At 42.1% G+C, this 119,961-nt stretch overlaps 4 protein-coding genes across 6 annotated transcripts; 2 read left to right on the top strand and 2 right to left on the bottom strand.

The window, feature by feature from the left end:
* The first annotated feature begins 853 nt into the window (after window positions 1–853).
* LOC136679305 (Fanconi anemia group G protein homolog) lies at window positions 854–13,042 on the top strand. Of its 2 annotated transcripts, XM_066657753.1 has the most exons (14): window positions 854–1,042; window positions 1,365–1,449; window positions 3,154–3,279; window positions 3,540–3,730; window positions 5,533–5,674; window positions 6,306–6,436; window positions 6,979–7,125; window positions 9,075–9,235; window positions 9,342–9,408; window positions 10,748–11,067; window positions 11,165–11,205; window positions 11,729–11,896; window positions 12,549–12,663; window positions 12,764–13,040. In XM_066657753.1, the coding sequence occupies exons 1-14, from the start codon at window positions 974–976 to the stop codon at window positions 12,879–12,881; spliced, it is 1,881 nt and encodes a 626-aa protein (XP_066513850.1). In that variant the 5' UTR covers window positions 854–973; the 3' UTR covers window positions 12,882–13,040. The 2 variants fall into 2 exon arrangements, with proteins under 2 accessions (XP_066513850.1, XP_066513851.1); XM_066657754.1 differs by lacking the exon at window positions 6,979–7,125 and having other exon boundaries at window positions 12,764–13,042.
* A 909-nt stretch (window positions 13,043–13,951) lies between these two features.
* LOC136677885 (transitional endoplasmic reticulum ATPase) lies at window positions 13,952–30,278 on the top strand. Its single transcript, XM_066655579.1, has 17 exons — window positions 13,952–14,106; window positions 17,578–17,689; window positions 18,092–18,264; window positions 18,773–18,915; window positions 19,678–19,808; window positions 21,466–21,597; window positions 21,698–21,800; window positions 21,922–22,055; window positions 22,893–23,028; window positions 24,874–24,986; window positions 25,832–25,996; window positions 26,110–26,232; window positions 26,332–26,544; window positions 27,441–27,749; window positions 28,040–28,195; window positions 28,353–28,507; window positions 29,681–30,278. The coding sequence occupies exons 1-17, from the start codon at window positions 14,090–14,092 to the stop codon at window positions 29,784–29,786; spliced, it is 2,421 nt and encodes an 806-aa protein (XP_066511676.1). The 5' UTR covers window positions 13,952–14,089; the 3' UTR covers window positions 29,787–30,278.
* Window positions 30,279–30,909: 631 nt separating this feature from the next.
* LOC136677886 (aldo-keto reductase family 1 member A1-A-like) lies at window positions 30,910–44,206 on the bottom strand. Of its 2 annotated transcripts, XM_066655580.1 has the most exons (10): window positions 44,103–44,206; window positions 43,915–43,958; window positions 39,509–39,663; window positions 37,785–37,904; window positions 36,933–37,084; window positions 34,217–34,412; window positions 33,191–33,387; window positions 32,475–32,547; window positions 31,820–31,906; window positions 30,910–31,724 (listed from the first exon to the last, which is right to left on the bottom strand). In XM_066655580.1, exons 3-10 carry the CDS (start codon window positions 39,596–39,598, stop codon window positions 31,662–31,664), a joined length of 978 nt encoding a protein of 325 aa, XP_066511677.1. In that variant the 5' UTR covers window positions 39,599–39,663; window positions 43,915–43,958; window positions 44,103–44,206; the 3' UTR covers window positions 30,910–31,661. The 2 variants fall into 2 exon arrangements, with proteins under 2 accessions (XP_066511677.1, XP_066511678.1); XM_066655581.1 differs by lacking the exons at window positions 43,915–43,958; window positions 44,103–44,206 and adding an exon at window positions 43,682–43,713.
* A 9,863-nt stretch (window positions 44,207–54,069) lies between these two features.
* On the bottom strand, window positions 54,070–114,630 carry LOC136678311 (dnaJ homolog subfamily B member 5-like). Its single transcript, XM_066656321.1, has 4 exons — window positions 114,542–114,630; window positions 112,382–112,632; window positions 103,588–104,219; window positions 54,070–54,961 (listed from the first exon to the last, which is right to left on the bottom strand). Exons 2-4 carry the CDS (start codon window positions 112,590–112,592, stop codon window positions 54,728–54,730), a joined length of 1,077 nt encoding a protein of 358 aa, XP_066512418.1. The 5' UTR covers window positions 112,593–112,632; window positions 114,542–114,630; the 3' UTR covers window positions 54,070–54,727.
* Between the last annotated feature and the right edge of the window lie 5,331 nt (window positions 114,631–119,961).

Raw genomic sequence — 119,961 nt, 5'->3', positions numbered from 1 at the left:
AATTTGATGTTGGACGATTAACTGTAGATCTCCAACTCTTCCCAAGGGCACTGTTCATGTAATAAACACAATGATATGTGTTTACTAACAGTTTCAATAGTGATATTAATGTGTGGAACAATTTACTACAGAAACTTAACAAGTGAATAAAATATACAAAGTCATTTTTTGTGATATGCCTCAAAGACATAATGAGAACAAAACTCATTTAAGTATTTATTACACTCCATCACGGTATGTCACATCACACTGCATTACATCACGTTACATCATATTACATCATGTTATGGTACATGACATCACAGCAGATTACACTACATCTCATTGCCATTGACCTTCCATTACATTATGTAAACTGCCCCATGGGAATCACAGTGGATTCAATTCAATTAAATTATGTCACGCAATGTACCATTACATTACATTAAATCATGCTGAATTCCATTACATCATATAACCTCACATTAAATAGGTGTGTCATTTTCAGTACGGCAGTGACACTGACCTAGTGGTGGTGGTGGTGGTGTTAGTGTGTCTGCTGCAAACGGTGAGTGGTCACAGTTTTAAAAACTCCAGCAACACTACTGTGACTGATCCGTCCAAACAGTGCCTTTGATTCAGTTTAACTGCAGTAATACAGAGAGCACGCGGTCGGTGGAGCTGATAAAATGGACAGTGAGTGCAGAAACATGGAGGTCATTTTAATGTTATGGCTGATAGGTGTGTATTACTATTACATATGAGCAAATTGTTGTAAAATAATTGTAGTATTATATGGTATGTTCATATGGGGTGGGACTTTTATTGGTGTTTTTGAGGCGCACCCAGCACAGCAGGGGGCGCTGAGAGCTTATGTTTACAAGAGGCGGAGGGAAAGTTCAAATTAGGAGCTCGGCCGTTTTCGGCACATTTCTGTGTCTTTATTTCTTATTTGATCAGTTTAAAGTTTATTGTATGTGGAGTTGAAGCGGATATGTCTATAACCCCGTGTCTGTTTGGCAAATGGAGCGAGGACAACAACAGCATCGTCAGAAAGTGGAAGGTAACACGGGCTGTGTTCCAAGCTGTTTTTACCCCCTACAAAGTGCACTATATAATTCTAAAAATAATAGCCCCCCGCACACAAACATAAAACTGAACGGTATCTTATGTATAAAACAGTCATTCTGAAACCCTGCTGTGTGTAGATACTGTTTTTGGTGAGAAGGACCAGAGTTTCTAACTCACCTAGTGCCCTATTTAGGGAGTAGGGAGCTTTGTGAGACGCGGTTCTGCTAGCGTTTTGATTAATAACCAATTGCTGTTTTAGTATTAAAGTTACAAATTATCACATGAAGTATATTTATAATTATTATATATTTCAGGAATTTGAAAAACGACGCCAGCCAAATCGAGACCTAAACAAGCAGTGTTACACCGAGCTCCTTAGACTACAGAAAAAAATACAAGGTACAGGACTTTTATTACTTTTTTGACAATATAAATTGACCTGTTGTGGTCACCTTCTCATCTAGCACTTCTTCTGAATTTATAGGTGTTAATAAAGACTTGGTTAACCTGTTGCTGTGAGGATTTTAAAGTGTTCAGCCGTATAAACATTAGTGAGATAAACCACTCCAGCTCACTCAGAGTACAGTCATTACAAGGGGTGTGTTAGTCTTTAGTATAATTCCCAGATGAAAACCAGTAAACACACACACATACATACATATATACATACAGAGGTTGGACAGTGAAAGTGAAACACCTGGTTTTAGACCACAGTAATGTATTAGTGTGGTGTAGGGCCTCCTTTTGTGGCCAATACAGCGTCAGTTGGTCGTGGGAATGACATACACAAGTCCTGCACAGTGGTCAGAGGGATTTGAAGCCATTCTTCTTGCAGGATAGTGGCCAGGTCTCTACGTGATGCTGGTGGAGGAAAACGTTTCCTGACTCGCTCCTCCAAAACACCCCAAAGTGTCTCAATAATATTTAGATCTGGTGACTGTGCAGGCCATGGGAGATGTTCAACTTCACTTTCATGTTCATCAAACCAGTCTTTCACCAGTCTCGCTGTGTGTATTGGTGCATTGTCGTCCTGATACATGGCACCGGCTTCAGGACACAATGTTTGACCCATTGGATGCACATGTTCCTCCAGAATGGTTCGGTAGTCCTTGGCAGTGACGCGCCCATCTGGTACAAGTATTGGGCCAAGGGAAAGCCATGATACGGCAGCCCAAACCATCACTGATCCACCCCCATGCTTCACTCTGGGCATGCAGCAGTCTGGTGGTACGCTTCTCTGGGGCTTCTCCACGCCGTAACTCTCCCGGATGTGGGGAAAACAGTAAAGGTGCACTCATCAGAGAACAATACATGTTCCACATTGTCCACAGCCCAAGATCTGCACTCCTTGCTCCATTGAAACCGACGTTTGGCATTGGCGTGAGTGACCAAAGGTATGGCTACAGCAGCCCGGCCGTGTGTATTGACCCTGTATAGCTCCCCACGGACAGTTCTGGTGGAAACAGGAGAGTTGCACATTTAATTCTGCAGTGGTTTTATGTGTTTTGGACACAATCCGGGTCAGCACCAGAACATCTCTTTCAGACAGCTTCCTCTTGCGTCCACAGTGAATTCTGTTGGATGTGTTTGGTTCTTCTTGGTGGTACGCTGACATTACCCTGGATACCGTGGCTCTTGATACATCACAAAGACTGACCGCCACACAGCCTCGTGGTCCTGGGGTTGTTTTGCAGTCCCTGGCTGTGTTCATTGTCTGTAAGGGGCTTGGTGTGTTCTCCCTGTGTCTGTGTGGATTTCCTCCTGGTGCTCTGATTATATCCCACAATCCAAACACACTTTGGAAGGTGGATGGGCTTTGAGAGACTGGCCACGCTTGTGACTGACTGGGACTGTGTGTGAAATTGTGCACAGGTGTGAGTGAGTGATGGACTGCCACCCTGTCCTGTGTGTGTTCCTGTCTTGCACCCAGTGATTCTGGGTAGTGACTGTGAACAGAATTGTTGTGTACTTTAAAAAGTGTTGGTATTGATAATTGAATATCAGCCGTGGATATCCTGTGTGTCCAATTGAAAAAGGACAATAATACGGTCATATATTCTCTTATTTGTGTCACCGTTTGTTCTGTCTTCTCTAAACACACAGGTTTACCAGCAGCTGCAGAGCAACTTTGTCTTGAAGTCACTGTTTCATACAACGCCTTGCTGTTTTCCCTGAGTTTCTCCAAATCAAATGAGACACAGGATAATCTCACCCACAGCCTGGTCAGAGGTACTCATCTGATTCATCTGTAGTAAAGTCGTACAGAGCATTTCCAAAAGCTCCTTTTGTTAATATTCATGCGTTCATCCGTTGTGTGTAACACAGAGCGTTTAATGTAATGCTTTCTTTATAATTCTACAAACCAGAACCAGAACAACCAGAAGTTTGTTTTCCACAAATATGTGATTTGCAGTGGATTTTTAAAAAATGGAGATAGAAGGTTATGTCCTGACAGTGACGACATGCTTTTCATCCTTTGTGTTTTTTAGCTTTAGAAGCTGTGGGTGCTCGGGGAGCGTGTTCTGACCCGGCCACGTTGTGGCAGCATGTGCTGAAGGCTCTGGGTGGTACGGAGTTTGTGCCTTGGATTGAAAAGTTGCTGCTGATCCAGTGGACGATCTGGCTCTCGGAAAGTCACCTTGAAGGAACCCTTCATCTGCTTCAGCAAATTCATTCCACAGTAAGAAGGGGCTCACAGAGGGTTCTGCTCTGGAGGCTAGAGACAAAGTAGTGTTTGTAAATAATAATATTACCCTGAGAAATGCCTCACAATTACAGCTTCAAAGTCATTACAGCTCCACTGAGGGAGAATATAGCCAATGTCGTTGGTACCTCAGGTTCAGCACTGCAGAAATAGCGCTATGTAACTTTTGTAGGAGGGAAGGAAACCACATCTGCTCACTCCTCCCTTTAGGACAGTGCTTCAAATGTGAATGACACTCTGCAGCTTTAGGGGAGCCCAGGAGAAAAATACCAAATCTTACCTAGTGTTCCTTTAAACAATGTGGTTATGATTGTGGCAGTTTTAATACATAGTGGAACTCACATTGTCACACAGCGTCCTGTGTCACTGATGAAGGACTAGAGGACTAGCGACACACATTGTGCAGCGACAGATGAGCTACTGTCTCTGACTCTACATCTACAAGGTGGACCAACGAGGGAGGAGTGTCTCACAGAGTGGACAGAGAGTGGACACAGGGTTTAAAAACTCCAGCAGCACTGCTGTGTCTGATCCACTCTACACCAGCACAACACACACTAACACACCATCACCACGTCAGTGTCACTGCAGCGCTGAGAATGATCCACCACCACATCACACCTGCTCTGTGGGGGTCCTGAGCGCTGAGGAACAGGGGGAGAGGGGGTATAGAAAAAAATGCAAATGCAGCAGGTTTGCAAAGCAGCTACTCTCAGTTTCTGATTGTTTCATGGCCTTGTGCCATCTGTTTTATCTAAAGGAAGTGAAATGTACTGTCAGTGTGGTTCATTTTTGAATGACTAGTCAGAAGTGTTTTAAACAGGGAAACCTCTGTAGTAGCTTCAGTGGCCTGTTCTATTAAAGCAGTGTTTCTGAACACTCGTTCACTAATGCTGTGACTGGGCTGATGCTCTCAGCAGTTATATCACCATTAAATATGCATTGGAATTAATTTTGGAGGAAGTGTTTGATGAGCAAGCACAACATTTGACCAGATGGTTTAGCATCATGTCTGCTTCCTTTAGAGACACCGATCCTTACCGAGTCCTCGTGCTGCAACAACAACAGATTTAAAGAGGAGGATGTTCTCCCCCTTTTCCAGTGACCTGTTTTGGTCAAAGTACCACAAGGATCTAACCCCACAGCAGTGTTCTCCCACTGTGTAAACAGCCCTGTTCAGAACGCCCGCTTTCAGCACCTGTTCCTTTAAATGATAATGAGCCGCTCGCTGTTCACCCCGACCCCGAGCGCACAGCAGTGAGGAGCGAGGAGCAGAAGCTCTGGTTTTTTAGCCGTTTTCACTCTGTTTTCTTTCTTCTCCGTTTTTACTCACTGCTCTTATTTCTCTGCGCTCGTTGTGTCTGTTTCGCTGAGTTTAACCTCGTCTTTGCGCTCTCACATAAACACGGGTCCATAATCCGGAGCAGAATCAGAACCGCTTTCCTGACTTAGTGTTTTTTTTCACAGTGTAAGAGTTGGTGGGCTCCAGATCCCAAAAAAATGTGCACATGCACTGAACAGAGGATTTCCTTTTTAAAATGTCCCCTTTTAAGATGTAAAAGCCACCTGCACAGAGTAAACCCTTGTTATGATGTTAGCTCTCTTATGGAGGATGCAAAAAAATAACAAAAACCTGTCATTCCCTGTTCTTAATAAGGAGCTTGCGTACTGAGAAGCAACAACCAGTTTTCACTTCCCTTTGCACCATAACATTCCCTTTTTTATTATTATTTACTGATCAATGAGGGACCTTCCTTTCTCTGGTTCCTTCTCCTCAGAATAAGACCTCATCTGCAGGGGATCTGCTTGCGGAAATCCGACACCTCACCTTCTCTGTCCAAGAGGACGCCTCCCTGCTTGTTGCCGTGGCAGCCAAGGACCTCAAGGACCTTCTACTTATCTGCACTTTTATTTCCAAAGGTACGCTACCCCCAACACCCTCATAATGTGGGAACATCAGCTGCTTTAAAGGAACACTAGGTAAGATTTGGTATTTTTTATCCTGAGTCTCCCCCCGAAGGTAATTCGTTTTTACAGCACTGTACTGAAATCAGTGGAGAGGGGGTGTGTTTTCCTACCCTCTTCCAAAAGTTACATAGCTCAGTTTCTGCAGTGCTGAGCCCAGAGAAGCAACAACAAAGGCTTTATTCTCCCTGCTACAAGTCAGTAATGCATCACAGCCATTTTGAAGCTGGAATGTTTAGGTAAAAATATTACGTAGTGTTCCTTTAAGGTGCATGCACTCCACAGAAAAGCACATGAAATTGGGATGTGAAATTGTGTTCTCTGTAGTGAAAGAGCACAGTCCAGATGTGAGTCCCTAACATATATCCAATGTCTGTGTGGCTGGATGCCTTCAGATCCTCACAGAAATGTTCCAACATCTTTCCAGAGTGGTAGAAGCTGTTCCTGTAGTAAGGACTGTCTCCATACTAATATCCTTCCTTCGAGAAGGTGTCCACCAAACATCATGTCTTCACTGAGCACTTTATGGACATTAACACATTGAATTCACCTGCTGTAACAAGTAAATAAATGATCTGTGTTTCAGGGGTGGAGCTGATGAAGGAGGAGAATTATGCTGAGGCTCTTTTGGCTTTTCAAGAAGCGTCCATTCTCCCTTCACCCAGAGCTGCGCTGGCTCACGTCCACACTCTCACAGGCCTTAGCTTCACTAAGCTGGTAAGAAGTACAGGGATTAATAAAGTCCCTCGTTTACTGTACGCCGTTAAAGCAACAGTAGGTAATATTTATACCTTCAAATTACAGCTTCAAAATCTCTGTGATGTTTCACTGAGCTGTGATAGGGAGAATAGAGCCTGACTTTGTGACTTCAGGGTCAGCACCTCAGAAACTGCATTCTGTAACTTTTGGAGCAGGGTAGGTAACCACTATCTTACATTGCACCCTGCCTGTCCAACAGTGTTGGATTACACTCTAGAACTGTAGGGGGAGCTCAGGAGCAGAAACACCTAATCTTTCTTGTGTTTCTTTAAGCTTCGAGTTAAGCACTGATTACCCCCCACTCTTTTGGAACCACTGGACTAGTGTGTGTTTCTGTGTACACTATCAAGGATGGGTTAAAAAGTCCTTGGGGCTTCTCTGGGTGTGTGTTCACAGCCCCTTGTGTGTGTGTGTGTGTGTGTACATTATAAGGTGATTAATAAAGCTTCTCCTCCTCAGTGTGTTTTCTTTAACTGCTCTGAATGCCGCTGTATGTCCAGGGACGGCCCCAGTCTGCTCTCCAGTGTTATAGGAAGGCCTTGGAAGTGGACTTCAGCTGCCATAGGGCACTATATCAGAGCTCACTGGTGTACAGACAACTGGGCAACAGTCATGCTGAGATAGAGGCTCTGCTCCTTCTTCACTCTGTAAGTGATCTCTACCAGATTTCATTCAAGCTGATTAACCCCTAAGAGCCCAGACTTAGTTCACCATGAAGCCAAATGATGAGAAATATAAAACAGAGCAAAGAAGAAACATGGAGCACATTTATTTCCCCCACATTTCTTGCCTTATTCTGTAATTATTTAGGGGTTAAAAACCCAATATAACAAACATCACTTCAACCATTTTGTAACTTGTATTTCAACGTGTTGTTCCTGAAACAGGACCAGAGCGTGTCGTGTGTGACACAGGAACAGCTGAATAAAGCATTTGAATTATTAAAAACGTTGGAACGCACATTTTAGAAACAAAAGTATACTTTTAAAATGAGCATTTCTGTGATCTCCATGTCCTCATGAAGCACACCGCCACGCTGTAAATAAAGCCATGCATACACACACTCACACACACACTCACACACTGTCATGTGACTACACCCAGGATGTTCAGCACATGTCACTTAGGGACATCAACATTTAAGGTGAAGGAGTGTTTGTGACACACACGTCACCACGAGCTAATTCTGTATCGCTGTTAGGGCTGTGCCTTATTGTATCATGCGCAATAATATCGCAGCATGATATTCTGACTTTTTATGTAATGATGTCATGCAGTTACTCGTAATATGGCATACCTTCATTGCACGAGTCATTTACACATAGAACTCTGCTCCAAAAGACGAGTGACTTCAGTCGTGTGGAGGTGGTTTGGAAATGGATTATTAATATTTTATATATGTTTTTTACAATCACCAAGAAATATAATTATCACCAGAATACCCTGAAATATCATGATATTATTTTAGGGCAATATCGCCCACCCCTAATCGCTGTAGATTCTCACTCTAGTGAACTGTACTATTTTTACTGAGATTCAAACATATTGTGACCTTTTACAGTCGGTTCTGAAGCCCATTTCAGAGATACAGCCAGTGAATATTTTTCTTATTGCCTGTTTTTGTACACATTTTAAAATCTGCTGATTACATCAAGATCACTCGGGTTTATTTCCGGTACGGACTATAGTCCGAGGGCAGCACAGTGGGGCAGCAGGTTAGTGTCGCAGTCACACAGCTCCAGGGAGTGGTGGTTGTGGGTTTGATTCTCGCTCCGGGTGACTGTCTGTGAGGAGTGTGGTGTGTTCTCTCTGTGTCCGCGTGGGTTTCCTCCGGGTGACTGTCTGTGAGGAGTGTGGTGTGTTCTCTCTGTGTCCACGTGGGTTTCCTCCGGGTGACTGTCTGTGAGGAGTGTGGTGTGTTCTCCCTGTGTCTGTGTGGGTTTCCTCCGGGTGACTGTCTGTGAGGAGTGTGGTGTGTTCTCCCTGTGTCTGCGTGGGTTTCCTCCGGGTGACTGTCTGTGAGGAGTGTTGTGTGTTCTCCCTGTGTCTGTGTGGGTTTCCTCCGGGTGACTGTCTGTGAGGAGTGTTGTGTGTTCTCCCTGTGTCTGTGTGGGTTTCCTCCGGGTGCTCCGGTTTCCTCCCACAGTCCAAAAACACACGTTGGTAGGTGGATTGGTGACTCAAAAGTGTCCGTAGGTGCGAGTGTGTGAGTGAATGTGTGAGTGTGTGTTGCCCTGTGAAGGACTGGCGCCCCCTCCAGGGTGTGTTCCCGCCTTGCGTCCAATGATTCCAGGTAGGCTCTGGACCCACCGTGACCCTAAACTGGATAAGTGTTACAGAGAATGAATGAATGAATAAATGAATGAATGAATGAATGAACTATAGTCAGAGCTCACTTTATAAATACCTAACAGTTGTGGTCTATAATTGAGAGAAGTGGGCTTCATTTAAATCCCCTGGACTGGCTGGAAAAATGTGTGCAGGTGGAGTGCTGCACCTGGAACACTGGAACAGCACTTTCCCATGAATCATGAATCCCTGCTCAGTTCAGTAGGAAAAGAAAAGTGACTGTGTTCTTCTTGTGTACTGTTCACAGGCTGTGTTATTGCGCTCTGAGAGAGACTCATCAAGACCACCACCCCCCCTCATATCCCTTGACAGGCTGCTTGGGAGTGAAAAAATGGCTTCCATTAGCCAAACCCCCTCACCTCTTCTGATACTCCACACTCTGGCACACAGATGTGTTCACAGTGACAGGTAAGATTACAGTCAGACACATCTGGAAGAGACTGATCTGTTTATACTGATGAGTTAATCGAGGAACAGCTGGTTATTCGCCAATGTGCTTTTTTTTCTTTAACAGGAATTCAGAAGCTGCAGAGTTTTATCTTGACCTCTTGGCCTGTTTACAGTCGGACGCCAGACCCTGTGTGAGTAGGAATATGAATTGTAAGCTCATGAATAGACGTGCTGTCAGTGTCTACATTAAGCCTTTATGATGTATCCATAGGTATTCAGTGGTTTGGTGTGAAAACATTCTTATTTAGAGTTTAATAAAACATTCCTACAGTTTTATAAATAATTTGCTTAAACAAAAAATAATAAATTATTCATTCATTCATCCATTATCTGTTTTTGGACTGTGGGAGGAAACCGGAGCACCCGGAGGAAATCCACGCAGACACAGGGAGAACACACCACACTCCTCGCAGACAGTTTCCTCCGGTGTGTTCTCCCTGTGTCTGCGTGGGTTTCCTTTGGGTGACTGTCTGTGAGGAGTGTGGTGTGTTCTCTCTGTGTCTGCGTGGGTTTCCTCTGGGTGACTGTCCAAAAACACATGGTGGTAGGTGGATTGGTGACTCAAAAGTGTCCGTAGGTGTGAATGTGTGAGTGTGTGTTGCCCTGTGAAGGACTGGCGCCCCCTCCAGGGTGTATTCCCGCCTTGTGCCCAATGATTCCAAGTAGGCTCTGGACACACCGCGACCCTGAGCTGGATAAGGGTTACAGATAATGAATTAATTAATTAATGGGGCTGAGGAGTACGTCGCTGGGTTGGTCTCGGTTTGATTTTCTCGTTTTCACTTTGCCCTTTTTGCAGTAAAGTCCTAATCACTCACGTCTGTCTCTAGCCTTTGCTAGGGTTCAGTAATAAGCTGAAACTGGGCTTTCTTTAGACGTTTTTCACAAACACTGGGAGATCGCGTTCCCTCCCTGGAAATAAGAAGCGGGGGAACGCTGCAGCAGCCCTTCTCTTACAGACTGAACTACTGTAGCCCGTGTTGTATTTATTTATTTTTAAACACAGTTATTATTAAAGCTTAATTATAAAAACCGTAAAACATTATGTAGTTTACACGTGAACATTTCTCAGTTGCAAATGTTCAGTTATTAATTAATTTAAATAGTAATTTTTTTAAGGTCATCTGGCATCCTACCACTCGCTGCTTCACACCACAGTTTGAGAACCACTGGTGTAGCACCTCTCAAATTTGGTTATTGAGCCTGGCAACGTTAGAGGCTTGTACAGTTACTGCAGATCACCTTGTTCCATTACCAGAGCACTGTGTCTGAGCGCCTGTGGACATAGTGGGTGCCCTATATATTAGCCCCAGTTGTTTAGTTATGAGGGGTGTCGACCAACCTTTGTTGTAAAGTACATTTCACCTCCTCTGTCTCTGTGAACACTGAAGCCATCAGGCCCCAAAAACCAGCGCAGAGTCCGACTCCACTCACAGACCCTAATCACCTTTGTTTATTTGTGTGATGCAGGTTTCTACAAGCGATGACCTGCCTTTCCCAAGAATCCCAGTCGTCTACCTAGAAGCAGCATTTGCAATGTTAAAAGCCCAAAGGTCTTGGGATGTTCTTGCTATTTGTGATGAGGTCATTGCCAAGACAGCAGACCTTGTCCCAGAGAGACTTCTCCTTGAGCCGTGTGACCGTCTGGGACACACTACTATGAACCTGGAGTCTGATCCTGTGGGGGACAAGCTGGACTGTGTGCTCTGGTCTGGAGCAGCTTACTTCCTCCAAGGACATGCACATCTACAGCTCAAAGACACGAAAGAGGCACTGAGCAGTTTCACCAGGTGCAGCACATTTTACCAGGTCCAGCACACTGATCTTGCAGACTGTTTATTTCAGTGCTCTCACCTGAAACTCTTTTCTGTTGTCCTACATTTACAGAGCCATCAATCAACTGGTGAAAGTGTTTGTGAAACAGGAAGGTCAGTATTTATTGTCTCCCATCAGCTCCATTTCTCTTCTCTGCTCTTAACACTTAAGTTCAAAATATTGCAACAGAGCCACAGTATTTAGATCTGATTTTAACAAATATGCTTTTAGATGTAAAGTTCATAAAACAGCGTAAAACTCACTCACTCATTCATTCATTAATTGTCTGTAAGAGCTTATCCAGTTCAGGGTCGTGGCGGGTCTGGAGCCGACCCGGAAGGGGTGCCACTCCTTCACAGGGTGACACACACTCTCACATTCACTCATACACTCACATGGACACATTTGCGTTGCCAGTTCACTCATATGTACTCACTTAAACATATACTACATGTTGCAAGTCCCTCAGGACCCCCACAGAGCAGGTGTGATGTGGTGGTGGATCATTCTCAGCTCTGCAGTGACACTGACGTGGTGGTGGTGTGTTAGTGTGTGTTGTGCTGGTGTAGAGTGGATCAGACACAGCAGTGCTGCTGGAGTTTTTAAATAATCTGGATTGGTATTCTCCTCTTTCAGACTGGACAGTGCACACTCCAGGAGAGGCAGCAGATCATAAAAATAAAGTGAGGACCCTGGAGGTTCTGAAGGGGCAGACACTCGGAGGCAGAGGATTGTGTTTTGCAGAGAGAGGCCAGTTGAAAGAGGCTCTGAGGGACTTCCAGCTCAGTCTTCAGTCTTCTCCAGGTGTTCAAGCTGCTGACTAATTTTTCACTGCTGTAACATACACCTGACAGTCCACTGTAATGTAACTCCTGTCATATTTCAGTGCCGTCTCCATGTGTTACATTCAGTTTTGCTTTAGATACCAGCAATTACAACCCGGATTATATGACTTCCGTTTGGATGGGTGTTTATAAGTTTCCTTTCTGAGATAAGATTAAGCCTTTAGTCTGTTTGTTAACCTCAGCACAATTAAAAGTTGAGTGTCGTTACATACAACTCCAGCAATAGCTTCATTAGATTCCAGTTTATAAATGATAACCCGTTAACCCATTACTGTGCACTGTACAGTGTAAATGTGAATGACAAAGTGTCTGTCTACAGTGTGTTGGTCACTCTGATTTCTTAGATCAGTTTGGAGTCATTAAATGTTAAATCCGATAAAGAGATCTGGATTGTGACTGATTAATGGGTTTACTTTTCCTCTGATTACTGATTCCCAGAAAACTCTAAACACTAAATGCTTATTTTAGCACTTCAACTGTGAAATGGTGACAAATTACACTTATTTAAATGGGACACGCTGTACCCCTGTTTCCACAAGTGAAGACAAGATGAAACAACACAGCGATTTCTCTCCCTGTGCAGGTAAACTCAACACTTCTTTTGTTTACAGGGGGTAGGAACACTCAGATGTGGCTGGTTGAGATTTTGTGGAGGCTGGACCGTAAAGAGGAGGCAGCTGCCGTGTGGAAACAAACCAGCAGTTCCTCAGATTCAGTCACACTAGTGTAAGCTACTGAATCAGATTAGTTCTACAGATGAATATATAGTACAATGTAAATGTCTCTGTTTTTTAAAGATAAATAACTCCTTGAGTTTTTGTTTCAGAGACCTGCCCCTCTATCTCCAGGCATGGAAAGAGGATGCCATGCACCTGGACCACAGCAGCCTCAATAAGAAACTGGAGGACTTCACTTGTAGCTGTGATGTAAAAACACAGACGTGAAACATATGAACAGTCCGTTATCTGTGTTGCCTCTGAATGTTCTCCTGTCTATTCTGGTTACACATGCACTTTTTCTGTTGTTTTGTCTGCTGTAAATACTGGAGAAATAAACATTTGTATGAAAGATGTTTTCCTGACAGATATTTGGTCCTGTTTTATCGTACTGTAAAATCTGTTTTCTGACCCATTATAACGTTGCTATGGGGGTTAATTAGCAAGTTAGTAAGTCATAATAATGACAATGATTCTCGTTTCAAACTAAATAGTTACAATCATGAGAAACTTCCTTACTAAATGATTGTACATGAAATATTACACTCAGTAGTCCATCTGTGGCTTTGCATATTCTTTTTAGCCCCTTTCACCTTGTTCACTCAGGACCCCCACAGAGCAGGTGTGATGTGGTGGTGGATCATTCTCAGCGCTGCAGCGACACTTATGTGGTGGTGGTGTGTTAGTGAGTGTTGTGCTGGTGTAGAGTGGATCAGACACACGAGTGCTGCTGGAGCAGCAGTTTAAACACTTCATTTTCCATCAGACACAGCAGCTCCTCTATCGCTGCACAGTTTGTGTTGGTTGTCCTTTAGTCCTTCATCATTGGACGCAGGATGCTGCCTATAGCAAGATGCTGAATTGGTGGACTATTGTTTAAAAAACTCCAGCAACACTGCTGTGTCTGATCCACTCTTATCAGCACAAAGTCAGTGTCACTGAAGTGCTCAGAAAGATTCACCTCCCAAATCATACCTGCTCAGTGGGGGTCCTAAGCTGAAAAACGGTAAAAGGGGTCTGATAAAGTATGCAGGGCAACAGATAGACTACGGTTTGTTATTGTAGAACTACAAAGTGCTCTTGTATGGTCAGTAAAGCTGATAAAATGGTGTCACGTCTTCTTTAAATCCTGACTCTGAAACCTTTAAACTGGGACTTTCTTCTTCGCCAAGGATGTCGCCTCTAATTGGTCGGATTGGTACTCAGAGAGCTCCGTTGCTTGTTCTGATTGTCTGGAGCATCGCAAGTGGAGCTCCGTTCCTCGCTCTGATTGGTTGATCGGTCGGTGGGCGGGCCGTTGGTTTCTCCGCAGAAGATGTTAGCAAGCTGAGCTGCCGTTTGAAACTCAGTGCGGAGGTGAAGCAGGTTGAAGTCCGTTGGCGGAGAAAGTAGCTCTTTATACGCTCTTATTTATATCATTTTGAGGGGGGAGAAACATGGCTTCGGGTGGAGAGTAAGTACAGCATCTCTATTTTTTAACAAGGGTGTTAGTATATGTATTTTTTATCTCGGAGTTTAGAGCTTTAGTGGCCACCATCGCGGAATAGGGTTCGTGACAGTTTGGTGATGTTTAACGGAGATTAAAACGAATTTACCCTCAACGCGGCGTCAACAAATTAACATATATAACGTTAATCCTTTTCTCTTTGGTTTTCGACGTACCCTTTCTCTTCAAACAATCATAAAAGCTGTGTAATTTATTGTGATATTGGCTCGTTAGCTGCCTGCTAACTGAGTCATTCTGGCTTTGGCCTACCGGCATCAACACCGAGTTGAACTTGGCTCCGTCTATCCGAATTCTTCCGTTCCACCTTAAATCACGCACCAATTAACGCTTCATTGGCACTATTTAAGGTGGAACGGATAATTCGAAACAAGAAGCTGGCGAATGTGAAGCCAATTTTCAGCCTCATTGCCCCTGAAAGAGTCATTTGTATAATCTCAAAGCTTCTCATCAGACAGCTGACTTAATGTAAGTCACGTAATTTGAAGGAATATAGTTTAATATTTAAACTTTATTTATTTTTTTTTTAATTTGTAGTTACACTACTAGCTTAGCTGTTAGGGATGTTTCGTTAGCGAACGAATCGGCACTTTGAGCCGACTCTTTTTTTTTTTTTTTTAATGTTGAGTCGACACGCCGATGATACTTTTAATCAAACCCTTAATGATTGATATCTGTTCAGAATGAAAGATATAGAAAAATCCCATTATGTCTTTAAAAGTAGCTTGGATAACTACACCTGGGCCTCCATTCAGCGCACAATCTATGAGTTGTGAACGAGTCCTCGCATCTGTCTTTAAAAGCCTACTTGACAGGATTGGTTTCTTGGTTTAATAATGGTTCAAACCTTGTCTGTCTGAATTTACATGTATAAGACTTTTATAGACTTCAGTTTCACAATGGAAATGCCCAGCCTTGATGCTGGCTGCTTATTTCACTCATGACACACATTTGTAGTGTGTAAACAGCACACAGACACATTTTAACACTTGATTTTCACAGAAGGGTGTCTTTTTTTTTTTTTTTTTTTTTAAGGGGAGTCAGATGAAAAATGTATAATGGAGCCCCATTTGAACTAAGAGCATTAAATGTTTCTTTGGTGTGAAGTATCTCATTTAAAGGGGTAGTAACTCATATACTCACTCGGCTTTAACCAAGTGCTTCACAAGGGGGCGCTGTTCAGTGCTATGTGTCATTGACATGGTGCCTTTTAATATGCCATGCTGGTTATGATTCCAGTGTGTTCACCTCCAAATAGAAGTTACAGCTAGATTAACTGTCAAATCTGCACATTGCCCACTGATACAGTGACACTTTTATTCAAAGTGCATCTTATGAGACTTCTTATCCATAATTAATACTTACACCTACATCCTCGATCTCTCACAAAGTGAATGTTTGATTTAAAGTGTGAAAAATGGTGAATAATTATATTGGTTCTTTATTTAATGCTGAATCAAATTAAAACTGCTATCAAACCAAGGACATGGTGATTTATAAGTTTAAAAAGTTATGTATTGTTAAGTTTTTGCTATATCGCCATGCTTTACATTGAATTCCTTTTTCCAAATGGTACAGAATATACATATTACAGAGAATAGGTGGCCTCTGATGCACAATTCACCAGTCAGTGTTTTGTATAATACAACTGGTAAAATAATAGTAATAAAATAATATATTTCATCTTTTATGAACAACTTATAAAACCAGCATCAGCTCAGGGTTTTCCAGAAAGCTCAAAGTTTAGAAGTACCAAGTCATAACCAAAAGAGCCAAATGAATTGATTCTGTGAACCGACTCCATTTAAATGACTCGCTGATAAGAGCTAGCTGGCTAACGCCGTAGAGTCTGTTTTTAAGACCTCTGCTTTTCGTGTTCGCAGCTCGTTTTGTGTAGGATTAGACTTTATAATATAAACCAGATTTATTCTAGTAAATGTTTTGAAGCGGTTTAGAAGCGGGAATAAGCGCAGTTTGGGGCTGAAGCGTAATTTCTGCTCGTTAGCTTGTTATTGTTATTGCTAGCGCGATGTCGGTGCATTTGCTGTGTCATTCGGTCATCTGTCCGAGCTCATATAATGATGTAACTGGAATTTAGCTGGACACTAGTCCCTCTGTGTGTCGAGGGATTGTGTTAGAGGGATGAACAACATATAAGCACTTCAGTTTTTCGTTACCGTTAAATTAGGCTGGTCTAATTCTGTGTCTAACTCTAGCACAGGGGCTAATGTTATCCTTATGGACTCATGGAGCCCGTTGTGGCCTTTTTAAAAAACACACGAAACCCGTTCCTCTGAGTGGTTTGTAAGCGGTTAGAGCTGCGAAAGTAGACATACAATATAAACCTATCCAAGCTTTAGGTCTGTCCATTTTAATGTACGCTAATTTAACGTTTGTGAGAAGCAGGATAGCGCCGCCTCTCGCCCCGGACCTCCACCGTCTTCTCTAGAAAGCTCTAGAGGCTCAAACGTTAGAGCAACATCTGGTTAGATAACCCTCAATACTGACTTAACTCGGGATTTGTCCCCTTTAAACAACAATGTTCTCAAAGCAGCGACGTGTTTACTGAGTTACCGACATACCTTTCACTTTCGACTTCTCAGGAATGTGATTTCCTGCTAACGACTATTTATATTTATAAGCCACTTGTGCACAGACGTTTAGTAAAGTCCCTGAGATTCACTTATGACTTGCTTTGCCCTTAACATCTCCTAATGATCTCCACCCAACAAACACTGTTCACTGTACGTAGGCACGTCATAATAACAAATGTGTCTCATGAAGGGACATGGACAGGTCCTCAGTTTTGTGTTGTCCTGTCTTTACTGAAGCCATACAATTTGTAATTATACACAGGATAAGATGTAAAACAGCCTGTGCTGCTTCATTAGAGCTTCACATAGGGCTCAGTTCACTATCTTCCTATGAGCCACCACCACAAATAAAACATGAGAAACTTTCTCAGTGTAGTACAGAGCCCCTAATATGGCGAGGGGGAGGAAATTGATTTAAAGCTTTTAAAAATAAAATGATTTCACTATTACATAATTCCCTCAGTTTAGCTAACGTAGCTCATTTATTTATTAATTATTTTCCTCAATAAAGCATCACTCGCTCCAATCAGACACCGGTCGTTATTCTTGGACCACTTTGTCAAACTGTGTGGTGATTTTTATTAAACAGAGGGTTTATTAAATTGAGAGAACAAATTGTTACAGCTGTTGAATTTAGGGAGTGTTTTAAACCTCTGTTCTTTAAAGCTCTATTTTATGATCAGTAATAAGTAGTTTAATGGCTGAAGATGTGTTACTGAAGGTAAATGTGTGTATTTATATTTGAGAAACAGGCTTCATTTTATTGATGACTTATAATTTTTGAGCTTTTTTTTCCCTCCACTTTCCGCCTCTTAATTTTACACAGATCCAAAAATGATGATCTTTCTACTGCCATTCTGAAGCAAAAGAACAGACCTAACAGGCTGATTGTTGATGAGTCCATTAATGAAGACAACAGTGTGGTGTCCCTCTCTCAGGTATGACCTCCATAGTCTAGGTCTGTTTTTTGGGGTGTTTTTGTTCTCCACTTGTTATAAGTGCCGTGTCAGAGAGTGAGGAGTTGGAGGACACATTTTAAGAGCTTGTATCAGTTATTCATGTTTTTGCAGAATTTCAGGTGAACAGTCTGTTAGGAGGTGATTAGTGTGAGATCAGTCAGTGTGGATTCTGTTCTGTTCAGCAGTTACGTGGAAGTAACACATTTGCTTCCAAAATGATTTATAAATTATAACAATGTGCCTCCATTTGTCCCTCGCACTCCCCTCTTGTGTTCCCTCATGTTTCCACACTGAACAGAAAAGCTCAGAACCTTGTAGTAATTCTTTTTTTTGTTCAGTCCAAGAGGATAAGCCCTAACAGTTCATATCTGACACACACAGGCGAAGATGGACGAGCTTCAGCTTTTTAGAGGGGACACCGTGCTGCTAAAGGGAAAGAAAAGGAGGGAAACTGTGTGCATCGTGCTGTCCGACGACACCTGCTCTGATGAGAAGGTGCGCATGAACAGGGTGGTCCGCAACAATCTTCGGGTTCGCCTTGGAGATGTCATCAGGTAACCCGTTAATTACCTTGTCTTATTACAGTTGGTTCCTGTGTCAGACTCGTTTGGAGTTACAGACCACTTTATACTTAGTGTAGCGCCTTAAGGCACAGTGTAAAAGAATCAGTTGAGTAATCAATAACAGATAAACAACACTTTGTCTTTTCTTTTACTTTAAAGCAGGTTCTGAGCAGAAAGACTGACAACTTTACCTTCAAACCAAACTCAGTCTGAGGTCATAAGCTCTTAGCGAGGTTGTTTTTTGATAGTTATTGTAATATGATTGACGGTAGGAAAGAGAGTAACCAAGAGGAAGGAAGATGTCACTTACAACGTTGATTTCCTGGTTGGAAGAAATGGTGTGTAGAGGCGATTTACGAAAGACCTATTATGGTCCAAAATATTATTTTTGAAACCCCCAAAATGAATGAACTGGGCTGGATAAAGAGCCACAACTTGTCCCTATGCCTGGTGCTGATTGCATGCACTGAACCACTTTTCTAAATCATTCTGTTTGCAGCATTCAGCCCTGCCCAGATGTGAAGTATGGGAAACGCATCCATGTTCTGCCCATTGATGACACAGTGGAAGGGATCACCGGAAACTTATTTGAGGTGTACCTCAAGCCATATTTTCTTGAGGCGTACAGGCCAATCCGCAAAGGTAAACACTTACAAAGTGTTCTAGCTTCAAAATATAGGTTAGAGCACATCACCAGGAGGTAGTCTGTTTGAATCTAAGAGATGTCTGAGGCGGAGAGTCCTAAGGAGCACAGTTGGCCTTTGCCTTCTGTGTGGGTAGGACAGCCCCCTCCCTCCCAATCACTGTCGACTGTCTGTTAGCTGATGTGACAGATCTGGACACTTTGCTTTCTCTGAGTTCAGCTCTGCTGTGATGTTGCATGTGCTCACTCATATAAAAGGTGCAGTTAGAGATGACTGAATACAGGGGAGAATTTATGAAATCAGATTTTGCTAAAAAAAAATAAATAAATACTAGTTGGTTTTGTGGTTACACTTCTAGCACTTTTTGTTAATCTTTTTATTCCCTCCTCTCCCCTGCTGTGTGACCTTTTGCCCCCAGATATTGTTCATTGCAGCAAGTCTTCTTATTTGGTCTGGGGCTCAGAGCTGTCACTCAAACATTAGTCAGTGGGGCTCCACTTTGTCAGAACCGCATGTAACAAGTCAGAAGGGGATCTTTTTTTTGATCATTTGTGGCACAAACCCAATTCCTTTTAAAATTAGACTAAAACTTCAGGGTAAACAAACCTTTTAGAAATTGTTTAAAAAAGAAGTCTGTTTAATTTCCTCTGTGATAAATAGTTTTTCAAGTATCAGCTTCTAAAGGTTGTATCACAGTAACCCAGGATCTTTAATGTCTCTCAAGGTAAACGGGTGCAACCCTGCTGATTCTTCTCCACAGGTGATATCTTCCTGGTGAGAGGAGGCATGCGTGCTGTGGAGTTTAAAGTGGTGGAGACTGACCCAAGTCCCTACTGTATCGTGGCTCCAGACACCGTCATTCACTGTGAAGGAGAACCTATCAAGCGAGAGGTTTGTGTCGAGTGTAGATCACATTTATAGACACAACTATCCATAAGGGGACTTAAATTATGAGTTTTCTTGGTTGCGCTGAAGTCCCTCCCAGGTTTTGCAGAGTTGCAGCATTTGCCTAAACCCTGCTCCCCTGCTCCTTGGTGATAGCACTTCTTCATAAGGTTCCCTGTGGATACTTAAAGGCTTTAAGGATGTTTCAGAAAAGTCCCTCGTCTTGTAGTAATTATAATGTTGTCCCAGTGGAAGAGTTTCATTACTGAGGAGATGTGTGAAATGTTACATTACAGCCGTCCCTGTGATAAACTCCTGTACTCCAGGCAGGGCTTTAGAGACGGAGTGTGCTGGAAGGCAGCATGTTTATCGAGGTGAATGATTTCAGCATGTTGCTATTTCTGTCTGGTTCTGTGACATACCTGATGCCATCTGAGCCAATGTTAGCTCCGCCCACTAAAATACAACACAAGAAAATTGGAAGTAGACTATGGGAAGATATTTTTTTTTTATTATTATTTAAATCCTGAGTTTAAGAAACAGAAGTCCATGTGTCCAGAGTGATTGTTTTTCCACTGAAATCTCTGAGTCTATTGCACAAAAATGTACATTTATGTTAATTACTGCATGCTCATCGATTTTTGCTTTCAAACGATTGACTCCTGGCCGTCGGAACTGTTGTTCAAGGTGTCGGACGGTCTGGTGGTGAGTGGCATTTGTGCAGAGAAGCCCCCGACTACTAATAAGAACTCAAGTAATTGCTTGGATATTATAATTATTCTTGGTGACTATAGGCACTTCTAGTGCTTTGTATTTTTTTGCTGTTTGAGAATAACACAGACGTCACAGCTAGTGTGAATCTTTACTCAGGGATGAATATTATATGGACACAACTCGGTTCAGAAGCCCACATTATTCTCTGGGCTCCTTCAGAAACTAATAATCATTAAACTTTGAGATAACTGTTGATAAATGAGATAATGGTGGTTATTATTAATAAAATGATTATAGTAATAACGGTAATTATGACATTTATAAAGTGCTTTTCAATGATCCAATGATGCTGAAATGAGAAGTAAGAAAATGTGTGGACAGTTGCTTTAAATGTATATAATTTACACTCTGGTATGTATGATGTCAATGTAAATATATTGTTGCTGTCCGTGTTTAGTTTAATACTTCGTTTGAACATAGCTGTCCTTCACACTGTGTACAGCTCCATGACAAACGGAACAATAGAAATGCTCAAATTACTTGAAATTAAATCTTTATACATTGATATCCACTGAAAGTTAAGGCTTTCTCCTGTTACTATTTTGGGAGATGCATGTTTTTAATTGGACAGTGAGGATATACATTTGCCCCTTGCTGTGTATGGGATGTCAGAAGTGGTGTATTTTGAGTATGGTTTATTAAGGGTGAATGACCCGGTATCTATTCCTGTACATTAGCTTGCTCTTTATATAATAAGGTGAAGCGTGGTCATGCATCATCTTTATTTGATCGTCTATGCTTTATTTCCTCGAGATTTTGGATGTTCAGGCATTAGCTAGAGGCATTTTGCAGTCTTCCCTGCTGTCACCCTGGTATAGGCCAGCGACACTTTATTATTGTGCGGCTCTGCTTTATTCTCATGTTAATCAAATGTGATTCCTACTGACAGGATGAGGAGGAATCTCTGAATGAAGTGGGCTATGATGACATTGGAGGTGTCAGGAAGCAGCTGGCCCAGATCAAAGAAATGGTGGAGCTCCCGCTCAGGCATCCAGCTCTCTTTAAGGCCATCGGTGTGAAGGTAAGTGGTTACTCCTTGTTACGTTGAGCGTGAAATGGCGGACCTGTTGAGTGAGGCGTAACCTTGTGGTATAACCTTGATTTTTTTTTTTGTTATTCAGCCTCCACGTGGCATTCTGCTCTATGGACCCCCAGGAACTGGAAAGACACTAATTGCTCGTGCTGTCGCAAATGAAACTGGAGCCTTCTTTTTCCTTATCAATGGTGAGGGGAAATTAAATGTGCTGCTTTAATAAACTGAGGGTTATATTTCCTTTATGGCTTTATGGAATGGCACTGCATATAAACATGCCGTTTTATCGTGGCATTACCTTTAATCCCACAGGTCCTGAAATCATGAGTAAATTGGCTGGAGAGTCAGAGAGCAACCTGCGCAAGGCTTTTGAAGAAGCAGAGAAGAACGCCCCTGCCATCATCTTTATTGATGAACTGGATGCTATTGCTCCAAAGAGAGAGAAGGTGGGAGACTGTCCATGTGCTTAATTTTACACAGTTTGTTGCTGGGATTGAATAATAAATCGTTAATAGAGTATAATTGCCGATACATAATACATTTGGTGAACTGCTGAGGGCACACTCGAAGGTCAGGTGAAGAGCTCTAAAATCCGAGAGGAGCTCTGCGTTGCTGTGGATAATACCCCCTGGACACCTGCTGTGGAGGTATTCAGGTCACTTTCCAGCAACTGGCCTAGGAACACCTAGGGTCCCCTTCAAATGGCTAGGAGAGGTCATGGGGGCAGAGATGTCTGGGGTTTCTTTACTAGCCCTTTTGCCACCGTCATCCTGAAATGGATCAAGTGGTTTAAGAAAATTTTAACTTAATGTATCTCAAAGTTTTACAGGGAGAGGTTTAAATGATCACTTGTTAGTATTTTCATCATACAACAATAGCTTTTAAAACCATGGTGAAGCTCCACTGAGCTTTAATACAGAACAGAGACCCTGTTTTTGCCACTCTGGGCTCAGCACTTCAGGAACTTTACCTATAACTTGGAGGAGGGTAGGAAACCATTAAACCCTGATTTCAGCAGAATGCTGTAACAATAAATGACTCGTAATCTTGTACTAAAGTGTTCAAGCGTCAAACCTCAATAAAAATATTTCCTCTGGTGTTCTTGAAGGCTTAATCAAGTTGCATCTACATTCCATTTCACACCTTTCCACAGATATTTGGTTGTGTAGCTCGCTTATGTATTCACTCAGAGATAATTGGGTCCCTTTGGTAACTGCTGTGTTGTGTGTAATGTATTCTGAAATGAGTGTCTGCAGTGCTGTAATCTGTTTCTCCCTCCGCAGACTCACGGTGAGGTGGAGAGGCGCATCGTGTCTCAGCTGCTCACTCTGATGGACGGCCTGAAGCAGAGGGCTCACGTCATCGTCATGGCAGCCACCAACAGACCCAACAGCATCGACCCGGCTCTCAGGCGATTTGGTGAGTTTCTGCAGCACAGGGTTGGTTTTTTTTTTTTTTTTTTTTTTTTTTTTTTAAATATATATATATATATATATATATATATATATATATAAACAGTTCACATTTGATGAGAGTGCCTATTGTCATCGAGTGAGGGGGAACTTTCACAACATCCTAACTGATATCAGACTCTGCATTTGTAGATTTTCTCAGCTGCTAAAGCACTGTTACTGTATTATTAAAAGCCACTATGACAGAAAACTTTATTTCCCTTAAGGGAATGTGTTGCACACAGAAAAAGCCACATTAAATATTAACACACAACACCAATAAATGAACACCTACACTCGTGAATTGATTGGCCCATGGCCCAAATGATGAACTTGGCAGTTTATTTTGGTCAATTGAAACCTGCATCCGAAGGAGCAAATGTGGGTGGGATGCGTCGTCCGATATCCTCAGAGCAAGGTTAATAATTTACTGGGAAATGCTTTTAACATTAGGTCTGGTGACTTTTCTACTGACTTTTGTGTCTTTAACTTTATTTTCCCCCTGATCATGTTCTGTTCATGGTCTGTTTTAATAAACAAGATGACGATCTAGCTTTAATTTTGAGTACCGAATGTTGAAAGCCAGCCTGTCGTTTAGTTGTGGCTGTTATATAAAGTGTTTGGTTGCCTATGATTGATCTAACTCAGTCTCTCATAAAAGGTAAAAGTCCTTCACGTGTTGTTTTTGATAATACAGGCTGCCACTGCCCCGAACAGATTATTAAATTTTCTGATTATGGTTTCCTAGAATGGATGAATGTCTTTAGCAACTTGCTCACTTCAGAATGCTTGGGCTACGATCGTGCAGTAACTGCCACAGAAATTGGCTCCGGATTGAATGGGTCCGGAGCCTGCCCAGAATCACTGGGTGCAAGGTGGGAACACACCCTGGAGGGGGCACCAGTCCTTCACAGGGCGACGCGACACTCGCACCTACGGACACTTTTAAGGTCTCCAATCCACATACCAATGTGTGTTTTTGGAGTGTGGGAGGAAACTGGAGCACCCGGAGGAAACCCACACAGACACAGGGAGAACACATCACACTCCTCTCAGACAGTCACCCGGAGGAAACCCATGCAGAAACAGGGAGAACACACCACACTCCTCACAGACAGTCACCCGGAGGAAACCCACGCAGAAACAGGGAGAACACACCACACTCCTCACAGACAGTCACCCGGAGGAAACCCACGCAGACACAGGGAGAACACACCACACTCCTCACAGACAATCACCCGGAGGAAACCCACGCAGACGCAGGGAGAACACACCACACTCCTCAGACACTTGAACCCACAACCTCCAGGACCCTGGAGCTCTGACAGAGACACTACCTGCTGCTCCACCATGCCGTCCCAGAAAGAAATTGATGATTTAAATTTGAGTATATAATGTGATCGTAATGTAACATTGTGTTTTGGACTTTTGTGAGGTTTTGCACAAAGCCAGAACCTTTGTAGTTTGTCTTTGTCTGCATGACTCATCCACAAACAGAATAATGTAATTTCCTCTCATCATGGGTTTTTCACCTGAAAAATCATTATTGTGGTGTCTGACTTTAGCACAGAGAGCTCAGCCTGTCAGAAATTGCTTGAACTCTGCTGTTATCACAGAGTATTTTGAGCTAGACCTCCAGAAATAAGCTTCAAGTAAAACCAGCAAACAAAGCGTAAGCTTAAGTAGTCGGAAGCCTGCCGTGTGCTGCCCTGACTTTAAAGTAGCCCGAGTTCACTCCATGCTCAGTCTGATTAGCGTGACTGTCTGGGAAACAAGCAAGAGTAGAGTAATTAAATATCCCCTCTTCTTACAGGGCGCTTTGACAGAGAGGTGGACATCGGCATTCCTGATGCAACAGGCAGACTGGAGATCCTGCAAATCCACACCAAGAACATGAAGCTGGCTGACGATGTGGACCTGGAGCAGGTATGGGAGTTACACTTCTGCAGTGCTTTCCTGGAATCCAATGCACTTAGCCTTCTCTGGGACATTAGCATCAGCTTTCACCAATGCACAGCTTCCGCCTGCATGATATGATGGAAGCTGATCTGCCTAAAACACCGCACACCAGCTGTTGAGTAGAGAGATGTGAGAGTGTGTGCGAGAGTTCTGCGCTTATTTGTGATTATTTAAGGCGACGCGTGATACGGAGAACAGAAGTGACCATAGTAGTACATTGGCTGGACGTCTTGGTCAAACCTTAACTGTTCTCAAGGAAAAAGACACAGGATCTTTTTAAATTTAAATTCCAAGCAAGCTAAGCAGGGATTATAATATGTGATGTGCAAACCTTGCAGAGCACTGATTGGTCAAAGAGAGTCGTCCCTCCACGCTGAGCAATGCAGACGTCCAGCGCACACTCTCGTCTGTAAAATCTCCCAGCTACAGCAAAAATATCAATTGTTTTTATCCACTTCTTTCAAAGTCTACCTGAGTCTTTTGAAGAGTTCAAACGCTGCAGCAAGGAAGAAACAAACTGCTGAACTGATGACGGAACTGTGTTCAGTCTCGAACAAGGACACCACGCATATAATGTTAACGCTGCTGTGTTGTGGGAACGCGCTGTTCCTGTTAGTGCCCATGTTTTGTGATGTCTCGGTGGGAGCTGTGGTAGTGGAAAGTGAGTCGGTTACCAAAGCGAGTGGTGTAGGCACCACACAGTTACAAAGTGCAATAATGCAACCAGGGCACGAATGAAACCCACTGAAATGATGCATTTGCAAAGAGGTGCTTATGATGTATAAAAACTACTGATCACTGCTTCCTTCCAGGTTGCCAATGAGACCCATGGCCATGTGGGGGCTGACCTTGCCGCTCTGTGCTCAGAAGCTGCTCTTCAAGCCATCCGCAAGAAGATGGACCTCATCGACTTGGAGGATGAGACCATCGATGCAGAAGTCATGAACTCTCTGGCGGTCACAATGGATGACTTTAGGGTATGGATATTACATGTTCTTGACTTATTACTTCAGACTCAGGTTCAGTCGGAAGCTAGAGCTTACGGAACTTGTCTTACTGCCAATAACTAAGTCTTTGTGTTGCTTTGTAGTGGGCCCTGAGCCAGAGCAACCCATCTGCTCTTCGCGAGACTGTGGTTGAGGTGCCCAACATCACCTGGGAGGACATTGGTGGGCTTGATGATGTCAAGAGAGAACTTCAGGAGCTTGTGCAGGTAAACGGCTTTTCTTCCTGAGTGTACCTTTCTATAGGATTTATGTCTTAAACCTCCTAACTTTTATGACTTGTGCATTTTGTTCTGTCTGTCGTGCAGTACCCAGTGGAGCATCCAGACAAATTCCTTAAGTTTGGTATGACTCCATCCAAGGGTGTGTTGTTCTACGGTCCACCAGGTTGTGGTAAAACTCTCCTGGCTAAAGCTATTGCCAACGAGTGCCAGGCCAACTTCATTTCCATCAAAGGACCTGAACTGCTCACCATGTGGTTTGGAGAGTCTGAGGCCAATGTCCGTGAGATCTTTGACAAGGTAAGAGGAACCTGCAGATTCCTGCACACCCCCAGCACTTTTGATGCAGCTCAAAACGGCAGTGAATGGATATGTCCGAATATCTTAAAATTCCCTTCACCCTAACACCTTAGTCTTGAACTCCAGCTTCAACAATGCCTTACCTCCATTGGCCTCAAAGTGGAGGCTACACATTTTTAATCAAATTTAAATCATTAACATGTAAACAGGCTGATTAGCAGCACCTGACTTTTATCTTCATCATTACTCACTACCTTCATCAGTGACACAGGACGCTGTCGGCTGGATGTTTTTGTTCGGTGGACTGTTCTCAGTCCAGACACTGAGGGGTTTAAAAACTCCAGCAGCACTGCTGTGTCTGATCCACTGTACACCAGCACAACACACACTAACACACCATCACCACGTCAGTGTCACTGCAGTGCTGAGAATGATCCACCACCACATCACACCTGCTCTGTGTGGGTCCTGAGCGTTGTAGTCTACCTGGTTCTCCTGTATGGTCAGTGGAGCTGATAAAATGGACAGTGAGTGTATACTGTTCTTCTGTAGAGAAGCCATTTTAAACAAATCAGAATTGCTCTTGTGATCACACACACTACATAGTATTTTTACATTACAATTATAGCTTCAAAATTCTTACTCCACTGACCTGCAAGTGGGAGAAAGAGCCTCTGTCTTTGCTGCTCTGGGCTCAGCACTGCAGAAGCTGTGTTATGTAACTTTGGAGGATTCCAAGAAACCCTCTCTCCCCTCCACACAGATTTCAGTAGGGTGCTGTAATTATGAAGTACACCAGGGGGTGCCCCAGGACCTTTTTAAATCACCTTGGTTATTTATTTTGTTCGTTAAGTGTCAGACGGACATGGCTGACTCCTTGTTATCTCGCTCTAAAGGCTCGTCAGGCTGCGCCTTGTGTGCTGTTCTTTGACGAGCTGGACTCCATCGCTAAAGCCCGTGGTGGGAGTGTGGGGGATGGTGGTGGAGCAGCGGATCGTGTCATTAACCAGATCCTGACCGAGATGGATGGCATGTCCAGCAAGAAAAACGTCTTCATTATTGGAGCCACTAACAGACCAGACATCATTGACCCTGCCATCCTCAGGCCCGGCCGTTTGGACCAGCTCATCTACATCCCACTGCCCGACGAGAAGTCTCGCATGGCTATTCTCAAGGCCAACCTCAGGAAGTCTCCCATCTCTAAGGTAAATCAGCAAGAAGACTAGTTTTTGTGTTTTTCCCCCTCAGGTTATGCACTCAGGTCACACGAGACATTCACTTATCAAAGTTTCACGAGCCTTATCCCATTTTTGATGTTCAGTTTCGTGAACTTGTCTTTAGTCAGTGCCCCATCATGGGCAGGGGTCATGGCCCTAACAAGCATCATTCCTTTATCCTGCTTTGTTCTGCTCCAGCTCATGTTCCTCAAAGCAATCTTTATTGTAAACGAACTGGAAGAGGTGCAGTTTTGTGATCCTTATTTCTTTCACTCAAGGACGTGGACCTGGACTTCCTAGCCAAGATGACCAACGGCTTCTCCGGTGCCGACTTGACAGAAATTTGCCAGAGGGCCTGTAAGCTGGCCATCCGCGAGTCCATCGAAAACGAGATCAGACGGGAACGCGAGAGGCAGACCAACCCCTCGGCAATGGTATGTTTTCCTGTTTTTAATACAGTAATTGTTCAGGGCTTAATCCAACAGTGGCTACAAAAATCAGACTGGCTTTTAGTTGTGGGTTTAAGTGCTTCAAATAAAAATGCTGTGAGAAGGCCTTAATCTTGAGTGGGGTTTTTGTCTCTGTGTTCAGGAAGTGGAGGAGGACGACCCTGTGCCTGAGATCAGAAAGGACCACTTTGAGGAAGCCATGCGCTTCGCCCGCCGCTCCGTCAGTGATAACGACATCCGCAAATACGAGATGTTTGCACAGACCCTGCAGCAAAGCAGAGGCTTTGGCAGCTTCAGGTAATGACCTAGTGGTGAAAGAAACGGCTCATTCTCAGCAAAGTTAAATTAGCTTAAAGAACATTTTTAATTACTCTTTAATGAAATTTACTCATGTAAGGAATCTGATTAGTTAGTGTGACACACTGAATTACGGTGTAACCACAGACACTCGTGGTGTATAAATGGATGGTAAGATCAAGACATTGTTGCACAGAATGATGTTTTCGTTCCCCGTGGCCGATCAGTGTCACTCACCGATACGATGTTACGCTCATGATCTCGACACACAGTGAAAACACTGGTGTTCCTCTCAGAGCTGCATCCTCTTCACTCGAGGTCTTTAATACTTTTTATTACAAAAAAGACACTGTTTTACTCTAAAGTGGCGTCCTCAGAGCCGGGTTTCTCATACACGAGATTTTAAATGTGTTTTATTAATGAAACGGGGGCTGTGGGTGTGATAGCGTTCTTTTAAACAGATTTCTTACGGCTGAACGTGTACGGGTGTGTGTAATTATACCACAGTTAGTACCGACCCTGCAGGTATCACTCCGCAAAACACATAACCTAGCAACGACACCAGCGCTTACAAGACAGAGCTGTGCATTTTCCATTTTCGGACCTTATTTTGAACAAAGTAAAGTAAATATATAAAAAACAACGATCTGAATCTTCTGTAAACGGTGATTAAACCATGACGGATTTACACAGAGAGCAGCTCTGAATATTGCAGCCTTGTTTTCCAAGAAATTTGTTGTGAACACGGACTGGCTCCTGGAGAGAACCTGAGTTCAGAAATCCTGGACGGGTCCAATATCGAACAGTTTAAAAATCCAGAGTTCATTAAAAAGAGCAAAAAACAAATGTGTGACGGAATGGAGATGTTCTACTTCACGGAAGGTTGATTTTTACAGTGGTCTTTATCTTAAATCCTAATAATAAAAGGCGATAATGAACTGTGCTATGATCACAATAATACACTAATAAGCACACCTCCTAGCACCAACCTCGAGTGTGTTATTGCGTAAACATTTAAGTTATAAGTTAAAGCCGCGTTAAAACTTGAACACAGCTGCAGTTTAGTTTCCCGTGGGGCCGTGTGTAGCCGGTGCAGCTGGCCACTGAAGAGCTATGAAAAAGACCAGATGGTTTTATTTGGTTCCTTATTTCTACTGAATCCTCCTCTTGCAGATTCCCCTCCAGTAATCAGACAGGAAGCGGACCAAGCCAAGGCTCTGCTGGTGGCAGTGGAGGAAACGTCTTCAACGAGGACAACGACGACGACCTCTACGGATAAACGTGACCACATCTGACACAGGCCACGATGTACAAACAAAACCAACCGAAAAATTCCACATTTTTAGGACTCTGTGCTTCTTTAATGGATTTGTTTGTTTTCTTTCTTTTTTTTTTTTTTATTTTTTTTTTTATTATCCTCCTCTTTTCCTCCTCTCCTCCCTCTCTGTTGTTGGAGAAAAGCATGTAGCTGCTTGTATTTTGCTCCGGTTTGTGAAAGGATGATTATTGCAGAACCTTGATCTTAACGTAATGTGGGTGGGGCGCGTATAAGTGAATAAACACACGGTAGAGTGGCTTCATTCTTAACTTTTCACAACCTCTACAAGCAGCTTTAGTGATGGGGTTTAATGCTAGCCTGTTGGAAGAATAAAAAGAGAAAATAAAAAAAAAAAAGAATTGCTAATGACTTCATTTTTTTATGAATGTAGCATATAATGTATTACAAGTTTGAAAAAAAAAATGTAAAAATAAAGTTCACAAAATGGGCCCAACTTTAACTGTGCCTCAGATCTCTACTGAGCTGTAGCCTGGAGGAGTGTGTGTGTGAAGATGGTGTGTTATTCTTGTCTTCATTTATCAAGATACACTTTGAGAGAGATGGATATTGCAGATCTTTTAAAGAGGAGTGGTTACATTCCTTTAAACTCTTCATTTCAGGGAGAAGTTTTGTTTAAGTTCTTTTAGATTAAAGGTGCAAATTGAACATATTTTTATTTCACGAATGGCACAAATTAATGGTAAAATATGGTGAACATGATTTTTCAAAAGTGTATAGCAGTGATATTTGCATGAGTTAAACTCCTGGAAAAACCTGTTTGGACACCTGTATTTGGCACTGGAGTGACTCTGTTGTTGTGGTTCACCACCTTGGCCACTAGAGGTCACACTTGAGTAATGCTGCAGTGCAATGTAGTGCACACAATTATTTCCAGAGGCTAAACTCCTCCCAGCAGGGTCTAAACCTCAGAATCTGCACATTTCTGCTCTTGATTAAGGCCGTGCTTAGGGACCCTGTAATAACCATTGGAACTAGAACCAGCCGCAGGAGAAATGATACATGGCAAAAGTAGCTTGTGTAAAACTTTTTATTTTAGGTTTTACTTTCACAAAAACCACCTTCCTTTTCAAAACAGTTTGTAATGAGTTTAAATGTGTGAACTGTTTCAGTTGTAATCTGTTAAATGGGGACAGGTTATGAAAAATATATGTATTTAATTTGTTCAGTGTAAGTTCACATTAATATGGAGATCTGTTGCCCACCAACCTCCACACTGTGGAACAAGCACCCCCCCCCCACACACACACACACACTCCCGGTCAGTTGTCTGTATTGTCTAAGTCAGAACACATGGGATGAAACAAGTTATGATTCTGCTCCATTTCTGATGTCAATGGCCCCGCCCCCTCATCTGAGTCTGTCCAATCACAGTGCTGGATCCGTGTTTATGACGATGTTAAACGCAGCAAAACACACAACGAGCGCGGAGAAATAAGAGCACTGAGTAAAAACGGAGAAGAAAGAGAACGGAGTGAAAACGGCTAAAAACCAGAGCTTCTGCTCTTCGCTCCTCACTGCTGTGCGCTCGGGGTCGGGGTGAACAGCGAGCGGCTCATTATCATTTAAAGGAACAGGTGCTGAAAGCGGGCATTCTGAACAGGGCTGTGGGGTTTGACCCTTGTGGTTTGTTGACCAAAGCAGTTCACAGAATTTTCATTAAGAACCAGAACTTGAGGAAAGGTGTGAGAATGAGTCCCCTTCATGTGACCGCTACTGAAATTACTTAAAATCTTTGTGAAGAGAGTGGGGCGAAGAGAGACGAGAAAACTCCAGATTCCAGTGTTTTCTGCTGAGGGCTAATTCTGCTGGCGCTGGTCATGCATCATGAAAAGGAAAATGAGGATGGCTGGCATCCCTCCACACCTTCTGTCCATCCTTCTGCAGAGAGAGAGAGAACACAATCAGCCACACATCTCACGCCCAGAATCTTTTTATAGCACTCTTTATTCTTAAAAAAACGGTGGAGAACTCACCTCTGTTTTGGGAATGATGAGTCTCTCGTTTCTGTTAAAGGACTCCATTTGCTTCATGTCCTCATCACAGAGCTCAAAATCAAACACCTGCAGCGAGGGAGGAAGAGACGTGAGTCGCCAAAACCTTGGTGGACACCTGCTTTTGTTCCAAAAACAGTTTCTACTCTCATTAGAAGGCTTCCCACTAGCTGTGGCATCATTTCTGTGAGGATTTAATGGCGTTCAGCCATGAGAACCCTATAGTAGATAGTAATGGGGCAGCCGTGGCCTGGTGGTGAGGGAACTGGGCGTGTAACTGGTTCGATCCCCAGAGCCAGCAGGTCATAACTGAAATGCCCTTGAGCAAGGCACCTAACCCCCAACTGCTCCCTTGGCGCTGTGGCTAGGGCTGCTCCGGGCATGTGTGCTCACTGCCCCCTAGTGTTCACTAGTGTGTGTAAATGTGTGTTTCGCTGCATGGACTGGGTTAAATGCGGAGAACAAACTCCTCTGTGTGCAGCACTATGGCCTGAACTGATAGGTCACTTTCCTGTGTTTTACAGAGTGAGAGACTTTCTGATATATTGGGAATGGCCACCAGAGGGCGGTAATGTCCAGGTGTCGTCAGTTTTGAAATGGAATCACCCTCCAAACCATCACCCAGTCCGCAGCTTACCTCAATATTTTCTTTAATCCTGGATGGAGTGACACTTTTGGGAATACAGGAGACTCCCCTCTGTACATGCCACCTGTATAAAGGTAAAACATACACCATATAAACCATAACATAACCACCGCCTTGTTTCTACACTCACTGTTCACACAGAAGCACTGTGTAGTTCTACAGTCTGTTGCTCTGCATACGTTGTTAACGCCCTTTCCCCTTGTTCCTCAGCGCTCAGGACCCCCACAGAGCAGGTGGGATGTGGTGGTGGAAACAAGGTATGCAGAGCAACAGGTGAACTACAGTCTATTTTTTTTTTTTTTTTTTTTAGTTCTAATTGTAGAACTACGAAGTGCTCTTGTGGACCTGAGAGAATGGACAGCGAGTGTAGAAACAAGGAGGTGGTCATAATGTTATGACTAATCAGAGTATACATCATTATTAAAAATGATGACCAGTAAATACATAGACCCAAAATAAAGTTGCACACACTAATCTTCTGTATTTTATCAACTCCACTGTTAATAAACATGCACTTTGTAGATCTGCAGGACTGGAGTCCATTAGTAGTCCAGTAATGTTTAAAATACATTTAGTACTCTGTCACACCATGACATTAGAGTCTCTGACACACCATGGCCACTAGGTGTCAGTGTAATGACTGTATCATAACCTGAAGAAGAGTCACTGGAGACAGTGATTGAGTGCTCCTTTAGCATGTCGCTAACCTGATGATCTGGGCTGGGGTTTTGTCGTAGCGTTTGGCCATGGACACGATTCTGGCGTCGTCCAGCAGCAGTGGCTCCTCCGAAGAGGCCCAGGGTCGATCAGGGGAACCCAGTGGACTATAGGGAGTCAGAACCAGGCCTCGACTCCGACAGTGAGACAGCAGCTCAGACTGGGTCAGGTACGGGTGACACTCCACCTTAAAAAATGAGGCAGAAGGAGAATTATCAGTTTACACGGGCAGAGGTGGAGGAGTGTGGAACCCTATTCTTAACTGTTTCTTCAAAACTGCAAAATTCGACCATGGGCAGCACAGTGGTGCAGCAGGTAGGTGTCGCAGATACACAGCTCCAGGGTCCTGGAGGTTGTGGGTTCAAGTCCCATCCGGGTGCCTGTCTGTGAGGAGTGTGGTGTGTTCTCTCTGTGTCTGCGTGGGTTTCCTCCGGGTGCCTGTCTGTGAGGAGTGTGGTGTGTTCTCTCTGTGTCTGCGTGGGTTTCCTCCGGGTGATTGTCTGCGAGGAGTGTGGTGTGTTCTCTCTGTGTCTGCGTGGGTTTCCTCCGGGTGACTGTCTGTGAGGAGTGTGGTGTGTTCTCTCTGTCTGCGTGGGTTTCCTCCGGGTGACTGTCTGTGAGGAGTGTGGTGTGTTCTCTCCCTGTGTCTGCGTGGGTTTCCTCAGAGACAAAGAGAGAACACACCACACTCCTCACAGAGTTTTTTCACCTGGAGGAAACCCATGCAGACACAGTGCAGTTACATATTTCCACCACAGGGGTCACCAACTCACAAAAAGATCTATGCTCTGAATGTTTTTCTGAATTGTCTTCAGATTGCTGCAAAAGATTGATTTAGAGGTAGGTTTCGGTGAGTCATTTCCAGGTGAATCTTGTTTGGAAGAAATGGATGAATCTGGAGGGACCTCATTTAAATCAACACTTTCAGGTCCTCACTCCAGGAGAATGGACATATGTCTCTGAGGTAAAGCTCTGGCACTGACTGTACTGATGTACATGATATTTTTAAATGATACCTGGTTGACCACTGGTTTGTGTTTTCCAACACTGAAGATATCATCAATCTGTCTGGCGTTAAAGTTAGACACACCGATGGATCTGACCAGCCCCTGGTCCACCAGTTTCTCCATGGCTGCCCATGTGTCTTTATAGTGGGTGTCTGAGTATCGAATAGAGCCGTCAGGTCTCCTGGGCATCAGCTCAACTCCCCTCCTGAAAACACGAGTACAGACGACACCGTGTTACAGAACAATTCATTAAAAAATAATGTCAGCAAAGCCACCACAGCCATTTCAACATTGCGTCAGTAGGGGGAGCATCAACCAATACCTACATAAACTATAACAAAGAAAAATTGTGTTGATTTCATAAGCCTCGTTTTATCTCCAGGACTTTGTTCCTTCCTTTTCAACAGTTCTAAAAGGGAGGGGGGTGTTTTCAAGATCGTGTGAAGGCTATAAATATTGGTAGATGTGGTGAAGCACGAGATTGGAAATTGATGGTAGTTTTAAGAAAAAAGCTGCGGGTCCCAGAGTGCATCGTGTCAACTACACTGAGGCCAGACATGGGGCTGTACTCTGAAAGTAAACGGATAGTTCATTCGAAGCATTCGAAAGGAAAAAAAACAGAAGTACGTGGACTTGGCGGCTGAGGTGAGGGAATACGGGTGGCAGGCACATGTTAGACCAGTGGAGATAAGTGTTAGGGGATATTTAGCCAAGTCTGCCACATCCCTGCTTGTGCATCAGGGGCCGGAAACTAAGGGCAGCTGTGAAGGAGTTTTCAGAAACAGCAGAAAGGCCCAGTGAGTGGTTGTGGATAAGGAGAGCACAGATTACTTGGGGAAAGTACACCGTAGAGCTTCTGTTGTGATTGTTGGTTGTGTAGCATGTAAAGATCACATAGAAATGGTGGGACTGAATATGCATTAACGGTGCCAGTGGGGCTAGGTACAGTCTTAGTCACCAGTGAGGCCAGTGTGGATTTACGGTTGTTGATAGTAAAGGGTAAGGTAGGACTGTATAGCTGGCTTGGAGGTGGGTGGGTCTGGAATGGCAGACTTAACTGCTGAGCCTTCTGGAGGTGTTGTAAGCTGGTTAACGAAGGCGGAGGCCAGACGGGACCACAGGGTCAGATTATTCCAGACACTAAGGTCACACTCTGACTCTTTTCAGGAAATGCCCTGGGATATTTAATGACCTCAGAGTGTCATGACCTTGATTTTGGATCTCATCCAGAGGATGGGAGTGTTTATATTAATCTAGAGGAACTCTGGAGGAACTCCGGTACAGTGGGAAATTATCTGTGTCAGACGTGCTCTTGCAGTGCGAAATGTGCCTCATGCTTTAGGCATGAGATGGTGACTGTGCAGTGCATACAGAAGATACACAAGAGACTCTGATTCTTTACTAAGGTGCCAGGAGTATAAAGTCCACCTAAAACCTGGGTAAACTTGGGAACATTTCTGGGCGACTGTGCCTGTGTGAAAGGGGCTTAGAAAATCTTACCCTTACAAGTACTGTCCCAGACCCAAACCTGCTTAGCTTCAGTGGATGTGCACGTTCTAATGTTCAAGTGCTACGGCAGAAGTGGTTACTGAGCTGGGAGGAAGGATCAGCTCAGCCTTTTAGAAATCCACACTTGAAAATTGGAGGAAAAAAAAAAAAAACAAAAAAAAACATCCAAACAACATGATTGTGAGTGGCACACAGTTTGCCTCTAACCCGGTCCCGGAGATTACTGGTTCAAATTCTGATCCGGACACTTTTGGAGAGTTGTAGATGGCTGTGAAGTCCTGAGGCCATGGTTATCTCTAACAGAAAGATGGCATGCTCTCTCCAAGTAGGGGGCGAGAAGAACAAGAGAGAGCTGAACCATTAAGCAAAGCTCTCATCCCTACTTCCACTGCAGGTCAGAAAGAAGGGTTTGTGGATACAGCTGGATTGCATTTAGCCCCCTAAGCATCAGTGAAGTCAGGTACTAATTTACCAATCACTGTCTGTTTCAGTGGTGAATACTGTTTTTTTTTTTTGGCCTGACTTGCGTCTGCACCTGTGGTATGTCATGATGGCGTTATAATCTCGCGAGTGCAAGGCTGCTGCTGCTCCAGAGCCAGCCACTGCAGTTGCTCTGCAGGAGCTGCGGGAGATGAGAGGCAGCCTGATGATGACAGATCTTAATCCTCATTGGCTAGAAGCTCCACTGAAACGTTTCTTTTAGTTCTCAAATGTAAGTCTCAGTTATCTCTCTTAAAGACCATGTGTGTAAAGTAATAACGCCATGATCTCTCGTAGAGTGAGTTTATTTACTTTATTATTTTAAATATGATGTAGTACATGTCGTGAAATGCCGTGAGATCTGCCAGAGCACACGTGGGCTGCAGGTGGCTACTGTCCCTGTTGATGGCACTTTTCTACCCTCCCCTCCAACTGCAACCAGCTACTCTCACTGACCACCAGGGGGAGGTACATTTCATCTTGTACATGCCTATTTTTTCAGTACTTCCTACTTGGCTACTTGTATTTATTCACAGTCCAAGTTTACCTCCCTACTGAATCCTAGAGGACGGAAGGAGGTACTGTACAAAACTGTCCTGAGCCTAGTTCACAGACAAGAGCAGCAAGTTTAAGATTTCACTTCTTTTTGCATTGACATCTGTTCTCAAGGGTTGAAAACACTCAAGGTTATTACTCTTTGTGTAATTATGGTAATATAAAGATGTAGAAAACATACTCAAATGCCATTGGCCAGTTCATAAGATACAGGTCCATAAATTTAAGCCCGAGGTCAGATAAAGTCTTCTTACAGGCTGCCTCCACGTCATCAGGGTGGTGCTGGGTGTTCCACAACTTTGACGTCACAAATACATCTTCTCGTCTCAGCGGCTGGAGAGGAGAGAACATCACATCCAGAAATGTTGGGATGTCACAAACAGCACAGGATACAATATCCCCACAGGACCCCCACAGGGCAGGTATGATCTGATACCTGAATCACGCCTGCTCTGTGGGGAATAAAGAATGGAGGGCTACAGAGTGCTCCTTTGTGGTGAAGTGGAGCTGAGAGAATGATCAGTGAGTGGAGATACAAGGAGGCTTTTTAAAAGTTGTGTAATGATGCAAATTTGTTGCCTGTAGCATGTTCCAAACGCCTGGGACAGGAGACTGTGTTGCATCATATTTCCTTTTAACAGCTTTCTAATAATTATTATAAAACTGCTCCAGTTTGAAAGTTATTCAACGTTTCTGTTCATAAACAGCCCCCGTCCAATCGAACATGTATTTATTCATTCATTCTGAAACCACTTTATCATGATCAGTGTCGTGGTAGTTCTGAGTTTCACACACTCACCCAGTCACTCACACACTCACCCAGTCACTCACCTGTGGGCAGTTGACCTATAGGGACAGTACAGCACCAGCGTCTAAAGGTTAGGGGCTTATTCCCCATCTCGGGTGAGTAGTGCGTCAGTGACTGGGTGAGTGTGTGAAGCCTTGTGATGAACTGGTGTTTTCCTACTTTGCACACAATGAATAAAGGCCTGATTTATTAACTCCTGTGTGGATAGCACCCTCAGTTTGTTACCTTCCCTGGTCCGACTCGGTCAGCTATGGCCTGTCCGACCTCCTGTTCGTTACCGTACGCCGCAGCACAGTCGATGTGTCTGTAGCCACAGTCCAGTGCAGACAACACTGCTTGTTTCACCTAAAAACACCAAGACACCAATTCAGAAATGTCACAGACTCATACAGCAGCAGTATTAGGGTCTGCTCCCATCTCCCTTATGTTCTCTTCTCTCGCTCGATCCTGCGGTGGAAACGTGGCAGGCAAAGAAACCCAGAGGTCTCTGTCCCATGCAACCTCTTGTAGTTCCTCTTGAGTTTTTCCCCGATAACCAAACCACCTTAGCTACCTCCTCTTAATGTGAAGGAGTAGCAGCTCTCCTCCAAGCTCCTCCCAGAGTTCAGAGAGTGTGTCCAGCAACCTGCTTCTACTCGTGATCTTGTTCTTTCAGTCTTTACCTAGTGCTCATGTTCATAGTTTGGGGACATAGATCCACTGTGAGTGTCTACCGTCTCCACAGTGTTATCTACTCTAGGCAGTAAAGTGCTAAACCTGGGGCAGACAGGAGGACAAAAAAACAACAATGTCACTTTAAGACATGTTCACAAAATTCAACATCACACATTAGCTTTGATGAGCTCGTAGAACTCACTCTCTCCATAACACTCAGCATGATGCAGGCCAACATGGGTTCTGGAAGTGGGTTTTTGTTTAGTGGCTGTTCTCTCGTGGTTCAGAGCGAGTCAAGTAGGGACTAAACCGTGGCGTGTAAACCTTGCAGAGCGCTGATTGTCCAGAGAGAGTCGTCACTCTACGCCACGCAACGCAGACGACCAGCACCAACTCTCCATCTGTAAAATCTCCTGCTGCAGCAGAGATCACGTTTGTTTTTATCCGACTCACGACGGCAGCTCGTAAAATTACTTTTGAAGAGGTTCAAACGCTCCTTGGATCGGTGGCTGATGAAAGAATCCAGCGAGAGCTGGACGCTGCAACAAGGAAGGAACAAACTCTACTGATCTGTCTGAACTGATGACGGAGCTGTGTTCACTCCCAAACAACAACAACACGCCGATACACCATGAGTAAACACCGCTTAACGTTACCACCGCCGTTGTTGTGGTTTCCAAAGACCACTCTTCCCCTTAGAGATGGGGGTTAGAGACAAGATACATTTCTGGAGGGAGCTGTGGGAGTGGTAAATGAACCAGGGACCAAACAGAGAAGAGAGTCCAGCAGAGTGAAAACCATGCAGTGGATAAGCATCATTAGTGTACTTTATGTTTGGGGTCCTAGGGTCAAAAAACCTAGGGTTACAGTTATTTCCCCCAGTCTAATAACTAGGACTAAAGGGTCAAGTTGAACTGATCTACGTAATAAAGATTCTCCCCATAAAGTTAAACATGTGAGAGTGAGCCCTGGTTTACTTTGATCTGATCGACATGGTTCCAGCTTCTTTAGCTTCTCGGGGGTGATAACCTGTGGATAATTTTAAACAGCTTTTCTATAAACTGGTTAGAGACTAAGACTTCCTCCCGCTTGTTATACAAAATCACCATGTTAAAATATCCCCATTAAACTGGGGAAGAAGACGGGTCTCTACACCTGGTCATATTTACAAAGACAGTGAAGTCTGATGAGATTTAAGGTCAGTGTAAGTTTCACAAATCTGTGACTAGATCTGGTTAATGGTTAATTCTGGAAGCAGTGTCGGTCATTGATTTCAGACCCATGTTCATACACACCTGACCTGCTGCACTTTTCCACGTTCCCAGCCCCAACACTGGCATCTGCTGACCATTGCTGAGGGTCGTGGTAATCAAAGCCATTATCATTCGGGGTGTTTCCTCTCAGGAAATATAGGGAGGGACCTTCCTTCTGCAGCGATGGAGTTGTAGGTCTATAAAACAGTGAAATATGACAATGCAAATAGCAAAATTATTCTCCAGTTTCACTGGTTCACTTTCAGCATGGAGTGACGACACCTGAGCAGACTCCTGTCTCTTGTCACGAGGGCCACGTAAACATCAGATCAAGGTCCTGTCAACAGAAGTCACTGCTTGTGCTACTCTTCTCTCACAAAGTCAGCACCGACATATTCCTTCCACAGTGGGCGAGGAGTGTTTTAAAATGTGGATCAAACACGTTTTCAATATGGTTGCTGTCCAAAGAAAAACGTTCACTCATTCATTGTCTGTAGCGCTTATCCATTTCAGGGTCGCGGTGGGTCCGTAGCCTACATGGAATCACTCGGCACAAGGTGGGAACACACCCTGGAGGGGGCACCAGACATTCACAAGGCGACACACACTCACACATTCACTCACACACACACCTACGGATGCTTTTTTTTTTTTTTTTTAGAACTGTGGAAAAAAACAGAGCACCCGGAGGAAACCCACGCAGACACAGAGAGAACACACCACACTCCTCACAGACAGTCACCCGGAGGAAACCCACGCAGACACAGAGAGAACACACCACACTCCTCACAGACAGTCACCCGGAGGAAACATACGCAGACACAGGGAGAACACGCCACACTCCTCTCAGACAGTCACCCGGAGGAAACCCACGCAGACACAGAGAGAACACACCACACTCCTCACAGACAGTCACCCGGAGGAAACATACGCAGACACAGGGAGAACACACCACACTCCTCACAGACAGTCACCCGGAGGAAACCCACGCAGACACAGAGAGAACACACCACACTCCTCACAGACAGTCACCCGGAGGAAACCCACGCAGACACAGAGAGAACACACCACACTCCTCACAGACAGTCACCCGGAGGAAACCCACGCAGACACAGAGAGAACACACCACACTCCTCACAGACAGTCACCCGGAGGAAACCCACGCAGACACAGGGAGAACACACCACACTCCTCAAGACAGTCACCCGGAGGAAACCCATGCAGACACAGAGAGAACACACCACACTCCTCAAGACAGTCACCAGGAGGAAACCCATGCAGACACAGAGAGAACACACCACACTCCTCACAGACAGTCACCCGGAGGAAACCCACGCAGACAGAGAGAACACACCACACTCCTCACAGACAGTCACCCGGAGGAAACCCACGCAGACACAGGGAGAACACACCACACTCCTCACAGACAGTCACCCGGAGGAAGCCCACGCAGACACAGGGAGAACACACTACACTCCTCAAGACAGTCACCCGGAGGAAACCCATGAAGACACAGAGAGAACACACCACACTCCTCAAGACAGTCACCAGGAGGAAACCCATGCAGACACAGAGAGAACACACCACACTCCTCACAGACATTCACCCGGAGGAAACCCACGCAGACACAGGGAGAACACACCACACTCCTCACAGACAGTCACCCGGAGGAAATGTTGTAGAAAACAATTTTATTACTTTGTGTTTGTTGACAAATATCCTTAAATGATGATTAGTTAAATTAGCATACTCATTGTGTGAAATCCTGTACCTTATATACATTTATATGAATGACTAACCAGCATTTACATTATGTATTACTTACACATGTAGTTAAACATTTTTGCTTGATTCTGCACTACTAACTCATATGATAATTACTCCTAAAGACATATTATAAGCTAACTTCATTATAAGGCATGATAACTTGATATTTACACATTCTAACCTTGAACAGATGTGCACTCCAGGATTGTAACACACTGACATCTTAGTGTTGGTCACGGAGGCGCTGATCTGTAGCTTCTGTTTGTGGCCTTGAAGTGTATTTCTGACTCCCTAAATTTTAGTCTCTTGGGAAAAGAGGACTGGGAAGAGAGGCCCATTGTCAGCCTGGCCAAATAAAGAATGTCTTCAGGGTCACAACAGGCACCTGAATATTGCACGTGAAGAGCTGGGTACTAACACGTGAAATTATGCATATTAATGCATAACCCACACAGACACAGAGAGAACACACCACACTCCTCACAGACAGTCACCCAGAGGAAACCCGCGCAGACACAGAGAGAACACACCACACTCCTCACAGACAGTCACCCGGAGGAAACCCACGCAGACACAGGGAGAACACACCACACTCCTCACAGACAGTCACCCGGAGGAAACCCACGCAGACACAGGGAGAACACACCACACTCCTCACAGACAGTCACCCGGAGGAAACCCACGCAGACACAGGGAGAACACACCACACTCCTCACAGACAGTCACCCGGAGCAGGAATCGAACCCACAACCTCCTGGACCCTGGAGCTGTGTGACTGCGACACTAGCTGCTGCACCACTGTGCCGCCCCAAAGAAAAACATGTATCTCCAAAATAGTAACTTTACAAGAGAAGGAAAAAACTAACTTTCAGCGGAATCAATGTAAAAAAATTAATTCCCAAGGAATTTTGAAGCATTTCTATTGTTCCATTCATCGTGAAATGTTCACACAGTGTGAAGGACAGCTGCTGTGTTCAAATGATGAGGTAAACTAAACATCACAAACACTGAGATGCATGTTCTTTAGACAGAGACGATATGTAGACCACGTGCAGTTCACATGCAGTTTACAGCACTGACATTAGGCCACTAGCACCGTACCTCTGCCAGAAGTCACCCAAATGCATAATCTATCTGGGAATGCAAGCTTCTACAGCTAGTCATGGGACTGTTTGAGGAAGTCATATCTGGATTGCAACACCTTTTTTTACAGTCGCAGTCCAAAGAAAAACGTGTATCTCTAGTTTTGTGGATGTTTAGTTTACTATATCAGGTGAACATCGCAGCTGTCTTTCTTCTGTTGGTGAGAATGGCTCCTGTCCTTACTGATTTGTTCACCTTTTACATCCAACACAGAGTCTACAACTTTGCATTCCTTCATGAGCTGCATTTAAAGATCAGTTCTGAAGCCAGAAGCTGCATTTTTTAAACTGGATTTCCAGTGAAAAAGGGTTCAAAACTCAGTAATCAAGTTTTATAATCAGAAACATGAAGGTAAAACATAAACCTGATTTTATGGTCAGTGCACTCTAGTACAACATAAGTGTACCGCTGCATAGCAGTAAACAAAACACACACATACACACATACACACACAACTAGAGCAACAGGTTGCCGACTCAGCCCCCACAAAGCAGTTGTCTTCCTCATGGGCATCTCAGCTGTGGATGTTGAGGGAGGAGACAGTGCTGTTCCCCCAATGTTCCTGCTGGCTGAGGGGATTAAACCAGAGACGCTTCAGTCCTAATCCCATTTCCCTAACGGTTATGTCACGGTTGCCCTGTGCCAGTCAATTCAGCTTCTTTAAGGTGCACAGCTTGTGTTTAGAGGCAGTTGTGACCTGTGTATGTGTGAGGGGGTGGTAGTGAGGTCTCCTCCCTCAACATCCTTTGCTTTCGTGGTTCAGAGTGAGTCGAGTAGGGACTAAACTGTAGCGTGTAAACCTTGCAGAGCGCTGATTGTCCAGAGAGAGTCGTCACTCTACGCCACGCAGACGACCAGCACCAACTCTCCATCTGTAAAATCTCCAGCTGCAGCAGAGATCACGTTTGTTTTTATCCGTTTGTCCCAAACAACAACAACGACGATAACACGCCAATACACCTTGAGTAAACACTGTGTAACGTTACCTTCCATATCATTGTAATAGCACACATATGTTTGGCTGCTTTCACTGCTCTAAGACTGGCTGCCACACTGTTTTCTCATTACTGAGTGAAATGATGTAGGTCATTTCTTGCCTGACTTTGTGAGCAGGACAGAATTTCATGCTCCTTTTAAGCACATTGCAGAGATATGGCTTTACACCACAGCACATACAAACAAATAAACCTCTTTTCCCTATCGGCTTAAACAAGCAGTGTATTTTTAGAGCACACCGGCATGTTTTCATGGGTAAAACATCTCCTCTCTCTCTCTTTTCTGGTGTGAAGTTAATGCAGATCTTACCTTCAGAGCTGCTCCTGTTCAGAATGACTACGGTTAGCACGGCACACAGGTCAAAGTCTTTGTTTATATATCACTCAAACAGACAGGCTGTATATGAGAAAAGTGACTGGGTGAGAGTGTGAGTGACTGGGTGAGAGTGTGAGTGACTGGGTGAGAGTGTGACACTGTCCTTATGTGTGTGTGTGTGAGTGACTGGGTGAGTGTGTTATGCTCTGTCCAGTGTGTGTTCTTACCTTGCCTCCAGTGTTTCTTGTCAGGCTTAGGACCCACCAAGCCTCTGCAAAGGTTACAGAAGGTGAATGGATGGATGAATGAATGGATGAATGTCCCCCTATGGAGGACCTGCTCTATTGGGGCATAAACTGGTTTGTTTAAAAATATATATATATATATATACAGTCATGTCCAAAATTATTCATACCCTTCTCAGTAACTATTTCAGCAATCAAACACTTCCTGTAATTGCTGACATGCTTTTTGCATGTCTCCACTGGTATTTTTGCCCATTGATCATTAGCAGTGAGCTCCAACTCTTTGAGGTTGCCATCACCCTGATCTTTAGCTCCCTCCACAGATTCTGCTAACCATTTCTTCACCACTTTTGCTGTGTGTTTTGGGTCGTTGTCGTGCTGAAATGTCCACTGGTTCCCAAGGCCAAGTTTCTCTGCAGACTGCCTGATGTTGTTGAGAATCTTGATGTATTGCTCTTTTTTCAGTTCCCTGGTCCATGGGCTGAAAAACACCCCAAAACATTAGGTTCCCACCACTGTGTTTGACAGTGGGGATGGTGTTCTTAGGGTTGAAGGCTTCTCCTTTTTTACGCCAAACGAAGGACACGTCATTGTGGCCAAACAATTGAATTTTTGTTTCATCTGACCATAAAACACAAGACCAGAAGTCTTCTCCTTTGTCCAGATGAGCATTTGCAAAGGTTAAGTGGGCTTTTGTGTGCCTTTTCTGGAGAAGTGGAGTCCTCCTCGGTCTGCGTCCGTGGAACCCAGCTGTGTGCAGTGTCCGTTGGACTGTCTGCCTTGAGATGTTGCCATCAGCAGAGCCCAGATTCACCAGGATGGTGTTGGTGGTGATCCTTGGATCCTGGCCAGCACAGGTGTCACTTTTGGCTTCCGACCACATCTTCTGAAATTTTCCACAGTGCGGAACTTCTTGTATCTTTTAGTAATTCTTTGCACTGTAGCCACTGGAACTTGAAAACGTTTTGATACGGCCTTATAGCCCTTTCCTGACTTGTGAGCGGCCACGATGCATAGCCGCAGGTCCTTAGTGAGCTCCTTAGTTTTAGTCGTGACTGTCTGCAGAGAGCTGCTGTTTTTCACCTGCTGAGTTGATTAAAACAGCTGTTCCCAATGAATCAGGGTAATTAGGACGCTTTAAAACAGCTTGGACAATTTGGAATGGTATAGAATTGGATTTTCTCATAGACTGTGACAGTTTGAGAAGGGTATGAATAATTTCGGGCTTGACTCTATGTATATATTTATTTTATCACTTTTTTGTGTAAAAAATGACTGATCCCTTCTTTGATTCTGCATAAAATTAGAGAAATTTGACTGACCACTCTTCAGTGTAATCCAGGAAACACACATCTCTGCCACAAGATGGCAGTCATGATCTGACCTCTCTGAAGCTTGCTCCATGTGTGAGCCCAGGGAGAAGGAGAAGGGCACGTGTTCTGGTGGAAACGTGCTCCTCACTGCAGTGTTGAAAGATTTCAAGCTCAGATGTAATTAAAACTCTGATTATAACCGTGTTATAATCTCAGTACTGAGTCCAGTGTGAGATGCCGCTGAGACCTCCACTCAAACTCCAGAGGAAATTTCTGGACACACTCTCTCTCTCTCTCTCTCTCTCAAGAAGCATCTGAGCATGAAGAGACACAGGCTACAGACTCCACCCTCTCTCCATCTGACCTCAGTGTTGTCCAGGCCATATTAAAGAGACACTACAGAGAAACTAAGGAGAAACTACAAAGATGTTAACCTAGAACTACAGATATTAAGGAGATATTACAGAGATGTTAAGGTGGAAGTACAGAGATATTAAAGTGGATCAACAGAGGTTTTAAGGAGACGCAAAAGAGATTTTAAGGAATAACTACAGAGATTATTAAGGTGGAACCTTTGAATTATTAAAGAGCATCTACATAGATGTCAAGGAGGAAAAAAGCTAAACGTTAAAGAGATGTTAAGAGGACAGTACATGGCGGTTCGAGAGATATACTCTCCAGTTGTTTTAGTATGAGTTGTCATACAGTAAGCTGTCAGCAGGTTTACCGATGGACTCCTTGCTTTGGGACTCCGTGGTATAAGCTGTGAGCATGGAGAATGTTCTAGAACTTGGCAGCTACAGTGTACTGGCCTTTAGGATTTGGATTATGCCCAGAGCAGAGCTGATTCACTGTCAGAGACACAAGCCCACAGCTCTGTGTTATTGTAATCGCTGATTAGTCACGAGTCTCTATGTTTTTGCTTTGACAACAGCTCTCTGAACATGTTCTCGGCTCCTAATCTCAGCTCTGACGTCTCCATGAGTTTGTGTTTCCTTACGCCACTTGATTACAGTGAAAATCTCCATTCTCACAGTCCCGGACGGAAGGCATTACATCATGCATACCATTCACACATTCCCAAAAGCCCATTTAAACATGTTTTGGGAACAGATTTCTATTTATTATTCCATTATACTGACATTTCTCCATATTTCTCATAGCCGCTGTCATGGACAGGTGATAACAGATCTGGAGAAGCATAGGCTTCCTAAACACGGGTTCTTTTCAAACTGCTTCTAACACAGTGTCAATGAACTTCAACACACTTGGAGGAGAACACTATCAGCCCAAAAATCTAAGGCTAACAAACACCCATATTGGTTCATATCAAGGCAGGGCCATCCTGCCCAAATCTAAGGGGATTTTAGCACCGTGCTTATACACATTCATTTGGTGATCTGTAGCCCACCAACCCACACACTGTGAAACAAGACCACTATGTCAGTTTTTGTGGCCTGCTTAAGTCTGAAAATTTTGTGCTGTGTCTCATGTCAAGTGCAGACACTTTAGAATGGCCCCGCCCCCTCGTCTGAGTCTATCCAATCACAGCGCTGGACCCGTGTTTATGTGAGAGCACAAAGACGAGGTTAAACTCAGCAAAACAGACACAACGAGCACGGAGAAATAAGAGCACTGAGTAAAAACGGAGAAGAAAGAGAACAGAGTTAAAACGGCTAAAAACCAGAGCTTCTGCTCCTCGCTCCTCACTGCTGTGCGCTCGGGGTCGGGGTGAACAGCGAGTGGCTCATTATCATTTAAAGGAACAGGTGCTGAAAGCGGGCGTTCTGAACAGGGCTGTTTACACAGGGGGAGAACACTGCTGTGGGACTGGATACTTGTTAAATTGTGACCAAATCAATCACTCAATCAAAGTTTATTTATATAAAATTTTCACAACAGAATGTTGTCACAAAGCAGTTTTAGAGAGATCCGGGTCCCAGCCTCCTATGAGCGAGCCAAGGGCAACAGTGGCAAGGACAAACCCCCTCAGCGCACGAGGAAGGAACCAAGACTCATAGGGGGAACCCATGCTCCTCGGGTCGACACCGGAGACACAACAGAGAACAGAACAGAAGTAAAAGTGAAGTGACGACAGATGAAGGGGTTATAGTAATGTAAATGTAGAATATTAGTGATGTATGAGTCTGAGGAAGGAGGAGGTGGTCAGTTCTGTGGGAGGTAAAGGCAGGTGCAGAGTTAATTTGAGATAAAACTGAAAAAATCAGGTCACAGACGTTTCATTAAGACCCAGAACTATGCTCACTTTTAGAAAATGTGCTCCCTTTAAAACCCGTACAGTACATTCCCATCACTGTGACTTTCCAGTAGTTAATCAATAGAGCAGCTGTCAGTTTCTCACTCTGCTCCACATTTATCAGCACCAGTCTCACTCAAGCACTGAGGCGCCGAGGCCAACATGCCGCACTTTTCTGTGAGTGACAACCCACTGTCCATCCTCTCAGCTCCACTGCCCATACAGCAGCATGCTGTAGTTCTAGAGCTACAGAATATTTTGCATATGTTGCTCTGCATACTTTGTTTGCCCCCTAACAGCCTGTTCTTTAACCATCAGTTCCCCCACGAGACCACAGAGCAAGTATGATGTGGGTGCTGGATCGTTCTCGTCCATTTAAATAGACAATTACCCACATTTCACCAATCATCCGTCATCTCCTTTTCCTCCCTTTTAGCTTTTGGCTGAACTCCCTCATCATACACAGGGCCACCAACGCTGTCCCAGAGAAGAGCGCCTACAGCCCATATCACATTAGCTGATGTTCTGGCTGCCACCATGTCGTGTGATAAGGAGAGGGACGGGACCATGGCATCAACCCAGAGAAAGAGAAGCCAGCTGTACACTGTAGGACTCCCAGCCTCAGAGAGCTGAGCAAACAGTGGGGATGCAGTCATCTATTTCCCAATAATCCACAGCCTTCTCTTTAAATGGCGGTGTCTCTCAGCCCTATGTTTTTACATGAATGTTGCCATTTGAGTGTTCAGTAATGACCTGGTAAATGAGAATATTAATAAATGAGTTCTGTGCATCTCCTGTGAAGGTACGGAATAAGACGCTGACCAGCTTTGTATAATTACCTTAAGGGAGACCTTCCCAATTGTTAAGGAATTATTTCCAAATTACCTGTTTAAATTTTCTCATTCCATCTTCAACAGTGCAGGTGCCAAAAGGTAGCATCAGCACAATTTAAAGTGGAAAGGGAAAAACAGAACAAAAGGCTGGGGAATAAGAAGCTGACAGTATATGAGTTTAATAACATTCAGAGAATGTTTACTCATCAATTAGCTGCACTCTGCTCCGCTGTTTGCACTGGAAAAAGGTTCAGTGTTTGTACGCAGCCCTGAATCTGTAAATGGGAGACATGACACTGTCTGAAAAGGCTCAGGGTTGCTCTCTCTCTCTCTCTCTCTCTCTCTCTTTGAGGCATGGTCAAGAAACAGCATCTGGAGGAGCTTGGACAGTGATGAGTTCTTTGAACACTGAAAAGCATGAAGAAAAGATGCAGATGTTGCTCTATTTTTGAATGTTACATAAAGAAACACTATGTAGTATTTCTACCTTAAAATGACAGCTTCTAAAAGCCTGTGATGTTCCACAGAGCTGTAACAGGGAGAATAGAGCCTCTGCGGCCGCTACGCTGGGTCCTCTGCTGGTTACTGGACTAAGCTACTTCTGAATCACGAGGCCGAGGGCTCTTGTGAGAAATGCGTAACGATTTACGACACATATCTCCTATCTACAAGAAGAATCTCGCTCGGTATTCACGGTACAGACATTACATGGCAGAGTAAACAAGGAGGAGAAAGAGAGCGAGATAATGAGCAGCTGTATATATATATATATATATATATATATATATATATATATATATCAGCTGACTGATATTAATATCCCTCAGTGTGTGTGTGTGAGTGAAAGTGAGAAAGAGAGATAGATGAGTGTTTAAAACATGACTTACACTCAGCAGCAGGTAGAGGGAGCTCAGGAGACAAAAAAGCCAATTCTTACATTCTATTCCTTTAAGGAGAACTGACTCTAAATTCAGGAGAGCGTTAACTTCAGGAATGTAAACACACAGCAAAAGTGCTACAAAATTAAACAGCTTGAGTTACAAATGAGTTTATGTTATAATTCACACCGTTTCCTCTTAAAAGAGTTTGTTTTTCTGTGAGAAAATTAGTTCTCCATAATCCTCCATGTTGCCTTTAAAAATGGTAAAGTGTCCATTACAGTGCTTAAATAAAGCACTTCAAGGCTAAAAACTGCTGTCGTGTCCTGTTCACTACATTTCACGTCATTTTGTAGTAGCGTCCAAAAACATAGTGGACAAGTGCACTTAAACAATCCCATAATGCACTGCAAAAGGAAGTGTACAACCCATGTACACCCCCTGACACCTGCAGATAGAGAATACCCATAATGCACTGCACTGTTTGGTAAAAACCTGCTTGAGTTAGTGTCTGAAGTCATTCACTACTGAAATCAGTTCCCTATAATAGTGCACTATATAATGAGTAATATGGAGAATAGTGAATAGGGAGCCATTTCAGACATAGCGTGTTTCTCAGGTAAACACAACCTTAGGAATCTTTGCTTTTTGATTGGCTACTCAGTGTGCAGCGCACTGATTGGCTAGTCAGTTCAAGTGTCAAAAATCTGCAGTTGCAAAACTGTTAAAAAAACAAAAGTGTCTCTGCGTATGGTTTTGTTCAGTCACATTTGAAACCTCAAAAAACTGTCTATATTCATTCATTCATTCATTATCTGTAACCCTTATCCAGTTCATTGTCACTGAACCACAGTCACTCTTCTCAGTGGAAGCGGCAGAATGGTGTGTCCAGGTAATGTTAATAAAAATAAAAATAAATCACGACAACATAGTCCATGTAGTCAAGATATTTGGTTTATTAAGTCTTTGTAAAATCATTTTCCTTTACACCAAAAAGGGTCATCGTATAATAACATTGTAGCCTACTTCACCCCAGCACATTCAGAACGAGCTTTAGCCCTGCCAAAGCACTAGTCCAGAAGGCCTCGACACTGAAATCACAGTGAACTGACACACTGCTTCCTCCCTCCTCAACGTCACTTGCTTAGCAAATTCCACACACACTTCAACCCAGTTACAAAGCTGGATTTCCTTAAGTACAGGAGTTCAAAGACATGTTACAAAAACCGACATATCCAAAAACTGATCAGGGACACAGGAGCCAAGCGTCAGAAGGTTCAATGTCCCAGATGATCACATTATATTGCAGAAGACATAAATAATGTGTAAAAACTATATAAAATAAATAGGACTCCTAGCAACAAACACTACGAGGTCGTCCCACGTCGGGAAGCCTCCCACGGCGACCGACAGACTCCGCTTCTCACGCCGGTTTCGCCAGGCCCAGCTGTGTGGACACGTCTGGTTCAGTGGAGGCTGAGGACAGATTCTGACTGCGTTAGAGACGACCTGATAGGTTTGGAAGTGTGGGCTGAAGCTTGATTGTCTGTAGAAAAGTCTAGCACTCAAATGCAGTCTCTATTGCAAAAAGGCGATAAATCTTTGCGAGGGAGATACAAATGCATATAAACCTTAGTCTTGTGTCAAACTCAAAGCTGTAGCTAATACTTCACACATCTAAAATCGTAAAACGTCGAGTATCAACAGTCATACTAAAACCGAGAGTATAAACATCTTTTAGAAACGTGTATTTCCATGAGGGCGTGGCCCATTTCGCAACAAACATATATTCGGACTACTGCTGTGCGCATTCTCCACGCTGTTTGTGGAGCGAGGACTAATCAGGTGTAAAGATACGTTTTAAAGTGTTTTTTTTGTGTAGCGTATAATTGTAATTGCGAAATGAACAATTCTCCTATTTCATTATTACCTTATGGTAACAGTATCGTATTAAAGATGACTGAAAAAATTGAATCATTTAATAAAAATGAAGTGTTTTTATGATACGTTCACCGTCTCCAACTTTGAAATCTGTAACTCGTCTCAACCCAATCTCATACTTTTGGATACAGTATTATCCCCAGGAACAAAACAAACCCATCACATTTTTCTTGAAGCAGCCCATGTTTAGGGTTGTTTTTTTGAATAAAAGGACAATAGTAATTTTGAATACTACACAACAGTGACCAAGAAATGACGAGTAGGAGAATGTTTGAATTTTAAATTACAGTTATACGTTACACACACAAAAAAAGATTTAAAACCTATTTGTGCACCTCACACATCTTCATCTTCTGACTTCACAGATTTCAGAAACAGACACTCAGCATTTGCTCAGACACATCGCACACAAGCCTTTTATACAGAGTTCATAATGAATCCTTATGTAGTGAAGCTCCACTGCTGCAGGTGGACTATATACACCGCTGTATGTTGACATTCAAATCTCCCTCCGGCCCCGGCATGAAGAGGATGCATGATTGTCAAAAATCTACTATAAATAGACCTCCTGTTCTGCATCTGTTACTAAAATAAAAAAATAACACTGATTAAAAAATACTGACTTCCTAAAAATACTGTAATACAGTGCTGAACAAACCCGGTCCTGGAGGTCTACAGAGTCTAATTCCAGCCACAATCCACCACCTGCTCCGGCTGATTTATTTCCTCCCAAGACCCTGATTGGCCGGGTCAGATCAGTGAGAGGGTAAAGAGGGTGGGGTACAGGGGCATAACAGTTTTCTGATGAGTAAATTAAAAGTGTCATCAACGTGAAAACTGTGTGTGTGTTTAAAAAAAAACTAAACAAAACAAAACAAATAAAAAAAAAAAATGGCCTGTTTGGGGAACATCATCAGTGATTTCTCATAAATTATCATGGCCACCTAATTTGACATAAAAGGTGAATTTGACCGGCCTTATTGCTATTTCCATGTTATGTCTATGATGAATTTCAAAATAGGGCTACAACAAAAACACACCTGAGTGAAACAAACTGTTCTACGAGCACAAGGAACCCCCCTGAACTACTGCTGAATATGTTAAAGGACCTTATTTTACCATCTGTATGAGATAAGGAGTGCTACATCTGAATCTCGAAGAGCTATTTAGGAGAAAACAGGTTGGTTGATCTATGCATCTGCTGTGAATCAGTTCAAGTACACGCCACAGCCTCCGCAAGAGCCCTATGCTGTTGTGCGTGTTTATATTTGTGTGTTGGTGTGTCTTTGTTATTCTGCAATTACACCGCCAAAACACTAGGGCTGAATCTTATATAACCTTCCTCTACCCTACGTAGTGTGCAGTGTGGGTCATACAATGTGTGGATTGGAGACTCAAAAGTGTCCGTAGGTGTGAGTGTGTAAGTGAATGTGTGAGTGTGTGTTGCCCTGTGAAGGACTGGCGCCCCCTCCAGGGTGTGATCCCGCCTTGCTTCCTGTGATTCCGGATAGGCCCCGGACTCACCGTGACCCTGAACTAGATAACGGTTACAGAGAATGAATGAATCATTATTATATTCTTGACCTGAATTGAACTGATGAAGAACACTGTTTGGAGAGGTGTGTTTCTTGGAACTAAACTCTGTAGGAAAGTAGATCTCCAGGAGAAGGCATTGTGAGCGCTATCCAATTCTACCAACAAAACATCAGCATCTAAATGTCCTCTCAGTTACAGCACATGACCAGAACCCCCTCTCAGAGCATCTGCACATGAACAAATACACTCTGAAACACAGGACACATTGATTAGGGTTTCTTTGCCTCCCACTACTGGGGAACAGAGACAGTCCTAGTGGAAAAACATAGTGTACTTACATTATGTTAATTTGGAACCATTCATTTGTACTAAACCACTACTAATAAGTAATTTAAATGATATTAAATTATAAATAAACTGAGTGTAGATTATATGCTTATTGTTGTATAACACTTTTAATTTATAAATGTTATATATTCTTCACACTCTTAAAAATAAAGGTGCTACAAAATGTCCTTGGAGTGATGCCGTAGAAGAACCACTTTTGGTTCCATAAAGAACCAAATATTTTCCCTTATGTTTAAATTGTTAAAGACCCTTAAGACCGAGTGATGGATGTTTAAACCTTTAAAAGGTTCTTTAAACACACATTTCTAAAACAAACATGTTTCCTCATGGAACCATAAGTGGTTCTACTAAGGCATAGCTCAAAGAAACCTTTATATTTAAGTGTGTGTCATTGTATTTTGTGTTATTGCTTCCTTTTTATTAGTAACTATTTTGACATGTTTTTTGTTTTTTACTGACCTTTGCTTTATATTTTAATAATAATGTAACCACAATTCGGATTTCAGTGTGGCAGTTAGTACACTCATTCATTCATTCATTCATTCTAGTATATCCACCCATCCATCCATCCATTCATTCATTCTAGTATACTCATTCATTCATCCATTCATTCATTCACTCATTCATTCATTATCTGTAACCCTTGTCCAGTTCAGGGCGGCGGTGGATCCAGAGCCTACCTGGAATCACTGGGCGCAAAGTGGGAACACACCCTGGAGGGGGCGCCAGTCCTTCACAGACTAGTATACTAATTTAAATTACATATTACTAGTGACAAATAATACAAGTTATTGGTTCCAAAATAACAGTTTAAGAACAATCTTTTCCACAAAGGAGGGTCATGAATGCAGAAGCATTTAAAACCTGTGCTGACGTAATCTATGTAATGGTTTTTGCGTATTCAGTGGAGCGTACAGTACCATAATAGGCCTTGGTTGAGGTGAAAACACTACAGTCCTGTGATTACAAACTGTTTTAACAGTGCGCTTGAACCTAGTGGGAAAAAAAACGAAAAGGACTGTTAGTTTGAGCCGTGTTAAGGCACTCAAAGATTCTGAGATTGGTAAAATGTGGTAAAGACCTGTAATAAATGACAGCACCTAAAAATCATGTCACAGAGAACAAAGCACCTTTAGACCGCTGGGTTGGGTCTGAGCTTAGAAAAGGATCAAGGCTTTCTCTCCAACTCGGTCGTGCTAAGGCAGCCCATCACTCTAAAGGACCCAAAGGCTTATCCCTAAGCTCTGCTCTATTCCAGGTTCTAAGTGGACCTTCGTATGGTTTAAACCAGGGGGCAATAAATAAGCACGACTGTCTTTAAAATCAATGCAGAGTCCATCCGGCGTGCTTTTGAAACCAAGGTAGCAACTCTTTCAGTTCTAGGGTAGGTTCCAAGTGTTGTATTATATCCATGTTGCGTTATCCAGGTGTGTTATGGAAAAATATCTGAGGGAAACCAAAAAGGGGAAGCTCAGGATATTCCTAAAAGTGAAAAAGGAAAAATCCCAGAAGCTTTATGGTGTCGTAGAGAAGGAGAAAAAAAAACACACACAAAAAAAAACAACATCAATTCACCTGCTCACAGAAATTTAAGAAAACATGAAATGGACTTCAGCTCCGGCACATTCCCTCCTTCCTCTGAATCAAATGTTAGTGTCTGTGTGTGAAAAGACTGGCTGAAATGTTCCTTTAAGACTGGGGTAAGTGCTGCTTGATGATCTCTTTGGACTGAGGAGGTATCCGGTCTGGAAATCGAACATGGAATTCCACTATCATGTCCCCGCGCTGGGAGGGGCTCTTGGGGAAAGGCAAGCCCTCGCCCCGCAGTCTTTTGATGGTGCCAGGTTTGATGATGTCATTACAGGGAAGTGAGATCACCCGGTTCTCCATCGTGGGAATGTTCACTGTGCAGCCACACAGAGCCTGGGGACAGAGGGACACACAGCGAGAGTCAGGTCAAGAAACACAAACTGATCTGGAAAGTTTAGTGGCATCATAGCTTTCAATCTCATGATTCCTTTTGTGTTTTGTAACTGATAACAGTTGAGTGTTCTACAGCCACCAACATGGACTGAGATGTAGTTTCATTTCAGTTGTTTACCTACAGCACTGTGCAAAGGTTTAGACACCTAACGTTGTTATTGTTAATTCATTCATTCATTGTCTGTAACCATTATCCAGTTCAGGGTCACGGTGGGTCTACCTGGAATCACTGGGCACAAGACAGGAACACACACTGGAGGGGGCACCAGTCCTTCACAGAGCAACACACACACTCACACTTACGGACACTTTTGAGTCACCCATCCACCTACCAACGTGTGTTTGAAGGAGGAAACCCACGCAGACACAGAGAGAACACACCACACTCCTCACAGACAGTCACCCGGAGGAAACCCACACAGACACAGAGAGAACACACCACACTCCTCACAAACAGTCACCCGGAGGAAACCCATGCAGACACAGAGAGAACACACCACACTCCTCACAGACAGTCACCCGGAGGAAACCCACGCAGACACAGAGAGAACACACCACACTCCTCACAGACAGTCACCCGGAGGAAACCCACGCAGACACAGAGAGAACACACCACACTCCTCACAGACAGTCACCCGGAGGAAACCCACGAAGATACAGAGAGAACACACCACACTCCTCACAGACAGTCACCCGGAGGAAACCTACACAGACACAGAGAGAACACACCACACTCCTCACAGACAGTCACCCGGAGGAAACCCACGCAGACACAGAGAGAACACACCACACTCCTCACAGACAGTCACCCGGAGGAAACCCACGCAGACACAGAGAGAACACACCACACTCCTCACAGACAGTCACCCGGAGCGGGACTTGATCCCACAACCTCCAGGACCCTGGAGCTTGCTAAATCATGTTTAGATTTATGTAAATGTTTTACACCTGAACACCTGTGTCAAGAGTTTGTGAACATTAAAATATAGAAGACCACAAATACGTGGTTGTGTAATTCAGTGACTGTTCTAATATTCAGTGTGTGTGTGTGTGTGTTGTGAGGGGTCTTTGTTGTTCAGAAAATCTGCATCCGATGCCTGCTTTAAAATCCTGAGTCTGTGCTGCAGCTCCCGCTAACTCGTTCCCTAACTCACACACACACTGTGTGGCTAAGGGCACAGAGCTTCGTGGAGGTGGTATCAGAACAGCCGAATATTCAGGGCCAGCCCTCGATGATACAATGCATTTTCATCTCAGTGTATATAGATAAAGAATTAACACATTAAGGATGAACAATGCTAAAAAGCTCATGTGATAGGACTCCATTCATCCTTGATCCCTTTCCCCGACAAATAATATGACCATTCATCACCTGGAGATACATCGGCAACCCCCAACACGGCTGTGAAGGTGAGGTCAAGGCTAAAACAGTGCAGTCTGCGTGAGGAAATTAGCACCAAAGCACAGCAGTGGGAGTAGTTAAGTGAGAATGACTCAGTAGAGGAGGATTCGTGATGCTGTGTCTGTGAGAGGGTTTTAAGGCTGGACTTACGTAAACGTGGATAAGTGACTGTCTGATGTCTGTTAGCTAAGTGAGTGTGTTGGCTGGTGGGAGCGCGGGCTAATGGTGCGCACTGAAAGCTAATTTTAGCCGCTGCTCTCATTTTGCAGTGCTGATGGTGTAACTGAAGAATCAGCAGAGGTCATAAATAGTTGGCAAGTTTGTCAGAGAGGTTTAAACAGATCTGTGACTACAAAGAACCTTCCTCAGAGTTGGGCTCCTGGCATTTTCCATTCATGGATGGCAGGCACATAATGGAGCAGACGGCAGGGTTTAAAATGAGGGGTATGAATCATAATCATTACCTGGCTGACGTCGAGGACAAGAGAGTGATACAGAATTAACTTTTATTCTGGGACATTAATAGTTTATATTCAAGGCCTGATCCAAAGACCACCACCCACCAATTCTTATGGTACTTTTCCACTGCATTTTACTTACTCCACTGGACTCTACTCTCTGATTGGTCCCTGGTTGGTTTTCCACTCCCACAGCCCCCCCCCTCCGAAATGTATCTGGTGTCGTCTCTAACCCCGTCTCTAAGGGGAACAGTGGTCTTTGGAAACCACAACAACGGCGGTGGTAACGTTAAGCGGTGTTTACTCATGGTGTATTGGTGTGTTGTTGTTGTTTGGGACTGAACACAGCTCCGTCATCAGTTCAGACAGATCAGTAGAGTTTGTTCCTTCCTTGTTGCAGCGTCCAGCTCTCGCTGGATTCTTTCGTCGGCCACCGATCCAAGGAGCGTTTGAACCTCTTCAAAAGACCACGGCGTCATTTTACGAGCTGCCGTCGTGAGTCGGATAAAAACAAACGTGATCTCTGCTGCAGCTGGAGATTTTACAGATGACTAGACTCTCTCTGGCAAATCAGCGCTCTGCAAGGTTTAAACGTCATGGTCTAGTCACTACTCGGCTCTTTTGGAACCATGAGAGAGCAGCGACTAAAAAGGAACCCAGTTCCAGGACCAGGACCAAATTTACCTAATGAAAAAGCATAAAAGCAGAGTAGAGTAGTGTGTGTTGTGCAGTTAAAAAAGTGCAATTACTTTCTCCACCATCTTCCAAAGTCAGGTTACGGAAGGTACACCAGTTAAATCCGAGAAGTTCAATCTTTGACAGCTCATTACACATCCAGCTTCCAAGAGTCTGCATTCTTCCACCATTAATTCATCTCAGCTTTAGGAGGGACAGCTTATCTTGGGCTTTCTCACCATGAAGGCTACTTAGCAGCTGCCCCCAGAGAGAAGGGAGATGTGTTGGCAGTGACATCAGCTCCTTCCTTCAGGCAGCAGCAGCAGCTACATGAGGGGGTGGGAGGGGGATTCATGAAAAGAAGGCTGTGGCTGAGGCTAACACAAACATTTGGCCTTGACCACATGCCAGGCCTCTCCATGGCTGACCTAATGTGGAACAACTGCTGAGGAGTGGAGGATTCCCAAATGGTGCTAAACGGCAACTAGGCCATTCGCTGAAAGGAACAAACTCTGATGTAGATATGGTGCAATTACGGTTAGGACACAGTGTAATTAAGCAAACGTATAGAACCACAGTCAGCCTTCAGAGACAAATTTAACACCAAGTAGCCAAGGCTTCTCTGAGGTCTGTGAAAAGATGGCTCTAGAACAGGGTTCTCAACTTTCCCCACATCTGGGGCCACACAGTTATCACTAAACTATGAATCATAAAGGGGCACAAGAAAGCAAAATGATCTGCTTAAAAATATAATATTGGGAATGATAATTGGGATGCGCTAATGTCGCTAACAAACACTGGAAGTGAATAGTCACCGAAATAGCTTTCATGAATGTTCATGTTTACTTCAAAACATGTTGATAAGCTTTGTTAACTTGTTTTTAACTGCAACGTTTTAGTACAATTGCACAAACTGACTTTATTTACACCAAGACATTTCATCACTGCTATTTAGACTTATGTTGTTTTTGGACAAATTTTCTCCTCAATTATGAGTTGTCTCCAATTCTGCTTTTTCAGTGAGTCTCCCACAATCGTACAGAGTGCCCCTAGTCTCGGGTAGGGGGAGGTAAGCATGTGCTTCGTCAAAGACCCGTGAACGAGCCTAGCTCTTTGCTTCTAGCTGCCACTAACACAACGTCACTGAAAAGTTAAGCTCTTGGGAAGAAAGCACAAATCAGACCTGGTGTATCAGCTGAGAAATGCCCATCTGGGAGCGGGCGCCGTCGTAACCACACAAAGAGCAGTGCCAATTCTGCTCTCTAGGACTCTTGGCCTCGGAGGGTTGGTGCAAGACCAAGGCTCAAACTTGCCATATCCTGATGATAAGGCCAGTGTTTAGGCCGCTGTCCCACTCAGGAGCACTTAGGCTAAAGCGGTTTTACACCAGAAATTAAGCAAGACACTCATTGTGTCAGAAACTGCACCCTATTCACTACATAGTGAATGAGTGTCTGAAAACCTAGTGCAGAATTTTCAGTGCACTCAAACAATCCCACAGTGCACTGCAAAAGTTAGTGTACAATCTATTTCCCATGTCTGTGTGTCCTTCTGGTTCTCTCCTTTTAGTTAAAGCTGTCATAGTCAGATCTGCCGAAGTCATTAGCCACACTCTGCTCTACATTCACCCAAACAGATCACAACTAACTCCATCCCTCTACCTTTTTCTGAGTAAACAATCCCCACTGGACACTGATGGACGTCTGTCGGTGCTCCTCCTCCACGCTTCAGAACAGCTGCCCACGCTCCAGCCACCACCACTGGCCTTGGAGCTGCCCCTACACTGATGTTTTTCACTGACTCCTATCTATTATTACCAGTAGATTCAAATGGAGCTTTTCCTTTCACTGGATTCTTTCATCTTTTCAAAAGACCACAGCGTCATTTTACGAGCTGCCGTCGTGTGTCGGATAAAAACAAACGTGATCTCTGCTGCAGCTGGAGATTTTACAGATGGAGAGTTGGTGCTGGTCGTCTGCGTTGCGTGGCATAGAGTGACGACTCTCTCTGGACAATCAGCGCTCTGCAAGGTTTACACGCCACGGTTTAGTCCCTACTCGACTCACTCTGAACCACGAGAGAACAGCCACTAAACAAGAACCCGCTTCCAGAACCAGGACCTGATTCACCTGGTGGAGGAGGAGGAAAGTAGAGTCAAATAGAATAGTGTAGTGCAAACATGCCCTGCAGATCAAGTTGGTTGTGGTAGGAATTGATATATCTTCATTATTTTCAAGTAAAATATATTTTCTCACTTTACAACAATTGAACATGTCTACACCACTATGGACACTTGTTTACCCTCAGTGTTTGCCTGAGGACCACTCTTAAGATGCTTTGCAGCCCACATGGCCCAAGGCTTGGTGGCCAGAAACCAGGGAAGAACCTTCTGCAGACACTGTGTTCCTGAAACAAGTATAACCTGCCTCCAGTATTTCTCTGAAAACTTGTTTACGGCTCACAGACAGACAGAGATTTATGAGCTGGGTCAACACGGCCATGAGAGAGCAGCAGATGGCAGAACACTTTATTGCCTCCGTGATATTATAACTGCACTAATGTCTCATCAAGTTCCAAAGTGGGCATCTAACGAGCATGATGAGGAGGAACGGCATATCTGTGCCATCCTCTTGGCCAGTTATTAAACCCTGTCCCAGATTAGCAGTGGAACAAAATGAAAACATGTTTTCATTGCACTTTGGCTCTGAAGACCACATCAGAATTAAACTAAACGCAGTGCTGTCTATTTTAGGTAAAGTCTGGTATGTTTTTTTAGAGGCTTAGAGGCCCTGCAGATGTTGCTTTAAATTAGACAGCTCGAGAGATCCTCCAGCTTTACTGGGCTGGCGTTGTCATATTTCCCCTTGACTACAGCAAATTGTTGAGCTTTCCAACGACCAAGTGAGGGAGGAATATCTACTTTTTTATTAACGTATCTCATATGCGCTGACAGAGACGCTCTGAAACACATCAAGGAGAATCGAGATGTGCATTAAATCTATTCTGAGCCTGTGGCCGATGTCTGATGTTGTTTTTTTAGGTCAGAAGCAATCATAGAAAGATTACATGTCACTCAAACAAGGTTAGCCAATCACTCCTTCTTTTACAAGTCTTACTAATCTGCTGGGATACAGTTTGGAAGCGTTTTTCTTGGGTCCACTCCACAGTCTCACTCAAGGTCATAAAACACTCTCGTGGTGTGTGTAGTTCCATGATGTGACTGTGATGTTCATTCATTCACTCATTCATTCCTGTAACCACTTCATCTTGATCAGGTGGGCAGTGGGTACAGAGTAGGGTTGGACTTTAAAACAGCACTAACGTACACCACAGCATTTAAATTAGGGGACGATATCTCAAAATGAAGGCATTTCAAAATCACAATGTTTCAAAGTTCAGTCCTGTGTCTGATTGGTTAGTTTGGTTACGCAAAATCGAGCGTGACCACAGTGACAAATTTAGCCACCTTCAAGTTTGGCAGTGCTGAGTCCAGAGCAGCAAACACAGGCTCTACTCTCACAGCTCAGTGGAGCTTAGGAATGAAATCAAATGTGCAATTATTTGTCATTGTACAGTGTGTCTTCTGTATTTAACTCATCTGTGGCAGTGAACACACACACAAACACACGCTAGGGTCTGTGAACACACAAACACACGCTAGGGGCTGTGAACACACAAACACACGCTAGGGGCTGTGAACACACACAGAGCAGCAGGCAGCCATCACTGGCACCTGGGGAGCAGTTGTGGGTTCGGTGCCTTGCTCTGAACTGAGGGAGGAGGACAGTGCTGTTCTTTCACTCCCAGCGACCAGATGTAGGATTCGAACCAATGACCTTTCAGCTCTAAGCCCTCTTCTCTAACCTTTAGGCCACGGCTGCCCAAGGCACCTGCTTTAAGGAATGTGTAAGTGCACCCAAAGTGCATTTGAAAGAAGGAGCAGAGACATGTTTGTGGTGTACCAACTGATTTGTGTGTTTCAGTTTGTAAATGCATACAATCTGATCAGGATACAGTCTGGACACTAGTCTCATAAAGCAATCAGGTAGAAACAGGCTCTACTTCCACTCCTGGGTAACTCTGCCTCTCTCAAATGAGCTAATTCCAGATTGAGTGTTAATTAACCCCCCCTCCCCTCCCCGGCACTAACATAGCTTTCTTTGTTGGTACTATTTCCTACTCTGATCTTTCCTTCTCGTTTGATTCAGCAGAATGTTGCTTCTGAAATAGCATTCGCAATTAAACCTGCCGCCAGAAATACTCAGCACTCCTCGTCTGCTGCAGTTGCACGACAATCTTGTCTGGTGGCTTTGCCTTTTCAGAGCAAGGAGCACATGACACCACACCACCACATTCCTGGTCCCTCACACTGTAGTGGGAGAGGGTAAATCATGCGTCCGGCTCGAGCAGCGGAGAAGGAGCTGCAGTTAAAGCAGTTCATAGCCAGGAGATGATCCACAAAGGTTTCTAGATCCTCACGCATTGATCCCAATGACTGTAGAATCCAGAGTACCACAGGAAAAGTTAACTGCAATGTCCACTGCTATTGTGTCTAAACATGGACAGTCTCACCTATTCTCCTGAGGCTGACCTGCCACGATGTGATCGGTGTCCTGAATGTGCTTCTTTGGAGCTACAGCTAAGAGTCTGCAGGTAAAGGAAGTTTGTTTGGACTTCCCTTGAGCCCAGCCTCCATGATCACATCAAACTGCACGGAGTAACCCAGCTCATCGTGTCAGACCCAGTAGACCACAGGCCATTTTTGTGGGTGATATATTGACACAGAAATCATTGGGATGAATGATATTATTGTCATTTTAAGATTATTTTATGTTACTGACATCATGATAATATAATAGCATAATAATGCAATTACACCTCTTTAAAGAGGACTGAACTTATGGTATGTACACGGTGGTGCAGCAGGTAGTGTCTCTGTCACAGCTCCAGGGTCCTGGAGGTTGTGGGTTCAAGCCCCACTCCGGGTGAATGTCTGTGAGGAGTGTGGTGTGTTCTCCCTGTGTCTGCGTGGGTTTCCCCTGGGTGACTGTCTGTGAAGAGTATGGTGTGTTCTCTCTGTGTCTGTGTGGGTTTCCTCCGGGTGACTGTCTGTGAGGAGTGTGGTGTGTTCTCCCTGTGTCTGCGTGGGTTTCCTCCGGGTGACTGTCTGTGAGGAGTGTGGTGTGTTCTCTCTGTGTCTGCGTGGGTTTCCTCCGGGTGACTGTCTGTGAGGAGTGTGGTGTGTTCTCCCTGTGTCTGTGTGGGTTTCCTCCGGGTGACTGTCTGTGAGGAGTGTGGTGTGTTCTCCCTGTGTCTGCGTGGGTTTCCTCCGGGTGACTCTCTGTGAAGAGTATGGTGTGTTCTCTCTGTGTCTGTGTGGGTTTCCTCCGGGTGACTGTCTGTGAGGAGTGTGGTGTGTTCTCCCTGTGTCTGCGTGGGTTTCCTCCGGGTGACTGTCTGTGAGGAGTGTGGTGTGTTCTCTCTGTGTCTGCGTGGGTTTCCTCCGGGTGACTCTCTGTGAAGAGTATGGTGTGTTCTCTTTGTGTCTGTGTGGGTTTCCTCCGGGTGACTGTCTGTGAGGAGTGTGGTGTGTTCTCCCTGTGTCTGCGTGGGTTTCCTCCGGGTGACTGTCTGTGAGGAGTGTGGTGTGTTCTCTCTGTGTCTGCATAGCTAACAGTAATAGTAGAGGACTGAATTTGGATCTGTATGTTGGTCTATTGTTGCACTTGCAAACCTGTAATTCACCAATTCTTTCAGAAGCCAATGCTGCTGTTTCCATATTGCCCACGACCACCCTCTTCTTCTGAGATTTATTAAGAATTTATTCATCTTTTCCAGTCATTCAAAAGGGAGGATAATAATACGTTTTAAAGCATTTGTGTGTAACATAACACTGTTCTTCAGAATTCAAACATTCTTGATTTGAAATGAACATAAGAAAATATAAAGAACGTTATAATGCTGTTACTGAAACTGAAAACTAGTCCTCCTTCACATCGTGTGGAAACAAGCACTGGAAAAGAAATCCTTTTACATTAAGAAGTCACATTGTTCTCCTCCTGTAACGTTACCATTCTGGAGATACGAGGAAATGGGATGAAGAGGAATGCCCTGCGGTGCCTGGTGGAAACGAAGGTCACGGTTTTGGTAAATTTAGTAACCAGCGAGGTTAAAAGGGTCAGATGTTATTTTGGACACAGTGGGCTGGTGCCAGCTAAGCCCTGTATTTCATTCCTTGAGTCGATGCAAATGAGGGGACAGTTGCCAAATGGTGGTCCGGTGATTAGACCGCAGTAAACCTGTCTAATCTCTGTCTGCGCCTCATTGATTCACGGGACTGCAGCAGCCAATTGATAAAACAACTCTGGCTCTGGCTCTGTCTCTGTTTTAGAGGCTCATGTGGGTTTAGGTCAAATGTCATGAAACGTAGGTGTAATTCACATTCCAGGATATTAAAGAGACTACAGAGCTGTTAAGGTGGAACTACAAAGATATTAAGGAGGAGCTACAGAGGTTTTAAAGTGGAACTACAGAGATATTAAAAAGACTACACAGCTGTTAAGGCGGAACTACAGAGACATTAAAAAGACTACACAGCTGTTAAGGCGGAACTACAGAGACATTAAAAAGACTACACAGCTGTTAAGGCGGAACTACAGAGATATTAAAAAGACTACACAGCTGTTAAGGTGGAACTACAGAGATATTAAAAAGACTACACAGCTGTTAAGGTGGAACTACAGAGATATTAAAAAGACTACACAGCTGTTAAGGTGGAACTACAGAGATATTAAAAAGACTACACAGCTGTTAAGGTGGAACTACAGAGATATTAAAAAGACTACACAGCTGTTAAGGTGTAAATAGAGATATTATAAAGTCTACACAGCTGTTAAGGTAGTTTACAGAGATGTTAAAAAGACTACACAGCTGTTAAGGTGGAACTACAGAGATATTAAAAAGACTACACAGCTGTTAAGGTGGAAATAGAGATATTATAAAGTCTACACAACTGTTAAGGTGGTTTACAGAGACGTGAAAAAGACTACGCAGCTGTTAAGGTGGAACTACAGAGATATTAAAAAGACTACACAGCTGTTAAGGTGGAACTACAGAGACATTAAAAAGACTACACAGCTGTTAAGGTAGAACTACAGAGACATTAAAAAGACTACACAGCGGTTAAGGTGGAACTACAGAGACATTAAAAAGACTACACAGCTGTTAAGGTGGTTTACAGAGACGTTAAAAAGACTACACAGCTGTTAAGGTGGAACTACAGAGATATTAAAAAGACTACACAGCTGTTAAGGCGGAACTACAGAGACATTAAAAAGACTACACAGCTGTTAAGGCGGAACTACAGAGACATTAAAAAGACTACACAGCTGTTAAGGCGGAACTACAGAGACATTAAAAAGACTACACAGCTGTTAAGGCGGAACTACAGAGACATTAAAAAGACTACACAGCTGTTAAGGTGGAACTACAGAGACATTAAAAAGACTACACAGCTGTTAAAGTGGTTTACAGAGACGTTAAAAAGACTACACAGCTGTTAAGGTGGAACTACAGAGACATTTAAAAGACTACACAGCTGTTAAGGCGGAACTACAGAGACATTAAAAAGACTACACAGCTGTTAAGGCGGAACTACAGAGACATTAAAAAGACTACACAGCTGTTAAGGCGGAACTACAGAGACATTAAAAAGACTACACAGCTGTTAAGGTGGAACTACAGAGATATTAAAAAGACTACACAGCTGTTAAGGTGGAACTACAGAGACATTAAAAAGACTACACAGCTGTTAAGGTGGAAATAGAGATATTATAAAGTCTACACAGCTGCTAAGGTGGTTTACAGAGACGTGAAAAAGACTACGCAGCTGTTAAGGTGGAACTACGGAGATATTAAAAAGACTACACAGCTGTTAAGGTAGAACTACAGAGACATTAAAAAGACAACACAGCGGTTAAGGTGGAACTACAGAGACATTAAAAAGACTACACAGCTGTTAAGGTGGAACTACAGAGACATTAAAAAGACTACACAGCTGTTAAAGTGGTTTACAGAGACGTTAAAAAGACTACACAGCTGTTAAGGTGGAACTACAGAGATATTAAAAAAACTACACAGCTGTTAAGGTGGAACTACAGAGACATTAAAAAGACTACACAGCTGTTAAGGCGGAACTACAGAGACATTAAAAAGACTACACAGCTGTTAAGGCGGAACTACAGAGACATTAAAAAGACTACACAGCTGTTAAGGTGGAACTACAGAGATATTAAAAAGACTACACAGCTGTTAAGGTGGAACTACAGAGATATTTAAAAGACTACACAGCTGTTAACCTGGAACTACAGAGATATTAAAAAGACTACACAGCTGTTAAGGTGGAACTACAGAGATATTAAAAAGACTACACAGCTGTTAAGGTGGAAATAGAGATATTATAAAGTCTACACAGCTGTTAAGGTGGTTTACAGAGACGTGAAAAAGACTACGCAGCTGTTAAGGTGGAACTACGGAGATATTAAAAAGACTACACAGCTGTTAAGGTAGAACTACAGAGACATTAAAAAGACAACACAGCGGTTAAGGTGGAACTACAGAGACATTAAAAAGACTACACAGCTGTTAAGGTGGAACTACAGAGACATTAAAAAGACTACACAGCTGTTAAAGTGGTTTACAGAGACGTTAAAAAGACTACACAGCTGTTAAGGTGGAACTACAGAGACATTAAAAAGACTACACAGCTGTTAAGGCGGAACTACAGAGACATTAAAAAGACTACACAGCTGTTAAGGCGGAACTACAGAGACATTAAAAAGACTACACAGCTGTTAAGGTGGAACTACAGAGATATTAAAAAGACTACACAGCTGTTAAGGTGGAACTACAGAGACATTAAAAAGACTACACAGCTGTTAAGGTGGAAATAGAGATATTATAAAGTCTACACAGCTGCTAAGGTGGTTTACAGAGACGTGAAAAAGACTATGCAGCTGTTAAGGTGGAACTACAGAGATATTAAAAAGACTACAGAGCTGTTAAGGTGGAACTATAGAGATATTTAAAAGACAACACAGCTGTTAATGTGGATTACAGAGATGTTAAAAAGACTACACAGCTGTTAAGGTGGAACTACAGAGATATTAAAAAGACTACAGAGCTGTTAAGGTGAAAATAGAGCTATTATAAAGACTACACATCTGTTAAAGAGGAACTACAGAGATATTAAAAAGACTACACAACTGTTAAGGTGGAACTATAGAGATGTTTAAAAGACAACACAGCTGTTAAGGTGGAACTATAGAGATATTTAAAAGACAACACAGCTGTTAAGGTGGAACTACAGAGATATTAAAAAGACTACACAGCCGTTAATGTGGATTACAGAGACATTAAAAAGACTACACAGCTGTTAAGGTAGAACTACAGAGACATTAAAAAGACTACACAGCTGTTAAGGCGGAACTACAGAGACATTAAAAAGACTACACAGCTGTTAAGGTGGAACTACAGAGATATTAAAAAGACTACACAGCTGTTAAGGTGGAACTACAGAGATATTTAAAAGACTACACAGCTGTTAAACTGGAACTACAGAGATATTAAAAAGACTACACAGCTGTTAAGGTGGAACTACAGAGATATTAAAAAGACTACACAGCTGTTAAGGTGGAAATAGAGATATTATAAAGTCTACACAGCTGTTAAGGTGGTTTACAGAGACGTGAAAAAGACTACGCAGCTGTTAAGGTGGAACTACGGAGATATTAAAAAGACTACACAGCTGTTAAGGTAGAACTACAGAGACATTAAAAAGACAACACAGCGGTTAAGGTGGAACTACAGAGACATTAAAAAGACTACACAGCTGTTAAGGTGGAACTACAGAGACATTAAAAAGACTACACAGCTGTTAAAGTGGTTTACAGAGACGTTAAAAAGACTACACAGCTGTTAAGGCGGAACTACAGAGACATTAAAAAGACTACACAGCTGTTAAGGCGGAACTACAGAGACATTAAAAAGACTACACAGCTGTTAAGGTGGAACTACAGAGACATTAAAAAGACTACACAGCTGTTAAGGTAGAACTACAGAGACATTAAAAAGACTACACAGCGGTTAAGGTGGAACTACAGAGACATTAAAAAGACTACACAGCTGTTAAGGTGGTTTACAGAGACGTTAAAAAGACTACACAGCTGTTAAGGTGGAACTACAGAGATATTAAAAAGACTACACAGCTGTTAAGGCGGAACTACAGAGACATTAAAAAGACTACACAGCTGTTAAGGCGGAACTACAGAGACATTAAAAAGACTACACAGCTGTTAAGGCGGAACTACAGAGACATTAAAAAGACTACACAGCTGTTAAGGTGGAACTACAGAGATATTAAAAAGACTACACAGCTGTTAAGGTGGAACTACAGAGACATTAAAAAGACTACACAGCTGTTAAGGTGGAAATAGAGATATTATAAAGTCTACACAGCTGCTAAGGTGGTTTACAGAGACGTGAAAAAGACTACGCAGCTGTTAAGGTGGAACTACGGAGATATTAAAAAGACTACACAGCTGTTAAGGTAGAACTACAGAGACATTAAAAAGACAACACTGCGGTTAAGGTGGAACTACAGAGACATTAAAAAGACTACACAGCTGTTAAGGTGGAACTACAGAGACATTAAAAAGACTACACAGCTGTTAAAGTGGTTTACAGAGACGTTAAAAAGACTACACAGCTGTTAAGGTGGAACTACAGAGATATTAAAAAAACTACACAGCTGTTAAGGTGGAACTACAGAGACATTAAAAAGACTACACAGCTGTTAAGGCGGAACTACAGAGACATTAAAAAGACTACACAGCTGTTAAGGCGGAACTACAGAGACATTAAAAAGACTACACAGCTGTTAAGGTGGAACTACAGAGATATTAAAAAGACTACACAGCTGTTAAGGTGGAACTACAGAGATATTTAAAAGACTACACAGCTGTTAACCTGGAACTACAGAGATATTAAAAAGACTACACAGCTGTTAAGGTGGAACTACAGAGATATTAAAAAGACTACACAGCTGTTAAGGTGGAAATAGAGATATTATAAAGTCTACACAGCTGTTAAGGTGGTTTACAGAGACGTGAAAAAGACTACGCAGCTGTTAAGGTGGAACTACGGAGATATTAAAAAGACTACACAGCTGTTAAGGTAGAACTACAGAGACATTAAAAAGACAACACAGCGGTTAAGGTGGAACTACAGAGACATTAAAAAGACTACACAGCTGTTAAGGTGGAACTACAGAGACATTAAAAAGACTACACAGCTGTTAAAGTGGTTTACAGAGACGTTAAAAAGACTACACAGCTGTTAAGGTGGAACTACAGAGACATTAAAAAGACTACACAGCTGTTAAGGCGGAACTACAGAGACATTAAAAAGACTACACAGCTGTTAAGGCGGAACTACAGAGACATTAAAAAGACTACACAGCTGTTAAGGCGGAACTACAGAGACATTAAAAAGACTACACAGCTGTTAAGGTGGAACTACAGAGATATTAAAAAGACTACACAGCTGTTAAGGTGGAACTACAGAGACATTAAAAAGACTACACAGCTGTTAAGGTGGAAATAGAGATATTATAAAGTCTACACAGCTGCTAAGGTGGTTTACAGAGACGTGAAAAAGACTATGCAGCTGTTAAGGTGGAACTACAGAGATATTAAAAAGACTACAGAGCTGTTAAGGTGGAACTATAGAGATATTTAAAAGACAACACAGCTGTTAATGTGGATTACAGAGATGTTAAAAAGACTACACAGCTGTTAAGGTGGAACTACAGAGATATTAAAAAGACTACAGAGCTGTTAAGGTGAAAATAGAGCTATTATAAAGACTACACATCTGTTAAAGAGGAACTACAGAGATATTAAAAAGACTACACAACTGTTAAGGTGGAACTATAGAGATGTTTAAAAGACAACACAGCTGTTAAGGTGGAACTATAGAGATATTTAAAAGACAACACAGCTGTTAAGGTGGAACTACAGAGATATTAAAAAGACTACACAGCCGTTAATGTGGATTACAGAGACATTAAAAAGACTACACAGCTGTTAAGGTAGAACTACAGAGACATTAAAAAGACTACACAGCTGTTAAGGCGGAACTACAGAGACATTAAAAAGACTACACAGCTGTTAAGGCGGAACTACAGAGACATTAAAAAGACTACACAGCTGTTAAGGTGGAACTACAGAGATATTAAAAAGACTACACAGCTGTTAAGGTGGAACTACAGAGATATTTAAAAGACTACACAGCTGTTAAGCTGGAACTACAGAGATATTAAAAAGACTACACAGCTGTTAAGGTGGAACTACAGAGATATTAAAAAGACTACACAGCTGTTAAGGTAGAACTACAGAGACATTAAAAAGACAACACAGCGGTTAAGGTGGAACTACAGAGACATTACAAAGACTACACAGCTGTTAAGGTGGAACTACAAAGACATTAAAAAGACTACACAGCTGTTAAAGTGGTTTACAGAGACGTTAAAAAGACTACACAGCTGTTAAGGTGGAACTACAGAGACATTAAAAAGACTACACAGCTGTTAAGGCGGAACTACAGAGACATTAAAAAGACTACACAGCTGTTAAGGCGGAACTACAGAGACATTAAAAAGACTACACAGCTGTTAAGGCGGAACTACAGAGACATTAAAAAGACTACACAGCTGTTAAGGTGGAACTACAGAGATATTAAAAAGACTACACAGCTGTTAAGGTGGAACTACAGAGACATTAAAAAGACTACACAGCTGTTAAGGTGGAAATAGAGATATTATAAAGTCTACACAGCTGCTAAGGTGGTTTACAGAGACGTGAAAAAGACTACGCAGCTGTTAAGGTGGAACTACGGAGATATTAAAAAGACTACACAGCTGTTAAGGTAGAACTACAGAGACATTAAAAAGACAACACAGCGGTTAAGGTGGAACTACAGAGACATTAAAAAGACTACACAGCTGTTAAGGTGGAACTACAGAGACATTAAAAAGACTACACAGCTGTTAAAGTGGTTTACAGAGACGTTAAAAAGACTACACAGCTGTTAAGGTGGAACTACAGAGATATTAAAAAAACTACACAGCTGTTAAGGTGGAACTACAGAGACATTAAAAAGACTACACAGCTGTTAAGGCGGAACTACAGAGACATTAAAAAGACTACACAGCTGTTAAGGCGGAACTACAAAGACATTAAAAAGACTACACAGCTGTTAAGGTGGAACTACAGAGATATTAAAAAGACTACACAGCTGTTAAGGTGGAACTACAGAGATATTTAAAAGACTACACAGCTGTTAAGCTGGAACTACAGAGATATTAAAAAGACTACACAGCTGTTAAGGTGGAACTACAGAGATATTAAAAAGACTACACAGCTGTTAAGGTGGAAATAGAGATATTATAAAGTCTACACAGCTGTTAATGTGGTTTACAGAGACGTGAAAAAGACTACGCAGCTGTTAAGGTGGAACTACGGAGATATTAAAAAGACTACACAGCTGTTAAGGTAGAACTACAGAGACATTAAAAAGACTACACAGCGGTTAAGGTGGAATTAAAGAGACATTAAAAAGACTACACAGCTGTTAAAGTGGTTTACAGAGACGTTAAAAAGACTACACAGCTGTTAAGGTGGAACTACAGAGATATTAAAAAGACTACACAGCTGTTAAGGTGGAACTACAGAGACATTAAAAAGACTACACAGCTGTTAAGGCGGAACTACAGAGACATTAAAAAGACTACACAGCTGTTAAGGCGGAACTACAGAGACATTAAAAAGACTACACAGCTGTTAAGGTGGAACTACAGAGATATTAAAAAGACTACAGAGCTGTTAAGGTGGAAATAGAGATATTATAAAGACTACACATCTGTTAAAGAGGAACTACAGAGATATTAAAAAGACTACACAGCTGTTAAGGTGGAACTATAGAGATATTTAAAAGACAACACAGCTGTTAATGTGGATTACAGAGATGTTAAAAAGACTACACAGCTGTTAAGGTGGAACTACAGAGATATTAAAAAGACTACAGAGCTGTTAAGGTGAAAATAGAGCTATTATAAAGACTACACATCTGTTAAAGAGGAACTACAGAGATATTAAAAAGACTACACAACTGTTAAGGTGGAACTATAGAGATGTTTAAAAGACAACACAGCTGTTAAGGTGGAACTATAGAGATATTTAAAAGACAACACAGCTGTTAAGGTGGAACTACAGAGATATTAAAAAGACTACACAGCCGTTAATGTGGATTACAGAGACATTAAAAAGACTACACAGCTGTTAAGGTAGAACTACAGAGACATTAAAAAGACTACACAGCTGTTAAGGCGGAACTACAGAGACATTAAAAAGACTACACAGCTGTTAAGGCGGAACTACAGAGACATTAAAAAGACTACACAGCTGTTAAGGTGGAACTACAGAGATATTAAAAAGACTACACAGCTGTTAAGGTGGAACTACAGAGATATTTAAAAGACTACACAGCTGTTAAGCTGGAACTACAGAGATATTAAAAAGACTACACAGCTGTTAAGGTGGAACTACAGAGATATTAAAAAGACTACACAGCTGTTAAGGTGGAAATAGAGATATTATAAAGTCTACACAGCTGTTAAGGTGGTTTACAGAGACGTGAAAAAGACTACGCAGCTGTTAAGGTGGAACTACGGAGATATTAAAAAGACTACACAGCTGTTAAGGTAGAACTACAGAGACATTAAAAAGACAACACAGCGGTTAAGGTGGAACTACAGAGACATTAAAAAGACTACACAGCTGTTAAGGTGGAACTACAGAGACATTAAAAAGACTACACAGCTGTTAAAGTGGTTTACAGAGACGTTAAAAAGACTACACAGCTGTTAAGGCGGAACTACAGAGACATTAAAAAGACTACACAGCTGTTAAGGCGGAACTACAGAGACATTAAAAAGACTACACAGCTGTTAAGGTGGAACTACAGAGACATTAAAAAGACTACACAGCTGTTAAGGTAGAACTACAGAGACATTAAAAAGACTACACAGCGGTTAAGGTGGAACTACAGAGACATTAAAAAGACTACACAGCTGTTAAGGTGGTTTACAGAGACGTTAAAAAGACTACACAGCTGTTAAGGTGGAACTACAGAGATATTAAAAAGACTACACAGCTGTTAAGGCGGAACTACAGAGACATTAAAAAGACTACACAGCTGTTAAGGCGGAACTACAGAGACATTAAAAAGACTACACAGCTGTTAAGGCGGAACTACAGAGACATTAAAAAGACTACACAGCTGTTAAGGTGGAACTACAGAGATATTAAAAAGACTACACAGCTGTTAAGGTGGAACTACAGAGACATTAAAAAGACTACACAGCTGTTAAGGTGGAAATAGAGATATTATAAAGTCTACACAGCTGCTAAGGTGGTTTACAGAGACGTGAAAAAGACTACGCAGCTGTTAAGGTGGAACTACGGAGATATTAAAAAGACTACACAGCTGTTAAGGTAGAACTACAGAGACATTAAAAAGACAACACTGCGGTTAAGGTGGAACTACAGAGACATTAAAAAGACTACACAGCTGTTAAGGTGGAACTACAGAGACATTAAAAAGACTACACAGCTGTTAAAGTGGTTTACAGAGACGTTAAAAAGACTACACAGCTGTTAAGGTGGAACTACAGAGATATTAAAAAAACTACACAGCTGTTAAGGTGGAACTACAGAGACATTAAAAAGACTACACAGCTGTTAAGGCGGAACTACAGAGACATTAAAAAGACTACACAGCTGTTAAGGCGGAACTACAGAGACATTAAAAAGACTACACAGCTGTTAAGGTGGAACTACAGAGATATTAAAAAGACTACACAGCTGTTAAGGTGGAACTACAGAGATATTTAAAAGACTACACAGCTGTTAACCTGGAACTACAGAGATATTAAAAAGACTACACAGCTGTTAAGGTGGAACTACAGAGATATTAAAAAGACTACACAGCTGTTAAGGTGGAAATAGAGATATTATAAAGTCTACACAGCTGTTAAGGTGGTTTACAGAGACGTGAAAAAGACTACGCAGCTGTTAAGGTGGAACTACGGAGATATTAAAAAGACTACACAGCTGTTAAGGTAGAACTACAGAGACATTAAAAAGACAACACAGCGGTTAAGGTGGAACTACAGAGACATTAAAAAGACTACACAGCTGTTAAGGTGGAACTACAGAGTCATTAAAAAGACTACACAGCTGTTAAAGTGGTTTACAGAGACGTTAAAAAGACTACACAGCTGTTAAGGTGGAACTACAGAGACATTAAAAAGACTACACAGCTGTTAAGGCGGAACTACAGAGACATTAAAAAGACTACACAGCTGTTAAGGCGGAACTACAGAGACATTAAAAAGACTACACAGCTGTTAAGGCGGAACTACAGAGACATTAAAAAGACTACACAGCTGTTAAGGTGGAACTACAGAGATATTAAAAAGACTACACAGCTGTTAAGGTGGAACTACAGAGACATTAAAAAGACTACACAGCTGTTAAGGTGGAAATAGAGATATTATAAAGTCTACACAGCTGCTAAGGTGGTTTACAGAGACGTGAAAAAGACTATGCAGCTGTTAAGGTGGAACTACAGAGATATTAAAAAGACTACAGAGCTGTTAAGGTGGAACTATAGAGATATTTAAAAGACAACACAGCTGTTAATGTGGATTACAGAGATGTTAAAAAGACTACACAGCTGTTAAGGTGGAACTACAGAGATATTAAAAAGACTACAGAGCTGTTAAGGTGAAAATAGAGCTATTATAAAGACTACACATCTGTTAAAGAGGAACTACAGAGATATTAAAAAGACTACACAACTGTTAAGGTGGAACTATAGAGATGTTTAAAAGACAACACAGCTGTTAAGGTGGAACTATAGAGATATTTAAAAGACAACACAGCTGTTAAGGTGGAACTACAGAGATATTAAAAAGACTACACAGCCGTTAATGTGGATTACAGAGACATTAAAAAGACTACACAGCTGTTAAGGTAGAACTACAGAGACATTAAAAAGACTACACAGCTGTTAAGGCGGAACTACAGAGACATTAAAAAGACTACACAGCTGTTAAGGCGGAACTACAGAGACATTAAAAAGACTACACAGCTGTTAAGGTGGAACTACAGAGATATTAAAAAGACTACACAGCTGTTAAGGTGGAACTACAGAGATATTTAAAAGACTACACAGCTGTTAAGCTGGAACTACAGAGATATTAAAAAGACTACACAGCTGTTAAGGTGGAACTACAGAGATATTAAAAAGACTACACAGCTGTTAAGGTAGAACTACAGAGACATTAAAAAGACAACACAGCGGTTAAGGTGGAACTACAGAGACATTAAAAAGACTACACAGCTGTTAAGGTGGAACTACAGAGACATTAAAAAGACTACACAGCTGTTAAAGTGGTTTACAGAGACGTTAAAAAGACTACACAGCTGTTAAGGTGGAACTACAGAGACATTAAAAAGACTACACAGCTGTTAAGGCGGAACTACAGAGACATTAAAAAGACTACACAGCTGTTAAGGCGGAACTACAGAGACATTAAAAAGACTACACAGCTGTTAAGGCGGAACTACAGAGACATTAAAAAGACTACACAGCTGTTAAGGTGGAACTACAGAGATATTAAAAAGACTACACAGCTGTTAAGGTGGAACTACAGAGACATTAAAAAGACTACACAGCTGTTAAGGTGGAAATAGAGATATTATAAAGTCTACACAGCTGCTAAGGTGGTTTACAGAGACGTGAAAAAGACTACGCAGCTGTTAAGGTGGAACTACGGAGATATTAAAAAGACTACACAGCTGTTAAGGTAGAACTACAGAGACATTAAAAAGACAACACAGCGGTTAAGGTGGAACTACAGAGACATTAAAAAGACTACACAGCTGTTAAGGTGGAACTACAGAGACATTAAAAAGACTACACAGCTGTTAAAGTGGTTTACAGAGACGTTAAAAAGACTACACAGCTGTTAAGGTGGAACTACAGAGATATTAAAAAAACTACACAGCTGTTAAGGTGGAACTACAGAGACATTAAAAAGACTACACAGCTGTTAAGGCGGAACTACAGAGACATTAAAAAGACTACACAGCTGTTAAGGCGGAACTACAAAGACATTAAAAAGACTACACAGCTGTTAAGGTGGAACTACAGAGATATTAAAAAGACTACACAGCTGTTAAGGTGGAACTACAGAGATATTTAAAAGACTACACAGTTGTTAAGCTGGAACTACAGAGATATTAAAAAGACTACACAGCTGTTAAGGTGGAACTACAGAGATATTAAAAAGACTACACAGCTGTTAAGGTGGAAATAGAGATATTATAAAGTCTACACAGCTGTTAATGTGGTTTACAGAGACGTGAAAAAGACTACGCAGCTGTTAAGGTGGAACTACGGAGATATTAAAAAGACTACACAGCTGTTAAGGTAGAACTACAGAGACATTAAAAAGACTACACAGCGGTTAAGGTGGAATTAAAGAGACATTAAAAAGACTACACAGCTGTTAAAGTGGTTTACAGAGACGTTAAAAAGACTACACAGCTGTTAAGGTGGAACTACAGAGATATTAAAAAGACTACACAGCTGTTAAGGTGGAACTACAGAGACATTAAAAAGACTACACAGCTGTTAAGGCGGAACTACAGAGACATTAAAAAGACTACACAGCTGTTAAGGCGGAACTACAGAGACATTAAAAAGACTACACAGCTGTTAAGGTGGAACTACAGAGATATTAAAAAGACTACAGAGCTGTTAAGGTGGAAATAGAGATATTATAAAGACTACACATCTGTTAAAGAGGAACTACAGAGATATTAAAAAGACTACACAGCTGTTAAGGTGGAACTATAGAGATATTTAAAAGACAACACAGCTGTTAATGTGGATTACAGAGATGTTAAAAAGACTACACAGCTGTTAAGGTGGAACTACAGAGATATTAAAAAGACTACAGAGCTGTTAAGGTGAAAATAGAGCTATTATAAAGACTACACATCTGTTAAAGAGGAACTACAGAGATATTAAAAAGACTACACAACTGTTAAGGTGGAACTATAGAGATGTTTAAAAGACAACACAGCTGTTAAGGTGGAACTATAGAGATATTTAAAAGACAACACAGCTGTTAAGGTGGAACTACAGAGATATTAAAAAGACTACACAGCCGTTAATGTGGATTACAGAGACATTAAAAAGACTACACAGCTGTTAAGGTAGAACTACAGAGACATTAAAAAGACTACACAGCTGTTAAGGCGGAACTACAGAGACATTAAAAAGACTACACAGCTGTTAAGGCGGAACTACAGAGACATTAAAAAGACTACACAGCTGTTAAGGTGGAACTACAGAGATATTAAAAAGACTACACAGCTGTTAAGGTGGAACTACAGAGATATTTAAAAGACTACACAGCTGTTAAGCTGGAACTACAGAGATATTAAAAAGACTACACAGCTGTTAAGGTGGAACTACAGAGATATTAAAAAGACTACACAGCTGTTAAGGTGGAAATAGAGATATTATAAAGTCTACACAGCTGTTAAGGTGGTTTACAGAGACGTGAAAAAGACTACACAGCTGTTAAGGTGGAACTACGGAGATATTAAAAAGACTACACAGCTGTTAAGGTAGAACTACAGAGACATTAAAAAGACAACACAGCGGTTAAGGTGGAACTACAGAGACATTAAAAAGACTACACAGCTGTTAAGGTGGAACTACAGAGACATTAAAAAGACTACACAGCTGTTAAAGTGGTTTACAGAGACGTTAAAAAGACTACACAGCTGTTAAGGCGGAACTACAGAGACATTAAAAAGACTACACAGCTGTTAAGGCGGAACTACAGAGACATTAAAAAGACTACACAGCTGTTAAGGTGGAACTACAGAGACATTAAAAAGACTACACAGCTGTTAAGGTAGAACTACAGAGACATTAAAAAGACTACACAGCGGTTAAGGTGGAACTACAGAGACATTAAAAAGACTACACAGCTGTTAAGGTGGTTTACAGAGACGTTAAAAAGACTACACAGCTGTTAAGGTGGAACTACAGAGATATTAAAAAGACTACACAGCTGTTAAGGCGGAACTACAGAGACATTAAAAAGACTACACAGCTGTTAAGGCGGAACTACAGAGACATTAAAAAGACTACACAGCTGTTAAGGCGGAACTACAGAGACATTAAAAAGACTACACAGCTGTTAAGGCGGAACTACAGAGACATTAAAAAGACTACACAGCTGTTAAGGTGGAACTACAGAGACATTAAAAAGACTACACAGCTGTTAAAGTGGTTTACAGAGACGTTAAAAAGACTACACAGCTGTTAAGGTGGAACTACAGAGACATTTAAAAGACTACACAGCTGTTAAGGCGGAACTACAGAGACATTAAAAAGACTACACAGCTGTTAAGGCGGAACTACAGAGACATTAAAAAGACTACACAGCTGTTAAGGTGGAACTACAGAGATATTAAAAAGACTACACAGCTGTTAAGGTGGAACTACAGAGACATTAAAAAGACTACACAGCTGTTAAGGTGGAAATAGAGATATTATAAAGTCTACACAGCTGCTAAGGTGGTTTACAGAGACGTGAAAAAGACTACGCAGCTGTTAAGGTGGAACTACGGAGATATTAAAAAGACTACACAGCTGTTAAGGTAGAACTACAGAGACATTAAAAAGACAACACTGCGGTTAAGGTGGAACTACAGAGACATTAAAAAGACTACACAGCTGTTAAGGTGGAACTACAGAGACATTAAAAAGACTACACAGCTGTTAAAGTGGTTTACAGAGACGTTAAAAAGACTACACAGCTGTTAAGGTGGAACTACAGAGATATTAAAAAAACTACACAGCTGTTAAGGTGGAACTACAGAGACATTAAAAAGACTACACAGCTGTTAAGGCGGAACTACAGAGACATTAAAAAGACTACACAGCTGTTAAGGCGGAACTACAGAGACATTAAAAAGACTACACAGCTGTTAAGGTGGAACTACAGAGATATTAAAAAGACTACACAGCTGTTAAGGTGGAACTACAGAGATATTTAAAAGACTACACAGCTGTTAACCTGGAACTACAGAGATATTAAAAAGACTACACAGCTGTTAAGGTGGAACTACAGAGATATTAAAAAGACTACACAGCTGTTAAGGTGGAAATAGAGATATTATAAAGTCTACACAGCTGTTAAGGTGGTTTACAGAGACGTGAAAAAGACTACGCAGCTGTTAAGGTGGAACTACGGAGATATTAAAAAGACTACACAGCTGTTAAGGTAGAACTACAGAGACATTAAAAAGACAACACAGCGGTTAAGGTGGAACTACAGAGACATTAAAAAGACTACACAGCTGTTAAGGTGGAACTACAGAGACATTAAAAAGACTACACAGCTGTTAAAGTGGTTTACAGAGACGTTAAAAAGACTACACAGCTGTTAAGGTGGAACTACAGAGACATTAAAAAGACTACACAGCTGTTAAGGCGGAACTACAGAGACATTAAAAAGACTACACAGCTGTTAAGGCGGAACTACAGAGACATTAAAAAGACTACACAGCTGTTAAGGCGGAACTACAGAGACATTAAAAAGACTACACAGCTGTTAAGGTGGAACTACAGAGATATTAAAAAGACTACACAGCTGTTAAGGTGGAACTACAGAGACATTAAAAAGACTACACAGCTGTTAAGGTGGAAATAGAGATATTATAAAGTCTACACAGCTGCTAAGGTGGTTTACAGAGACGTGAAAAAGACTATGCAGCTGTTAAGGTGGAACTACAGAGATATTAAAAAGACTACAGAGCTGTTAAGGTGGAACTATAGAGATATTTAAAAGACAACACAGCTGTTAATGTGGATTACAGAGATGTTAAAAAGACTACACAGCTGTTAAGGTGGAACTACAGAGATATTAAAAAGACTACAGAGCTGTTAAGGTGAAAATAGAGCTATTATAAAGACTACACATCTGTTAAAGAGGAACTACAGAGATATTAAAAAGACTACACAACTGTTAAGGTGGAACAATAGAGATGTTTAAAAGACAACACAGCTGTTAAGGTGGAACTATAGAGATATTTAAAAGACAACACAGCTGTTAAGGTGGAACTACAGAGATATTAAAAAGACTACACAGCCGTTAATGTGGATTACAGAGACATTAAAAAGACTACACAGCTGTTAAGGTAGAACTACAGAGACATTAAAAAGACTACACAGCTGTTAAGGCGGAACTACAGAGACATTAAAAAGACTACACAGCTGTTAAGGCGGAACTACAGAGACATTAAAAAGACTACACAGCTGTTAAGGTGGAACTACAGAGATATTAAAAAGACTACACAGCTGTTAAGGTGGAACTACAGAGATATTTAAAAGACTACACAGCTGTTAAGCTGGAACAACAGAGATATTAAAAAGACTACACAGCTGTTAAGGTGGAACTACAGAGATATTAAAAAGACTACACAGCTGTTAAGGTAGAACTACAGAGACATTAAAAAGACAACACAGCGGTTAAGGTGGAACTACAGAGACATTAAAAAGACTACACAGCTGTTAAGGTGGAACTACAGAGACATTAAAAAGACTACACAGCTGTTAAAGTGGTTTACAGAGACGTTAAAAAGACTACACAGCTGTTAAGGTGGAACTACAGAGACATTAAAAAGACTACACAGCTGTTAAGGCGGAACTACAGAGACATTAAAAAGACTACACAGCTGTTAAGGCGGAACTACAGAGACATTAAAAAGACTACACAGCTGTTAAGGCGGAACTACAGAGACATTAAAAAGACTACACAGCTGTTAAGGCGGAACTACAGAGACATTAAAAAGACTACACAGCTGTTAAGGTGGAACTACAGAGATATTAAAAAGACTACACAGCTTTTAAGGTGGAACTACAGAGACATTAAAAAGACTACACAGCTGTTAAGGTGGAAATAGAGATATTATAATGTCTACACAGCTGCTAAGGTGGTTTACAGAGACGTGAAAAAGACTACGCAGCTGTTAAAGTGGTTTACAGAGACGTTAAAAAGACTACACAGCTGTTAAGGTGGAACTACAGAGATATTAAAAAAACTACACAGCTGTTAAGGTGGAACTACAGAGACATTAAAAAGACTACACAGCTGTTAAGGCGGAACTACAGAGACATTAAAAAGACTACACAGCTGTTAAGGCGGAACTACAAAGACATTAAAAAGACTACACAGCTGTTAAGGTGGAACTACAGAGATATTAAAAAGACTACACAGCTGTTAAGGTGGAACTACAGAGATATTTAAAAGACTACACAGCTGTTAAGCTGGAACTACAGAGATATTAAAAAGACTACACAGCTGTTAAGGTGGAACTACAGAGATATTAAAAAGACTACACAGCTGTTAAGGTGGAAATAGAGATATTATAAAGTCTACACAGCTGTTAATGTGGTTTACAGAGACATTAAAAAGACTACACAGCGGTTATGGTGGAATTAAAGAGACATTAAAAAGACTACACAGCTGTTAAAGTGGTTTACAGAGACGTTAAAAAGACTACACAGCTGTTAAGGTGGAACTACAGAGATATTAAAAAGACTACACAGCTGTTAAGGTGGAACTACAGAGACATTAAAAAGACTACACAGCTGTTAAGGCGGAACTACAGAGACATTAAAAAGACTACACAGCTGTTAAGGCGGAACTACAGAGACATTAAAAAGACTACACAGCTGTTAAGGCGGAACTACAGAGACATTAAAAAGACTACACAGTTGTTAAGGTGGAACTACAGAGATATTAAAAAGACTACACAGCTGTTAAGGTGGAACTACAGAGACATTAAAAAGACTACACAGCTGTTAAGGTGGAAATAGAGATATTATAAAGTCTACACAGCTGTTAAGGTGGTTTACAGAGACGTGAAAAAGACTACGCAGCTGTTAAGGTGGAACTACGGAGATATTAAAAAGACTACACAGCTGTTAAGGTAGAACTACAGAGATATTTAAAAGACTACACAGCGGTTAAGGTGGAACTACAGAGACTTTAAAAAGACTACACAGCTGTTAAGGTGGAACTACAGAGACATTAAAAAGACTACACAGCTGTTAAAGTGGTTTACAGAGACGTTAAAAAGACTACACAGCTGTTAAGGTGGAACTACAGAGATATTAAAAAGACTACACAGCTGTTAAGCTGGCAACCCGTTTGGCTGTTTCTGTACCCGTTTGGAAGCTGTTTTGATCGCTCGGGTTTTCCTGTTTACTCGTTTCCATTGTTATTTCTATATTTATATCTGTTTTTATAACCTACTAACCATCCATAGATCTATCTTTTAGATTGTCTCCGCAGGAATATTCATTACAGAGGCACTAAAACTGCCACCGGACCCTGGAGTAACGTTCTTGGTGTAAGTTACTAAAATTCACTAAAAGCGGTAAGTACCTGCAATTCCATGGCTACTACTGGCTGTTTTGCCTGCTCAGAGTGTGGCATGTTTAGTTTAACGCCCTTTTCCACCTCTAGCGATAAATATAGTGGTTGTATTTGTAGTAAGTGTCAGCTAGTTAGCTCTCTGGTGGATAAAGTGGACCAGCTAGAAGTGCGCATCCGGAGCTTATTATTGTTGAGGGATAAACAGCGAGACTAAGTGTTAGCAACTCCGGGTGCCTTAGGGAGAGTTAGCACCCCCACGACTCCGGCGTTAGAGCCCTCACAGCGGGGTGAATGGGTGACGTCTCGGCGTCATAGCCGGAAAGCTAAGGCTGATGCTAACGCTGAGGCCAAAGCTAGCCCACCGGGACACCACGCTCCTCCGATTCGCGTGTCAAACAGGTTTGCCCCGCTCAGCGAAGCACCCGCTGAGGAGCCTGTTAAGAGTGCTCTGGTTATAGGAGACTCTATTGTTCGGCACGTGAAATTAGCTACTCCTTTAGGGGCGCCGGCAGTAACAGTTAGCTGTTTATCGGGAGCCAGAGCGCCGGATATTAGTGGCAACCTTAGACTGTTAGCTAATAGGAGATATTCGAGGGTAGTCATTCATGTAGGGGCCAATGATATTCGTCTGCGGCAGTCTGAGGTAACTAAGGGTAATATTACAGAGGTGATTAAACTGGCCCAGACTATGTCCGATGCCGTAATCTGCTCTGGTCCCATACCAATGCGGCGTGGCGACGAAGCTTACAGCAGACTTTGGGCGTTAAACTGCTGGATGTCCAAGTGGTGTTCCGAAAATCAAGTGGGCTTTATAGACAATTGGTTACGTTTTGAGGGCAAGCCTGGTCTTATAGGTAGGGATGGTATCCACCCCACGCGGGAGGGTGCTGCCTTACTTTCTTGCAGTATAGCACATAGTCTTTTAGTTAGTCGGCAGAGTAGTGTAGATAGCTGCTGACAATCCAGAGCCGGGACCAGGCCGCAGACAGACAGGCTAAACCGACCGTCTGCGAACTGTCTTGAGACGTCACCCAGGTTCAACTGTATTGAGACTGTGTCTTTCCCCCGAACTAAATGTAAAAGTAGAAAAACAAAATCAGCCTGTTTCAGCAACCTAATCAATATTAAATCATACACAACACCTAGCAGCAACACCTCAGAACTAAAATTTGGGTTACTCAACATAAGATCACTAAACTCAAAAGCACTCATCGTAAATGATATTATAAGTGATCATAAATTCAATGTTTTCTGTCTCACGGAAACGTGGGTTAAACCAAATGAATATTTAGCACTAAATGAAGCCACCCCCCTAGGCTATAATTATGCACATAGCCCAAGAATATCAGGCAAAGGAGGTGGAGTATGTGTAATTTACCAAAATACCCTAGAAATTAGTCTTAAACAATGTGACACCTTCTCTTCTTTTGAGGTTCTCTCCACTATTATTACAAATCCGGTCACAAAAAAGGACGCATTTTTATTATGCAACATTTACAGACCACCAGGGCCTTACTTAGAATTTCTGAAAGAATTCAGCGATTTTGCTACAAACCTAGCGGTGTGCAATCATAAAGTTATAATTGTAGGAGATTTCAATATCCATTTTGAGAAGGAAAGTGACCCACTAAAAAAGGCATTTACCTCAATCTTAGACTCTATTGGTATTACTCAAAATGTAACAGGGCCTACACACTACTGCAGCCACACTTTAGACTTAGTTCTGACACTAGGTCTTAACATTGACAAAATTAATATCTTACCGCAATCCTCAGCAATCTCCGATCATTACTTAATTTCATATGAGCTACGTTTTATCCATAATATATGTAAGAACCCTCGCTATTCTACAAGGCGTATAATAAAACCATCTACCGCCCTACAATTTATAGAAAACCTACCAGAACTATCGACCCCAGTTCCAACTCCATCAGACCAAATGGACCTAGATGTACTAACTGATTACCTAGAAAATACCTGTCGATCTACTTTAGAAAAGGTAGCACCACTTAAACATAAAAGTATAAGACAGAAAAAGCTCGCACCATGGTATAACGATAAGACCCGTACTTTAAAACAAACATTACGAAAACTAGAGCGGAAATGGCGATCAACCAAGCTTGAAGTGTTCCATTCTGCCTGGAAGGACAGCCTTATAGAGTATAGAAATGCCCTCACTAAAGCTCGCTCAGCATATCTGGCCTCGCTGATCTCCCATAATAAAAATAATCCGAGAGCACTGTTTAGTGTGTTTTCTAGAATTACAAAAAATCAAGCAGGTTCTGAACAACTAATTCCAGCAACTCTCACCAGTAAAGATTTTATGGACTTTTTTAATAATAAAATTGAGAATATTAGACAACAAACTCTAGCCACAGGATCAAATCCATCCTGGCTGCCACCTGATGTGAATGAAATAAAACATAATATAACTGTAAAAGAAAGACTTGAAACCTTTTGCCCACTCCCACAATTAGAACTAGAGAAGATTATCACCTCCGCAAACTGTACAACTTGCACACTTGATGCAATTCCCACAAAGTTGCTCAAAGAAGTACTACCAGCTATTATTGATCCTCTTTTAACTATAGTAAACTCATCGCTTAGTCTGGGCCATGTACCCAAAGCTTTTAAACTAGCAGTTATTAAACCTATGATCAAGAAACCAAATCTTGATGCTAGTACACTGTCTAATTACAGGCCTATTTCTAATTTGCCATTTCTGTCTAAGATCTTAGAAAAAGCTGTGGCCCAACAACTTAGTTCATATCTACATAAGAATCATATATATGAAAAATTCCAATCTGGATTCAGGCAACATCATAGTACAGAGACAGCTCTAGTCAAGATAACAAATGATCTTCTTCTTGCCTCTGATCAAGGCCACGTATCCCTGTTGGTGCTTCTTGACCTAAGCGCAGCCTTCGATACAATAGACCACAATATTCTCATAGAAAGGTTAGAAAACATGGTTGGAATCACAGGGACAGCCCTATTATGGTTTAAATCTTACTTAACGGAACGTTATCAATTCGTAAAAGTAAACAATCTAAATTCAAATTATTCTAAAGTAAGATTTGGAATTCCACAAGGCTCTATTTTAGGACCATTATTATTTACATTATACATGTTACCGCTAGGCACAGTTATAAGAAACCATGACATTAACTTTCACTGTTACGCAGACGACACACAATTGTATATTTCAGCCAAGCCCGATGACAAACACAGATTAAAGAAAATAGAGGACTGTGTAAAAGACGTGAAAGGCTGGATGTTGCGTAATTTCCTCCTCCTAAACAGCAACAAAACAGAGGTCCTGCTTTTGGGTCCAAAAGTGACAAGAAATAAATTATCAGACTTAATTTTAAATCTAGCTAACTTTCCAGTTAAACCTGGTTCAGCAGCAAAAAATCTTGGTGTCATAATTGACCCGGATTTATCATTTGATCAACACATAGGTAGTATCACTAGGGCAGCTTTTTTACATCTTCGCAATATTGCTAAGATTAGAAATGCCTTATCCCTCCAGGACGCAGAAACATTAGTACATGCCTTTATTACTTCAAGGCTTGACTACTGTAACGCACTACTGTCAGGATGCACCAGCAGCAATTTAAGAAAACTTCAACTAGTTCAAAATGCTGCAGCTAGGGTCCTCACTAAAACTAGAAAATTTGAACATATCAGCCCAGTTTTATCATCACTTCATTGGCTGCCTGTTAAATTCCGCATTGACTACAAAATTTTGTTATTAACATATAAAGCCCTACATGGGCTTGCTCCTGAATATCTTCAAGATACAATTTCCTATTATGAGCCCCCACGTTCACTCAGATCACAGAATACTGGATTTTTAAATGTTCCCAGAATTCAGAAGGCCTCAGCTGGGGGAAGAGCCTTTTCTTATAAAGCCCCCCAACTCTGGAATGATCTTCCAGAAAATGTTCGGGACTCAGACACAGTCGCAATCTTCAAATGTAGGCTAAAAACTCATTTGTTTAGTTTATCATTTGGTAGCTAATGCTCCCCCATAGATAAAGGCGGCAGATCCGGGGGGTCCATGGACACAGGGAATTATAGTAAACTGAGATGCTGGTGCTGTCGTCCCGCCGTTTCTCGCGATCACTCAGGTTTGTTGACGGTGGAGCGGAGGGATGCCAGTGTTTCAGGATGCTCCCGTGTCTGTGTGTCCTCCTGGTTCTCTCCTTTTAGTTAATGCTGTCATAGTCAGATCTGCCGGAGTCATTAGCCACACTCTGGAAATTTTCATATTTTCTACTTTACAAACACAAAACAGTTCAAAACTAATTCCATCCCTTTACATCTTTCCGAGTAAACGACTGCCCACCTGTCTGTCTGGACACTGATGGATGACTGTCGAGATCCTCCTCCACGCTTCAGACCAGCTGCCCACGCTCCAGCAACCACCAAGTGCCTTGAAGCTGTCCCTACACTGAAGTTCTCATGGACTACTAACTATCATCACCAGTAGATTGACCAGAGGAGGATGGGTCACCCCTTGTGAGCCTTGGTTCCTCCCAAGGTTTCTTCCTCAGCTGGGGGAGTTTTTCCTTGCCACTGTCGCCCCTGGCTTGCTCACTTGAGGGTTTTACATTTGTCTTTACATTTCATGTCAAATCTTGTCTTACTGGAATTCTGTGAAGCTGCTTTGTGACAACATCAGTTGTGAAAAGCGCTATATAAATAAATTTGATTTGATTTGATTTGATTTGAACTACAGAGACATTAAAAAGACTACACAGCTGTTAAGGCGGAACTACAGAGACATTAAAAACACTACACAGCTGTTAAGGTGGAACTACAGAGATATTTAAAAGACTACACAGCTGTTAAGCTAGAACTACAGAGATATTAAAAAGACTACACAGCAGTTAAGGTGGAACTACAGAGATATTAAAAAGACTACACAGCTGTTAAGGTGGAAATAGAGATATTATAAAGTCTACACAGCTGTTAAGTTGGTTTACAGAGACGTGAAAAAGACTACGCAGCTGTTAAGGTGGAACTACGGAGATATTAAAAAGACTACACAGCTGTTAAGGTAGAAATACAGAGACATTAAAAAGACAACACAGCGGTTAAGGTGGAACTACAGAGACATTAAAAAGACTACACAGCTGTTAAGGTGGAACTACAGAGACATTAAAAAGACTACACAGCTGTTAAAGTGGTTTACAGAGACGTTAAAAAGACTACACAGCTGTTAAGGTGGAACTACAGAGATATTAAAAAGACTACACAGCTGTTAAGGTGGAACTACAGAGACATTAAAAAGACTACACAGCTGTTAAGGCGGTACTACAGAGACATTAAAAAGACTACACAGCTGTTAAGGCGGAACTACAGAGACATTAAAAAGACTACACAGCTGTTAAGGCGGAACTACAGAGACGTTAAAAAGACTACACAGCTGTTAAGGTGGAACTACAGAGATATTAAAAAAACTACACAGCTGTTAAGGTGGAACTACAGAGACATTAAAAAGACTACACAGCTGTTAAGGCGGAACTACAGAGACATTAAAAAGACTACACAGCTGTTAAGGCGGAACTACAGAGACATTAAAAAGACTACACAGCTGTTAAGGTGGGACTACAGAGATATTAAAAAGACTACACAGCTGTTAATGTGGATTACAGAGACGTTAAAAAGACTACACAGCTGTTAAGGTGGAACTACAGAGATATTAAAAAGACTACACAGCTGTTAAGGTGGAACTACAGAGATATTAAAAAGACTACACAGCTGTTAAGGTGGAACTACAGAGATATTAAAAAGACTACACATCTGTTAAGGAGGAACTACAGAGATATTAAAAAGACTACACAGCTGTTAACGTGGAACTATAGAGATATTTAAAAGACAACACAGCTGTTAAGGTGGAACTATAGAGATATTTAAAAGACAACACAGCTGTTAAGGTGGAACTACAGAGATATTAAAAAGACTACACAGCCGTTAATGTGGATTACAGAGACGTTAAAAAGACTACACAGCTGTTAAGGTAGAACTACGGAGATATTAAAAAGACTACACAGCTGTTAAGGTAGAAATACAGAGACATTAAAAAGACTACACAGCGGTTAAGGTGGATCTACAGAGACATTAAAAAGACTACACAGCTGTTAAGGTGGAACTACAGAGACATTAAAAAGACTACACAACTGTTAAAGTGGTTTACAGAGACGTTAAAAAGACTACACAGCTGTTAAGGTGGAACTACAGAGATATTAAAAAGACTACAGAGCTGTTAAGGTGGAACTACAGAGACATTAAAAAGACTACACAGCTGTTAAGGCAGAACTACAGAGACATTAAAAAGACTACACAGCTGTTAAGGCGGAACTACAGAGACATTAAAAAGACTACACAGCTGTTAAGGCGGAACTACAGAGACATTAAAAAGACTACACAGCTGTTAAGGCGGAACTACAGAGACATTAAAAAGACTACACAGCTGTTAAGGCGGAACTACAGAGACATTAAAAAGACTACACAGCTGTTAAGGTGGAACTACAGAGATATTTAAAAGACTACACAGCTGTTAAGGTGGAACTACAGAAATATTTAAAAGACTACACAGCTGTTAAGGTGGAACTACAGAGATATTGAAAAGACAACACAGCTGTTAAGGTGGAACTATAGAGATATTTAAAAGAAAATACAGCTGTTAAGGTGGGACTACAGAGATATTAAAAAGACTACACAGCTGTTAATGTGGATTACAGAGACGTTAAAAAGACTACACAGCTGTTAAGGTGGAACTACAGAGATATTAAAAAGACTACACAGCTGTTAAGGTGGAACTACAGAGATATTAAAAAGACTACACAGCTGTTAAGGTGGAACTACAGAGATATTAAAAAGACTACACATCTGTTAAGGAGGAACTACAGAGATATTAAAAAGACTACACAGCTGTTAACGTGGAACTATAGAGATATTTAAAAGACAACACAGCTGTTAAGGTGGAACTATAGAGATATTTAAAAGACAACACAGCTGTTAATGTGGAACTACAGAGATATTAAAAAGACTACACAGCCGTTAATGTGGATTACAGAGACGTTAAAAAGACTACACAGCTGTTAAGGTAGAACTACAGAGACATTAAAAAGACTACACAGCTGTTAAGGCGGAACTACAGAGACATTAAAAAGACTACACAGCTGTTAAGGCGGAACTACAGAGACATTAAAAAGACTACACAGCTGTTAAGGTGGAACTACAGAGATATTAAAAAGACTACACAGCTGTTAAGGTGGAACTACAGAGATATTAAAAAGACTACACAGCTGTTAAGGTGGAAATAGAGATATTAAAAAGTCTACACAACTGTTAAGGTGGTTTCCAGAGATGTTAAAAAGACTACACAGCTGTTAAGGAGGAACTACAGAGATATTAAAAAGACTACATAGCTGTTAAGGTGGAACTATAGAGATATTTAAAAGACAACACAGCTGTTAAGGTGGAACTACAGAGATATTAAAAAGACTACACAGCCGTTAATGTGGATTACAGAGCCGTTAAAAAGACTACACAGCTGTTAAGGTGGAACTACAGAGATATTAAAAAGACAACACAGCTGTTAAGGTGGAACTATAGAGATATTTAAAAGACAACACAGCTGTTAAGGTGGGACTACAGAGATATTAAAAAGACTACACAGCTGTTAAGGTGGATTACAGAGACGTTAAAAAGACTACACAGCTGTTAAGGTGGAACTACAGAGACATTAAAAAGAGTACACAGCTGTTAAGGTGGAACTACAGAGATATTAAAAAGACTACACAGCTGTTAAGGTGGAACTACAGAGATATTTAAAAGACTACACAGCTGTTAAGGTGGAAATAGAGATATTATAAAGTCTACACAGCTGTTAAGGTGGTTTACAGAGACGTGAAAAAGACTACGCAGCTGTTAAGGTGGAACTACGGAGATATTAAAAAGACTACACAGCTGTTAAGGTAGAACTACAGAGACATTAAAAAGACAACACAGCGGTTAAGGTGGAACTACAGAGACATTAAAAAGACTACACAGCTGTTAAGGTGGAACTACAGAGACATTAAAAAGACTACACAGCTGTTAAAGTGGTTTACAGAGACGTTAAAAAGACTACACAGCTGTTAAGGTGGAACTACAGAGACATTAAAAAGACTACACAGCTGTTAAGGCGGAACTACAGAGACATTAAAAAGACTACACAGCTGTTAAGGCGGAACTACAGAGACATTAAAAAGACTACACAGCTGTTAAGACGGAACTACAGAGACATTAAAAAGACTACACAGCTGTTAAGGTGGAACTACAGAGATATTAAAAAGACTACACAGCTGTTAAGGTGGAACTACAGAGACATTAAAAAGACTACACAGCTGTTAAGGTGGAAATAGAGATATTATAAAGTCTACACAGCTGCTAAGGTGGTTTACAGAGACGTGAAAAAGACTACGCAGCTGTTAAGGTGGAACTACGGAGATATTAAAAAGACTACACAGCTGTTAAGGTAGAACTACAGAGACATTAAAAAGACAACACAGCGGTTAAGGTGGAACTACAGAGACATTAAAAAGACTACACAGCTGTTAAGGTGGAACTACAGAGACATTAAAAAGACTACACAGCTGTTAAAGTGGTTTACAGAGACGTTAAAAAGACTACACAGCTGTTAAGGTGGAACTACAGAGATATTAAAAAAACTACACAGCTGTTAAGGTGGAACTACAGAGACATTAAAAAGACTACACAGCTGTTAAGGCGGAACTACAGAGACATTAAAAAGACTACACAGCTGTTAAGGCGGAACTACAGAGACATTAAAAAGACTACACAGCTGTTAAGGTGGAACTACAGAGATATTAAAAAGACTACACAGCTGTTAAGGTGGAACTACAGAGATATTTAAAAGACTACACAGCTGTTAAGCTGGAACTACAGAGATATTAAAAAGACTACACAGCTGTTAAGGTGGAACTACAGAGATATTAAAAAGACTACACAGCTGTTAAGGTGGAAATAGAGATATTATAAAGTCTACACAGCTGTTAAGGTGGTTTACAGAGACGTGAAAAAGACTACGCAGCTGTTAAGGTGGAACTACGGAGATATTAAAAAGACTACACAGCTGTTAAGGTAGAACTACAGAGACATTAAAAAGACAACACAGCGGTTAAGGTGGAACTACAGAGACATTAAAAAGACTACACAGCTGTTAAGGTGGAACTACAGAGACATTAAAAAGACTACACAGCTGTTAAAGTGGTTTACAGAGACGTTAAAAAGACTACACAGCTGTTAAGGTGGAACTACAGAGACATTAAAAAGACTACACAGCTGTTAAGGCGGAACTACAGAGACATTAAAAAGACTACACAGCTGTTAAGGCGGAACTACAGAGACATTAAAAAGACTACACAGCTGTTAAGGCGGAACTACAGAGACATTAAAAAGACTACACAGCTGTTAAGGTGGAACTACAGAGATATTAAAAAGACTACACAGCTGTTAAGGTGGAACTACAGAGACATTAAAAAGACTACACAGCTGTTAAGGTGGAAATAGAGATATTATAAAGTCTACACAGCTGCTAAGGTGGTTTACAGAGACGTGAAAAAGACTATGCAGCTGTTAAGGTGGAACTACAGAGATATTAAAAAGACTACAGAGCTGTTAAGGTGGAACTATAGAGATATTTAAAAGACAACACAGCTGTTAATGTGGATTACAGAGATGTTAAAAAGACTACACAGCTGTTAAGGTGGAACTACAGAGATATTAAAAAGACTACAGAGCTGTTAAGGTGAAAATAGAGCTATTATAAAGACTACACATCTGTTAAAGAGGAACTACAGAGATATTAAAAAGACTACACAACTGTTAAGGTGGAACTATAGAGATGTTTAAAAGACAACACAGCTGTTAAGGTGGAACTATAGAGATATTTAAAAGACAACACAGCTGTTAAGGTGGAACTACAGAGATATTAAAAAGACTACACAGCCGTTAATGTGGATTACAGAGACATTAAAAAGACTACACAGCTGTTAAGGTAGAACTACAGAGACATTAAAAAGACTACACAGCTGTTAAGGCGGAACTACAGAGACATTAAAAAGACTACACAGCTGTTAAGGCGGAACTACAGAGACATTAAAAAGACTACACAGCTGTTAAGGTGGAACTACAGAGATATTAAAAAGACTACACAGCTGTTAAGGTGGAACTACAGAGATATTTAAAAGACTACACAGCTGTTAAGCTGGAACAACAGAGATATTAAAAAGACTACACAGCTGTTAAGGTGGAACTACAGAGATATTAAAAAGACTACACAGCTGTTAAGGTAGAACTACAGAGACATTAAAAAGACAACACAGCGGTTAAGGTGGAACTACAGAGACATTAAAAAGACTACACAGCTGTTAAGGTGGAACTACAGAGACATTAAAAAGACTACACAGCTGTTAAAGTGGTTTACAGAGACGTTAAAAAGACTACACAGCTGTTAAGGTGGAACTACAGAGACATTAAAAAGACTACACAGCTGTTAAGGCGGAACTACAGAGACATTAAAAAGACTACACAGCTGTTAAGGCGGAACTACAGAGACATTAAAAAGACTACACAGCTGTTAAGGCGGAACTACAGAGACATTAAAAAGACTACACAGCTGTTAAGGTGGAACTACAGAGATATTAAAAAGACTACACAGCTGTTAAGGTGGAACTACAGAGACATTAAAAAGACTACACAGCTGTTAAGGTGGAAATAGAGATATTATAATGTCTACACAGCTGCTAAGGTGGTTTACAGAGACGTGAAAAAGACTACGCAGCTGTTAAAGTGGTTTACAGAGACGTTAAAAAGACTACACAGCTGTTAAGGTGGAACTACAGAGATATTAAAAAAACTACACAGCTGTTAACGTGGAACTACAGAGACATTAAAAAGACTACACAGCTGTTAAGGCGGAACTACAGAGACATTAAAAAGACTACACAGCTGTTAAGGCGGAACTACAAAGACATTAAAAAGACTACACAGCTGTTAAGGTGGAACTACAGAGATATTAAAAAGACTACACAGCTGTTAAGGTGGAACTACAGAGATATTTAAAAGACTACACAGCTGTTAAGCTGGAACTACAGAGATATTAAAAAGACTACACAGCTGTTAAGGTGGATTACAGAGACGTTAAAAAGACTACACAGCTGTTAAGGTGGAACTACAGAGACATTAAAAAGAGTACACAGCTGTTAAGGTGGAACTACAGAGATATTAAAAAGACTACACAGCTGTTAAGGTGGAACTACAGAGATATTTAAAAGACTACACAGCTGTTAAGGTGGAAATAGAGATATTATAAAGTCTACACAGCTGTTAAGGTGGTTTACAGAGACGTGAAAAAGACTACGCAGCTGTTAAGGTGGAACTACGGAGATATTAAAAAGACTACACAGCTGTTAAGGTAGAACTACAGAGACATTAAAAAGACAACACAGCGGTTAAGGTGGAACTACAGAGACATTAAAAAGACTACACAGCTGTTAAGGTGGAACTACAGAGACATTAAAAAGACTACACAGCTGTTAAAGTGGTTTACAGAGACGTTAAAAAGAATACACAGCTGTTAAGGTGGAACTACAGAGACATTAAAAAGACTACACAGCTGTTAAGGCGGAACTACAGAGACATTAAAAAGACTACACAGCTGTTAAGGCGGAACTACAGAGACATTAAAAAGACTACACAGCTGTTAAGACGGAACTACAGAGACATTAAAAAGACTACACAGCTGTTAAGGTGGAACTACAGAGATATTAAAAAGACTACACAGCTGTTAAGGTGGAACTACAGAGACATTAAAAAGACTACACAGCTGTTAAGGTGGAAATAGAGATATTATAAAGTCTACACAGCTGCTAAGGTGGTTTACAGAGACGTGAAAAAGACTACGCAGCTGTTAAGGTGGAACTACGGAGATATTAAAAAGACTACACAGCTGTTAAGGTAGAACTACAGAGACATTAAAAAGACAACACAGCGGTTAAGGTGGAACTACAGAGACATTAAAAAGACTACACAGCTGTTAAGGTGGAACTACAGAGACATTAAAAAGACTACACAGCTGTTAAAGTGGTTTACAGAGACGTTAAAAAGACTACACAGCTGTTAAGGTGGAACTACAGAGATATTAAAAAAACTACACAGCTGTTAAGGTGGAACTACAGAGACATTAAAAAGACTACACAGCTGTTAAGGCGGAACTACAGAGACATTAAAAAGACTACACAGCTGTTAAGGCGGAACTACAGAGACATTAAAAAGACTACACAGCTGTTAAGGTGGAACTACAGAGATATTAAAAAGACTACACAGCTGTTAAGGTGGAACTACAGAGATATTTAAAAGACTACACAGCTGTTAAGCTGGAACTACAGAGATATTAAAAAGACTACACAGCTGTTAAGGTGGAACTACAGAGATATTAAAAAGACTACACAGCTGTTAAGGTGGAAATAGAGATATTATAAAGTCTACACAGCTGTTAAGGTGGTTTACAGAGACGTGAAAAAGACTACGCAGCTGTTAAGGTGGAACTACGGAGATATTAAAAAGACTACACAGCTGTTAAGGTAGAACTACAGAGACATTAAAAAGACAACACAGCGGTTAAGGTGGAACTACAGAGACATTAAAAAGACTACACAGCTGTTAAGGTGGAACTACAGAGACATTAAAAAGACTACACAGCTGTTAAAGTGGTTTACAGAGACGTTAAAAAGACTACACAGCTGTTAAGGTGGAACTACAGAGACATTAAAAAGACTACACAGCTGTTAAGGCGGAACTACAGAGACATTAAAAAGACTACACAGCTGTTAAGGCGGAACTACCGAGACATTAAAAAGACTACACAGCTGTTAAGGCGGAACTACAGAGACATTAAAAAGACTACACAGCTGTTAAGGTGGAACTACAGAGATATTAAAAAGACTACACAGCTGTTAAGGTGGAACTACAGAGACATTAAAAAGACTACACAGCTGTTAAGGTGGAAATAGAGATATTATAAAGTCTACACAGCTGCTAAGGTGGTTTACAGAGACGTGAAAAAGACTATGCAGCTGTTAAGGTGGAACTACAGAGATATTAAAAAGACTACAGAGCTGTTAAGGTGGAACTATAGAGATATTTAAAAGACAACACAGCTGTTAATGTGGATTACAGAGATGTTAAAAAGACTACACAGCTGTTAAGGTGGAACTACAGAGATATTAAAAAGACTACAGAGCTGTTAAGGTGAAAATAGAGCTATTATAAAGACTACACATCTGTTAAAGAGGAACTACAGAGATATTAAAAAGACTACACAACTGTTAAGGTGGAACTATAGAGATGTTTAAAAGACAACACAGCTGTTAAGGTGGAACTATAGAGATATTTAAAAGACAACACAGCTGTTAAGGTGGAACTACAGAGATATTAAAAAGACTACACAGCCGTTAATGTGGATTACAGAGACATTAAAAAGACTACACAGCTGTTAAGGTAGAACTACAGAGACATTAAAAAGACTACACAGCTGTTAAGGCGGAACTACAGAGACATTAAAAAGACTACACAGCTGTTAAGGCGGAACTACAGAGACATTAAAAAGACTACACAGCTGTTAAGGTGGAACTACAGAGATATTAAAAAGACTACACAGCTGTTAAGGTGGAACTACAGAGATATTTAAAAGACTACACAGCTGTTAAGCTGGAACAACAGAGATATTAAAAAGACTACACAGCTGTTAAGGTGGAACTACAGAGATATTAAAAAGACTACACAGCTGTTAAGGTAGAACTACAGAGACATTAAAAAGACAACACAGCGGTTAAGGTGGAACTACAGAGACATTAAAAAGACTACACAGCTGTTAAGGTGGAACTACAGAGACATTAAAAAGACTACACAGCTGTTAAAGTGGTTTACAGAGACGTTAAAAAGACTACACAGCTGTTAAGGTGGAACTACAGAGACATTAAAAAGACTACACAGCTGTTAAGGCGGAACTACAGAGACATTAAAAAGACTACACAGCTGTTAAGGCGGAACTACAGAGACATTAAAAAGACTACACAGCTGTTAAGGCGGAACTACAGAGACATTAAAAAGACTACACAGCTGTTAAGGTGGAACTACAGAGATATTAAAAAGACTACACAGCTGTTAAGGTGGAACTACAGAGACATTAAAAAGACTACACAGCTGTTAAGGTGGAAATAGAGATATTATAATGTCTACACAGCTGCTAAGGTGGTTTACAGAGACGTGAAAAAGACTACGCAGCTGTTAAAGTGGTTTACAGAGACGTTAAAAAGACTACACAGCTGTTAAGGTGGAACTACAGAGATATTAAAAAAACTACACAGCTGTTAAGGTGGAACTACAGAGACATTAAAAAGACTACACAGCTGTTAAGGCGGAACTACAGAGACATTAAAAAGACTACACAGCTGTTAAGGCGGAACTACAAAGACATTAAAAAGACTACACAGCTGTTAAGGTGGAACTACAGAGATATTAAAAAGACTACACAGCTGTTAAGGTGGAACTACAGAGATATTTAAAAGACTACACAGCTGTTAAGCTGGAACTACAGAGATATTAAAAAGACTACACAGCTGTTAAGGTGGAACTACAGAGATATTAAAAAGACTACACAGCTGTTAAGGTGGAAATAGAGATATTATAAAGTCTACACAGCTGTTAATGTGGTTTACAGAGACGTGAAAAAGACTACGCAGCTGTTAAGGTGGAACTACGGAGATATTAAAAAGACTACACAGCTGTTAAGGTAGAACTACAGAGACATTAAAAAGACTACACAGCGGTTAAGGTGGAATTAAAGAGACATTAAAAAGACTACACAGCTGTTAAAGTGGTTTACAGAGACGTTAAAAAGACTACACAGCTGTTAAGGTGGAACTACAGAGATATTAAAAAGACTACACAGCTGTTAAGGTGGAACTACAGAGACATTAAAAAGACTACACAGCTGTTAAGGCGGAACTACAGAGACATTAAAAAGACTACACAGCTGTTAAGGCGGAACTACAGAGACATTAAAAAGACTACACAGCTGTTAAGGCGGAACTACAGAGACATTAAAAAGACTACACAGCTGTTAAGGTGGAACTACAGAGATATTAAAAAGACTACACAGCTGTTAAGGTGGAACTACAGAGACATTAAAAAGACTACACAGCTGTTAAGGTGGAAATAGAGATATTATAAAGTCTACACAGCTGTTAAGGTGGTTTACAGAGACGTGAAAAAGACTACGCAGCTGTTAAGGTGGAACTACGGAGATATTAAAAAGACTACACAGCTGTTAAGGTAGAACTACAGAGATATTTAAAAGACTACACAGCGGTTAAGGTGGAACTACAGAGACTTTAAAAAGACTACACAGCTGTTAAGGTGGAACTACAGAGACATTAAAAAGACTACACAGCTGTTAAAGTGGTTTACAGAGACGTTAAAAAGACTACACAGCTGTTAAGGTGGAACTACAGAGATATTAAAAAGACTACACAGCTGTTAAGGTGGAACTACAGAGACATTAAAAAGACTACACAGCTGTTAAGGCGGAACTACAGAGACATTAAAAACACTACACAGCTGTTAAAGTGGAACTACAGAGATATTTAAAAGACTACACAGCTGTTAAGCTAGAACTACAGAGATATTAAAAAGACTACACAGCGGTTAAGGTGGAACTACAGAGATATTAAAAAGACTACACAGCTGTTAAGGTGGAAATAGAGATATTATAAAGTCTACACAGCTGTTAAGTTGGTTTACAGAGACGTGAAAAAGACTACGCAGCTGTTAAGGTGGAACTACGGAGATATTAAAAAGACTACACAGCTGTTAAGGTAGAAATACAGAGACATTAAAAAGACAACACAGCGGTTAAGGTGGAACTACAGAGATATTTAAAAGACTACACAGCTGTTAAGCTGGAACTACAGAGATATTAAAAAGACTACACAGCTGTTAAGGTGGAACTACAGAGATATTAAAAAGACTACACAGCTGTTAAGGTGGAAATAGAGATATTATAAAGTCTACACAGCTGTTAATGTGGTTTACAGAGACGTGAAAAAGACTACGCAGCTGTTAAGGTGGAACTACGGAGATATTAAAAAGACTACACAGCTGTTAAGGTAGAACTACAGAGACATTAAAAAGACTACACAGCGGTTAAGGTGGAATTAAAGAGACATTAAAAAGACTACACAGCTGTTAAAGTGGTTTACAGAGACGTTAAAAAGACTACACAGCTGTTAAGGTGGAACTACAGAGATATTAAAAAGACTACACAGCTGTTAAGGTGGAACTACAGAGACATTAAAAAGACTACACAGCTGTTAAGGCGGAACTACAGAGACATTAAAAAGACTACACAGCTGTTAAGGCGGAACTACAGAGACATTAAAAAGACTACACAGCTGTTAAGGCGGAACTACAGAGACATTAAAAAGACTACACAGCTGTTAAGGTGGAACTACAGAGATATTAAAAAGACTACACAGCTGTTAAGGTGGAACTACAGAGACATTAAAAAGACTACACAGCTGTTAAGGTGGAAATAGAGATATTATAAAGTCTACACAGCTGTTAAGGTGGTTTACAGAGACGTGAAAAAGACTACGCAGCTGTTAAGATGGAACTACGGAGATATTAAAAAGACTACACAGCTGTTAAGGTAGAACTACAGAGATATTTAAAAGACTACACAGCGGTTAAGGTGGAACTACAGAGACTTTAAAAAGACTACACAGCTGTTAAGGTGGAACTACAGAGACATTAAAAAGACTACACAGCTGTTAAAGTGGTTTACAGAGACGTTAAAAAGACTACACAGCTGTTAAGGTGGAACTACAGAGATATTAAAAAGACTACACAGCTGTTAAGGTGGAACTACAGAGACATTAAAAAGACTACACAGCTGTTAAGGCGGAACTACAGAGACATTAAAAACACTACACAGCTGTTAAAGTGGAACTACAGAGATATTTAAAAGACTACACAGCTGTTAAGCTAGAACTACAGAGATATTAAAAAGACTACACAGCGGTTAAGGTGGAACTACAGAGATATTAAAAAGACTACACAGCTGTTAAGGTGGAAATAGAGATATTATAAAGTCTACACAGCTGTTAAGTTGGTTTACAGAGACGTGAAAAAGACTACGCAGCTGTTAAGGTGGAACTACGGAGATATTAAAAAGACTACACAGCTGTTAAGGTAGAAATACAGAGACATTAAAAAGACAACACAGCGGTTAAGGTGGAACTACAGAGACATTAAAAAGACTACACAGCTGTTAAGGTGGAACTACAGAGACATTAAAAAGACTACACAGCTGTTAAAGTGGTTTACAGAGACGTTAAAAAGACTACACAGCTGTTAAGGTGGAACTACAGAGATATTAAAAAGACTACACAGCTGTTAAGGTGGAACTACAGAGACATTAAAAAGACTACACAGCTGTTAAGGCAGAACTACAGAGACATTAAAAAGACTACACAGCTGTTAAGGCGGTACTACAGAGACATTAAAAAGACTACACAGCTGTTAAGGCGGAACTACAGAGACATTAAAAAGACTACACAGCTGTTAAGGCGGAACTACAGAGACATTAAAAAGACTACACAGCTGTTAAGGCGGAACTACAGAGACATTAAAAAGACTACACAGCTGTTAAGGTGGAACTACAGAGATATTTAAAAGACTACACAGCTGTTAAGGTGGAACTACAGAGATATTTAAAAGACTACACAGCTGTTAAGGTGGAACTACAGAGATATTGAAAAGACAACACAGCTGTTAAGGTGGAACTATAGAGATATTTAAAAGAAAATACAGCTGTTAAGGTGGGACTACAGAGATATTAAAAAGACTACACAGCTGTTAATGTGGATTACAGAGACGTTAAAAAGACTACACAGCTGTTAAGATGGAACTACAGAGATATTAAAAAGACTACACAGCTGTTAAGGTGGAACTACAGAGATATTAAAAAGACTACACAGCTGTTAAGGTGGAACTACAGAGATATTAAAAAGACTACACATCTGTTAAGGAGGAACTACAGAGATATTAAAAAGACTACACAGCTGTTAACGTGGAACTATAGAGATATTTAAAAGACAACACAGCTGTTAAGGTGGAACTATAGAGATATTTAAAAGACAACACAGCTGTTAAGGTGGAACTACAGAGATATTAAAAAGACTACACAGCCGTTAATGTGGATTACAGAGACGTTAAAAAGACTACACAGCTGTTAAGGTAGAACTACGGAGATATTAAAAAGACTACACAGCTGTTAAGGTAGAAATACAGAGACATTAAAAAGACTACACAGCGGTTAAGGTGGATCTACAGAGACATTAAAAAGACTACACAGCTGTTAAGGTGGAACTACAGAGACATTAAAAAGACTACACAGCTGTTAAAGTGGTTTACAGAGACGTTAAAAAGACTACACAGCTGTTAAGGTGGAACTACAGAGATATTAAAAAGACTACAGAGCTGTTAAGGTGGAACTACAGAGACATTAAAAAGACTACACAGCTGTTAAGGCAGAACTACAGAGACATTAAAAAGACTACACAGCTGTTAAGGCGGAACTACAGAGACATTAAAAAGACTACACAGCTGTTAAGGCGGAACTACAGAGACATTAAAAAGACTACACAGCTGTTAAGGCGGAACTACAGAGACATTAAAAAGACTACACAGCTGTTAAGGCGGAACTACAGAGACATTAAAAAGACTACACAGCTGTTAAGGTGGAACTACAGAGATATTGAAAAGACAACACAGCTGTTAAGGTGGAACTATAGAGATATTTAAAAGAAAATACAGCTGTTAAGGTGGGACTACAGAGATATTAAAAAGACTACACAGCTGTTAATGTGGATTACAGAGACGTTAAAAAGACTACACAGCTGTTAAGGTGGAACTACAGAGATATTAAAAAGACTACACAGCTGTTAAGGTGGAACTACAGAGATATTAAAAAGACTACACAGCTGTTAAGGTGGAACTACAGAGATATTAAAAAGACTACACATCTGTTAAGGAGGAACTACAGAGTTATTAAAAAGACTACACAGCTGTTAACGTGGAACTATAGAGATATTTAAAAGACAACACAGCTGTTAAGGTGGAACTATAGAGATATTTAAAAGACAACACAGCTGTTAATGTGGAACTACAGAGATATTAAAAAGACTACACAGCCGTTAATGTGGATTACAGAGACGTTAAAAAGACTACACAGCTGTTAAGGTAGAACTACAGAGACATTAAAAAGACTACACAGCTGTTAAGGCGGAACTACAGAGACATTAAAAAGACTACACAGCTGTTAAGGCGGAACTACAGAGACATTAAAAAGACTACATAGCTGTTAAGGTGGAACTACAGAGATATTAAAAAGACTACACAGCTGTTAAGGTGGAACTACAGAGATATTAAAAAGACTACACAGCTGTTAAGGTGGAACTACAGAGATATTAAAAAGACTACACAGCTGTTAAGGTGGAAATAGAGATATTAAAAAGTCTACACAACTGTTAAGGTGGTTTCCAGAGATGTTAAAAAGACTACACAGCTGTTAAGGAGGAACTACAGAGATATTAAAAAGACTACATAGCTGTTAAGGTGGAACTATAGAGATATTTAAAAGACAACACAGCTGTTAAGGTGGAACTACAGAGATATTAAAAAGACTACACAGCCGTTAATGTGGATTACAGAGCCGTTAAAAAGACTACACAGCTGTTAAGGTGGAACTACAGAGATATTAAAAAGACAACACAGCTGTTAAGGTGGAACTATAGAGATATTTAAAAGACAACACAGCTGTTAAGGTGGGACTACAGAGATATTAAAAAGACTACACAGCTGTTAAGGTGGATTACAGAGACGTTAAAAAGACTACACAGCTGTTAAGGTGGAACTACAGAGACATTAAAAAGAGTACACAGCTGTTAAGGTGGAACTACAGAGATATTAAAAAGACTACACAGCTGTTAAGGTGGAACTACAGAGATATTTAAAAGACTACACAGCTGTTAAGCTGGAACTACGGAGATATTAAAAAGACTACACAGCTGTTAAGGTGGAACTACAGAGATATTAAAAAGACAACACAGCTGTTAAGGTGGAACTACAGAGATATTAAAAAGACTACACAGCTGTTAAGGTGGAACTACAGAGATATTAAAAAGACTACACAGCTGTTAAGGTGGAACTACAGAGATATTAAAAAGACTACACAGCTGTTAAGGAGGAACTACAGAGATATTAAAAAGACTACACAGCTGTTAAGGTGGAACTATAGAGATATTTAAAAGACAACACATCTGTTAAGGTCGAACTATAGAGATATTTAAAAGACAACACAGCTGTTAAGGTGGAACTACAGAGATATTAAAAAGACTACACAGCTGTTAATGTGGATTACAGAGACGTTAAAAAGACTACACAGCTGTTAAGGTGGAACTACAGAGATATTAAAAAGGCTACACAGCTGTTAAGGTGGAACTACAGAGATATATTAAAAAGACTACAGAGCTGTTAAGGTGGAAATAGAGATATTATAAAGTCTACACAGCTGTTAAGGTGGTTTACAGAGATGTTAAAAAGACTACACAGCTGTTAAGGTGAAACTACAGAGATATTAAAAAGACTACACAGCTGTTAAGGTGGAACTACAGAGACATTAAAAAGACTACAGAGCTGTTAAGGTGGAACTACAGAGACATTAAAAAGACTACACAACTGTTAATGTGTAACTAGAGAGATATTTAAAAGACTGCACAGCTGTTAAGGTGGAAATAGAGAGATATTTGTAAGACTACAAAGCTGTTAATGTGGAATACAGAGATATTACAAAGACTACACAGCTGTTCATGAGAGATATTAAATAAATTAGAGACGTTAAGGAGAATCTTCAGCAATATTAATGTGGAACTAGGAGATATTACAGAGTTATTAAAGTAGAAGTAAAGAAATATTAAGGATAAACTACATATATATTAAAGAATAACTAAAGAGATATTGAGGAGGAACCTTCAAGATATTAAGGTCAAACTACAGTGATAAAGAACAGGTTACAGATATATTAATGAGACACTATGTATATGGTAAGGAGGACCTGCAGAGATGTTAAGGAGGAACTACGGGAGGAGATCCCTTCTTTAATCCCACTTTCCTATGGGAGAATTTTCTGGAACACATCCTTAAATGCATGTGTGAAGAAGTAGAAAGGAACACTCACCTCCTTAAGACTGATTTTGGCAGTGTATATGATGTTGGAGCCGTCCCTCCTAAAGTGAGGGTGGCCCTTGTCTTTGAGCACGAAGGCGATGTCAGCCGGAATGTTCTCGGGGGTCTCGTCGCCCTCCTTGGGGAAGGTGATCTTGGTCCCTTCTTTCCAACCTCTCTTGATGACGATGTTGAGGATCTTATCTTCCGTCCGCATCGTCCTCCCGTCTGGGTTGAGTCTGCGCCGAGTGATGCGCATGCGTTTGGTGCAACCATGAAAAATCTCCTCCAGAGAAACCCGAAGCTCGTGGACCACCGGAGGGTCCTGGACCTTCCTCCGGCCGCTGTGCAGAGGCTCATTGCGGTGCCGTCGGCCATGATGGAATCCGTTGATTCCATTGAACCCAAAGTGGCTGAAAGAGCTGAAAGGGTCATCGTCTCCGTCCATATCGATGTCCATATCATGGTCTCCATGATCCGCAAAGCCGTTGCTGCTTCCCCGGTGACGTCCAGAGCCGAAAAAAATATCAAAGGGATTAGAGCCTCCAAAGAAAGAGGCAAAAGTGGCATGTGGGTCCCCATGGAAGGTGTAGTGATATGTAGTCCCCTGTCCACTCGAAGAACCACCTCCTCCAGTTTTGAGTCCTGAGAAAGAAAGAAATTGTTCATTACATCATGTGCTACAAAGTGCAGAGCGCAAGTGCCGGACATCATTCATTCCCAACTGACCACTTGGAAAACTATAATTACCAGCTAAACACAACCATCTTGAAAAGACAAAGCTGGTCAGAGTCTGAACCCAAAATATTTTGTCAGCTATTTAGAGAAACCCCCAGGGAACAGGGGAAAGTGGAGTGGGTGTGGAGTAGCCTCAGCCACAAACACTATGACTAGAAGTGGATGGAGAGTCTGATACCTTCTGTGCTTTAATCTGGCCTTACTGTCAGGATTCACACTTCAGTGTATCATCTGGAACTGGCTCTGGTACTGGCCCAACGTGAATCATAAAGACTGTCTCCTCCTTAACGTCATGCCCAATAGGACACTTGTGATTGGTGCTTCTCTGTGTCAGTTAAATTTCTAGGCAGTTCTTGGCCGCGTTACGTGGCGAAAGGTAGCAGACTCTCTTCAAAGAACCTTGAGTGGAGGTATCATGACATTATTGAACATCAGGCAGTTAAAAACCAGATGGGCGAATATGTAAATATACAAAACAAAACAAAACAAAAAACGTGCTTTTGTTGGGCAAAATGCATAATGAAAGTGCACCTCCACAATGTCTCAGTGAACAGGGGCAGTTATAGGTCACTTCTGAACATATCACCCTCTCCTCCTTCAACATCCATGGCTGAGGTGTGCTTGAGGAATGCGCCTAGCCCTAGAACTGCTCCCCAGGCGCTGGGATGGATGCAGCCACTCCGGGTGCGTGTTCTCACTGCTTCTAGTTCACTGCATAATTTGCCATTTCCACAACATTCATTCATTCATTGTCTCTAACCCTTATCCAGTTCAGGGTCGCGCTGGGTCCAGAGCCTACCTGGAATCATTGGGCGAAAGGCGGGTATACACCACGGAGGGGGCACCAGTCCTTCACAGTGCAACACACACACACACATACACACACACACTCACACCTACGGACACTTTTGAGTCGCAAATCCACCTACCAATGTGTGTTTTTGGACTGTGGGAGGAAACTGGAGCACCTGGTGGAAACCCACACAGACACAGAGAGAACACACCACACTCCTCACAGACAGTCTTCTGGAGGAAACCCACGCAGACACAGAGAGAACACACCACATTCCCCACAGACAGTCACCTGGAGGAAACCCACGCAGACACAGAGAGAACACACCACACTCCTCACATTCTCCTACACAAACAGCCTATCTCACCTCTATTCTTACCCCTCGAAACTTAACCCTTTCCACTCTGAGGACCTATCAGAGGATGTCCATCTGTCATGACATGCCTAACATAGTCGTTTGGTAGTAGGCATGGTATTTTCATTCACAGAGAGTGTGAATAAAGTGCTTATAAACACTGCCCACTTGCCTGGTCCTATGGAAGCCCATGCTTCTGCAAACACCATTAATGTTTTATCATGAATAATTCTTAATTAATTTAATCGATTCCATATTTTATTATTAGGTACACATATCTTTTTGATTTGATACGTAGTGTTAAATATGACAATCGTCAAAAAAATGAAGTTTGAAAATGTATGTGTCAGCCGTTACGTTGTTTTATATTTAGTAATTTATTGCATTTGTTATGAGCTCTATCAGGAAAAAAGAACTGCAGAAGCATGTCATGAATTTGTTCTGTTCCTGGGGATAATATTGTATCTAAAAGTACGTGTGAGTTTTGATTTTATACGATTTACAGATGGAGATTGTGAACATAGTGCATTATTCATTCATTCATTGTCTGTAAAGAACACAAGGTGGGAACACCCTGGAGGGGGCGCCAGTCCTTCACGGGGCGACACACACTCACACGCTCACACCTACGGACACTTTTGCGTCTCCAATCCACCTACCAACGTGTGTTTTTGGAGCGTAGGAGGAAACCGGAGCACCCGGAGGAAACCCACACAGACACAGGGAGAACACACCACACTCCTCACAGACAGTCACCCGGAGGAAACCCACGCAGACACAGGGAGAACACACCACACTCCTCACAGACAGTCACCCGGATGAAACCCACGCAGACACAGGGAGAACACACCGCACTCCTCACAGACAGTCACCCGGAGGAAACCCACGCAGACACAGGGAGAACACACCACACTCCTCACAGACAGTCACCCCGAGGAAACCCACGCAGACACAGAGAGAACACACCACACTCCTCACAGACAGTCACCCGGAGGAAACCCACGCAGACACAGGGAGAACACACCACACTCCTCACAGACAGTCAACCGGAGGAAACCCACACAGACACAGAAAGAACACACCACACTCCTCACAGACAGTCACCCGGAGGAAACCCACACAGACACAGGGAGAACACACCACACTCCTCCCAGACAGTCACCCAGAGGAAACCCACGCAGACACAGAGAGAACACACCACACTCCTCACAGACAGTCACCCGGAGGAAACCCACGCAGACACAGAGAGAACACACCATACTCCTCACAGACAGTCACCCGGAGGAAACCCACGCAGACACAGAGAGAACACACCACACTCCTCACAGACAGTCACCCGGAGGAAACCTACGCAGACACAGAGAGAACACACCACACTCCTCACAGACAGTCACCCAGAGGAAACCCACACAGACACAGAGAGAACACACCACACTCAATTTAAAAATATTAATATGGACAAAGCAAAGAGCTCGTTGTTTGATGGTGATGTCGTGTTGCATTCAGTTCTTGGCTGTTTTTCTGTGGCTTTTTTATTGTTCATATTGATATCGGGATTATATCGTATTGACCCAAATAAAGAAATATATTGTGATATAAATTATGGCTGAATCGTCCAGCTCTAATTACACTTTACATTCAAACTCTTTAAAACGTATTCATACATATATAATAGTTTAAACAATACATTTCATCACGTGTTCCATTTCATTATAAAAATATAAATAAAGATGTATTTTTCAAAACATAAATCTATAAAATGTATAAATTAAGGTGAATGCTGCATTAACCGGTGCACACCTTGTGTGGAAAACACCACAGTCCGGGTGCTTTGAGGGATGAAGGACGTACCTTCATAAACACCAGTAGAACATAACCGTTCCTTTAGTCCCAGTAATAATCCGCACATCATCTAAACATTTATTTAATGTTGGAGAGGACTGCCTCAGAGCCATTAAAGCACAGACACAGAGCGACTGCTCCCTGGGACTTATTCTATTGTTACAAAGTCCTCATCGATATACGCGAGTTGTATGAACAGGCTTTGTGTTATAACCTTGCTATTTTTTTGCATTAGGTCTATGCTTTGTTCTCTTGGTATTATCAACAGTGTTTATGTCGTGAGAATGAAATAAAATAATTTGTTATCTTCATAAATGAAGCGGACAACTGTGTAAAACTATGGCCTTTAAGGGCTTCTGTTTGTTCAGTTACAAAGAGCCTGATTAACTACATTTACACTGAGATAAAACAGGTCTGTATTCATTATTGTTGTACGCTGTGCTTTTAATGTAGCCGACAGTGAGGTGGTCAGAGTGAGTCAGACTTCCCCCGGGTGGAGGGCCCAGGTCTCTCAGGGTCTTGGTCATTCCCTGGTGATGGACAGAAGGAGCGTCAGCTCAACCATTAGGAAAGGGCAATGGCTGCAGTACTTTCTCTCAGACACACACACACACACACACACACAGACCTGTGCACTGTTTCACAAACTCACACCCGTGGACAGTTTCACACACTCACCCAGTCACTCACACACTCACCCAGTCACTAACACACACCTCTGGACACTTTAACAGAGCCTATCCACCAGTTTAACCCTGAACAAACTCTTTCTACACGATCCTCCTTTAAGAGATAAGATGTTGATCCTCTGTGGACTGACATCTTAGACACAAAGCTTAGCTCCACTTCTTCAAAGGAAGATCTAATCTCGAAATGGTAGTCTCTGTCAGAGGTCTGGGATTGCAGGTCTGTGGAGACAGCACTGAGTGTTCCTCTGTGGACTCGTGCAAAATTAACACCCGTTTGTGAAGTCGGACGATTGATGGTTTGTAATAAAGGCGAAGGCACACCCTGCTGTGTCTGAGGCTGAGTCATGTGGGTTTGCACCTCCTCTCATGTACTATATAGGCCACTCTGCATGTTTAATACAGCTATATCATTAAATATGCATCATCCCCACGGTTCTGCAGATACCTCCAGAACAGACCGAGCTCCTCCGGCCAAAACAGAAACTGGGAAAACCGTCATTAGCTCAGAAAGTGGGTCATTTGGGAATTATCATATTCCCATGTGGTTTGAAACAGACGCAGTGTTTTGAGGGTGATATCTGAGAGACGGGTTGTTGTTTCTCAGTGGTGTAAAGTCTGAAGGCTAACTTTTGGCTGCACCATAAGGCATAAAGGTGTAGTTCAGGATTGTAATAAAAAACACCTTTTATAAAATTCAGAAGCTGCTTCCTCACCATGTGCTGCTCTCCAGTTGGTTTGCGCTTGAATCCGCTCTAATGTGTTTTTACGAAGCTCCACTGTCTGTAATTAGGTAAAAAACAAAGTGTCTCAGTCCGTTAAGCTAGGCACCCCTCCCTCTCTCTCTCTGTCTCTCTCTCTCTGCTTGTGGCAGAGGCATCTGGAGTATTTTAGACAACGGAGAGACATCCAAACGTTGAAAGGCATGAACCGAAATGAGGATGTTGCTCTATTCTTGTTCCATAGGTGGGTAATATTGACTGAAGTTTTGCTGTTTCAGATCAGTTAAGGTGGAAATGTCTCCAGACTCAGGAGACGGCTAACCACATTAGCGACAGTGCTACAAAACTAAACAACTGTTACACATGAGTTTCTGTGGGAATTCAAACAGTGAATAAACACTTACAAACGAGTTCAATTTCATCCATGTACGAACAACTGTTGTTTTTTCTCCTCAAACACACCATTCCACCTTAAAGAACGCAGAGCTTAGAACTGCATTTCTTTGTTGTTTCCTTTAAAGTCTTTGGACATTTCTTGTCCTTTTTTTCTGAGATGAAAGGCATGACTAGGGAGTTCTACAGGGAGTTTCTGGATGGAGCTCCGTCACTCCAGAGAACATCTTTCCACTGCTCCACAGCCATTTAAGCCCTTTAGCTGACATTTGGCACTGAGCATGAGCACCTTGGTGCAAGCTGTGTGTACACAACTGAACGTCAGTGTCAAATTTCGGTGCACATTAATGTAGGAGATGTCACTGATTTAAGGAGTATCTACAAATCTCTTTAACTGAGTTTAAACAGCTTCTGAGCCAGAGCTTGAGCCTTGGAAGAGCTCTAATCTATCAAAGTGCTGCCTTGCATTACCTTATATATTCCGCAGCTCTGTATCAAACCCTCAGTGCCTGAAGGATTTGCACGGCTTTAAGGCTGAGGAGGTTTAAAAGCGAGGCAGCCCTCAAAAGGAATCTGTTTCACTGTGGTCAAATCTGCAAGCTGCAGCCACGACTTCTTGGAAGAGTCTCAGGCTTTCTGTCAGCTCGGTGGAATCTGTGAAATGGTGCAGCGTATAGGATCCTGGAGACGAAACATCAAAGCATTCCTCACATAACCCAAACTCACAGATGAAAACCAACAATATTGCTGTCTAAAACAGATGAGTCACGCTGGCACATGGTCTGGAGGGTACGTTGTGTGGCCAGATGTTTGTAGACAATATTTGGAATGAGTGAAGTCATGTCTTTTAAAGTCAGTGTGATTTTAATCTGATACACTTTCTGTACAATTTTATAGAATGCTGTGTTTGCGTTGGAAAAAGGTCCAGTGTTTGTATGCAGCCCTGGCTCTGTAAATGTAAGTGTCCCTCTCTAGACAGTGGAGAGAACTCAGGACATTGAAAAGCATGAACTGAGATGAGGATGTTGCTCTATTCCTGCTCCATTGGTGAGTAACACTGACTTATTTCTGTTTCAGTTGCATTTTTTAAGGAGGGACTGACTCCAAATTCAAAGGAGCGCTAAGTGCATGAAAGTAAACACAGAACTAAAAAGCTACAAAATGAAACAGATCAAGTTACAAATGGGTTTCTGTGGTAATTCAAAGTGGATAAAAACAATTTACATTTCAGACAGATCCCTTTTCTCCTCAAACGCACCATTTCACCTTAATAGACGCAGAGCTTCTGAACGTAATCAAACCCGAGAGAACTGCAGTTCCCCATAATCATAGACGTTGCCTTTATATGGAACCTGTACACAGAGAACATCAGAATAGCCCTGAGTGTGGACGCTTTTAAAGAATTAAAATTCTTTTATTTCAGCAGCATACAGCGCAGTTTAAAACACTGTTTACTTTTTGTTCTGTAATTGCACTTTAGTTCTTGCACAGTTTATATATTTATTATTTTAACTAACTCCCCTTTTTAAATGTATTATTTTAATTGTAACCATCTGTGCAAAGGCCTTTCTGAGGCTTTTTATTTATTTAATTCTTAATGAATTGCCTTTTACTGTTTCTTTTGATTCTATGAAGCATCGTGTATGAAAGGTGCTCTTTAAATCAACTTCACTAAGAAATCAACTTAAATCCTTTGAGTTAGACCTGTGCCTCACTGTTTGAAATGGTGGGTCTGGGCTTGGAGAGGGTAATAATCAGCTGTGGAGTCACATGGAGAAGGAGATGATCCTTTTATGGAGCGAGACACTGTTTCTTTTTCGCTCACGTAAATACACTGCTATGTTTCTGTCGATGAAACTGTGCAGACTCCTCTTAGTTGGGAACATACTGAACCGGACACTCCGATACATTAAAGGAGACATGTCATAGTCCTTCTCCACAAGGAAACACAGGGTCCTGGTTTAAGCCCCACAGCGGTCTAAACAGCACTGTTCAGAACAGCTACTCTCAGTGCCTGTTCCTTTAAATTAATTCATTCATTCAGCCATAGTCTGTACACCCTTTCCCAGTGCAGAGTGGCGGTGGGTCCTGAGTCTACCCGGAATCACTGGGCAAAAGGCGGGAATACACCCTGGGGGGGGTGCCAGTTCTTTGTAGGGTGACACACACTCACACATTCACTCACACCTACGGACACATTTGAGTCGCCAATCCACCTACCAACGTGTGTTTTTGGAGCATGAAAGGAAACCGAAGCACCCGGAGGAAACCCACTCAGACACAGGGAGAACACACCACACTCCTCACTGGCAGTCACCCGGAGGAAACCCACACAGACACAGGGAGAACACACCACACTCCTCACAGGCAGTCACCCGGAGGAAACCCACACAGACACAGAGAGAACACACCACACTCCTCACAGACAGTCACCCGGAGGAAACCCACGCAGACACAGGGAGAACACACCACACTCCTCACAGACAGTCACCCGGAGGAAACCCACTCAGTCACAGGGAGAACACACCACACTCCTCACAGACAGTCACCCAGAGCACGACTCAAACCCATATTTTATACTTGTGTATATATCATACACATTTAGGCATAATCTATGCCACTTTTGGCTCTTACAGCTCAGTTATGGCACTGGCAAGTGTTATGAAGGCTGGACATGGGCCAACATTCAAGAGCCAGGCTTGGCTTCGGTTACTGTGGGCCAGATGTGGACCAGATGTGGAACTCGACAATTGACCTAACCTTGCTTTTAAAAAATATATAGATTTTTCTTTTAATTCTGTTCATCCATGTGTTTTGGTGTTATTCTGTTAATACGTCCCCCACAGTTTGTTCACGTACTGTCTCTTTAAAACCACACCACCACTCTGCAGTCACATGACTCTGCCCCATCCAATCGCTCACATGGGAGGAACGTGGAGGAGAACCTAAACACGGAGGCGGACCGTGAAATAATCAGAAATATTTATCCCAGCTTTAATACTGGGGCATATTTACAGACTCACCCTGGTGTGGGCCATTAGAGAACTGCAGATGTGCCACATTTGGGCCAAACATTCACTGCTATCGAGGTTATACCTCAACATCACTGGGAATCAAGCTCCCAACCTCCTGCTAACAGGGCCGACACTGACATGACTGAACCAATTGAAAGCCCTTCTTTGCATTGGCTCCTTTTTCCAAAGAAATCATCACCAAGTTTAAGGCAAAGGCAGTGACTGCCGTCCTAAAGAGAGCATAAAAAAACACATTTCACGTACCATCCTCTCCGTACTGGTCATAAATGACCCTCTTCTTCGGGTCGCTCAGGACTTCGTAAGCCTCTGCTATCTCTTTGAACTTTTCCTCAGCATTAGGATCCTTGTTTTTATCCGGATGGAACTTGAGGGCCATCCTCCTGTAGGCCTTTTTGATCTCCTCCTCGTTGGCGCCAGACTGAATGCCCAGGATCTTATAGTAATCCTTTCCCATGGCGTTGGCTGATAATATCCTTATGGAACCACCCTTCCTTCTGGGACACAATGGAGAACACAGGTTAGTCTTACAGCAAAGAAAGAGCAGGCTGGAAGTGAATGACTGACAACCAGGCAGCTATTCAAAAGACAGCTATTATCTGGGGAAAGAAAAGACAGTGTTTTGCCGCCACTGACAAAATGTAAACTTGAATACATAACGAGAATAAAAACACACCGGTGACTAAGCAGGCGAGAGCTTTTAAAAAGCAGTATGTGAAAGATGGCAATGTGGAGAATAAGGTGTGGGCTAAATTAGACTTGAATTAGAGGCTGAAAACTGTAGCTTATAAAGTGAGTAACATCTCAGTGGTTCACCTTGAAGCAGTGACAGCTTCTTTCAAACTCAACAAATTATTCTGAGACAAACGTCACTCTCTCTGTCAGAAGAACTGTCTCTGAGGTGGTACCCTGAAGGACACAAAGTCTGTACCTTTAATTAGAGAGAGACAGAGAGAGAGAGAGAGAGGGAGAGAGACAGAATGAGACACAGAGAGATAAACAGAAAGAGCAAGAGAGAGACAAAGAGAGAATGAGACAGAGAGAGACAAACAGAAAAAGCGAGAGCGAGAGAATGAGAGACACAGAGAGAGAGAGAGAGAGAGAGAGAGAGAGAGAGAGAGAGAGAGAGAGAGAGAGAAAGAGAGAGAGAAAGAGAGAATGAGAGACGGAGAGAGAAAGAGAGAGAGAGAGAGAGAAGGAGACGGAGAGAAAGAGAGAGACAGAGAGAGAGAGAGAAACAGAGAGAGAACTTCTGAGGTTGCTACTCTGGGCTCAGCACTGCAGAAACGTCACTATGGATGAGTGTAGGAAACCACCTCTGCCCACTTCCTACTCCCTCGTGATTTCAGGACAGTGCTGTAAAAGTGAGTTACACTCTGCAGCTGACAGTTCGTACACTTCTGGGCCACCGCTGCCACTGGGTTTGGCACCTTGTGTTCATGTGCAGCTGCTTCAATCAGTGCCATTCAATTAATGAATGCCATATTTGGGGGCTACACCAGCTGCGAGCAATGGGTTCACCTTAAAGTAGCTGAATTACTCACTGGGACTGTCCTCCACTCTCTCAATAGACATGCATCACACAGACAGCCTCATTTCCACGTATGTGCTCCCTGAGGCTTAAATAGAAGTGATCTAATGATCTCCAGTCTTGTAATGTCCGAGCTGCCAGGCTAAATCAGACGAGAGATGTCTCAGATCTCCTCCCATGAGACTATAGCTCAAAAAACATCTTCAAAATAACCACTCAAGCAAAGATCAAGCACACGCTAGGAACGATATCATGAGTGAAATACGTGTTTTATTTCTGCTTTGAAACGACCACATCTTGAAACCGCACACACAGACAGTCAGGGTTTCTTATGTCACACACCTGAGGAACCAATCACATACAGTTGAGGAGCTGCAGGTGTGTGTGGAGGGAGACAGAGGCAGGGACTTATTGCATATTCATACCATAAATCTGCATAAACTGAACTAAGTCTAAGGACAGAGTTACACCACTTTTTCACGTATTGGGGGACTTTTAGTCTGGAAAAGAAACTTCTACAACTGCAATTCTGGTGGTTTTAGGGGTTTAACTGATGACTGGTGGTGGTCTTTAAAGAGCCTTTCTTCTAAAGCATGCCACTGCATTTCAGCAATTAATTTTTCAGCTCTTTTAAGAGTGCACACACACACACAGCTTGTATAATCTCTATGAAACGATGAACTAAAACAGAACATTCTGGAGCGCCAAGCTCAAGATTGTGGGACAGTGGGACTCGGTTTTCTGCCATCAAATCCTCACAATCATTCAAATATCCAGTCTAAGCCTCCCCAGAAGCGCAGAAGCCGTTACTGCAGTGAAGGAGGACAAACTCCCTCTCATCACCCCTCCTTCACTGCAGCAGAGACGTCCTTCACCTGTAGAGACGACATGTGTTGCATGAGCAGGTGTCCACACACTTCTGGCCACGATGGGAATGGATGGTGGAGATCAGCAGGAGAGAATGAGGAAGACACCGCAGTTCGTGACAGCGACAAAAAAATAAAATAATAAAACCCACTCTGTTCAACAGCAGTTAGTCCCTCACTCGAACGCCGCGTTCCACCTTAAACTGCCGCACTAATTAAGGTGGAACGGAGAATTCGAGCCTGAAGCTTGCGGACTGGATCGGAACCGGTGCTTGCCGCAGCACACAGTCTCTGGGTCTCCCTCGGTTCTGTTAATGATCGACATGAGGAAATATAGAACAATTAGAGGGAAATCACTCGGCAACGCGTCTGTCTGACGTCACAATCGCTTCAAACGGAGACCACCGAGGTCCCCTGGCATTCCACCTATATATAAATAAACAGATAAATCAGCACAGGAACTGAGCACTGAGTTACACGCTGATGTCACTCCATTTATATTTCTATCTGCTGTGATATCGGCGCATAACACCGTCACAGACCGATGTGTAATGGTCAGTAATGCTTTTTAATCATGGTTTGTGTAAATACAATTACACACAATACATCATTTTTATACTGTTGTCTGCTATATGTTACCAGTAGAGATCACCTACCTGCTACAGACTATATATATATATGTACTTAATGGGTTATAAAGGTGGAATATATATATATATATATATATATATATATATATATATATATATATATATATATGTGTGTGTGTGTGTGTGTGTGTGTGTATACAGAAAATTGATGTCTCTTATGACAAAGGATTCCCCCCAAAGCAGCACACACACGAGTCTAGTCTATGAGGAATGGTCTAAGTTGTACCTCCTAATCCCTATTTCTCAATAAATACTACAGAATAAACAGCATTTCCAACTAAAGCCGCTGTTACAGCCTCCTCAGAGTCGCTGCCCTAACAGCGGACAGAGCACCGGCTAAAACCCTGTCTGAGTGTGAAAGCCTCCGCCTTTTCACCGCAATTACAGCGGACTTCACACAGCTCTGTCAAAGACACGGAGTCCACACACTGTCTGTGTAAATTCTAGTGAAGCACGAGCTTATACATCCATCCAAGGCTCTTGGGAGGGAGCAGTGTCCAAACCTTAATGTCCCCCACAGTGAGAGACATTCAAAAAGGCTGTGAAACCTACACCCTCCGGATCCGAACTCGTGTGTGTAATGTGTAATGAACCCAGAAAAATCGGTGTGTACTGAAACACAGAGAGAGAGAGGGTCTTACCGTGTGTGAGTATCTCCCCCGCTGACTGACTGGCGCTTGCTGCTCGCCTGCCTCCCAGCTTCTTTAGCCACGCCCACATAGCCCCAGACCACGCCCCCAAACCATAACATTAAAACGACCTCCTTGTTTCTACACTCCTCGTCTATTTTATCAGCTCCTCCGCTGACTATAGCCCACTGTAGGCCATCTGTTGCTCTGCATACTTTGTTAACCCCTCTTTCCCCCTGTTCTTCAGCGCTCAGGACCCTCACAGAGCAGGTGTGATGTGGTGGTGGATCATTCTCAGCGCTGCAGTGACACTGACGTGGTGGAGGTGTGTTATGGCTTTTCCACTGCATGGTACCTACTGGACTCTACTGGACTCTGACAGGAACAGAGGGCTTTGGAAACCACAACAACGGCGGCGGTAATGGTGTTAAGCGGTGTTTACGCATGGTGTATTGGTGTGTTGTTGTTGTTTGGGACTGAACACAGCTCCGTCATCAGTTCAGACAGATCAGTAGAGTTTGTTCCTTCCTTGTTGCAGCGTCCAGCTCTCGCTGGATTCTTTCGTCGGCCACCGATCCAAGGAGCGTTTGAACCTCTTCAAAAGACCACGGCGTCATTTTAAGAGCTGCCGTCGTGAGTCGAATAAAAACAAACGTGATCTCTGCTGCAGCTGGAGATTTTACAGATGGAGAGTTGGTGCTGGTCGCCTGCGTTGCGTGGTGTAGAGTGACGACTCTCTCTGGACAATCAGCGCTCTGCAAGGTTTACACGCCACGGTTTAGTCCCTACTCGACTCGCTCTGAACCACGAGAGAACAGCCACTAAACAAGAACCCGCTTCCAAGAAGAGGACCAAATTTATCTAATAGAAAAGCAGAGTAGAGCAGAGCCAGTTAGGTACCATACAGTGGAAAAGCATTAGTGTGTGTTGTGCTGGTGTAGAGTGGATCAGACACAGCAGTGCTGCTGGAGTTTTTAACCCCTGTGTCCACACTCTGTCCACTCTGTGACACAATAAATATTTCCAAGTCAGACAAAGTGATGATGCCTCATAGTTGTATGTTTTGGTTATAGCTGCTGCTTATCATCGTAAAAAGACATTAAACTAGAAAAGGCATCTGTTACATTATCATGAGCTTGTAAAATAGATATAACACAAGCTAAACACCTGAGATTCATACAGTTTCTGTTTGTCTTTCTTCTAAACAGTGCACATAAAAAATGACTGCAATGAGAAATGTCTTTGGTGCTAATTTGTTCATCATTTCTCATTCGTAGCAGAGTAACACCCACTTTAGTGTTAAATCAATGACTCTATTTAGTGTTGAATAGCCACAGCTGTGCCCCTCTCACTGATTTACGAGCAGATGGGTACAGCTTCATCCTGTGTGTAAATGCTCTAGCCTTGTGCCATTACAGTTAACAGACCCTCATTTCTCTAACCTGTCTGTTACCTGCGCTTCATTCACTTGCTTCATGTCCTCAAGCCATTGGACAATCGAAGAAGGAGGAGGAGGTGGAGGAGGAAGCTGAATGAAGATTTACAGTACAAACATGGCTCTGTGTCTTCTCTCCTCCGAGTGCTGATGTTGAGGAAGCCCTCCGGAGAGGAGGAAACAAAGACAAATTTGGATGGGTTAGCTATGGTTCACGTCACAGGGATACCTCACTGCAGAGAGGAAGCGCTGAGAAAAGCATCAGAAAGAATCATTTAATCAGAAAGAATCATTAAGTGCACACTGTGAACTATGTACATATTTATTTGACACATTGTGTATATATTTATTCATTTATTCATATTTATTCATTCATTCAATGTCTGTAACCCTTATCCAGTTGAGGGCATCGGCAGATCCAGAGCCTATCCGGAATCACTGGGTGCAAGGTGGTAACCAATCCAATCCACCTACCAACATGTGTTTTTGGAGTGTGGGGGGAAACCGGAGCACCCGGAGGAAACCCACGCAGACACAGGGAGAACACACCACACTCCTCATAGACAGTCACCCGGAGGAAACCCATGCAGACACAGAGTGAACACACCACACTCCTCACAGACAGTCACCCGGAGGAAATTCACGCAGACACAGGGAGAACACACCACGCTCCTCACAGACAGTCACCCGGAGGAAACCCACGCAGACACAGAGAGAACACACCACACTCTTCACAGACAGTCACCCGGAGGAAACCCACGCAGACACAGGGAGAACACACCACACTCCTCACAGACAGTCACCCGGAGGAAACCCACGCAGACACAGGGAGAACACACCACACTCCTCACAGACAGTCACCCGGAGGAAACCCACGCAGACAGAGAGAGAACACACCACACTCCTCACAGACAGTCACCCGGAGGAAATCCACGCAGACACAGGGAGAACACACCACACTCCTCACAGACAGTCACCCGGAGGAAATCCACGCAGACACAGGGAGAACACACCACACTCCTCACAGACAGTCACCCGGAGGAAACCCACGCAGACACAGGGAGAACACACCACACTCCTCACAGACAGTCACCCGGAGGAAACCCACGCAGACACAGGGAGAACACATCACACTCCTCACAGACAGTCACCCGGAGGAAACCCACGCAGACACAGGGAGAACACACCGCACTCCTCACAGACAGTCACCCGGAGGAAACCCACGCAGTTTCCTCCCACACAGGTGTGTGAATATGAGCAACTGGGTGAGTGTGTGACATTGCCACGTGTGTGTGTGTGTGTGTGTGTGACGTTGCTGCAGGTGTGTGTGTGTGTGTGTGTGTGTGTGTGAGTGAGTGACATTGCTGCAGGTGTGTGTGTGTGTGTGTGTGTGTGTGTGTGACATTGCTGCAGGTGTGTGTGTGTGTGTGTGTGTGTGTGTGTGTGTGTGAGTGAGTGACATTGCTGCAGGTGTGTGTGTGTGTGTGAGTGAGTGACTGGGTGAGTGTGTGACATTGCCACAAGTGTGTGTGTGTGAGTGAGTGACTGGGTTAGTGTGTGACATTGCTGCATGTTTGTGTGTGTGTGTGTGGTGGGGGGTGTTTGTGTGTGTGAGTGAGTGTGTGAGTGAGTGAGTGAGTGACATTGCCACAGGTGTTTATGTGTGTGTGAGCGATTGGGTGAGTGTGTGACATTGACACTGTATGTGTATGTGGGAGTGTGTGACATTGCCACAGGTGTGTGTGTGTGTGTGTGTGTGTGTGTGTGTGTGTGTGTGTGGCTGTGTGAGTGAATGAGTGACTGGGTGAGTGTGTGACATTTCTGCAGGTGTGTGTGTGTCTGTGTGTGTTTGTATGTGTGTGTGTGAGTGAGTGAGTGAGAGTGAGTGAGTGACTGGGTGAGTGGGTGACATTTCTGCAGGTGTGTGGTGTGTGTGTGTGGGTGTGTGAGTGAATGAGTGACTGGGTGAGTGTGTTACATTTCTGCAGGTGTGTGTGTGTGTGTTTGTGTGTGTGTGTGTGTGTGTGTGTGAGTGAGTGAGTGAGAGTGAGTGAGTGACATTTCTGCAGGTGTGTGTGTGTCTGTGTGTGTTTGTGTGTGTGTGTGAGTGAGTGAGTGAGAGTGAGTGAGTGAGTGACATTTCTGCAGGTGTGTGTGTGTGTGTTTGTGTGTGTGTGAGTGAGTGAGTGACTGGGTGAGTGTGTGACATTGCCACAGTTGTGAGGGCCAGGGTGAGTGTGTGATGCCATGTGGTTATAAATTAAGAAATGAATGAATGAATATCCTTTTTATAATGAATTAATTTAACTTCATTAATGTACAAACTTTGTGCACATAGATGTTCAGTGGAACACAGCTTGTATTGTCTCCAACACTGGAGCAGCTGCACATGTGCTTAAACCATCTCAGCTGACTGTAGTCTGTTATTGAAATTACATAGTACGATTTCCGCAGTGCTGAGTCCGAAGCTGTATTCTCTCTATTACAACTCACTGGAGCGTAACAACGAGTTTGAAGCTGTAATTTTAAAGTAAAAATACTACCTAGTGTTGCTTTAAGTGTCAAAAAGAAGAGGTCACAGCGCCCTCTACACAGTGTTCTGGACCCTACAGCCAGTGTGGTCAGAAAAACCCAGTCTTTGGTGGAAACACGAGACGTCTGCTGAAATAAAACTGGCCTCAAGCTCAAGTCTAATTTGTCTCACTTCTGATGTGC

The sequence above is a fragment of the Hoplias malabaricus genome, chromosome Y (assembly GCF_029633855.1).
Source record: "Hoplias malabaricus isolate fHopMal1 chromosome Y, fHopMal1.hap1, whole genome shotgun sequence".
Lineage (NCBI taxonomy): Eukaryota > Metazoa > Chordata > Actinopteri > Characiformes > Erythrinidae > Hoplias > Hoplias malabaricus.
This window is presented reverse-complemented; position numbering and strand designations above follow the sequence as displayed.

What these genes read in the sequence shown, in the direction of transcription:
- LOC136679305 (XM_066657753.1), top strand. Translation starts at nt 974, where the DNA reads ATGTCTATAACCCCGTGTCTGTTTGGCAAATGGAGCGAGGACAACAAC. An exon ending in CTCTGCTCCTTCTTCACTCT is followed by an intron (nt 7,126 to 9,074) that starts GTAAGTGATCTC and finishes TACTGTTCACAG; the next exon opens with GCTGTGTTATTGCGCTCTGA. An exon ending in GCACTGAGCAGTTTCACCAG is followed by an intron (nt 11,068 to 11,164) that starts GTGCAGCACATT and finishes CTACATTTACAG; the next exon opens with AGCCATCAATCAACTGGTGA.
- LOC136677885 (XM_066655579.1), top strand. An exon ending in TCACAATGGATGACTTTAGG is followed by an intron (nt 25,997 to 26,109) that starts GTATGGATATTA and finishes GTTGCTTTGTAG; the next exon opens with TGGGCCCTGAGCCAGAGCAA. An exon ending in AACTTCAGGAGCTTGTGCAG is followed by an intron (nt 26,233 to 26,331) that starts GTAAACGGCTTT and finishes TCTGTCGTGCAG; the next exon opens with TACCCAGTGGAGCATCCAGA.
- LOC136677886 (XM_066655580.1), bottom strand. Translation starts at nt 39,598, where the DNA reads ATGATAATGGCTTTGATTACCACGACCCTCAGCAATGGTCAGCAGATG. An exon ending in ACCGAGTCGGACCAGGGAAG is followed by an intron (nt 37,085 to 37,784) that starts GTAACAAACTGA and finishes TCTCCTCTCCAG; the next exon opens with CCGCTGAGACGAGAAGATGT. An exon ending in AACTGGCCAATGGCATTTGA is followed by an intron (nt 34,413 to 36,932) that starts GTATGTTTTCTA and finishes TCGTGTTTTCAG; the next exon opens with GAGGGGAGTTGAGCTGATGC.
- LOC136678311 (XM_066656321.1), bottom strand. Translation starts at nt 112,592, where the DNA reads ATGGGAAAGGATTACTATAAGATCCTGGGCATTCAGTCTGGCGCCAAC. An exon ending in TGACCAGTACGGAGAGGATG is followed by an intron (nt 104,220 to 112,381) that starts GTACGTGAAATG and finishes TTTCTTTCTCAG; the next exon opens with GACTCAAAACTGGAGGAGGT. An exon ending in CCAAAATCAGTCTTAAGGAG is followed by an intron (nt 54,962 to 103,587) that starts GTGAGTGTTCCT and finishes CTCTGTCCCCAG; the next exon opens with GCTCTGTGTGGCTGCACAGT.